This window comes from Pelophylax lessonae (assembly GCF_965119305.1).
Source record: "Pelophylax lessonae genome assembly, chromosome: 8".
Taxonomy (NCBI): domain Eukaryota; kingdom Metazoa; phylum Chordata; class Amphibia; order Anura; family Ranidae; genus Pelophylax; species Pelophylax lessonae.
Genome location: NC_138775.1, coordinates 284,368,372 through 284,512,550, shown reverse-complemented (window position 1 = coordinate 284,512,550; position 144,179 = coordinate 284,368,372). Strand labels below are relative to the sequence as shown.

General features: G+C 45.8%; 1 protein-coding gene across 1 annotated transcript; it reads right to left on the bottom strand.

The window, feature by feature from the left end:
* Positions 1 to 98,901: 98,901 nt before the first annotated feature.
* Positions 98,902 to 103,218, bottom strand: JUN (Jun proto-oncogene, AP-1 transcription factor subunit; the record flags this gene model as incomplete). The annotated part of the gene is made up of 2 exons (XM_082264759.1): positions 103,149 to 103,218; positions 98,902 to 99,938 (listed from the first exon to the last, which is right to left on the bottom strand). The coding sequence occupies exon 2, from the start codon at positions 99,856 to 99,858 to the stop codon at positions 98,902 to 98,904; it is 957 nt and encodes a 318-aa protein (XP_082120885.1). The 5' UTR covers positions 99,859 to 99,938; positions 103,149 to 103,218.
* Between the last annotated feature and the right edge of the window lie 40,961 nt (positions 103,219 to 144,179).

Below are 144,179 nucleotides of genomic sequence, written 5' to 3'. Positions count from 1 at the left end.
ACTGTGATGAGGACACCTGATGTGTAGAGGCACTGTGATGAGGACACCTAATATAAGGGGACACGGTTGGGGACACCTGATGTGTATAGGCACTGTGATGATGACACCTGATGTATCGGGGCACACCTGATGTAGTGGGACACGGTCAGGGACACCTGATGTGTGTGGGCACTGTGATGAGGACACCTGATGTATGGGGGCACTGTAATGGGCACACCCGATGTAGGGGGACATGGTTGGGGACACCTAATGTGTATGGGCACTGTGATGAGAATACCTGATGTATGGATGCACTATGATGAGGACACCTGATGTAAGGTGACACGGTTGGGTACACCTGATGTGTATGGGCCGGTTGGAGACACCTGATGTGTATGGGCACTGTGATGAGAACATCTGATGTGCATGGGCACTGTGATGAGGATACCTGATGTATGGGGGCACTGTGATGAGGACATCTGATGTAAGGGGACATGGTTGGGGACACCTGATATGTATGGGCACTGTGATGAGGATACCTGATGTATGGGGGCAATGTGATAGGCACACCTGATGTAAGGGGACACAGTTGGGGGCACCACATGTGTAGGAGCACTGTGATGAGGACACCTGATGTGTATGGGCACTGTGATGAGGACACCTGATGTATGGGGGCACTGTGATGGGGACACCTGATGCCTGATGTATGGGAGACTGTGATAAGGACACCTGATGTATGGGGGCACTGTGATGGGGACACCTGATGTAAGGGGACATGGTTGGGGACACCTGATGTGTATGGGGACACCTGATGTGTTAGCTCAATTCCCGTCAGGAGGCAATCATGATGATATTACAGCCCTTCAGTTGCTAACGCCCCCAATCAATAATGGATTCACCCTCCAACCAGCTGGGAGTTATGACGACACATCGTACTCAAACTTCGTGCAGTCACAACTAACTTTATTGAATGTGAAGCTCCTATTTAAGGCATATTTGTTGAGCAGGAAAAGACTGCTCCAAACCGGTTTTACAGTTCATCAGTCGAATTACATATCAGACAGAACAATACCTGAAAGGGCCTTGCATTTGTGTCAATGTGAGGTGTTCCCGTATAATAATTTGTGTCTGAGATGGTGTTTGTGGACAAGGGCTGTTCCTCCTCTACTCAGCTGTCAAGTGTTAATGCAAGCAATTGTCAAATGTGTTTAGGTGGTGTCTCTAATTTCCATGCGCAGACTTAACTTTGTCAAGTGTCCCAATGAATGAATGAACAGGTGTTTACATGTCGTCTAAATGCAAAACATAGCTGTCTGCTGACCAAGGTGGATGAATGGCTGTCAGTGCCAGCTCGTTAATATGTAAATGCAAGGGCCTACACTTCATCACAGAATGGGCACAAACCGAAATATATTTAAAAAATCATAAGGCATATTAATACAACCTTTCATGATGTAAGGAGTATCTATGATGGGAGCACCTGATGTAAGAGGACACTATGATGGGGGCACCTGATGTAAGGGGACATGGTTGGGGACACCTGATGTGTATGGGCACTGTGATGAGGACAACTGATGTGTATGGGCACTGTGATGAGGGCACCTGATGTATGGGGGCACTGTGATGAGGACACCTGATGTAAGGGGATACTGTAATAGAAATGCCTAATGTATATGGGAACTACAGTATGATAGGGGAACCTGATGTATGAGGCGCTGTTGATGGGGACACCTGATACAGGCTGGTAGGGGGCCTAGTGCATTACTTTGCCCAGGGGGCTATGATGCTATTAAGATGGCACTGGTTGTGAGTATTCATGCCCGGTCCAGTCACCCAACTTGCATGAAAAGTCGTACTCAGTCCATGTAGTGTTCAGTAACATCCAGCAGGGGGCACTGTGACCCCACACACAGCTATGATAAGAGCTTTTTGGCTGTAGCAGTTGAGAACATGTAACATGGGTGTAGCTGGAGAGAGAAAAGCTGATTTGTTTATTATTACAACCCAGGGAAAAGCATTAAAATTCCCCTCTCTTTCCGTCTCGCTATTACTTTATGTAAAGTTTCTTCACTAAAACTTGAAGTTCTGTAACCTAAAGGGAGACCCTACTTCAAGGAAAATGTGCAAGTTTATTCATTTTTAAAAAAAAATCTCTACATGTCAACGCAGTAAACTTAGTTAAGTGATAACATTTTTAAAATGATCTTTTAACCTCCAAACACCCCCACCCCCATGTGCATGCTCCTGCCAGATTCACACTAAGTGCCCACAAAGCCAACTCACTGATTGGTCAATCACTCCTTCTGTGCATGTCGGAAGAAATTCCCATTCATTTGCATTCATGCAGAGGTCATCTTTTATACATTCCAATGATTAACGAATAAAGAATGCGATTTTTCCATACTTAAAGGACAATTATACGTAAGCGGTTAAGGACCGCCCACCGCAGTTATACTGCGGCAGGCAGCCCCTCCTGCGCAAACCGCCATAGTTATACGTCGGTCGCACACCTGCAGCTAGGGGGCCCACTCGGCCGTGTGCAGGCAGCTAGGGGGCTCCCGCTCCCGCCCCACTTGTCAGCGGGGGAAGCCGATGCACGGGTCAGGCGGCTCCGATTGCCATCTGACACTCGCGATCGTTCCCCGCTGAGAGAGAAGAACGGTCAGCTGTTGTAAACACATCTGACCGTTCTTCTCCCTGGAATGATCACAGAGCGCCTGTGATCCTTCTATATAGGAACACAGGTCTCTGTGATCATTTCACAAGCCCCGCCCCCATACAGTTAGAATCACTCCCCTAGGTACACATTTAAGCCCTTGATTGCCCACAGTGTTAACCCCTTCCCTGCCAGTGTCATTATTACAGTAACAGTGCATATTTTTAGCACTGATTACTGTAGTAATGTCACTGGCCCCTCCAAAGGTGTCAAAAATGTCAGTTAGGGGTCCGATCTGTCTGCCGCAATGTCGCAGTCCCACTAAATATAGTAATAGTAAAAAAAAACAATAAAAATTACATAAATCTTTCCAGTAGTTAGTAGACGTGATAAATTTTGCGCAAACCAATAAAAATACGCTTATTGCATTTTTTTTTTTTTTTTACCAAAAATATGTAGCAGAATAAAAATTGGCCTAAAATGTTTAAAAAAATTTGATTTTTAAAATATTGTTTTTTTTTTTTTTTCAGAATTGTCGCTATTTTTTTGTTTATAGCGCAAAAAATAAAAATCGCACAGGTGATCAAATACCACCAAAATAAATCTCTGTTTGTGGGAGAAAAAAGGACATCAATTTCGCATGACCGCGCAATTGTCAGTTAAACGCAGTGCCGAATCACACAAAATGGCCTGGTCATTAAGGGGGAAAATCTTCCGGTCCAGAAGTGGTTAAATACAGTTATCCTCTAAAACCCAAATTATTATTTAGGCCTTTATGCAGTCTCTAATGATGTGAAACACCCCGCAGTGTTCATAGTAGCCAGAGACCATGCAATGTAGGTTGCTAGGGAATTAAATCGCATATTGGTGCTTGGTAGCGGCCATTGTTTATTACCGGCACCAACACCAGAGGTCAAAGTTGGTAAAAATAAATAAACAAATAAATAATGAATTGTCCAAACAATACAATACTCACCTTCAATCTGGAGCTGTCCCTGCAGTACTTAGTTTCATCACAAGATGTCCTCAGTGTTCTGGTTACATGCCAGTCAATATTATTATAACCAGTTACTGGACAGTGAAAGGAGAAGCAGCACAGTGATGAGCTCATCCCCCTGTCGTTCTGCTCTCTCCTCCTATCAGCATGCTCCTTGCGCCGCAGTACAACTGATTGGCTCCTTGTGCTCCTCCCCAGTCTGAGCTCTTCTGTGCAGGAGGGTGATACCGGGTCACATTTAGGTATTTTACTGCTTGTATTTAAAAAAAAAAAATACATCTAATGATGTAATAATGATTATAGAACTGCATTGATTTTATATTTGCCTGGAGTGCAGGTTTGATGTGGTCCCCCCACCCCAAGGACAGGTACTTCCTGAGACCACCAGGTTACTCATGCTTGCTCTGAAATAGAACATTTCTCATTTTCTTTACTGATGAAGATGAGTTCAGAGCAAACACTTTCCTGTGTGAAGATTTCTCTGCCACAAAGTGAGAAGTCCTGGAAAGGCGCAGTGTAGATGTGTAGTAAGATAATATCTGCGGCCAGTGCAGGCTGTGCGGTCACATGGCCGGTACTGTCCCGGGTTCAGGTCTGAATTCACAGAATGACCCTAGAGACAGAAAAACCACAAAGAACATCCGAGACTGAGCCGTACCAATGTACCTCTGATAGGAGGGGGAGAGAAAACTAGAACAAAGCTCAGGACTCAGCACCATAACCTTACAGTATTTTACAGATAGATAGATAGATAGATAGATAGATAGATAGATAGATAGATAGATAGATAGATAGATAGATAGATAGATAGATAGATAGATAGATAGATAGATAGGTAGGTAGGTAGGGAGGTAGATAGGTAGGTAGATAGATAGCTGTTAGCATACTAGGTACAAGACCAGGTTAGAGGCACGAAGGTGCTTCGCTGCAGGCCCACTCCCGATGTGATTATTTACAGCGGCAGCTGATCAGCAGGTACCGCAGACTCTATGTCCGCCGGCACCCGCTGATTATTCGTTACACAGGCAGAACAGCAATCTGCTTATTGTAAACAAGGCAGATCACCGTTCTGTCTGCAGGGAACACATTGTTCCTGTGTTCCTGATCAGCAGGAATACGGATCTCTGCCTTCCTCAGTGGCGGCCCATCCATTAGGGGCGCAAGGGTGCCACCCCCCTATCCATGCGTCCGGCCCCCTAATCTACATGCAGGGCGCCGGACGCATGAATTCCAATGGGGTTTTTTTTTTTCTTAAGCCACAGGCTCTAATAGGCTTCAAAAAAGGGTGGGCTCGGGGCGCAGAGCACTGCGCCCTGAGCCCACCCAGTTGTGTGACAATAGCGAATTAATATTCACTATTGCCACACTGATTCTCCTCCTGGCCAATCAGGAAGCGGGTCCTGAGACCAGTTTCCCGATTGGCCGAAAGAAGAAGCCATGCTATTGGCCAAGGAGGAGGGGGGACGCAGGGGAAGACCACGGAGGAGACTGAGGGGGAAGCCGCCGCCGCTTTAAGCATTCCTCACCCCCTGACATGCCGCATTTGGCATGTCATTTTTTTTGAGGGGGGAGCGGGTACCTTGTTTTCACAGGTAGCCCCTCCCACTTCCATTCGGGCCACCTAGGCGGCTCCAGCAGGAGTCTTCCTCTCCTCCTCCCTCTCTGCAATCTTCTGGGACACATCACAGATCCCAAAAGATTGCACAGCCATTCAGGATGCGATTTGCGCATTTGCAGTGCGCACCCAGCTGTAAAGCTGCAAGCTGTCACAGTCAGGTGCCCATACTAGTGATGCCGGCGCTGGGGAGAGCAGAGGAAGAGGAGCGAGGCTTCGGGCGGCCGCATCGTTGGATCCTGGGACAGGTGAGTGTGTGTTTAATAACCACTTCTGGACCGAAAGATTTTCCCCCTTAATGACCAGGCCATATTTTGCGGTTTGGCACTGCGTTACTTTAACGGACAATTGCACGGTCATGCGACACTGTACCCAAATTAAATTAATGTCCTTTTTTTCCCACAAGTAGAGCTTTCTTTTGGTGGTATTTGATCACCTGTGCGATTTTTATTTTTTGCGCTATAAACAAAAAAAGAGCGACAATTCTGAAAAAAATATATACATATTTTTCACGGATATAACGTTCCCCCCCAAAAAAAAGTAAAAATCAATATTTTTTAACATTTTAGGCCAATTTGTATTCTGCTACATATTTTTTGGTAAAAAAAAATCGCAATACGCGTATTTTGATTGGTTTGCATCTACTAACTACAGGAAAGATTTATGTCATTTTTATGTTTTTTTTTTTTTTTTTACTAGTAATGGCGGCGATCTGCGATTTTTTGCGAGACTGCGACATTGCGGCGGACAGATCGGACCCCTGACTGACATTTTTTACATTTTTGGGGGGACCAGTGACATTACTACAGTAATCAGTGCTAAAAATATGCACTGTTACTGTAATAATGACACTGGCAGGGAAGGGGTTAACAGTGTGGGTGATCAAAGGGTTAAATGTGTACCTAGGGGCATGTTTTCTAACTGTGGGGGCATGGCTTGTGAAATGATCATAGAGACTTGTGATCCTACATAGAAGGATCACAGGCGCTTTGTGATCATTCCAGAGAGAAGAACGTCAGCTGTGTTTACAACAGCTCACCGTCCCTTCTCTCTCAGCGGGGAGCGATTGTGGGTGCCGGCGGCAATTGGAGCCGCCTGCCCCGTGCATCGAAGTCCCCGCTGCCGAGTGGGGGCGGGAGCGCGCCGCCGGCGGTGGGCACTCGCCCCCTAGCTGCAGGCATGCGACCGACATAGACCTACGTCGGTTTGCGCAGGAGGGCCAGCCTGCCGTAGTAAATATGCGGTGGGCGGTCCAGAACCGGTTAAAAGTCGGCAGATACACTTTTTGTAGCTGCTGACTTTTAATAAACACAGAAATGGCTGGAACTCCGCTTTAAATACCACCAAAAGAAAGCTCTATTTGTGGGGAAAAAAACAACATAACATTTTATTTGGATGCAGCGTCGCACAACTGCGCAATTGTCAGTTAAAGTAACGCAGTACCGTATTGCAAAAAATGGCCTGGTCATGAAGGGGGGGGGGGTAAACCTTCTGGAGCTAAAGTGGTTAAATACCACACATATTGTGTTATTTAAGCGCTTTTTCAGTCTTAATCCTGGCAGCAAAGTGGTGCACATGTGCAATGTACTTCAATTAGGAAAATAAACTATTACTGCTAAATAAGAGTTCCCAGCCAGCTTCCTTTTTGTTTTCTTTACTGTGTGAAGATTTCTTTGCCACAAAGTGAGAAATGTTACCAAAGTTGGTAAAAATAAACAAACAAACAAATAATGAATTGTCCAAACAATACAATACTCACCTTCAATCTGGAGCCGTCCCTGCAGTACTTTTTTTCATCACAAGATGTCCTCAGTGTTCTGGGTAAATGTTAGTCAATATTATTATAAACAGTTCCTGGACAGTGAAAGGAGAAGCAGCACAGTGATGAGCTCAACCCCCTGTCATCCTGCACTCTCCTCCAATCAGCTTGCTCCTTGCACTGCAGTACAACTGATTGGCTCCTTGTGCTGCTTCCTCCTGCCCAGTCTGAGCTCTGCTGTGCAGGAGGGTGATACCGGGTCACATTTAGGTATTTTGCTGCTTGTATTTTAAAAAATACATCTAACGAGGTAATAATGATTACAGAACTGCATTGATTTTATATTTGCCTGGAGTGCAGGGTTGGTGTGGATCTCCTCCCCCCCCCAAGGACAGGTACTTCCTGAGACCACCAGGTTACTCATGCTTGCTCTGAAATAGAACATTTCTCATTTTCTTTACTGATGAAGATGAGTTCAGAGCAAACTCTTTCCTGTGTGAAGATTTCTCTGCCACAAAGTGAGAAGTCCAGGAAAGGCGCAGTGTAGATGTGTAGTAAGATAATATCTGCGGGCAGTGCAGGCTGTGCGGTCACATGGCTGGTACTGTCCCGGGTTCAGGTCTGAATTCACAGAATGACCCCAGAGACAGAAAAACCACAAAGAACATCAGAGACTGAGCCGTACCAATGTACCTCTGATAGGAGGGGGAGAGAAAACTAGAACAAAGCTCAGGACTCACCACCATAACCTTACTGTATTTTACTGATAGATAGATAGATAGATAGATAGATAGATAGATAGATAGATAGATAGATAGATAGATAGATAGATAGATAGATAGATAGATAGATAGATAGATAGATAGATAGATAGATAGATAGATAGATAGATAGATAGATAGATAGATAGATAGATAGATAGATAGATAGATAGATAGATAGATAGATAGATGGACGGACGGACGGAAAGACAGATAGATAGATAGATAGATAGATAGATAGATAGATAGATAGATAGATAGATAGATAGATAGATAGATAGATAGATAGATAGATATGAGATAGACAGACACACAGACAGACCGACCAAAAGTATTGGGACGCCTGCCTTTACACACACATGAACTTTAATGGCATCCCTGTCTTATTCCGTAGGGTTCAATATTGAGTTGGCCCACCCTTTGCAAGTGGTATCACTCTCATTAACAGCTTCTCATCCAGTCCCAGTCAACTCTTCTCTGCCTTCAACTCTCTTCTTTGCCCTCCACTGCCTCCACCCACTATCTCACTCACTGCCCAGGAGATCACCAATCACTTCAAAAATAAGACTGATACAATTCGTGACACTCAATGTCCACAGGTACAATCATTACTTCCCTCATTCAACCCTGCTACTATAGACGAGGTTGCTAAATTTTTTTCTAACGCCCACCTGACCACCCATCCCCTGGACCCCATTCACTCACAAAGGCTACGGTCACCCTCTGACTCTATCCTACACTCTCCAACCCACATCTTCAATCTCTTCCTCTCTTCCGGCATCTTCCCCAACTCATGTTTTAGAGAGTTACAGAATGACCCCAGAGACAGACAAAACCACAAAGAACATCCGAGACCGAGCCGTACCAATGTACCTCTGATAGGAAGGGGGGAGAAAACTAGAACAAAGCTCAGGACTCAGCACCATAACATTACTGTATTATACTGTTAGATAGATAGATAGATAGATAGATAGATAGATAGATAGATAGATAGATAGATAGATAGATAGAGTCCCATCTCCTTACTCCTCCAAACAGGCACCTTCTTACTCTATCTTACACTCTCTAACCCACATCTTCAATCGCTTCTCTTCTGGCATCTTCCCCAACTCTCTAAAACATGCACTAGTCACCCCCATTCTTAAAAAAAGCCCTCACCATCAATCTTAACAACCTGCGCCCCATCTGCTTACTCCCTTTTGACGCCAAACTCCTCTGGTCTACAACCGACTGAGCGACTATCTGGCTAAGAACAAACTTCTTGATCCCCTTCAGTCCAGATTTCGCCCTCAACATTCCACTGAAACTGCTCTCCTTGAACTCACAAATGACCTACTGACAGCAAACACCAATGGGCACTATTCTGTGCTACTCCTCCTGGACCTCTCTGCTGCCTTTGACACAGTGGACCACCCCCTCCTCCTCCTCAAAAAACTCCACTCTCTTGGGCTCCGTGACTGACCGTGACCGTGCACTGGTTCTGATCGTACCTATCCCAACGCACCTTCAGTGCTACTTACAACTCTACTACCTCCTCTCCTCTTACTTTCTCCATTGGGGTCCTCCTAGATTCTGTTCCTGGACCGCTCCTTTTCTTAACCGGTTGCCGACCGCCGCACGACCATATACTGCGGCGGTCAGCCCCGGCCAGGCAGAGTGACGTATCGATACGTCACTCGCCTGTCACTGACTTGCGAGCCTATTGCGGGCGGGCGCGCGCCCGCCGCGGCTAGTTCACAGACAAGTCAGTGCGTGTGTCCGGCGGACTCGATGTAGGCTATCCTCCCTTCAGTCCATCATGAACGCTGCTGCCAGACTCATCCACCTTACAAACGGCTCTGTGTCTGCTACCCCTCTTTGCCAATCCCTCTATTGGCTGCCACTCAACCTACAAGTTAAATTCAAATTACCAACCTTAACTCACAAAGCCATCCATAACTTGGCACCCAGCTACTGTACATCACTAATCTGGTCTCAAAATACAAACCAAATTGTTCTCTTCGTTCCTCCCAGGACCTCCTGCTCTCTAGCTCCCTCATCACCTCCTCACATGCCCGTCTCCAGGACTTCTCCTGAGCCTCTCCCATCCTCTGAAAAGCTCTACCCCAATCTGTCCGACTATCTCCTACTTTGTCCACTTTAAGACTACCCCTGAAAACACATCTCTTCAGAGAAGCCTATCTGGCAACCATCTAACAACTGTACTTTTATTTTCTCCATCAGCCCATCCCCCACAGTTATTACCTCTTGTATCTCTTGACCCAACCTCTTAGATTGTAAGCTCTAACGAGCAGGGCCCTCTGATTCCTACTGTATTCATGTGTATTGTACTTGTACTCCACTGCCTAACTCACTCACTGCCCAGGAGATCGCCAATCACTTCAAAAATAAGATTGATACAATTTGTGGCACCCAATGTCCACAGGTACAATCATTACTTCCCTCACTCAACCCTGCTACTATAGACGAGGTTGCTAAACTTTTTTCTAACGCCCACCTGACCACCCGTCCCCTGGACCCCATTTCCTTGCAAATGCTACGGTCACCCTTTTACTCTATCCTACACTTTCTAACCCACATCTTCAATCTCTCCCTCTCTTCTGGCATCTTCCCCAACTCTCTAAAACATGCACTAGTCACCTCCATTCTTAAAAAGCCCTCACCATCAATCTTAACAACCTACGCCCCATCTGCTTACTATTTTAATTGTACTGTCCGCCTTTATGTTGTAAAGCTCTGCACATCTGTTGGCGCTATATAAATCTAGGATAGACAGATAGACAGATAGATAGATAGATAGATAGATAGATAGATAGATAGATAGATAGATAGATAGATAGATAGATAGATAGATAGATAGATAGATAGATAGATAGATAGATAGATAGATAGATAGATAGATAGATAGATAGATAGATGGACGGACGGACGGAAAGACAGATAGATAGATAGATAGATAGATAGATAGATAGATAGATAGATAGATAGATAGATAGATAGATAGATAGATAGATAGATAGATAGATAGATATGAGATAGACAGACACACAGACAGACCGACCAAAAGTATTGGGACGCCTGCCTTTACACACACATGAACTTTAATGGCATCCCTGTCTTATTCCGTAGGGTTCAATATTGAGTTGGCCCACCCTTTGCAAGTGGTATCACTCTCATTAACAGCTTCTCATCCAGTCCCAGTCAACTCTTCTCTGCCTTCAACTCTCTTCTTTGCCCTCCACTGCCTCCACCCACTATCTCACTCACTGCCCAGGAGATCACCAATCACTTCAAAAATAAGACTGATACAATTCGTGACACTCAATGTCCACAGGTACAATCATTACTTCCCTCATTCAACCCTGCTACTATAGACGAGGTTGCTAAATTTTTTTCTAACGCCCACCTGACCACCCATCCCCTGGACCCCATTCACTCACAAAGGCTACGGTCACCCTCTGACTCTATCCTACACTCTCCAACCCACATCTTCAATCTCTTCCTCTCTTCCGGCATCTTCCCCAACTCATGTTTTAGAGAGTTACAGAATGACCCCAGAGACAGACAAAACCACAAAGAACATCCGAGACCGAGCCGTACCAATGTACCTCTGATAGGAAGGGGGGAGAAAACTAGAACAAAGCTCAGGACTCAGCACCATAACATTACTGTATTATACTGTTAGATAGATAGATAGATAGATAGATAGATAGATAGATAGATAGATAGATAGATAGATAGATAGATAGATAGAGTCCCATCTCCTTACTCCTCCAAACAGGCACCTTCTTACTCTATCTTACACTCTCTAACCCACATCTTCAATCGCTTCTCTTCTGGCATCTTCCCCAACTCTCTAAAACATGCACTAGTCACCCCCATTCTTAAAAAAAGCCCTCACCATCAATCTTAACAACCTGCGCCCCATCTGCTTACTCCCTTTTGACGCCAAACTCCTCTGGTCTACAACCGACTGAGCGACTATCTGGCTAAGAACAAACTTCTTGATCCCCTTCAGTCCAGATTTCGCCCTCAACATTCCACTGAAACTGCTCTCCTTGAACTCACAAATGACCTACTGACAGCAAACACCAATGGGCACTATTCTGTGCTACTCCTCCTGGACCTCTCTGCTGCCTTTGACACAGTGGACCACCCCCTCCTCCTCCTCAAAAAACTCCACTCTCTTGGGCTCCGTGACTGACCGTGACCGTGCACTGGTTCTGATCGTACCTATCCCAACGCACCTTCAGTGCTACTTACAACTCTACTACCTCCTCTCCTCTTACTTTCTCCATTGGGGTCCTCCTAGATTCTGTTCCTGGACCGCTCCTTTTCTTAACCGGTTGCCGACCGCCGCACGACCATATACTGCGGCGGTCAGCCCCGGCCAGGCAGAGTGACGTATCGATACGTCACTCGCCTGTCACTGACTTGCGAGCCTATTGCGGGCGGGCGCGCGCCCGCCGCGGCTAGTTCACAGACAAGTCAGTGCGTGTGTCCGGCGGACTCGATGTAGGCTATCCTCCCTTCAGTCCATCATGAACGCTGCTGCCAGACTCATCCACCTTACAAACGGCTCTGTGTCTGCTACCCCTCTTTGCCAATCCCTCTATTGGCTGCCACTCAACCTACAAGTTAAATTCAAATTACCAACCTTAACTCACAAAGCCATCCATAACTTGGCACCCAGCTACTGTACATCACTAATCTGGTCTCAAAATACAAACCAAATTGTTCTCTTCGTTCCTCCCAGGACCTCCTGCTCTCTAGCTCCCTCATCACCTCCTCACATGCCCGTCTCCAGGACTTCTCCTGAGCCTCTCCCATCCTCTGAAAAGCTCTACCCCAATCTGTCCGACTATCTCCTACTTTGTCCACTTTAAGACTACCCCTGAAAACACATCTCTTCAGAGAAGCCTATCTGGCAACCATCTAACAACTGTACTTTTATTTTCTCCATCAGCCCATCCCCCACAGTTATTACCTCTTGTATCTCTTGACCCAACCTCTTAGATTGTAAGCTCTAACGAGCAGGGCCCTCTGATTCCTACTGTATTCATGTGTATTGTACTTGTACTCCACTGCCTAACTCACTCACTGCCCAGGAGATCGCCAATCACTTCAAAAATAAGATTGATACAATTTGTGGCACCCAATGTCCACAGGTACAATCATTACTTCCCTCACTCAACCCTGCTACTATAGACGAGGTTGCTAAACTTTTTTCTAACGCCCACCTGACCACCCGTCCCCTGGACCCCATTTCCTTGCAAATGCTACGGTCACCCTTTTACTCTATCCTACACTTTCTAACCCACATCTTCAATCTCTCCCTCTCTTCTGGCATCTTCCCCAACTCTCTAAAACATGCACTAGTCACCTCCATTCTTAAAAAGCCCTCACCATCAATCTTAACAACCTACGCCCCATCTGCTTACTATTTTAATTGTACTGTCCGCCTTTATGTTGTAAAGCTCTGCACATCTGTTGGCGCTATATAAATCTAGGATAGACAGATAGACAGATAGATAGACAGATAGATAGATAGATAGATAGATAGATAGATAGATAGATAGATAGATAGATAGATAGATAGATAGATAGATAGATAGATAGATAGATAGATAGATAGATAGATAGATAGATAGATAGATAGATAGATAGATAGATAGATAGATAGATAGATAGATAGAGTATATTACCGAAAATATTGGGACGCCTGCCTTTACACGCACATAAACTTTAATGGCATCCCAGTCTTAGTCTGTAGGGTTCAATATTGAGTTGGCCCACCCTTTGCAGCTATAACAGCTTCAACTCTTCTGGGAAGACTGTCCACAAGGTTTAGGAGTGTGTCTATGGGAATGTTTAACCATTCTTCCAGAAGCACGATTGTGAGGTCAGGCACTGATGTTGGATGTAGAACAATTCTCCTGCGCTCGTGTGAAATATGACAGAGGAAAGAGGGATACTTCAGACTTGAGTAGATAAAGCTTAGGGTCTTGCTGCCCCCTCAGGATCAAGGGTATCTGGAACCAACTGGGAAACAACAACAAAAAGAAAAGGGGCGCACTGACCTAGTGCATTACCACTAAAAACATTTATTAAAATAATATAAAGTATACATTATACTCACAAAGCAGGTGTGAATATCCACACATTCAACATGATATACATAAAATCTCCAAGGTAGCCAAGGTACTGCGCAATGCTGAATGGCATGCAGTGTACCGCATGAGACTGCTGTGGTTAGGCTGACGCGTTTCAGGGGCGAACCCCCTTCCTCAGAGCCAAAAAGTTGCTGCTGCTGACTGCACACCAGTGCACAAAGCGAGGTCAGCAAACATTCCCATAGACACACTCCTAAACCTTGTGGACAGCCTTCCCAGAAGAGTTGAAGCTGTTATAGCTGCAATGGGTGGGCCAACTCAATATTGAACCCTACGGACTAAGACTGGGATGCCATTAAAGTTCATGTGTGTGTAAAGGCAGGCGTCCCAATACTTTTGACAATATAGTGTGGATAGATAGATTTTGATTGACAATTGCATTGTCATGTAACACTGTATCCTTGCAAAACTTTTTTTCTTTTTTTCACACAAATAGCACTTTCTTTTGTTCGTATTCAATTACCACTGGGGTTTTTTATTTTTTGCTAAGTACAGTGTATTAACCTCTTGCCGACCGCCGACCGCCTATTTACGTCGGCAGTCAGCCCCTCACAGGCAAAGCGATGTAGTACTACGTCGCTAGCCTGTGAGGCTCTAGGGGGCAAGCGCCGTAATGTCGCAGTCCCGCAAAAAAAAAAAATCACAGATCGTCGCCATTACTCGTTAAAAAAAAAAACAACAAAAATGACAAAAATCTTTCCCTTAGTTAGTAAACGCAATAACTTTTGCGCAAACCAATCAAAATACGCTTTTTGCGATTTTTTTTACCAAACATATGTAGGAGAAAACAAATTGGCCTAAAATGTTAAAAAATTTAGATTTTTACTTTTTTTTGGGGGGAATTACATATAAAAAAATGTGAAAAATATTTTTATTTTTGCAAAATTGTCGCTATTTTTTTGTTTATATCGCAAAAAGTAAAAATCACACAGGTGATCAAATACCACCAAAAGAAAGCTCTGTTTGTGGGAAAAAAAGGACATAAATTTCATTTTGGTACAGCGTTGCACGACCGCGCAATTGTCCGTTACAGTCACGCAGTGTCGAATCGCAAAATAGCCCCTGGTCAGGAAGGGGGTAAAATCTTCCGGGGTTTAAGTGGTTAAGAAAGAATGAAAATTTGGAAAAAAACAAAAATAATTTTCATAGTTTGTTATAAAATTTTGGAAACAGGTAAATTTTCTCCTTCACTGATGTGCGCTGATGAGGCTGCACTTATGTGCAGACACTGATGGGCACCGGTAAGCGGCACTAATTGGCAGCGCTGATAGATGACACTGATGAGGAGGCACTGATGAGGCGGCACTGATGCAGACTGATAGGTGGCACTGATGGGCATTGGTAAGTGGCACTGATAGGCAGCACTGATAGATGACACCGATGAAGAGGCACTGATTAGCAGCATTGGTGGGCACTGATTGGCAGCACTGGCAGCCGATGATAGGCAGCACTGATTGGCACTGTTGGGGATGTACTGATAATCAGGATGTAGATGTCCCTTGTCACACAAGCCGGTTACCTGCTCTCCTCTCTTCATGCTGTCAGCATGAGGAAAGGAATACAGATATCCGTCTTGCGTTTACATCAAGATCAGCTGTGATTGGACGGACACAGCTGATCACATAGTAAAGTACCCCTGTGATTGGCTCTTTACCCCGCTCTGTGATCAGCTGTGTCCTAAGGACCGAGTGCTTCGCCTGTGTGCAATCCCGGGAGGACGTCATATGACTCCCTCCCGGAATTGGCCGACCAAGTTGTAGCTGTCGTTCGGCTATAGCGTGGTCGGGAAGCGGTTAATAAGACCAAAAGGGCAAAATTAAAAATGCAAAAATCCTTAAACCTGGCTGTAAAGTGGTGCAGATGAACAATGTACATCATTGAAGAAAATAAAAACCTATTACTGCTAAATGAAAGTTCCCAGCCAGCTTCTGTCTGCAAGCCAAGCTGCCAGGGAATCTTCTTTAAAAATGTCTACACAGTGTATTATACCCAGCATTCCTGTTTATCTCTATAATTAAGCCCCTGCATACTTACATAATTAGTTACATAGTTAGTCTGGTTGAAAAAAGACACAAGTCCATCTAGTTCAGCCAATAAAAAGGAGGTGGGGGTGGGAAGCTCTGATTGGGTGAAACGCGTTAGTCAGGGTGGTGGTAGGGAAGGGACTGCCATTGCCGTGTTTGGGGATGGATTACAAATAAACGTGGATGTCTATCTGGTGTGCAGCAGCTTTTCCCTTTACTTCTGGTCAGTGTGCCTGAATAGCTCAGCTTGTCTTGGACACCGGAGGGTTTGAATGGAGGCCTGGAGGAACTGCTTGGAGTCGAAAGTCGTTTTGATCCCTTGCCTGTTGTTTTGTATTCAGCTGCCAGCTGTGGAGCTGTTATTTGCACATGGAGTAGTGGCAGGAGAAGATCATCATGTCTTGCAGGGGTGAGGAGGGGTCTTTGCACCCCCATGAAGGTACCTTCCCTGTACTGAAGGAATATATTTTGGTATGGCTTAGGGTGGAGCATGCTCGCATGCCTGGATAATGGTCTAGTAATAAAATTTGAGGGGGACCCCTTGCTTTTTTTTTTTTTTACACTGGGTCCCTCTCAAAACCTGTACCAGACCCTTATCCTAGACGGACAGCAAAAAGAATGAGCAGTGTTCCCTCCTGAACCGTACCAGGCCACATGCCCTTAACATTGGGAGGGTGACTTTCCAGAGTCCCTCCCCCCCGGCAAGGCACCTGGTCCCCATTTTGATGGGTGCAAGGGTCCCATCCTTGCATCCCTGACCTGGAGGATGTGGAGAGTAAGCTTTTCAAAATTTGGAAGCTCCCCTTAAAATAAGGGGCCCCCAGATATCCAGCCTCTCCTCCTATGGGAATGTGTACATTACTCATTCTTTAAAAAAATGGAAATTGAAAATAACAACACCCACACTGTGTATTTTGATTGGTTTTCACAAAAGTTATCGCGTCTACAAACTACGGGAAAGATTTATGTAATTTTTATTGTTTTTTTTTTTTTTACTAGTAATGGCGGAAATCTGCAATTTTTAGCGCGCCTGCAAAATTGTGGCGGACAGATCGGACCCCTGACTGACATTTTTGACACTTTTGGGGGGTCCAGTGACATTACTACAGTAATCCGTGCTATAAATATGCACTGTTACTGTACTAATGACACTGGCAGGGAAAGAGTTAACACAGTGGGTGATTAAGGGGTTAAATGTAAGCCTAGGGGAGTGATTCTAACTGTATGGGGGAGGGGCTTGTGAAATGATCACAGAGACCTGTGATCCTATATAGAAGGATCACAAGCGCTCTGTGATCATTCTAGAGAGAAGAATGGTCGGCTGTGTTTACAACAACTGGCCGTCCTTCTCTCTCAGCGGAGATTCTCCTAGCTGCAGGCGCGTGACCAACGTAGAGCTACGTCGGTTCGAGCAGGAGAGGCTGCCTGCCGCAGTGGGCGGGCAGTCAGGAATTAGTTCATCTCTGAGGGGCGGAGTGAAACACATTGGGGGCGTGGCCTGGTAGGAGCTCAGGCTGAGGTTGCCACATACTACACCACACCAGGGTCTGCTTCGATGTGTGGCTTATGGGACATTTACTTTACTACACACTGACGTCTGGAGCTGGCACAAGCTCCTTCCACAGCCGGTACTCACAGCGGTGGGCATAGGATATCAAGGTCTTACCATGCCCTCCTGTTGGCAGCCATCTTGGACATGTGCAGACTGCTGCCTCTTATAGGCTCTGAGTAATCACTTGCCTGCTGCCTGGGTGTTGCATATTGATAATGCTGCACACCTGACTATATCTATCACCTGTTGGGTTGCAATCCTTGCCCTTGTGTTTGTGCTCCAAGGTGCATCACCGCTAGCAGTTTTCTGTTCTCTGTGTTCCTCTGTGTATGACCTGGCTTGGCTTATAAATCCCGTGGCTCTCGACCCGACATCGGCTGACGACCCGGCATTGCCAGACGACCCGGCATTGGCAGACTACCTACTTCTGGACCTGACCCTGGCTTGGATGACTACCCGCTCCTGGACTTGACCTCGGCTTGTTCCTGCTCTCTCTTCCTCACACTTGATGTGCGATTATTTTTGATTTCTCCAATGAACTGCTTTATTTTACCTGCATCCCCGTGTGTTCTGGTTTCCTGGCACCCTGACACAGGACCGGCACCCTGACACAGCACCGGCACCCTGACACAGGACCGGCAACCTGACACAGGACCGGCAACCTGACACAGCACCGGCAACCTGACACAGCACTGGCACCCTGACATAGGATCGGCAACCTGACACAGGACCGGCAACCTGACACAGGACCGGCACCCTGACATAGGATCGGCAACCTGACACAGGACCGGCAACCTGACACAGGACCGGCACCCTGACATAGGATCGGCACCATGACACAGGACCGGCAACCTGACACAGGACCGGCACCCTGACACAGGACCGGCAACCTGACACAGGACCGGCACCCTGACACAGCACCGGCAACCTGACACAGGACCGGCAACCTGACACAGGACCGGCAACCTGACACAGCACCGGCAACCTGACACAGGACCAGCACCCTGACATAGGATCGGCAACCTGACACAGGACCGGCAACCTGACACAGGACCGGCACCCTGACATAGGATCGGCAACCTGACACAGGACCGGCAACCTGACACAGGACCGACAACCTGACAATGGCCCGGCACCCTGACATAGGATCGGCACCATGACACAGGACCGGCAACCTGACACAGGACCGGCACCCTGACACAGGACCGGCAACCTCACACAGGACCGGCAACCTCACACAGGACTGGCACCCTGACACAGGACCGGCAACCTGACAATGGACCGGCACCCTGACATAGGACCGGCACCCTGACACAGGACCGGCAACCTGACACAGGACCGACACCCTGACATAGGACCAGCACCCTGACACAGGACTGGCAACCTGACACAGGACCGGCAACCTGACACAGGACCAGCACCCTGAGACAGGACCGGCAACCTGACACAGGACCGGCACCCTGACACAGGACTGGCAACCTGACACAGGACCGGCACCCTGACACAGGACCAGCACCGTTACACAGGACCGGCAACCTGACACAGGACTGGCACCCTGACACAGGACCGGCAACCTGACAATGGACCGGCACCCTGACATAGGACCGGCACCCTGACACAGGACCGGCAACCTGACACAGGACCGACACCCTGACATAGGACCAGCACCCTGACACAGGACCGGCAACCTGACACAGGACCGGCACCCTGACACAGGACCGGCAACCTGACACAGGACCGGCACCCTGACACAGCACCGGCAACCTGACACAGGACCGGCAACCTGACACAGGACCGGCAACCTGACACAGCACCGGCACCCTGACATAGGATCGGCAACCTGACACAGGACCGGCAACCTGACACAGGACCGGCACCCTGACATAGGATCGGCAACCTGACACAGAACCGGCAACCTGACACAGGACCGGCAACCTGACAATGGCCCGGCACCCTGACATAGGATCGGCACCATGACACAGGACCGGCAACCTGACACAGGACCGGTACCCTGACACAGGACCAGCAACCTCACACAGGACCGGCAACCTCACACAGGACCGGCACCCTGACACAGGACCGGCAACCTGACAATGGACCGGCACCCTGACATAGGACCGGCACCCTGACACAGGATCGGCAACCTGACACAGGACCGACACCCTGACATAGGACCAGCACCCTGACACAGGACCGGCAACCTGACACAGGACCGGCAACCTGACACAGGACCAGCACCCTGAGACAGGACCGGCAACCTGACACAGGACCGGCACCCTGACACAGGACCGGCAACCTGACACAGGACCGGCACCCTGACACAGGACCAGCACCCTTACACAGGACCGGCAACCTGACACAGGACTGGCAACCTGACACAGGACCGGCACCCTGACATAGGACCGGCACCCTGACACAGGACCGGCAACCTGACACAGGACCGGCAACCTGACACAGGACCGGCAACCTGACACAGGACCAGCACCCTGACACAGGACCAGCACTCTGACACAGGACCGGCAACCTGACACAGGACCGGCACCCTGACACAGGACCGGGAACCTGACACAGGACCGGCACCCTGACACAGGACCGGCAACCTGACACAGGACCGGCACCCTGACACAGGACCAGCAACCTGACACAGGACCGGCACCCTGACACAGGACCAGCACTCTGACACAGGACTAGCAACCTGACACAGGACCAACACTCTGACACAGGACCGGCAACCTGACACAGGACCTGCACTCTGACACAGGACCAACACTCTGACACAGGACCGGCAACCTGACACAGGACCAGCACCCCTTCAAAGCCTGAGCAGCTAACACATATTTTTGTCCAAAACCCAGGTTATCCTATGGGCACAGGTCACACCATTACAATGCAGTGCAGAGAAAGCAAAATACAGCATTTTTTCTGCACCGCAAATGCTCAAAAACGCACGTAAACGCAGACAAATGCACTGTAACACATTGCATTTAACATAAAAACGCCAAAGAAAGAAAGTAGAAGGAAACTACCTCCTTTTCTCCCATCCCCCACCTAACACAAATCCCCCTAAATCACCACTCCTAGTACCCCCCCTCCAAATATCCCCTCCTAAAACAATTCTTACCCCCTGCTGGCCCCCCAAATTTCTCCTCCAAGCATAAATCCCCTCCCCCCTCTTTCATATCACCTCTTCAAGCACAAACCCCCCAAATTGACCCTCCTATCACAAATCATTTTCTCCCATCCCCCACTCAACACAGATCCCTCAAAATCACCACTCCTAATCCCCCCCCCTCAATCTCAAGTGCAAATGTAGGTGGAAAAATGCGCATCAACTGAATGTAAATGCGCATAAAAACGTGCATCAAATTAATGCAAATGTGCCAAAAAATACAGTAGATGTGCAATTTCTGGTATGCATGGGCACTTAATGAAATCCCAAGCGCGGATAGCATGCGAAAATTTGTCGTATGACAAAAAGCGATACGAATGAGGCAAAGCACACCCTGAAAAAGAGGCTGACGCTCCGCGACCAAAAAGGTTCTGGAGCTACTTTGGGGTGTTTGTCGCACGTTGGGCAGCCCTTTTAAGTGAATGGTTTGCTCTGGTTGCGATGCGCGTTAACTTGTGAAAAACAGGCAAAAAAACGCGAGCGGGAATGTGCATTTCCACAAGGCCCAGGTGTGAATAGGGCGAATATTTGTTACATTGTATGTAGCGGAGCTGAATTGCTTTCCTGGAAAAGCTGGTGTGTTCCTGTAGGTCTATGGGCTTTCTATGATGGGGGGGGGGGGCATCCTTTTACTTAGCCGGTGGCACTGCGGGAGCGCAGGGAATATCCCGTGTTTACCCAGAGACACAGGAAAGTCACATGATTGAGAGAAATTCACCGTTCTATTTCAAGGAGGTGATGTGAGGAAACAGAAAGCAGAAATCAGAGCCAGCATTACCTGACTGGTCAGTATACATAATACAGAAAGTGAAAATAAATTCCATCTACACCCTTAATGAATGCCATTTACCTTGCTCTGGGCACTGCGTCTTAATAAAAAGACATTATTTCCTCTCTGCTGCATCTCAGTGCTGCTGATCTCCTGCAGGCTCTTTGCAGCCATCTCCATCTACATGCATTCCATTGGTGGCAGGGGCTTCATGGCACTAATAGTGATGAGCTTGGTTTCAATCCGAATATGAGTTTGGATAATGCAGGAAGGCAGCTGTCATTGCTGGGTAAATCAGGTCTGGCTAATACCTCATTAGCAGTCACTCCTGGTTCATGTGTATATATTCTGGAAGTGTCTGGTGGAGACGTCACATCTTATGTGCAGCAGGAAGGTGAGCAGTGTCTGGACTGGAGAGGAGCAACTAGCAGATGGCACACGTGGTGTGCAATATGGGAACGCTAGATCGGTAGGTGAGCAGGACCGGAGAGAGAGGACTGAGCAGGAGAGGATCAGCAGACCTGGGGGACTGGAGCAGGAGAAACTAGCATGTCATGGGAGGTGTGCAGGGGACCAGAGAGAGCAGAGGGTCAGCAGAGCTGGGGGTACTACTGAGTTGGAGATCAGCAGAGCTGGAGGTTACTACTGAGGGGGGGGGGGATCAGCAGAGCTGGGGGTTACTACTGAGGGGGGGATCAGCAGAGCTGGGGATTACTACTGAGTGGGGGATCAGCAGAGCTGAGGGTTACTACCAGTGGTGGCTGGTGCTCCTTAGGTCGGGGGGGGGGGCGGCAGACAGACCACACCATACCCCCCCTGACCACACCAGCTCCAGCTCGCACACCATACCCACCCCCCGCAGTCGCCGGCTCACTCACCCTGGACTGACATGTGGAGGGCAGGTGGCGGCGGCTTCCCCCTCAGTCTCCTCCTCCTTAGCCAATAGCATGGCTTCTCCTTTTGGCCAATTGGGAAACAGGTCTCAGGATTGGCCAGGAGGAGAATTCTTGTGACAATAGCGAATATTCATTCGCTATTGTCACACAACTGGGTGGGCTCCGGGCGCAGTGCTCTGTTCCCTGAGCCCACCCTTTTTTGAAGCCTATTAGAGCCTCTGGCTCTAATCACATGCTTCAAAAAAAAAAAAAACCCCATTGGAATCCATGCGTCTGACGCCCTGCATGTAGATTAGGGGGCCGGACGCATGGATGGGGGGGCGGCGCCCCTGTGCCCCCAATGGACGGGCCACCACTGGTTACTACTTAGCCGGGGATCAGCAAAGCTTGGGGTTACTACTGAGCGGGGATCAGAAGTGCTGTAGTTTACTATAAGTGGGGGAATCAGTTGAGCTGGGGGTTATTACTGAGCGAGGGATCAGCAGAGCTGGGGGTTAGTACTGAGCGGGGGATCAGCAGAGCTGGGGGTTAGTACTCAGCGGGGGATCAGCAGAGCTGGGGGTTAGTACTGAGCGGGGGATCAGCAGAGCTTGGGGTTACTACTGAGCGGGGATCAGAAGTGCTGTAGGTTACTACTAAGCGGGGGAATAAGTTGAGCTGGGGGTTATTACTGAGTGGGGGATCAGCAGAGCTGGGGGTTAGTACTGAGCGGGGGATCAGCAGAGCTGGGGGTTACTATTGAGCAGTGGATCAGCAGAGCTGGGGGTTAGTACTGAGCAGGGGATCAGCAGAGCTGGGGGCTAGTACTGAGCGGGGGATCAACAGAGCTGGGGGTTAGTACTGAGCAGGGGATCAGCAGAGCTGGGTGTTAGTACTGAGCGGGGGATCAGCAGAGCTGGGGGTCAGTAATAAGCAGGGGATCAGAAGAGCTGGGGGTACTACTGAGTGGGGCATTTGCAATGCTGGGAATACTACTGAGCAGGGAATCTGTTGAATGAGGGTACTAATAAGCTTGAGATCTGCTGAACAAAGGTACCAATGAGATGGGGATCTGCTTAGTGGGGGTTCTACTCGGCCCTTTAAAAAAAAATAGAAAATCAACACACACACAGGGCATTTGCCAAGCTTCACTAAAGCTTCAAAAAAGCATCATGGAAGCATCAAAAACACTTTAAAAAAGCATGTTGGAGCGGTAGGCACTTTATTGTGTGCTGAAGTTGAAGCGAGTGCAGATGAGCCCTAAAGGAAATCACTGGTTTATATTCCTTCCTTCAATTCCCACAAAAATGTTTCCGCTCGGAAACTGCTGTACATTCAACACTGCGATCATACGATATCGCCAGCTTTGCATTTTACGAGGACGTATGCTCTGCATACATTGGGTGATGTTGCGCAACGCCGCCACTGAAAAGGAACTCATATTTATTTTAATAATTCATATATGTTGCAATTCTGCATCTGATAAAAATAGACATTTCCTGTCTAACGCAAAATGTTAATTCAGTACCGCCGGCTACTGAGATCGCCACCAGTTCAAGAGTTTTGACACTTCGAAATAACGGAACTCGCAATAATCTACTAATCGAGGTCCAGTCACTTCCTATGAAGTTTCTGGTAACACGCTGCGCCGCCATGACACAGCCTGTGCATATAGACCAACTATTCCCCCAATAGGAGTGCGAATTTTAAAGGCAGGCATGGCACCAATTGTAAAGAAAGTAAAAAAATATACGATTTTATTATATCATATTAACCACTTCTGGACCGGAAGATTTTCCCCCTTTAATGACCAGGCCATATTTTGCGGTTCGGCACTGCGTTACTTGAACGGACAATTGCGCGGTCGTGCGACGCTGTACCCAAATAAAATTGATGTCCTTTTTTCCCCACAAATAGAGCTTTCTTTTGGTGGTATTTGATCACCTGTGCGATTTCTTTTTTTTTTTTTTTTTTTTTTTGCGCTATAAACAATAAAAGAGCGACAATTCTGAAAAAAAAAACAACAATATTTTTCACATTCTGCTATATAACATTCCCAAAAAAATAAATAAATTAAAAAATCAAAATTTTTTAACATTTTAGGCCAATTTGTTTTCTGCTACATATTTTTTGTTAAAAAAAATCGCAATAAGCGTATTTTGATTGGATTGCGCAGAAGTTATTGCATCTACTAACTACGGGAAAGATTTATGTCATTTTTATTGTTGTTTTTTTTTTTACTAGTAATGGCGGCAATCTTGCGGCGGACAGATCCGACACCTAACTGACATTTTTGACACTTTTGGGGGGACCAGTGACATTTATTTTAACGGACAATTGCGCGGTTGTGCGACGCTGTACCTAAATAAAATTGATGTCCTTTTTTTCCCACAAACAGAGCTTTCTTTTGGTGCCATTTGATCACCTGTGCGATTTTTAATTTTTGCGCTATAAACAAAAAAAGAGCGACAATTCTGGAAAAAAAACAATATTTTTCACATTCCCCCCAAAAAAAAAAAAAAAAATTTAAAAATCTAAATTTTTTAACATTTTAGGCCAATTTGTTTTCTGCTACATATTTTTGGTAAAAAAAAAAAAAAAAAAAACGCAATAAGCGTATTTTGATTGGTTTGCGAAAAAGTTATCGCATCTACTAACTACGGGAAAGATTTATGTCATTTTTATTGTTTTTTTTTTTTTTTACTAGTATTGGCGGCGATCTGCGATTTTTTTTTTTTTTTTGCGGGACTGCAACATTGCGGCGGACAGATCGGACCCCTGACTGCCATTTTTGAAACTTTTGGGGGGGACCAGTGACATTACTACAATAATCAGTGCTAAAAATTTGCACTGTTACTGTAATAATGACACTGGCAGGGAAGGGGCTAACAATGTGGGTGATTAAGGGGTTAAATGTGTACCTAGGGGCGTGTTTCTAACTGTATGGGGGCGGGGCTTGTGAAATGATCATAGAGACCTGTGTTCCTATATAGAAGGATCACAGGCACTCTGTGATCGTTCCAGGGAGAAGAACGGTCAGCTGTGTTTACAATAGCTGACCGTCCTTCTCAATTGGAGCCGCCTGCCCCGTGCATCGGAGTCCCCGCTGACGAGCGGGGGGTGGGAGCGTGCCACCGCCAGAGCGCGCTCACCCCCTAGCTGCAGGCGCGCGACCGATGTATGCCTACGTCAGTTTGCGCAGGAGGGGCTGCCTGCCGCAGTATAACTGCGGCGGGGGCGGTCGGAAAGCGGTTAAAATAGCTGACAGTGGTGAAAAAAAATATGATTTTATTATATCATATTAAAATAGCTGACAGTGGTGAACAATCAATAAAACCAAGACGGATACAATGAAATGGACAAGAAGCACCTTAACCACTTCTGGACCGGGCTTTTTTCTGACACTTGTTGTTTACAAGTTAAAATTATTTTTTTTTGCTTAAAAAATTATTTAGAACCCCCAAACATTATATAGATTTTTTTTTTTTTTTTTTTAGCAGAGAACCTAGAGAATAAAATGGAGATCGTTTCAAAATTTTTATCAAACCATATTTGCGCAGCGGTCTTACAAATGCAATTTTTTGTTGGGGGAAAAACACACTTTTTTAAATTAAAAAATAAGAAAACCGTAAAGTTAGCCCAATTTACTTTCTAAAAAGTGAAAGATGATGTTACGCCGAGTAAATAGATACCCAACATCTCATCCTTCAAAATTGTGCACACTCGTGGAATGGCGACAAACATTGGTACTTAAAAATCATCATAGGCAACATTTAAAAAATGTCTACAGGTTACCAGCTTAGAGTTACAGAGGAGGTCTAGGGCTGGAATTATTGCTCTTGCTCGGACGATCGCGGCGATTCCTCAAATGTGTGGTTTGAACACCGTTTACATATGTGGGCACGACTTGCGTATGTGTTCGCTTTAATTTTTCGTTCGCTCCGTGGATGGAGTGCTTTAATTTTCTATTTTTTTCCTATTTATTTTATCTTTTATTCTTTTATTTTTACACTGCCCTTTTCCAATCACTCCAGTGGCAGACGGACCCCCCCCCCCCCACGCCAGTTTACTTACCTTGCTCAGCGGGACTGACAGGCAGCGGCAGCTGTCTCCTCCCTCCTTGGCCAATAGGATGCCTTCTCCTTTCGGCCAATCGGAAAACAGGTCTCAGGACCCAGTTCCTAATTGGCCAAGAGGAGAATCAGTGTGGCAATATTGAATATTCATTCGCTATTGTCACACAACTAGGTGGGCTCAGGGCGCAGTGCTCTGTGCCCCAAGCCCTCCCTTTTTAGAAGCCTATTAGAGCCTCTGGCTCTAATCACGTGCTTCAAAAAAAAAGAAATCCCCCATTGGAATCCAGGTGTCCGGCGCCCTGCATGTAGATTTGGGGGCCGGACGCATGGATGGGGGGGCGGCACCCCTGCGCGCCAAATGGATGGGCCGCCACTGTTATGATGTCTAACAATTTGTCTCCAGACCAGTCAACAGTGAGCACTGAGCAGTCCTGCAGGCTACACGCAGCGTTGCTCTTCCATGCGGCTAACCTGCAACTGGCGTGGCGCCCAAACCAGCATCCGGTCTGCAGGTAGAGACGGGGTGCAGATGATATCTAACTAAGTGAGCTGCACCGGCTCAATCCATGGCCACCCTGCTTTAGCAATTGCTAGTTACTACAGCAGCAACTCTGTCTCGTTGGTTGGGGCCCGGGCGGCCAGACCCCTCAGGGCGCCCGGGCCCCTCACGATGCCTGGGCCCCCTACATGTGTATGGGCTGTCCCCCCTCCTGATGGCGGCCCTGATGAGCGACACCTATTATCAAAAGTATGTAGGCATAGGATACACGCCCCCCTTAAATGAGCATTGTATAAAAAAATGATTTGTTAAACCCACAAGTGTTTTTATTTACCAGTGCTATTCCTTTAACCCCTTGCTAACCGCCCACCGTAGTATTACTGCGGCAGTGCGGCTCGGCTGTGCAAAACCACGTAGTACTATGTGATTTCGTGCACGAGGTCTCGGTAGTGCGAGTGCGCGCCGCCGGGGCCACGCTCCCGCTGTGTTTAGACACAACGGGAGGCAGGCCGCGGGAGGAGGGGCAACAATTGCCACTGCCCTCCCGCGATTGTCAGATAAACTGACAGAAGACCCGCCTGCTTATGTAAACAAAGGAGGCGGATCTTCTGTCAGACAGGCAAGGAGAGATCAGAAGTTTCAGCTAAGCTACAACACCGATCTCTGTGGGCCTGTCACAGAACCCATCCCCCACACAGTGAGCAAGCATATTTAGGCACACATTAACCCCCAGTGTTAACCCCTTCCCTGCCAGTGTCATTTATACAGTAACAGTGCATATTATTTAGCACTGATTACTGTATTAATGTCACTGGTCCCCAAAAAGTGTTGAAAATGTTAGTTAGGGGTCCGATCTGTCCGCCGCAATTTCGCAGTCCCGCTACAAATCGCTGATCACCGCCATTACTAATAAAAAAATAAATAAATAAAAAGTTAAAAAATCTATCCCGTAGTTTGTAAACGCTTTAACTTTTGCGCAAACCAATTAAAATACGCTTTTTGGGATTTTTTTTTTTTTTACCAAAAATCTGTAGCAGAATACAAATTGGCCTAAACTGATAAAAAAATTACATTTTTAATTTTTTTTCAATTTGGAAACTTTTATCGCAGAAAGTAAAAAATATGGCGTTTTTTTTTTTTCAAAATTACGCTCTTTTTTTGTTTATAGCGCAAAATCTAAAAACCGCAGAGGTGATCAAATACCACCAAAAGAAAGCTCTGTTTGTGGGGAAAAAAAAAGGGACATCAATTGTATTTGGGTACAGCATCGCACGACCGCGCAATTTTTCGGTAAAGCAACGCAGTGCTGAATCGCAAAAAATGGCCTGGTCATTAAGGGGGGGTAAAACCTGCCGGAGCTGAAGTGATTAAACTGGCTTTTGAAATTTACAAATGCAGCAATTTAGAACTTTTAGCACTTTTTAGCGCTGGGGAAACACTATTGCATTGACAAAAAGTGCATTTTATATACAGCTATACAGATCAGAGCAAAATGAGGGACAAATGAAGAGGAAAGAGGGACTTTGTTCCAAATCAGGGACATTCCCTCGAAATCAGGGACAGTGTGGAGCTATGGATTTGGTGTTATTTTCTTTGTATTGCAGGCTGCAGTGCATACTTGCCAACTGTCCCTTTTTTCCTGGGACAGTCCCTGGAAATAGGAGCCTGTCCCAGGTAATTTATATTGTCCCTGGAAGCGCCTGTTAATCGGGCTGCCCATAAATGTTACTCAGAAGTAGTGCAGCTGAATGGGAGAATTATTCCAACTCTGCTACTTTGAACTTAAATTTGAAATTCCCGTTTTCATTTCCTCTAATTCTCTCTTTATTGAATAGACTCTATAATCTGATAAATAGGCGAGATTAACCACTTAAGCCCCGGAGGATTTTCCTGCTAAAAGACCAGGGGGTATTTTGCGATTCGGCACTGCGTGAATTTAACAGACAATTGCGCGGTTGTGCGAAGCTGTACCTAAACGAATTTGACGTCCTTTTTTTCCCACAAACAGAGCTTTCTTTTGGTGGCATTTGATCACGCGCTATAAACAAAAAAAGAGCGACAATTTTGCAAAAATAACAATATTTTTCACATTTTTTTTATATGAAATTCCCCAAAAAAAAAATGTAAAAATCAGAATTTTTTAAAATTTTTGGCCAATTTGTTTTATCCTACCTATGTTTGGTAAAAAAAATCGCAAAAAGCGTATTTTGATTGGTTTGCGCAAAAGTTATCGCGTTTACTAACAAAGGGAAAGATTTTTGTCATTTTTGTTGTTTTTTTTTTTAACGCGTAATGGCGGCGATCTGCGATTTTTTTTTGCGGTACTGCGACATTGCGGCGGACAGATCGGACCCTTGACTGACATTTTTGACACTTTTGGGGTTACCAGTGACATTTCTACAGTAATCAGTGCTATACATATGCACTGTTACTGTAAAAATACACTGGCAGTGAAGGGGTTAACTTTATTTGGGAGGGAGGGGCTGTGTGTGTCCCTAGGGGCGTGGTTTCTACTGTGATTGGCTGTGGCTCTAGCTGTAAGGACACTGATCAACGGATCTACGTACTAGATCCGAGTGATCAGTGTCTTTACAGCGAGGAGAATGACAGGCAGCTTGTTTACACAAGCTGCCTGACATTCTCCCTCTCCCCCGACGATCGCCGAGTGGCCGGCGGACATCGGGTCCGCTGGTCACACGCGTGGGGGGGTCCGTGACCGCGCGGGAGTGGGAGCGCGCCTCCGCGGGCGCGCGCTCGCTCCCCAGACCCTCCCAGGCTAGTGAAGTTAATTAACGTCACTCTGCCTGGCAGGGGCTGACCGCCGCAGTAAATTTACTTGCGGCGGTCGGCAAGCGGTTAATTGTGCAGAGTGGGCGGAGCTTCAAGGAAATTAGTGTGGTAATTGATAGCTGTGCTGCAAAGTGTCCCTGGAAATTTTTTTAAAATGTTGGCAACTATGGCAGAGCTGCATTGAAGGTTATGGATCAGTTCCTGGCAGCTGGGAGGAAGCGTCTGATTGTTGTGTCCAGTTTTCTGTCTGGAGGACACAGAAGCAGGATGCTATCTGGAGAGGCTTCACTTCCTCTAATAGGCATAAAATATCTGGGGAAGATTTGTAACTCTAATATAAATCTTTAGCAGGTTCATTTTATTTCAAAAGTAATTTCCTTCTTGCTGACAGTATGCATATACGTGGCCTCGCTGGACTGTTTTTTTTTTTTTTTCCATGGGGCTGCATATATGCCCATCCCCCCTCAACTTTGTGAGATGGGAACGAGGGACACCTATTAGCAAAAGTGCGCAGGCATAGGACACACCCCCTGCCACACCCCCTTAACCACTTGCCGACCACCCGTCACAGTTTTACTACGGCAGGCTGGCTCGGCTGCGCAAAATGACGTGGGGCTACGTCAGTCGCGCGAGTGGCAGTGGGGATGCCGATCCACGGGACTGGAGGCCGCGATCGCTCCCCGCTGAGAGAGGAGGACGGTCAGCTGTTGTAAACACAGCCAACCGTTCTTCTCCCTGGAATGATCACAGAGCGCCTGTGATCTTTCTATATAGGATCAGGGCCGGCCTTTGGGGTGTGCGAGCTGTGCGGACGCACAGGGCGCCATGGGCAACAGGGGCGCCGTGCGGCCATCACAGCTCGCAGATGATCAGGCCGCACAGCGGGAGGTAAGCGGCGATCGCGGCCTGGAAGTTCAGTGTGGGGGTCTCTGATGTAAGGGGGGCTCTGTGTGGGGGGGGGTCTCTGATGTAAGGGGGGCTCTGTGTGGGGATTTTCTGATGTAAGGGGGGCTCTGTGTGGGGATTCTCTGATGTAAGGGGGGCTCTGTGTGGGGATTCTCTGATGTAAGGGGGCTCTGTGTGGGGAGTCTCTGATGTAAGGGGGGGGGGCTCTGTGTGGGACTCTAATGTAAGGGGGGTCTTTGATGTAAGGGGGGGCTCTGTGGGGATCTCTAATGTAAAGGGGTATTTGATGTAAGGGGGGCTCTGTGTGGGGATTCTCTGATGTAAGGGGGGCTCTGTGTGGGGATTCTCTGATGTAAGGGGGGCTCTGGGTGGGGAGTCTCTGATGTAAGGGGGGGGCTCTGTGTGGGACTCTAATGTAAGGGGGGTATTTGATGTAAGGGGGGCTCTGTGAGGGGTCTCTAATGTAAGGGGGGCTAAGTTATTAGTGATCATAAAAAAGAAAAGTCAAATAAAGTGTAACAAAGTGCAAGAAAATGTGCGGTGGGGGGGGGGGGGGGCGCCACAGGATTAGCTCACACAGGGCGCCTGAACACCTAAGGCCGGCCCCGTATAGGATCACAGGTCTCTGTGATCATTTCACAAGCCCATCCCCCATACAGTTAGAAAACACTCCCATAGGCTCACATTTAACCCTTTGATGACCACTGTGCTAACCCTTTCCCTGCCAGTGTCATTATTACAGTACCAGTGCATATTTTTAGCACTGATTACTGTAGTAATGTCACTGGTCCCCCCCCCCCCCAAAAAAAAGTGTCAAAAATTTAATTTAGGGGTCCGATCTGTCCGCCGCAATGTCGCAGTCCCACTAAAAATCGCGGCCATTACTAGTAAAATATATAAATAAATAAAAATGACATAAATCTTTCCCCTAGTTTGTAGACGCGATAACTTTTGCGCAAACCAATCAATATACACTTATTGCAATTTTTTTTTTTTTTTTTACCAAATATATGTAGCAGAATACAAATTGGCCTAAAAGGAAAAAAAATGTATTTACTTTTTTTTTTTGGGAATGTTATATAAAAGAATGTGAAAAATATAGTTTGTTTTTTTCAGAATTGTCGCTCTTTTTTTGTTTATTGCGCAAAAAATAAAAAACGCAGAGATGATCAAATAGCCAAACAAAAGAAAGCTCTATTTGTGGCAAAAAAAGGACATCAATTTTATTTGGGTACAGCGTCGCACGACCGCGCAATGTTCTGTTAAAGTAACGCAGTGCCGAATCGCAAAAAATGACCTGGTCATTAAGGGGGGCGAATCCTTCTGGTCCAGAAGTGGTTAAAGCAGAATTATATAAAAATGATTAGTGAAACCCACAAGAGCTTTTCTACCACTTATATTCCTTTATATTGGCTTTTGAAATTTACAAATGCAGCAATTTAGAAATTGGATGAAAGGTTTAGCCCCCGTTCACACTAAGGCGACCTGTGAGGCGACCTGGTTGCCTGACAGGTCGCCGTAGGTCACCTTCCATAGAGAAGCTGCGGACCCGTTCTAATAGGAGCGACACAAGTCGCTCCAAATTAGAAAAAGGGTCCGGAGCTTCTTTGGGGCGACCCGGAGCGACCTGCATAGACTTCAATGTTATGAAGTCCGTGCCGGCCGCTCCGAGGTCGCGGTGCGAGCAGCGCGCCGCGACCTGTGAGGTCGCCCCGGGAAGTAGCGTCGCCCCAGTGTGAACGGGGCCTTAGCGCTGGGAAACACTTTTTGAAGGATAAAAAGTGCATTTTATGTACAACTATATAGAAAAAGGAAGAGTTTTGAGACTTTGAGTGAGGCGTGTGCCACGACCAATGAAATAAAAACATGTTTATTGCAGCAGAGATGACAGTGAAAATAACAATGCATATGACAAAAATAAAAATAAATAACAGACTTGATAGACATAAACTGAATGCGTATGACTGAATCGCATAATGACACAACAGGTTCAAACAATTTGTGTAAAGGAACAGACAATACAGAATACTGAGATTGCATCAAAGTAGGCCCGACGCGTTTCTGTGGACTGCATTCCACTTCCTCAGGGGCAGATGTATAGTGAATGTCTGTAAAGGATAAATAAATATATATCAAATATACAGAAATGATATATATTAAGAAAAAGGGAGGAAGGTGATTCAACCCTCATCAACTTACAATGCAGCTCAGATCTACTGTTGCATACTAATATGGTTAACCGGGCATGGCTGGAAGTACGTCTCTCCCAGGAGCTGAGGGGGTAAACCTATGCGGACAAGGCATGAGGCGACAGAAACTAGAGAAGAAAAAGTAGAAATGAATAGGGATGAAAATGAAAGTGAGAGACTTGCAGTGGTAAGGAATGGGAATATGAATGAATATAGGGGGCTTGTAGCCACAAAGTGATCCAATAGGGAGGTACATTAGTGTGTATATATATATATATATATATATATATATATATATATATATATATATATATATATATATATATATATACTGTATATATATATATATATATATATATATAGCAATGAGTAATGCTATTGATACACAACGTGTTGTCCCAAAGAGAAACATGATGAAAAAGAGCATGCATGGGGTGAAGGAATGGAAGCAGTGCTTAAAGATGATGGTCGTAAAGTGGTTAACCACTTAAGCCCCTGAAGATTTTACCCCCTTCCTGACCAGGGGGTATTTTGCGATTCGGCACTGCGTGACTTTAACGGACAATTGCGCGGTCGTGCGACGCTGTACCTAAACAAATTTGACGTCCTTTTTTTTCCACAAACAGAGCTTTCTTTTGGTGGTATTTGATCACCTGTGCGATTTTTTGATCATGCGCTATAAACAAAAAAAGAGCGTCAATTTTGCAAAAATAGCAATATTTTTCACATTTTTTTATATGAAATTCCCCCCCAAAAAAATGTAAAATTCAACATTTTTTAACATTTTAGGCCAATTTGTTTTATGCTACATATTTTTGGTAAAAAAAATTGCAAAAAGCGTATTTTGATTGATTTGCGCAAAAGTTATTGCGTTTACTAACTAAGGGAAAGATTTTTGTCATTTTTGTTGGGTTTTTTTTAACGCGTAATGGCGGCGACTGCGACATTGCGGCGGACAGATTGACTGACATTTTTGACACTTTTGGGGTTACCAGTGACATTACTACAGTAATCAGTGATATACATATGCACTGTTACTGTAAAATGACACTGGTAGTGAAGGGGTTAACTTTATTTGAGAGGGAGGGGTGGTGTGTGTCCCTAGGGGCGTGATTCTAACTGTGATTGGCTGTGGCTTGAAGTGTAGGAACAGTGATCAACGGTCCTACATAGTAGAACCGTTTGATCACCATTCTTACACAGGGGAGAATGACAGGCGGCTGTGTTTACATTAGCCGCCTGCCTTTCTCCTGCTGTCACGGACGATCGCGAGTGCCCGGCGGACATACGTCCCTTTGCCTGTGAGGGGCTGACCGCCGCAGTATATGTACTTGCGGCGGTCGGCAAGTGGTTAATGGACAGAAGGGAATCTAACATTTCCAGTTGGATGTGTTGCCGTAAAAAAAAAAAAAGTCTCACATGCTGCATTTTAAAAAAAACACTAAAAAGTTGCAATGCATTGGTTGTATGAAGATGAATTCTTGTCTTATGAATGTGTTGGGTTGTAGAAGAATCTTCGCCCGGGGCCACCTAAGCCTCGCCCCCCCCCCCCCACTGAACGGACCCGGGGCCGTATTTCACCATAACACGGTGGAATTCCCTCCAGGTCGTACAGATTCCCCCTTTACTGTTCCAGCCAAGAATTTCTGATAGAGAATTCTAACTATGAGAGAAAAATAACACATAGTTCTAGAGGGACAGGAATTCCTACCAGAGGAGGAAATCCAACTTCCCGCATCAGCTTCCTGTGATTCACGTACAAACAGCCGCCGCGGTCCGTACCGATGTGACTGCCGGAATGGTCAGCACATGGACTACTCACCGCACTGCAATCAACGCTCACATCTGCAGATGGTCCTTTCTGTGTTAAAATATAGGAGCGGTGTGGTTGGGGGGGGGTTGAGGTAACCCGAAATTGAAAGTGAACAGGTTACACAACTTCTCCTTCAACCCCTTCACACCTAAGGGTAAAACAAATCTTAATGCCTAAGAACAATTTTGTAACTTTGATATGTGTTAGTAAAACCGTACATATCATCACAAGTACTTTGTGCATCCAGGGGTACCACTTATTTTTTCAGGATAAATTGGGCTTTCAGTTGGTGGTAAATGGTTATGGACAGTGTTGGGGGTAACGAGTTACAAAGTAACGGATTACAGTAACTACATTACTTTTTTTGGTAACGAAGTAACGTAACTAGTTACAATACTAATATTGGTAACTACACTACTTTACTAGGCTATAGGAGGTAACTACACTACTTTACTAGTCTATAGGAGGTAACTACACTACTTTACTAGGCTATAGGAGGTAACTACACTACTTTACTAGGCTATAGGAGGTAACTACACTACATTACTAGGCTATAGGAGGTAACTACACTACTTTACTAGTCTATAGGAGATAACTACACTACTTTACTAGGCTATAGGAGGTAACTACACTACTTTACTAGGCTATAGGAGGTAACTACACTACTTTACTAGGCTATAGGAGGTAACTACACTACTTTACTAGACTATAGGAGGTAACTACACTACTTTACTATGCTATAGGAGGTAACTACACTACTTTACTAGTCTATAGGAGGTAACTACACTACTTTACTAGTCTATAGGAGGTAACTACACTACATTACTAGGCTATAGGAGGTAACTACACTACTTTACTAGGCTATAGGAGGTAACTACACTACTTTACTAGTCTATAGGAGGTAACTACACTACTTTACTAGGCTATAGGAGGTAACTACACTACTTTACTAGGCTATAGGAACGCGCTTTCCTGCGTTACCCAAGCCGTGCGATACAATCGTTATTTCTAAGAATAGAGAGGGATGAAGTTTATGACTTTTTGTTGCACTTTATGTTTTATTCTGTTTTTTCAGGTTTTGTTCTCATGTTTCCCAAAGCCTGTGTTTATACAATAAACTCTATGCAGAAAGAGTGTCATGTATCTTCTTCTACACGGTCAATTAAGAAAGAGGAAAGTAAAGTAATAAGTAGTGAAGTTACTTTTCAAATGCAGTAACTAGTAAAGTAATCTCGTTACAATTTACAGAAGCAGGGCTTTTTTTCTCAGAGAATAGGTGCAGGTACTCCCCTCTTCTGAGTCACCCCTTGTCTCCACCCCCTACCCACCTCTGAGTGCTGTCCTTTGGTTCCACCCTCTACCCACCTCCCAGTACCCCCCCACCCCCCGCCCTTTAGAGAATACAGAAACAAGTATCATTTTGTGGTTCTAGGTAATTTGTATAGAATTTGTTAATGATAACTAAAAAAGCAGTAAAATAGATCCCCTGGAATAAGCAACAATAGACCCCCCCTCAACAATAGATCCCCCCAGCGACAATAAATCTTCCCCTGCAACAATAGAAAAAACAGTAAATTAGATCCCCTGCAATCAGCAACAATAGACCCCCAACAACAATAGACCCCCCCAACAACAATAAATCCTCCCCTGCAACAATCACCCCCCCTGCAACAATAGACCCCCCCAACAACAATTGCCCCCCCAGCAGATATAGTTCCCCCAAGCAACAATAAATTCTCCACTGCAACAATAGCCCCCCCCCACAACAAAATGTCGTCCAGCAACAATAGATTTTCCCCAGCAATAATAGATCCCCCAGCAGCCAGCATCAATAGGCCATTCAGCTCACCCCACTGACCCCAGCACCCCTTTTCCATTGCATACATTCAGACTGGAGGTGCCGGAACTGCGTTCCCCCGCGTTCCCGCTGAAAAAAAGCCCTGTACAGAAGTAACTAGTTACATTTTTTGAGTAACTACTCCAATACTGGTTATGGATATCTTCTGATTTTGTCTTTATTATCAAAGGAAAAGTGGCCCAAAATAGTAAAAAAAAAAAACATTTTGTTTTAAATTTAGCTGTATATTTCTTTTTACTACCAAACTTTACCACCGAAGAACAACTCAAAATAAATACTCCTGTTCCCAACGATCGCAGCAATACCACATATGCGTATGGTATTTGTTGTTTGAAACAATAGTGCACATTTTTTTGTCCTACTTAAAACACACTGACACTAAATTGAAAAAAAGAAAAGAAAAAAAAGTGCTGCCCAAAATATACTTACCCTGACCTTGACCTTTGACCATTGCTTGACCCTAGCACTAACCTAGATAAAACTTTGATGGTATCCTGGGGTATTTCCTCCCAGATTTAGACCAGGGCATCACTGAGCTCCTGAACAGACTGAGGTGCAACCTGGCGGCGTCGGATGGACCGAAACATAATGTCCCAGAGGTGTTCTATTGGATTCAGGTCAGGCGAGTGTGGGGGCCATTCAATGGTATCAATTCCTTCATCCTCCAGGAACTGGCTGCATACTCTCACCACATGAGGCCGGGCATTGTCGTGCACCAGGAGGAACCCAGGACCTGGACCAGCGTAGGTTCTGACAATGGGTCCAGGGATTTCATCCCAATACCTAATGGCAGTCAGGGTGCCATTGTCCAGCCTGTAGAGGTCTGTGCGTCCCTCCATGGATTTGCCTCCCCAGACCATTCCTGACCCTCCACCCAACCGGTCATGCTAAACAATGTTACAGACAGCATAACGTTCTCCATGGCTTCACCAGACCCTTTCACGTCTGTCACATGTGCTTAGGGTGAACCGGCTCTCATCTGTGAAAAGCACAGGTGGTGGACCTGCCAATTCTGGTTTTCAATGGCAAATGCCAATCCAGTTCCATGGTGTCGGGCAGTGAGCACAGAGCCCACTAGAGGACGTCGGGCCCTCAGGCCACCCTCATGAACTCTGTTTCTGATTGTTTGGTCAGAGACATTCACACCAGTGGCCTGCTGGAGGTCATTTTGTAGGGCTCTGGCAGTGCTCATCCTGTTCCTCCTTGCACAAAGGAGCAGATACCGGTCCTGCTGATGGGTTAAGGACCTTCTATGGCCCTGTCCAGCTCTCCTAGAGTAACTGCCTGTTTCCTGGAATCTCCTCCATGCTACTCCATGCTCTTTGGAAATGGCACATATTGATGGGCCATCCTGGAGGATTTGGACTGCCTGTGCAACCTCTATAGGGTCCAGGTATCGCCTCATGCTACCAGTAGTGACACTGACCCCAGCCAAATGCAAAACTAGTGAAAAGATGAGTAGGGAAAAACATGTCAGTGGCCTCCACCTGTAAAACCATTCCTGTTTTGGAGGTCGTCTAGTGAACCTGTTGGTAATTTCATTAACACCAAAGCAGCTGAAACTGATTAACAACCCCCTCTGCTACTTAACTGGCCAGATCAATATCCCAGGAGTTTAATTGACTTGATGCTATACTCTGATTAAAAATTGTTTCTTTAACTATTTTGAGCAGTGTATATACGAGTGTTCTTCAAAAAGTTTCCACACTTTTTGTATACGTTTCACAGCCATATTCACCCCAGCGTGACAACTCAAACTAAACTGCAAAGTCAGCCAGCTTGCCAGACAGACTAGTCACATGACACACTCAGACACGACCAATTACTACTCCTCCCGCCCTTCGTCACTGCAGGGGCTTCGTTCTAAGGTGGGTATTTCATAATGAGCTAGTATGCGATGCACACTAGCTCATTATGTGTTTGTCTTTCAGGTGTTCGTTTTTTTTTTTTTAAATATTTTTTTTTCACATGTTACCTTTAGGGTCCTTTAACAGGGGCTTCCCTCCCGGCGGACTCTGTTTTGCTCAGCGGGGATCGATCCACCGATCCCCGCTGAGCAGGCGGATGACAGGTCCGTCTCCGCTTACTATGCAGAGACAGACCTGTCAGATCCCCGCTCTCCTCTATAGGGGATCAGATGAAAATGGACCGCCTGTCCGTTTTCATCCGATCCGATCCTCCAGATGGTTGGAAAATAGGATTTCCAGCCGTCTGGATTTCACGGACAGGATCGGATCGGACAGCAGCGGGTGTCAGCGGACATGTCACCACTCACATCCGCTGCCCCATAGATGTTCATGGAGCGTCCGATCAGATCCGCCTGAACAACTGACAGGGACCTGATCGGAAAGCCCGTGTGAAAGGGGCCTTAGTATAGCACACTTGTCACAACTGAGGTTCCAAGTTGTTATTATATATTTATATATTTATTTGATTGCTTTAGATCAGGCATGTCCAACCTGCGGCCCGGGGGCCGCATGCGGCCCAGAACCACAGGCAATGCGGCCCACTGCCCCCTGACAATTTTTTTTTTTTTGCTGGGGAGGAAGGAAGTCGAGTCGGGGGCATGGCCACGGCGGCTTCCAACTATCTGTAGGCAGTGGCTGCCTCGGAGGGGATCATCCACTAGTTGTGTTAAATTAGTGCTGGGGAAGGGAGGGCGCGGCAGCTCGGGAAGGGCGCAGCAGCGTTTTATTACTTATATACCTTAACTATAGTATATATTTTATATGCGGCCCGAGAGAATTTCTCTACACTCAATGTGGCCCAGAAAAGCCAAATGGTTGGACACCCATGCTTTAGATGATATTATTCACTAAGGTTTGTTTTAGTATGGCACTACGCACTTCAGAATGAGATGGTGATCAGTGCTTGCAGCTGGCTTGATTGAAGTAGTATTGGTCGTAGTAGCGCGCAGGAACGTTCGATATCAAAATAAATTGTTATCCTGGCTAATGAAATAAATAAATGCCAAAGTCCTTGATGGACCTAAATGCGCCTAAACGCGTTTGCAAAGACGCGGCTTAGGGGTGGTTTTGAAGCTGCTTTTCCCCTGCCGGAAGAAAAGCATTTACAAAAACCCCAGTGTGCATGAAGTCAAAATGCTGCAAAACACAGGAGTGTTCAGAGCAGCGTCCACTTTACCGTGATTGCGTTGCATCAGTCGCCGATGCCGCGTTCCTTTTAACAGATCCCCTAGTTCCCAGACTTCAATCAAACAGGCTGAAATCAAAGAGGAAAAGAAGAAAACTTGTTACGTTGTTTCTGGATGTGAACGGATGGTTTGGTAGTCATTGCTGCCTCTTAATATTCCGTTAATTAATGCAACATGTTCCAGCGATTATCTGCGCGGTTTACGGACGCGGTGCCTTCCCCATCTGTTGTTTCTGCCTGTACGGCGACAAAGAGCCCACTGTGTCCCCCTCTCACCAGCAATCCACCTGTTTAGCGGCCTCTGAGACCCCCATTGTACTGCGGTCAGGGAAGGCGGGGTGGACGAAACTTTCCTTAAACAAGAAGAAAAGCTTGCAGGTTTGCTTAGAATATTTGTGGAACTTCCCCCCCCCCCCCCTCAAATGGATTCCTGTAGACGTCTGGCAAAATTTCCCCGGAGTGTTTCATTCTGATTAGCTGCGTCTTGTAATGGCTGCAGACGCACATGTGTGCGCCTCGGTAATGTGACCTGTCAGCAGCCAAGCGTCTAATAAAGGGCGCTCAGTCACCAGGGTCTGCGGGACAGACTACAAGGGAAATCACGTATGGTCTGGCGGCCCGGAGCAGTGCTTGGAGAATTGAGTGCCTTGGAAAAGGATCACATCAATAGTCCTCCAGCCGTGCGTTAGAAAATTCTGTATTTAAATACTCTTGCAGAAAAATATATAAAAAAGTCAGTAGTGGAATGACACGGGGTGGGGGAAGGGGGGTGCGTTTATAAAGCGGCCAATGAGCATTTGCGAACATCCACTGCTTTTTTGCTTATGAATAGTCATGGCATCTATAAAAAGTATTAGCTGCCCCCATTCTTATGCTTTCAGCCATTTGCATTAGAACTTCCTATTCTTAAAATCCTGGTTTTGCCGATGTTTGACATATTTGTAATATTTTGAATTTTCTTTTTATATGGAGCTTCGTGGCACCATATAAAAATCACAGCACACAAAAAAGTGCACCTCCATAAAGTAAGGCCCCACTCACATGAGGCAGTTTGAAATCTGGGTCAGAATCACTTCGATTCAACCCATGATTCAAAATCGTGTCCGATGTGTGAAGCGCGTTTGGGTTCCATTATTCTTAATTGCACCCAAAACGCGATGCAATTCTGCCACGATTGTTGCGCGACAGCATCACGTGTCATTCACAGTAAAGTTGAAAATTGTTTTAAGCTTGTTGCCCAATAAGGACCAGGAGCAGAGGACCATGAGCTTCCCCTGGGTGACAAATGCACATTTCTGCGTGTAAATTGCGCTTTAAAAATCGTGAGCGGGAACGCTCGTTCCCTATGTGGAAGGTCTGAATGGGGTCTAATAGACCAACCTCCGATGGGGAAGGGCCTCAGTCCCTGAACCATCCAGGGCGTAAGGCTACTGATACGGACGACTCAAGGCACTCTAAGGTCTATCTAAGCCAGGTGGACCCTGTTCTTTAGGGACCTACCAAAGCTGGACCTCCAAGAACTTGGTGAGGGCTCTCCCCAAGAGAGACCCCCAGTTGGGAAGAGGAAAAAGACCCAAAGACCACAGATCCTTTCCCTGATGCAGACCCCAACAAACCTGCACCTTCAGTCTCTGTGCAAAAAAATACAGTAAATGTTACATCTACCGCTATCACGTTTTTTTTTATAATGCTTGCCGATTTTCCAGCAACACATCATCAATTTTATTGGTCATTCTCGATTCCTATGGAGAACTGCCATTATCTAAGTTTCAATTCAAGCCTAACTCCATGTTTTCTGCCACTTTAAATAATTTGTTTGGTCCAAGCTATATGTGAAGAAAAGGGTTAGAACAGTCATTATCATTGTCAACAAGGGTTCCATGCAACCCTAAGGTTCCTCTAGAGGTTCCTTAAGGTTCCTTGAGCTGTTGTTGGTTTTCCTCCCATTTAATGATGCCTGCATGGTTCTAGAGCCACTGCCACTTGGCCAAGCCAATGCATGTAAGGGTGCTCTGACCACCACTGTAAGGGGATACTGTCCACTGACAACCAATGTAAGTGCTTTTTCCCCATTGACAACCAATGAGAGAAGCATTCTTCCCACTGATCACCAATGTAAGGAGCATTCTTCCCACTGACCACCAATGTAAGGAGCATTCTTCCCACTGACCACCAATGTAGAGAGCATTCTTATCACTGACCACCAGTGTACGGGGCATTCTTCCCATTGACCACCAATGTAATGGGCATTCTTCCCATTGACCACCAATGTAAGGGACATTGTTTCCAGTGACCACCGATGTAAGGAGCATTCTTCCCACTGACCACCAATGTAAGGAACATTTTTCCCACTGACCACCAATGTAGGGAGCATTCTTCCCACTGACCACCAATGTAAGGAACATTTTCCCACTGACCACCAATGTAGTGAGCATTCTTCTCACTGACCACCAATGTAAGGAACATTCTTCTCACTGACCACCAATGTAAGGAGCATTCTTCCCAATTTTGTTTATTAAAAGTCTTGCAATCAATAAGCATAAAATCAATATACATAAATAAATATATACATATTTACATGAAAAGGGGAAAAAAAATACATAGCAAATTCTGCTCTCAAATAAAGACTGCCTTTACAGCAAAAACAAAACTCACATCATGAAACACATCATTACCGGGAAAAATAATCTTAATTAGACTCACACCACCACACCAGACATCAAACCTGCGAGGTCAAGAAACAAAAACCACTCCCATTATGCATGCAGCCCTTCTTCAAAAATGAAGATATTAACTAACAAAAGCTAAAGGTGTGAAAGAAATAGCATAGGAAAAAAGCTTTTCACCCAGAGATGGACAGTTCACCAAAAGCAGGTCTGATATTCCTCCACGCCCTTATCCAGACCGCTCGAGGCTCCCTGCCCTTCTCAAGACCCCGAATCTTCCCAACCTCACCCAGAATATCGTACACCACCACCTCGACAGGGAGGACTTTCTTCCGCAGGGTAATCTGGCACCGTGCATTCCACGTGAAGTAACGGACAACTATACTAACTAGAAAAAGTGTATCCAAATCAAAATCCCAGCGAGTCGGGAATGCCCCATACACCCACTCCGCATAACTCATGCGATAGAGAAAGGGGATGCCTAGAGCCCTCCCCACCCTTTTATACACCTCTATGTTAAAGGGACACTGGAGCAAAAAGTGGTCCATAGACTCCACTTTACCAACACACTCCGCTCTAGGACAATCCCGATCATCCACAGGGCGATGCTTCAGGTTCCCTCTCACATAGAGCCTTCCATGGAAAGCGAGCCAGGCTTGATCCCTAAACTTCAAAGGGATTCTTCCTAAGTTAATTAAACGCAACCCCTCCCTCATTACGGGGCCTGGGCAATCCCTTAAGGTCAGCGACACACTGAAAGCAGAGCCCAAAATCCTCTTCTCCAGAAGCTTTCTGGGGAGGGACTTGATATCCCCCACTGTCACCTGCCACTGCCTAAGTATTTTCAGACACGGGGCAACATAAGCCGGAAGCTTGCCATGTCGGACTCTCAGACTTTTCACTGGCCCGCCATCTTCCCAGCATCGCAGAAAAGGCCTAAACCAAGATTGGAAAATACCCACCCATCCCGGCGGGGTCTCTGCTAACATATTACCAAGATTATACTTTAAAAAAAGCAGAGAAAAGAAAACTATAGGGTTGACCATTCCTAGACCACCTTCCCGCCTGGACAGGTAAGTTACATTGCGTTTAATCAGGTTCAGCCTATTTCCCCATAACAGTTGGAAAAAGCAGCTGTACACCCTTGCATAGAGAGATTCCGGCAAGATACAGACAAAGCTGACATATAAAAAGATTGGGATCAGGTAAGTTTTAATCAAGTCAACCCTTTCCCTCAAGGAAAGTTTCCATTTCTTCCAGCTTGCCACCTTGGCATTGGCATTCAACAACCTGCTTTCCCAATTTCGATGACCATAGTCACCAGGACCAAATTTGATGCCCAACACTTTAATTTCCTGCTGGGGCTCTGGGAAGGCATCCGGAAGTTCGAAGCTTTCACCCTCCTCACCCATCCAGAAAACTTCACTCTTTTCATGATTGATTTTAGAGCCAGAAGCCTCAGTGTACTGCTCTATCACAGAGACCACCTCCTGCGCCTCCTCCATCCCAGAGATAATAACAGACACATCATCGGCATAGGCCACGACCTTCAAAGGCGGCACACCAGCAATGCCCAAAGGCACCCCACACAACGATCCACTCTCTAACCTTCTTATGAAGGGGTCAATTGCGAATACATATAGCAGGGGGCTCAAAGGACACCCCTGGCGCACCCCAGAGCCAACCTCAAAAGGCCGTCCAACCCAACCATTAACAAGTGGGAAGCTCTCAGCCCCTTTATATAATGTTTTCAGCCAATCAATAAACCTCCCCTGCAGGCCATATCTACCAAGTAGCAAATACAGGTACTCATGATTGACTCGATCAAAAGCCTTCGCCTGATCCAATGCCAGCAAGTACTTTCTCCATCCAGCAGCCCTGCATCGCTCCAAAGCCTCCCGGACAGCTAAAATTGCTGAAAAGGTACTTCTGCCCTGGACCGAGCAGTGCTGATGATTGGACAACAAATCGCCTGCTACTGACGACAAGCGCCAAAAAAGAATCTTCGCCAAGATCTTTCTATCAACATTGAGAAGACTGATGGGGCGCCAGTTCTCAATTATTGAGGGGTCTTTACCTTTTGACAGAAGAATCACAGCGGATTGCCTCATGGAGGGAGGGAGAGAACCCTCATCTAAACAGCTGTTATAAACCTCCGCTAAAAAGGGAGCCAGAATGGACTTAAAACACTTGTAAAATTCAGCTGTCAACCCATCTGGCCCAGGCGACTTTTTGGTAGCCAGCTTCTCTATAGCACAAACTACCTCATCCGCTGAAATTGGTTCTGTCAAATCCATCAAAGGCAATGTATCATTTCCCAATCCTGGAGTAGAATCCAGAAAGCTTTCCATCCTGTCCCGACTAAGGTCCTTTCTTCCCAGAAGGTCTGCGTAATATGACCTGAAGATCTCCAGGATCCCTGATCTGGACTTCACCAGGGAACCCGTACTATCCCTCAGACCTATGACCGTCTTAACTGCTATGCCTTGCTTACAGTTCTGGTAAGGATCAGGCGAGTGATATTTCCCATAATCTCTCTCCAGAACCAAGGAGGCATGCCGGTCGTATTGACACTTCCTAAGAAGAAGCTTTACCTCCGAGATCTCCCCTGGATCTCCTCCATACGAGACAAGACGATCAAGCTTCCTCCGCAAATGCTGGTAGGCAATATACATACCAAGCTGCTTCTTCTTACTTATGGCCTTGAAAAGTCCAATCGCCCTTTGTTTCACAAGCTCCCACCACTCTGACTTACTGCTGCAAAAGTCCAGAATAGAAACCTGTGCCTGAAAAAAATCCTCAAAGGATTGTCTTACCTCTACATCTTCCAGGAGAGCCGAATTCAGTTTCCAGGTACCCCTTCCCCTGGGTGGAGTGTCCGAGGCATTCAGAGTCACAGACAGCATACAGTGGTCAGAGAACTCCACCGCCCTCAACTCAGGAGCCGAGAAAGCAGAGTTCTCCTTTAAAAAAAACCTATCTATCCTACTCTGACTATTCCCTCTCTGAAACGTGAATCCCGTGCTGCCAGGGCAGTGCTTAATGTGCACATCTACCAGGCCTGCTTGTCTAACCATATCTCTAAGAAAAACGCTATCATAACCCAGCCTGTCTATGGAGACCCTCCTGTCTTCAGGCCTAATTATGGTGTTAAAGTCACCTCCAAAGACAACCTGCTGGGATGTAAAAAGGAAGGGCTTGATCTTTGTGAAGAGGCATTTCCTGTCCCATTTTGACTGCGGTCCATAGATATTGATCAGGCGCAGGTCCTGCCCCCTAACAGAGACGTCTAAGACCATGCATCTCCCCATTTCTACCTCAATTATCCGCCGGCACGTTACCATATCGGTTTTAAAAAGAACCGCAACTCCGCTGCAAGGCTCAGCCGCAAGAGACCAAAAGGAGGGACCGCATCTCCACTCCCTTTTTGCTAGATGGACATCGGCCAAAGTATTGAGCCAGGTCTCTTGCAAAAATAAAATCTCAGCATCAAACTCACTGAGCAAAAATAAGGCAATATCACGAGCTCTTGCAGATTTCACGCTGGCGACATTAATGGTCGCCACCTTTATCAGAGCGGGCACTGCCATCAGGATGATTGGGGTAGTCGTTTCTTAACCTCCACCACACTCTCATCACCCGAAACAGCTCTCTTTACACTATGTGACTCCCCCTCATCCATAGATGATAAAGTAGATAAATCGGATACTAACTCCTCCCCTGATAAAACCGAAAATGTGTTGCCAAGAGGAACCCCTCCTGGCTCTAACTGTAAGGAAGAAGTGACCGCTTTACTGGTCTTCCTCTTCTTCTTTTTCTTCCTCTTTGTCCTCTCCCACCCCTCCTCATCCGAATCCTCCACAACAGAGGGTGAGACATGGGACATGGACACCCCTCCCTCAACCCCATCGACCCCACCACCATCCAGCACCCCTGCACCCTCTTGGCCGCGTTTGCGGTGTCGAGAGACAGGGACTGGAGGTGGAGTAGGCCGAGGGGGAAGATCCACTATACCCGCCCCCCCAGCAGCTTCCGCTAGTCTGGAGGATCTACGCACAGTAGATGTAGGAACAACAGGAGGGACAGACTCAGGGACCACATCACTAGGGGAAACAGAATCTGACACAACAGACACAGACTCAGGGACCACATCACTAGGGGAAACAGAATCTGACACAACAGACACTGGAGGGGCAACAACAATTTCCTCTCTAACTTCAGCTGCTTCATCTTCTTTATCAAGCCTCTGCAGCTCAGTCTCCAATCCTGGCAAGTTATGCAGTGCCTCTGGGCACTGGCTATATGGATGACCCAGCTGCTGGCACAAATTGCACCGAATCTGGGTGCATTCTCTGGCCAAATGGCCTAAATCCTGGCACAGTGAGCACTTCTTGTGGGTGCAGGACGATGCAAAGTGGCCTTTATCACCACATTTATTACATACCTTAGGCTGACCTTGGTAGAAAATGGTCAGCCTATCCCTACCCAGAAAGGCTGAGCAGGGAAGGTGCTGAACTACATCGCCCAGCACCCCCAATTTTAGCGACACTGTCCAGGCCCCTGTCCATATCCCATGCTCATCAAGGACCTTCCGCAGTGGAGTGAGGACCTCGCCATATCGGCGTAGCCATACTAATAAATCAGCCTCTGGTATGGATTCGTTACGCACCAAAATGGTCACTGATTTTATCAGAGGCTGCCTTGAAATCACTTTTGGCACCAAACCACTCCACTGCTGAAGGCCCTTGCACCTCCTAAATCTCTCCCAGAAGAGATCCAAACTTTCAGGTTTTACAAACGACAAATCGAATTCATAACTCCCCACCGGGCAAATTAAAGCAAAAATATCACAAGCTTTAAACCCCATTTCCAAAATCAACTCAGCCACCCTCCCCCTTACAGGTGGAGTTCCATCCCCCACCCACCTCAACTGTACCACATTCCTCCTCCTATACCCACCAAACCTCCCTGAATTTTGACTAATAACAGAATTCCCACCACCCACCCTGGTGTGACTCCCCAAAGCTGAAGCATAGCTTCCAACATTCCTCCCAGCAGAAAATCCATCAGTTTTTTTTAAATTATCTGACACACACTTAGCAGATAACGATTGCACAGATTCGGGATTGATCTGTGCAATCAAATCTTTCCTCTGCTGAGCAGGAGGAGAAATGTCATTTTTATTTTTCCCAGCATTACTAACCCCTTCACCACCACCCACCACATTCATTGCTTTAACATTGTCATTTTTTATACTTGCTGGGATACTTATTATTGCTGTTGTCTTCACAGCAGAATCCATAGTTGCTGCTGCATTGGTAAGAACTCCAGCTGTCATCTTCTCTTCCACTAGGACAGGGTTTTCAGTTGTGGAAATAGCATTCTGTTTTAACACAGCAGCAGGTAAAGCATTGCAGGATATTTCCATTGCTACTTCCATTCCACTTCCAGAACTATGTTGATCCCCTCCCCCATCAGCAATCAGCACTGGAAGACTGGGAGGCTCAGGTGAACATGAAGCAGGCTCTTTGGAGCTGGCAACCATTTTGCTTGCCGTGGGACTACTGGTCTCAGCCAGACCAGCAAAATCCATGCCTGGGGTGTTTAATGCAGGTCCATCCACATTCGTCTGATGGTCCGGGGCTTGCATGTCTGCACTCGGTTTCTCCACAGCGGTAACTCCAATAGGTAGCTGTATGCAGAGCTCTTTCTCACCTGGGACACCATCCACTACAGCAGATGGGGCAGACATGTTGGATGGCAGCATGGTGTACTGGGATTTCTCCACCATTACTGGCTTTGCTGACTTGAATCTCCTCTGCCCATCCTCAGGGATTTCTGATGGATCATCAGAAAATACAAACCTGTCTGCTTTCAGGGGTGACTCCATCTGCTGGATGAATGTCAGGGATCCATGTCCACTCTCAACCCCCTGGCTGGTTGCCGCTGGTGATTCCCAGTTCTGGCATGGGGGGAGAGGTGCAGAGGCAGATGGAGCCTGGTCATCCATTAACTGAGGCTGCTGATCCACAGAACTTGCTGATGCTTGGCTGGTAAATCGCCTCTCATTGTCAAATTTTTCTTTAAATGCTCCACTTCTGTCTTTCAGCCTTTCCAATAATAAAGTTTGTTCCTTTACCTTTTCTTCCAATTCCTGTAACTCAGGCTTCATGGCTGTGCGATTTTTACTCCAGGCCTGGAAATACTTGGTTTTGAAGGATTTGTGTTCAGCCTTCAAAACTTTAAGTTTTTCTTCCGCTCTCCCAATCGCCCTAAAACGATTGATAACCTTCTGGCTGAAGACATCCGCATTCTCACCGGGGCCTGGACCCACAGACAGGTCCTCCACCTCCTCCTCACTAGGCCCCGTGTCATCAGGGGGATCCCTCCCAGGGCCTCCCCCAGGATCAGGCATTGTTCCTGGGCCAAGCTAGCAAGCAAGGCCCAGGCTTGAAAAGGGCTGGATCTCACAGAGAGCTCCTTGGGTGTGTCCTCCTCCTTCTTCCCACTGACCACCAATGTAAGGAGCATTCTTCCCACTGACCACCAATGTAAGGGCTTTTCCCCCACTGATCTCCAAATAATTGCGTTTAGCAAGGGTTCCCTGAAATTTGAAAGGCATCTAGAGGGTTCCTCTGGGGTAGAAAGGTTTTTTTTTCTATCTGTGTACCTTCTGGTGGTCATTGACATCAAGAGAGAAAGTGATGGGGAATCTGAAATGGAATGGCTGCCATTGTGAAAAGCATAGAGAAGACATCGTTCAATGCAGGCACCTGTTCATACTTTAGAAGCAATTTTGTTTCACTTGTGTCTATGAGATGGAAAGTGAAGGAGACAACACAGAAGAAACAGAAACAAAAAGAATGGAAATTCTACTGACAGAACCACAACTACAAACTTGTTTTAGGACTCTCCCCGTTCCTTTTCCCGAGCAACGCGTGTCAATTTTTTTAACTCTATAGGGTATAAAAACTCCTTCCCGACTCAACAGGGGAAGCTGGAAAAATTCCCTTTATTACATTATTATATTAATAACCTGCAATGATGCTGTCAGTGCAATAGACAGCTGTGAAACTGACAGCGGAGTCCCACTGATTACACTGGGAGATCCTCCCTCCCCCACTGTAAGATACAGGACTGAGCTGTCAGTGTGACAGCCAATCTGTATTTAGGAGCTCTGTGCCCTCCATAGAATGCAGCAAATGGCTGTCAAAAGACAAAAAAAGCGCAACAATCCCAATGTAATCAGCAGAGCTCTGCTGTTAGTGAAAAGAACAGCTGTCACAATGACACTGACACTCCACTGAGCTGTTACATGTAAAAAAAAAGTTAATTTTGTAACAAAATAGTAGCACCTTGGTTAACCAGTCAGCTTTTATCAACTCCTTCATTTTCTTCCTCCCTAAGCTATTTTTTAAAGAATATGTATTACTGTTTGTATGGTTGGAACCCTTTATGATGGGCACAGCAGGTGTACAGACCTGGGAACTCAGCACAGGGATAGTGGGAAACGTTCATAATGTGCACAGGAGGTGTGCATACCCAGCAACTCAGCACAGGAATGGTGGGAACCCCTCATAAGGGGGCGCAGCAGGTGTAGGGATGGTAGGAACCACTTATAATGGGCACAGCAGGTGTGCAAACCCAGGAACTCAGCACAGGGCTGGTGGGAGTCCCTTTATAATGGGCATAGCAGGTGTACAGACCCAGTAACTATGCATAGGGCTGGTGGGAGCCCCTCATAATAGGCACAGCAGGGGTACAGACCTGGGAACTTAGCACAGGGCTGGTAGGAGCCCCTCATAATAGGCACAGCAGGGGTACAGACCTGAGAACTCAGCACAGGGCTGGTGGGAGTCTCTTTATAATGAGCACAGCAGGTGTACAGACCCAGTAACTCAGAACAGAGCTGGTGGGAGCCCTTCATAATGGGCACAGCAGGTGTACAGACCTGGAAATGAAGCACAGGAATGGTGGGAACCCCTCATAATGGGCACAGCAGGTGTACAGACCCGGGAACTCAGCACAGGGATGGTGGAAACCTCTCATAATAGGCACAGCAGGTGTACAGACCCGGGAACTCAGCACAGGGATGGTGGAAGCCCCTCATAATAGGCACAGCAGGTGTACAGACCCGAAAACTCAGCACATGTATGGTGAGAATCCCTCATAATGGGCACAGGAGGTGTGCAGACCCGGGAACTCAGCATAGGTACGACCCCAGGGACAGGTACACCACTGGCTTTTTTCGGTCTCGGCCCCCGGCCAGACCCAGTGTAGCCCATCCTACCATGAGGCATAGGAACTTTAGATGGCTTAGGGAGAGCCGACCTTCAACTGGGGACAAGTCTTTTGCAAGGCCAGATTCAACCCAGGAGGAAAAGCCCTCCCACCACCATTCCTTACCAATCACATCCAGGAGCAGTACTAACCGGTGGGACAATGCCGGCTTTCTCGCTCCCTTCAAACTGATAGGGGCGGTTCCCATTCAAACCAGGAGGCAATGGACCCATCCGGCTTTCTCTGACAGTGACAGTGCCTACTTCCCAGTCCCCCAGATTCTCCTGAGGCGCCCTGGTTCATTTCAGCCCATGCCGATACTAACCATCAAGGTCCATACCAACTGCTAAGAACAGATACTACACTTGATCTTAGCCAAAAGGCCAAAAATGTCTAGGTCACTCATTGTGGCCTTAAAGGTGGATTTCCAACCTCTGTAATTTTCAGACTTGTCATTAAACTTGGTAAAGCCTGTCTTGGTGAGCTCTCTGCGGAGCATGTATTTAGCAAACTGTGACATGTCCGTGTTTTCAGACTTTGGGTGCATGACTGCAGGTGGAACAGAGTTAGTTGTGATGGCTGGTGCTTTGACATTGAGTGACTTGGGAATATATGTTGGTGCTGAGGCGTTTAATGCTAGAAGTTCATTGACATGTTGGTTTGTAGCTGTGGAATAGTGCACTTGCTAGGAGGTACTTGGTTAATGCCAAAGTAAAGTGGATAGTCTATTATATGCATTCCAGTGTCTGCTGCTTGCTGAAATGCTGCAGTCTGATGTACTGGAAGATTTAAAGGAAAAGAAGAGACTTTGATTGAGTGCTTCGGCTGCTGTGACAGGGAGTTGACGTTCTCGAGAGGTATGTGAAGAATCTGAGACAAAGGATACAACTGAGTGCCTGCAACTTTTGTCTCTTTCGCTTTCACTCTTGTTCTAAGACCCCTAACCTTGCCATGGCTGTGGAATGCTCACATTGTTTTCCCAAAACTTCCATTTCTACTTTCTGGCATGCAGCTTCAGCTTCCTTCTCTGCTTTCTGGCATGCAGCTTCAGCTTCCATCTCTGATTCCTTTTGGAGGAGAGCTGCCTGAATTTTAGAAGCTTCAGCATCTGCACTGGCTTTTATGAGTTACTGACTGAGTGTAGAAGATCTTAAATGTAGGGATTTGGAAGATCCTGGTAGATGTAGAGCGATAAGATCTGGATTCATGGAGCTGTGTTATTCTCACTTCTGCCTTTGTCTTTTGTTTGCACCACTAAATTGTCTCTTTCTAGATTGAGCTCCTCATATCCCTTTAATTCTTCCAATGACCCTTGGGTGTGGTACCCTTTTAGGTCCCTTTCACACTTATGCGACCTAAAAGTCACGTGATTTTACCGCAATTTTGTTGCCCTGGTTTTACCGCGATTTTGACTGGACTTGAAGCAATGCCTATGTCTATGTACCTCAAAATGCATCAAAATCATCCCAAAGTAGTGCAGTGACTACTTTGAAGTAGCACATAAATGAACAGTACTTATTGGAAATCATGGAGTGCGACTTGTCATGCGACTTTGCAGTCCCAAGTCGCAGGACAAGTCGCACAAGTGTGAAAGGGGCCTCAACCGTATTATATCATAAATCATTGATATTAGACAGCAGTTCTTCCTTGTCAGCTTCAAGATTTTCTTGCACTTTCCAGGTAGGTTTTGTTAAGTGTTTTTCTCTTTTGTTTGGTTCAGGGTTTAGTTCCTAATCTGGAAGGAGTTCTTACATAGTTACATAGTAGTTGATGTTGAATAAACACTATAGTCCATCCAGTTCAACCTGTGTAGGTGTGTGTGGCCGTAATCATCTCTCATACCCCTGAATGTTCTGATCCTTGAGATGTATGTCCAAGAGTCTTTTGAAAGTAGCCATACTTCCCGCAGAAACCACCTCTTGTGGTAGAGAATTCCACAATCTTGTAGCTCTAACAGTAAAGAACCCCCTGCGTTGCCTGAGGTTAAAACGCTTCTCCTCTTATCGCATTGTATGCCCTCGAGTCCTCATGCAATCCTTTTGACTGAATAGCTTTTTTTTCTATGCTGAGATCACCATTGAGGTATTTAAAAATTGCTATCATGTCCCCTCTCACGCGTCTCTTCTCCAGGGAGAATAAATCAAGCGATTGCAGACGCTCTTCATTATTAAGGTCCTCCAATCCCCTAAACAGTTTAGTTGCCCTTCTCTGCACTCTCTCCAACACATCCCTCCTGAGGACTGGCGACCAGAACTGATTCTGGTTGTGTATTCGTTTCCAGGATTCTATATTGCTTTGAAAAATTGTGGCTAACAAGGATAGGGTTAGAAATAACGTTCTTCCAGCAGCAGAGAAATGTATGAATTGCTGTTCCTGAGCTCAGGCTTCCTAGGCAGCAGTTGCAGAAAGGTTTACTTTGATTCTCTTAGAAGATTTCACAGAAGCAAAGCCATGTGCTAATGCATACAGAGGCAGTGTATAAAATGTTTGTATGGCACAGTTGTATGAACAATCACAGCAGTAATATCTTCCTGACACTGATGGGTGCTATGCTGAGAATTGCTTGCAGGCACATATAGGCTTGTGTAGTAATGGCTGCACTGTCTGTTAGCTGCTATTGCCATTGTCCATATAACATCTCACTGTGTATCCAGAGCTAGCAGGGATCCTATGAAAGACATTTCACTGATCTTTCTAATGATCTTTTGATTGTTCTGCCTCTCCAGTCTAAGCATTGAAAGTGTGATCTCTGTAACTTACAGTTGTGATGAAATAGCGATAACCCACAATCTTAGCTGAATTAACAGACAGTGCCTCAATCCAGGCGACACCTTGAAGATCTTGTGAAGTTTTTTTCCATAAACTGTGAGGATCTTACAACTATGAACATCGGATAGGTCAAAAGATCATAATGTGATCCACTCCATGAGACATGCGGCTGAGATGCATTACTGGGAAAAATGAACTAAGGGGTGGAGCTATCTGTACAGGATATACTGAGCTACCCAGGGGCAGGAAAATACATATAACATTTAAAAGCATATCACAAAGCCTGTGAAACATGACATGTGCAGACCGAGGAACAAAAGCGCAGGGATGGTGGCAACCCCTCATAATGGGCACAGCAGGTGTACAGACCCAGGAACTCGGCACAGGGATGGTGAGAACCTCTCATAATGGGCACAGCAGGTGTACAGACCTGGAACTTAGTGCAGGAACGGTGAAAAACAATCATAATGGACACATGAGGTGTGCAGACCCGGGAATTCATCACAGTGATGGTGGTAACCCTTTATAATGGGCACAGCAAGTGTAGGGAGGCTGGGAACCCCTCATAATGGGCACAGTAGGTGTGCAGACCAAGGAATTAAGCACAGGGATGGTGGCAACCCCCATAATGGGTATAACAGGTGTACAGCCCCGAGTAACTATGCACAGGGATGGTGGAAACTCCTTACAATGGGCACAGCAGGTGTACAGACCCGGGAACTCAGCACAGGGATGGTGGTAACGCCTCATAATGGGCACAGCGGGTGTACAGACCTGGGAACTCAGCAAAGGGACAGTGGGAACCCCAAATAATAGGCACATCAAGTGAGAAGGAGACCTGAGAACTCAGCAAAGGGATGATGGGAACTCCTCATAATTGGCACAGCAGGGGTACAGACCTGGGAACCTAGCAAGCATATGTATTGTGGGAACTCCTCATAATGGGCACAGCAGGTGTACAGACCCGGGAACTCAGCACAGGGATGTTGGGGGTCCCTTCATAATAGGCACAGCAGGGGTACAGACCTGGGAACTTAGCATATGTATTGTGGGAACTCCTCATAATGGGCACAGCAGGTGTACAGACCTGAGAACTTAGCACAGGGATGGTGGAGACCCCTCATAATGGGCACAACAGGGGTACAGACCCGGGAACTCAGCACAGGGATGGCGGGGACCCCTCATAATGGGCACAGCAGGTGTACAGACCTGGGAATACATGGAACATTTTAGTAATCTGTTCAGATACTCCTACACCACAGAATCCACCAGATACTAGAACATCAGGTGGACTGGCCCTTTAAAGGAAGTAAATGTGTGTTACCTCGCTTGCCATAATGAAAAAAAAAAAGAAAAACCACAGAGACATAAAATTAAAGGTGATTTTATGCCACAACTTGTATCATGATTGTGAAGGCCGTATAAATGAGACCTAACGCGAGGATCAACACATCATGTTTACTCTCTCCCCCTCCGCAGGAAGTGACTTTGTTTAATAAACGGCTTTTAAACATGTATATATTTATCCAAGTCCAAGTGATCCTCACATGAACTTCAATTATCTCCACTCTGTTGACATTTACGAGGTTGATGAATTCAATGTTTGGTTGGCTTGGCGCGCACAGTCGCACACTTTCATTAGAGTGTTGTTGCAGGTGGACTTTTCTCTGTTGGTTTTTTTTTTTTCTTTTGCTTTGCTCTGATTGTGCACTCGCTATTCATTGTAACCCCTTGTCTACCAAAGGTATGTTTACAAACGCCATTAGATTCAAGGGGTTAAATGAAGCTCATGATTGCTGCAGCTGTTGGCTTGGCACCCCCATCTTTGCCAGCCTCTGCAGCACCCAAGGGGAACAGAAGAGCCCAGAGCCATGTTAAACTCCTCTAATATTAGAAGTGAGGAGAGATCGGGGAGCATCCTTTGCCTGTTCCCCTCTGTGACGAATGAACCTGGAAGCGTAATATATTACATTACTTCCAGGTTCACAACTGTCATTCCACAGCTACTGTAGCTGAGAAGGCTGGTAATCAAGCAGGATCTGTACTTGATTAGCTGCAGTGGAGGATCAGGTGACGATGCAGATGTAATGGACCCCTGATGTCTCCATAAAGGGTACCTGTCACCTGCTCATGCTATCACATAAGGGGCCTGTTGGCTGCCTTGTAGTAGCAATACAGCTAAATGGAGAAAATAAAGTGTGCAATTTTAAGGCTTGATCTCTAAACATACCCTTTGGCATTCCTGCAGTCTCAGACAATGTCTCGTAGCATTGCCATAGTTAGTGACCATCCTTTGTGTCATTCCTGTAGTCTCATCCAATCTCTTGTATCATTCCTGTAGTCTCATCCAATCTCTTTTATCATTCCTGTAGTCTCATACAATCTCTTGTATCATTCCTGTAGTCTCATCCAATCTCTTGTATCATTCCTGTAGTCTCATACAATCTCTTGTAGCATTCCGATAGTCTCAGACCATCTCTTGTATAATTCCTGTAGTCTCATCCAATCTCTTTTATCATTCCTGTAGTCTCATCCAATCTCTTATATCATTCCTGTAGTCTCATCCAATCTCTTATATCATTCCTGTAGTCTCATATAATCTCTTGTAGCATTCCGATAGTCTCAGACCATCTCTTGTATAATTCCTGTAGTCTCAGACCAAACTTCTCTTCTCTTCTCTTCTCTTCTCTTCTCTTCTCTTCTCTTCTCTTCTCTTCTCTTCTCTTCTCTTCTCTTCTCTTCTCTTCTCTTCTCTTCTCTTCTCTTCTCTTCTCTTCTCTTCTCTTCTCTTCTCTTCTCTTCTCTTCTCTTCTCTTCTCTTCTCTTCCCTTCCCTTCCCTTCCCTTCCCTTCCCTTCCCTTCCCCTCCCCTCCCCTCCTCTCCTCTCCTCTCCTCTCCTCTCCTCTCCTCTCCTCTCTTCTCTTCTCTTCTCTTCTCTTCTCTTCTCTTCTCTTCTCTTCTCTTCTCTTCTCTTCTCTTCTCTTCTCTTCTCTTCTCTTCTCTTCTCTTCTCTTCTCTTCCCTTCCCTTCCCTTCCCCTCTCTCTTCTCTTCTCTTCTCTTCTCTTCTCTTCTCTTCTCTTCTCTTCTCTTCTCTATTCTTCTCTTCCCTTCCCCTCCCTCTTCTCTTCTTTTCTTTTCTCTTCTCTTTCCCTCCCTCTTCTCTTCCCTTCCCCTCTCTCTTCTCTTCTCTTCCCTTCCCTTCCCCTCTCTCTTCTCTTCTCTTCCCTTCCCTTCCCCTCTTCTCTTCTCTTCTCTTCTCTTCTCTTCCCCTCCCTCTTCTTTTTTTTTTACTAGTAATAGCGGTGATCTGCGATTTGTTTTGCGGGACTGCGACATTGCGGCGGACAGATTGGACCCCTAACTGACATTTTTGACACTTTTTGGGGAACCAGTGACATTACTACAGTAATCAGTGCTAAAAATATGCACTGTTACTGTAAAAATGACACTGACAGGGAAGGGGTTAACATTACTGGTGATCAGTGGGTTAAATGTATCCCTAGGGGCGTCATTCTAACTGTCAGGGGGTGTGGCTTGTGGAGTAATCACAGAGACATGCAATCCTATATAGCAGGATCACATGGCCTCTGTGATCACTTCAGGGAGAAGTACGGACGGCTGTGTTTACATCAGCCGTCTGTCTTTCTCTCTCAGCTGCGGGAGATTGCGAGTGGCCGGCGACCATCGGAGCCTCCGGGCACACGCACTGGCTCCCCAGCTGATGAGCGGGGGTGGGAGCGCGCCGCCGCCGGCGCGCGCGCCCCCTAGAGTGTCCTGAGCGAGTGACGTAACATAACGTCGCTTTGCCCAGGAGCGCCTGCCTGCCGCAGTAAAACTGCGGTGGGCAGTCGTTATGTGGTTAAACTATGGCCCTCCAGTTGTTCAGGAACTACAATTCCCATCATGCCTAGTCATGTCTGTGCATGTCAGAGTTTTACAAAGCATCATGGGATGTGTAGTTCTGCAACAGATGGAAGGCTGTAGTTTGAGGATCCCTGGGTTAAACAAATGATCTCTCAAGTTTAACCCCAATACCAAAAGTAACGTATTAGAATATTCACGCTACGTTTTCTAGAATAAAAACGAAAGGGATCCGAATCAAATCGGATCATTCGGGGTGTCATTACGATATTTCGGATGCTTCAAACATCAACAAAAAGTCCAACCCATCGCATCCTGCCTTCCGAATGAAACAAATGAATTTGAATGAATTGGTTGTTTTTGTTATCATGTATTTAGGATTAGTTGAAATAAGTTACTTTTGTGATTCGAAGATTTGGATACATCTGTATCTCCGAATCACGCAAATTTAGATTTGTGCCGAAACAAAGCGCACGTGTCTAGAAGGTGCAATACTATAAAGTTTGCTTTTGGGTTTAACCACTTGACGACCGCCCGCCGCAGTTTTACTGCGGCAGGTCGGCTCTGTCCCGCGAAACTACGTATTTGTACATCGCTTCGCGGGACCGATAGCGGGGGCGGGCACGCCGATTCGCCACAGAGAAAGCCGATCAGCAATCACGGCCGCCAGACACCTGCGATCGCTCCTCGTGGAGGCAGAATGGCGGTCTGCCGCTGTAAACACGGCACACCGCTGTTCTGTCAGTTCTGAACACAGGGATCCTGTGTTCCTCTCATTTAGGAGCACAGGTCTCTGTGTTCATGCAGAAAGCCCATCCTAGGGCCACAGTTAGAAAGCACCCCCTAGGGTCACATTTAACCTTTTGATCACCCACAATGTTAACCCCTTCCCTGCCAGTGTCATTATTACAGTAACAATGCATATTTTTAGCACTGATTACTGTAGTAATGTCACTGGTCCCCCCCAAAAGTGTCAAAAATGTCAGTTAGTTATCCAATGTCACAGTCCCGCTAAAAATCACTAAACGCTGCCATTACTAGTTAAAAAAAATAAATAAATAAGCTACCTTGTTTTTACTTACTGAGGGGTGACAATAAAGAATTGGAAGATTTAACCACTCTACTACCGCTCACAGTAATACTACTGCGGCAGAGTGGCTCGTTCCCGTCCAGCCACGTAGTATTAACGTGACTGGACTCCTCCCCTTCTGGGCGGCGCTTGCGCGCCGCCGGAGGCTCGCTCCCGCTGTTTTCATTCACAGCGGGAGTCGGGCCAGGGGAGGCGATCGCCGCTGCTCTTACCCGATCGTCGGGGATCGAGTCTGGAGATCCGCCCGCTGTGTGTAAACACAGCGGGCGGATCTCCATAGTGACAGGGAGTGACAGATCGGACTGTTCAGCATAGCTGGACATCCGATCTGTCCATGAATCACATAGTCACCTCCCCCCCTACACGTCAGTAAGCACCAGGCATACATTAACCCCTCCCTCTCCAATAAAATTGACCCCTTCCCTGCCAGTGTCATTTTTACAGTAACAGTGCATATATATAGCACTGATTACTGCAGTAATGTCACTGGTACCCCCAAAAGTGTCAAAAATGTCAGTCAGGGGTCCGGTCTGTCCGCCGCAATGTCGCAGTCCCGCAAAAAAAATCGCAGATCGCCGCCATTACGCGTTAAAAAAAAAAACACCAAAAATGACAGAAATCTTTCCCTTTGTTAGTAAACGCAATAACTTTTGCGCAAACCAATCAAAATACGCTTATTGCGATTTTTTTTACCAAACATATGTAGCATAAAACAAATTGGCCAAAAACTTTTAAAAAAATTGGTTTTTACATCTTTTTTGGGGGGAATTTCATATAAAAAAATGTGAAAAATATTGTTATTTTTTCAAAATAAACGCTCTTTTTTTGTTTATAGCGCAAAAAGTAAAAATCGCACAGGTGATCAAATACCACCAAAAGAAAGCTCTGTTTGTGGGAAAAAAAGGACGTAAATTTCGTTTGGGTACGGCGTCGCACGACCGCGCAATTGTCAGTTGAAGTCGCACAGCGCCGAATCGCAAAAAGTGGCCTGGACGGAAGACAGCAAAATCCTCCGGTTGTAAAGTGGTTAAACAGAGTTGCCGGCTGTTTTTTGCTTGGAAATAAATAAAAATGACATAAATCTTTCCCCTAGTATGTAGACGTGATAACTTTTGCGCAAACCAATCAAAATACGCTTAATTGAATTTTGTTTACCAAAAATATGTAGCAAAATACAAATTGGCTTAAAATAATGAAAAAAATGTATTTTATTTATTTTTTTTTTTTTATTGGGAATGTTTTATAGCAAAAAGTGAAAAATACCAATCAATATAAACTTATTGAGATTTTTTTTTTTACCAAAAATATGTAGCAGAATACATATTGGCCTAAAATGATGAAAAAAATGTTTTTTTTAATTTATTTTTATTGGGAATTTTATATAGCAGAAAGTAAAAAATATTGTTTTTTTTTATTATTGTTGCTCTTTTTTTGTTTATAATGCAAAAAAATAAAAATCGCAGAGGTGATCAAATACCATCTAAAGAAAGCTCTATTTGGGGGAAAAAAGGACATCAATTTTATTTGGGTACAGCATTGCAAACCAATCAATTTTACACTTATTTGGTTTTTTTTTTTTTTTTTTTACCAAAAATTTGTAGCAGATTACATATTTGCCTAAAATGAAGAATTTTTTTTTATTTATTTATTTTTTTAGTGGGAATGTAATATAGCAGAAAGTAAAAAATATATACAGGTATATATATATTTTTTCAGAAATGTCGATCTTTTTTTGTTTATAACACAAAAAATAAAAATCGCAGAGGTGATCAAATACCACCAAAAGAAAGCTCTATTTGGGGGAAAAAAGGGCATCAATTTTATTTGGGTACAGCATCGCAAACCAATCAATATACACTTATTGGCATTTTTTTTTTTACCAAAAATATGTAGCAGAATACATATTGACCTCAAATGCTGAAAAAAAATTGATTTTTAATTTTTTTTTTATTGGGAATGTTATATAGCAGAAAGTAAAAAATATATATATTTTTTTTTAGAATTAATAAAGTGTGAGAACAGGTGCGCTGCTGGGATGGCTATTATCCACACCTATAAATGAACTCAAGAGCTTGCAAAGAGAAATATAAAAGCAAAGGGTAGTGCATTATTCAGATGTGTGATGAAGCTAAAATAATAATAATACATATATATATATATATATATATATATATACACACATTTTCTTGAACTTTTCTTTTTGGACTTTCAATATTATTTATATTTTTTATCTTTGGACTTACATTTTTCAATTCGTTTTTTGCATTTTTTTTTTTTTTTTTACTAAATCTTTTATTTATCATTTTTTCAATAACAATTATATACAGTCATGGTATCATACATTATTTACATTGTAATAGAGGGGAGAGCTATAGCTTCAATATTCCTTCCACAATAAAAGAGAGTTGCAACACCAAACAAATAATCTTAACTTATATTATTCCCCCCATAGACTTATCTATTATATACCTTCTGTATTCTAATCTCCAGTTTAATTCTCAAAAACCCAGACCCGAAAAAAAAAAAAAAAAAAAATGAAAGAAACCTATATTTAAAAAAAAAAAAGGAAAAAGAAGAAAGGGAGGAGGGGGAGGGGAAGAGTTGGGGGCAAAGGGGGTTCTCGTTATGCTTCAGGTTTCCTCTGTCTCCTGAGCCGTTTTTTGCACTTTTTGGCATCGTTTTGTACATTTTAGAAATTCACTGCATTTGGGAAGATTTTTTAGATATATTTGTGCTTTATATTTATTCAGCATTTGATTTTTACATGCTTGTTTTATATATATATATATATATTCTTTTAAGGCCCCGTTCACATAGGGGCGATCCGAATTCGGGGGGCGACCTCCGAGGTCACGGTGCGAGCAGCGCGCCGTGACCTCGGAGCGGCCGCCACGGACTTCATAACATTGAAGTCTATGGCGGTCGCCTCCGGGTCGCCCCAAAGAAGCTCCGGACCCTTTTTCTAAGTCGGAGCGACTTGTGTCGCTCCTATTAGAACGGGTCCGCAGCTTCCCTATGGGAGGCGACCTACGGCGACCTGTGAGGCGACCAGGTCGCCTAAGTGTGAACGGGGGCTTAAGGTTTATCATATTGTTTTTTTATCTATTACACTTCTTGGTTTATCATATTATTATTTTAGCTTCATCACACATCTCAATAGCGTACTACCCTTTGCTTTTATATATTTTGTTAGAATTGTTGCTCTTTTTTTTGTTTATAGCGCAAAAAATACAGCATTGCACGACCGCGCAATTGTAATAATGCAGTGCCGTATCACAAAAACTGGCCTGGTCATTATGGGGTAAAATCCTTTCAGTCCAGAAGTGGTTATTACTGCTTTATAAATGCGGCTGGTCTGATGGGGAAAACCAATCAGGGAACGATTGCCGTGATTGCTGCTAACGATCACCTTTTAGCATGTGCTGGGAGGCCACTTTAACCCTATCCTGTCCTTGTCGCCCCCCCCCCCCCCCCACATGTTCCAATCGATGTAGGTTTGCCCTCCTGGTAATCTTGCAGTTCTTGAACTCCACTTCCTGTTTCTGCTGACAGCTCTTCCCGGCCAAACAAAATATATTTCACAATGCCCTATCTGCAAAATGTTCCCTTGTGAGTACAGCTGGGGAAACAAAGTCGGGTTGGTTTCTGCGCAGCGTTCTGAGCGAATATTTAGTGGGAGTTTCCTGATATGAACAGGGATCCTGGCCGCCGTTCTGCTTTCCCTGTACTGAAAGTAGACGGATCAGGAACTTTACAGGCATGCATGAATAAACGCCTAACATTTCCAACATGTCACAATGTCCAGCAACTGTATCATTATCACCAGGGATTAACACAGCGATCCCCGAGAGCCAATAAAAAAGAGAAGTTTGCGTTTCTTTTTTTTTTTTTTAATTATACGTACCTAGGTGCAGGGCTGGTCCAAGGCTATGTGCTGCCTGGGTCCAAGAATGAAATGCTGCCCCTCCCCATGGGCGTCCCAAAGGGGGGGAGGGGGCAATGGGAGGCAAGTGCCCCCCCCCCCCTGGAAATTTCCTGGCCTGCTCTAATGCTCTAAGAGGGGAATCTATGGGGACCCTGCTCTAAAGGGGGATCTATGGGGAACCCTGGCCTGGCCTGCTCTAAAGGGGGATCTATCCAGTGATACATTGTTGCTGGGGGAGGGTCTATTGTTGCTGGCTGCTAAGGAGTCTATTGGTGCTGGCTGCAGGGAGAGCTGTTATTGCTGCTGGAGATCTTTTGCTGCTGGGGAAGCAAGTGTTTCCTTCCGGGTGGTTCATTGTTGCTGAGGGGGTCTATTGTTGCATGTGATCTAGTTTAATGTTTTTCTTGTTATTATTAACAAATTACATGAAAATTACTTAGTACCACAATTGTTACATGGTTCTGTATTCTCTAAAAGGAGCAGTACTTGGGAGGTGTGTAGGGGGCAGAACCAAGGAATTGTGCAGGAGGTGGGTAGGGGGGCGGAGACTAGGGTGACTCAGAAGTTCCTGCACCTATTGTCTAAGAAAAAAAGCCCTGTATATATATATATATATATATATATATATATATATATATATATATATATATATATAAATATACAGTATCTCACAAAAGTGAGTACACCCCTCCCATTTTTGTAAATATTTTATTCTATCTTTTCATGTGACAACACTGAAGAAATGACACTTTGCTACAATGTAAAGTAGTGAGTGTACAGCTTGTATAGCAGTGTAAATTTGCTGTCCCCTCAAAATAACTCAACACACAGCCATTAATATCTAAACCGCTGGCAACAAAAGTGAGTACACCCCTAAGTGAAAATGTCCAACTGGGGCCCAAATTGTCAATATTTTTTGTGGCCACCATTATTTTCCAGCACTGCCTTAACCCTCTTGGGCATGGAGTTCACCAGAGCTTCACAGGTTGCCACTGGAGTCCTCTTCCACTCCTCCATGACGACATCACAGAGCTGGGGGATGTTAGAGACTTTGCGCTCCTCCACCTTCTGTTTGAGGATGCCCCACAGATGGTCAATAGGGTTTAGGTCTGGAGACATGCTTGGCCCGTCCATCGCCTTTACCCTCAGCTTCTTTAGTAAGGCAGTGGTCATCTTGGAGGTGTGTTTGGGGTATTATCATGTTGGAATATTGCCCTGCGGCCCAGTCTCTGAAGGGAGGGGATCATGCTCTGCTTCAGTATGTCACAGTACATGTTGGCATTCATGGTTCCCTCAATGAACTGTCGCTCCCCAGTGCCGGCAGCACTCATGCAGCCCCAGACCATGACACTCCCACCACCATGCTTGACTGTAGGTAAGACACACTTGTCTTTGTACTCCTCACCTGGTTGCTGCCACACACGCTTGACACCATCTGAACCAAATAAGTTTATCTTGGTCTCATCAGACCACAGGAGATGGTTCCAGTAATCCATGTCCTTAGTCTGCTTGTCTTCAGCAAACTGTTTGCGGGCTTTCTTGTGCATCATCTTTAGAAGAGGCTTCCTTCTGGGACGATAAGCCATGCAGACCATTTTAATGCAGTGTGCGGCGTATGGTCTGAGCACTGACAGGCTGACCCCCCACCCCTTCAACCTCTGCAGCAATGCTGGCAGCCCTCATACGTCTATTTCCCAAAGACAACCTCTGGATATGACGCTGAGCACGTGCACTCAACTTCTTTGGTCGACCATGGCGAGGCCTGTTCTGAGTGGAACCTGTCCTGTTAAACTGCTGTATGGTTTTGGCCACCGTGCTGCAGCTCAGTTTCAGGATCTTGGCAATCTTCTTATAGCCTAGGCCAGTAATGGCAAACCTTGGCACCCCAGATGTTTTGGAACTAAATTTCCCATGATGCTCAACTACACTGCAGAGTGAATGAGCATCATGGGAAATGTAGTTCCAAAACATCTGGGGTAACAAGGTTCGCCATCACTGGCCTAGGCCATCTTTATGTAGAGCAACAATTCTTTTTTCAGATCCTCAGAGAGTTCTTTGCCATGAGGTGCCATGTTGAACTTCCAGTGACCAGTATGAGAGAGTGAGAGCGATAACACCAAATTTACCACACCTGCTCCCCATTCAGACCTGAGACCTTGTAACACTAACGAGTCACATGACACCGGGGAGGGAAAATGACAAATTGGGCCCAATTTGGACATTTTCACTTAGGGGGTGTACTCACTTTTGTTGCCGGCGGTTTAGACAGCAAATTTACACTGTTATACAAGCTGTACACTCACTACTTTACATTGTAGCAAAGTGTCATTTCTTCAGTGTTGTCACATGAAAAGATAGAGTAAAATATTTACAAAAATGTGAGGGGTGTACGTACTTTTGTGAGATACTGTAGATGATGAACCTGGATGACGCCTGAACATAGATGGTGTTGTGTTTCTGGAGAGAAAAGCAGATGAAGACATTGTCAGGGGGAATATTGTGATCTCTGAGAGAGGTAAAAAAGTGTTACTTTCTCTCTATTTAAAATATACTGTATATACACTATATTATGTCAGGGAAATCACCTAAAAATATTGGGACGCCTGCCTGTACACACACATGAACTTTAATGGCATCCCAGTCTTAGTCCGTAGGGTTCAATATTGAGTTGGCCCACCCTTTGCAGCTATAACAGCTTCAACTCTTCTGGGAAGGCCGTCCATTAGGTTTAGGCGTGTGTCTATGGGAATGTTTAACCATTCTTCCAGAAGTGCATTTGTAAGGTCAGGCCCTGATGTTGGATGAGAAGGTCTGGCTCGCAGTCTCATCTCTAATTCATCCCAAATGTGTTCTATCGGGTTGAGGTCGGGACTCTGTGCAGGCCAGTCAAGTTCCTCCACCCAAAACTCCACCCAAAACTCGCTCATCCATGTCTTTATGGACCTTGCTTTGTGCACTGGTGCGCAGTCATGTTGGAACAGGAAGGGGCCATCCCCAAATTGTTCCCACAAAGTTGGGAGCATGAAATTCTCCAAAATGTCTTGGTATGCTGACGCCTTAAGAGTTCCCTTCACTGGAACTAAGGGGCCAAGCCCAACCCCTGAAAAACAACCCCACGCCATAATCCCCCCTCCACCAAATGATTTGGATCAGTGCACAAAGCAAGGTCCATAAAGACATGGATGAGCGAGTTTGGAGTGGAGGAACTTGACTGGCCTGCACAGAGTTCTGACCTCAACCCGATAGAGAGAGAGAGAGACACACACTTTTAGTGTCTGTTCACACTTATGCACCTTAAATTCCCAATAAATTCTGTGCGGATTACGCACCGCATCTAAAACGCACCCCCTTTATGCTAGCTGCTACGGGGGTGTATGTAAATTTACCGACATCCCAAAATCGGTTCGCAGTGCGATCCGATTCTGGTGCCACCAAAAAAAAGGGTCCTCCGTGATTTTGGTGTGGATGTGGTGCGATTTGAGCCATACAGAACCCCTCGGCACGAGCAAGAGTCTTCATGTAGCTGAGTGAGATGTTGTCAATAACTGTTCCATATGAAGCTATGATTTTGGGTGTACTGTCTCTTTAAAGAGTTATGGAGCAGTGACTAGAAGTAATGACTTTGGGTGTTCCTCATTACATGTCATTTCAGTTCAATTATAATATTACCAGTATCCAGTTCTACTGGTATCGCATTCGCCAAACCCGTTCAGAGTTCCCAGTTCAAATTTCCAGCATGTGTCACTTTTGTACTGGTGGAAAGGAAGAGGACCGGTCTTCTACCATCTCAGTTCTCTGTGATCAATGAAAGATTCAAGAATCTCACTAGAGTGATCTATCTATCTATCTATCTATCTATCTATCTATCTATCTATCTATCTATCTATCTATCTATCTATCTATCTATCTATCTGTCTATCTGTCTATCTGTCTATCTGTCTGTCTATCTGTCTATCTGTCTATCTATCTATCTATCTATCTATCTATCTATCTATCTATCTATCTATCTATCTATCTATCTATCTATCTATCTGTCTATCTGTCTATCTGTCTATCTGTCTATCTGTCTGTCTGTCTGTCTGTCTGTCTGTCTGTCTGTCTGTCTATCTATCTATCTATCTATCTATCTATCTATCTATCTATCTATCTATCTATCTATCTATCTATCTGTCTATCTATCTATCTATCTATCTATCTATCTATCTGTCTATCTGTCTATCTGTCTATCTGTCTATCTGTCTGTCTGTCTGTCTGTCTGTCTGTCTGTCTGTCTGTCTGTCTGTCTATCTATCTATCTATCTATCTATCTATCTATCTATCTATCTATCTATCTATCTATCGTGCCTTGAAAAAGTATTCATACCCCTTGAAATTTTCCATATTACAACCAAAAATGTAAATGTATTTTATTGGGATTTTATGTGATAGACCAACACAAAGTGGCACATAATTGTGAAGTGGAAGGAAAATGATAAATGGTTTTCAAATTTTTTTTTACAAATAAATATGTGAAAAGTGTGGCTGCATTTGTATTCACCCCCCCCCCCCGAGTCAATACTTTGTAGAACCGCCTTTCCCTGCAATTACAGCTTTGCACATCTAGAGAGGGACATTTTTGCCCGTTCTTTGCAAAATAGCTCAAGCTCTGTCAGATTGGATGGAGAGCGTCTGTGAACAGCAATTTTCAAGTCTTGCCACAGATTCTCAATTGGATTTAGGTCTGGACTTATGCTGGGTCATTCTAACACATGAATATGCTTTGATGTAAACCATTCCATTGTAGCTCTGGCTGGATGTTTCGGGTCATTGTCCTGCTGAAAGGTGAACCTCCACCCCCAGTCTCAAGTCTTTTTCAGAGTCTAACAGGTTTTCTTCTATTGCCCCATACACACGTGCAGATTATCTGCAGACTTTTGTCTGCAGACTTACCAAAACCATATAATATGAGGTCAAACCTAAACACTTTCAATTTGTATGCAATCGGGCAGGCCCTTGCACTACATAGAAAAGGTAAGTCTGCAGACAAAAGTCTGCAGATAATCTGCACGTGTGTATGGGGCATAAGATTGCCCTGTTTTTGGCTCCATCCATCTTTCCATCAACTCTGACCAGCTTCCCTGTCCCTGCAGAAGAAAAGCATCCCCACAACATGATGCTGCCACCACCATGTTTCACAGTAAGGATGGTGTGTTCAGGGTGATGTGCAGTGTTAGTTTTCTGTCACACATTTTGGTTTTAGGCCAAAAAGTTTAATTTTGGTCTCATCTGAGCAGAGCCCCTTCTTCCACATGTTTGCTGTGTCCCCCACATGGCTTCTCGCAAACTGCAAACGGGACTTCTTATGGCTTTCTTTCAAAAATGGCTTTCTTCTTCCCACTCTTCCATAAAGGGCAAAGTGTGGAGGAATCTTGCACTTAATCACTCAAGAATGTTACTTTTTGGAGCACCTATATCATTGCACAGGACTTTCCATTATCATTATTTTTTCATTTTTAATTTTTTGAGTGCTGTCCTGATTTTATTATTGACTCTTTCTGGGATTTGATATTTTGACCCTTAGAGTCCATTCACACTGCCGCGACTTGTGAGGTGACTTGTGTGCCCTCAAGTCGCCCCAAGTCGCTTGACATAACAAAAGCAATGTTAATCAATCAGTGCTGTCTTAATTGGCACTACTGAAGTCGCTCCGACTTCAGAAAAGGGTCCTGTACTACTTTGAGGCGACTTGTGATCCGACTGTCCCATATACTTCAATGGGAGTCGCCTCCTTATCTTATTTGAAGCGATTTGTGATCCGACTTTCCATTAAAATGGTCTTGAACCAGAAAAAAGGATCTGCCTGCCTCCAAAGACGCCCAAAAAATGCCCGATAAATGCCTGCAACAAAAACGCCCAGGTGGAGCGGAGCCATATCCCTGTGCTACTAAAAATTATAAGAAAAATTATCTTTTTTTCTGGTTCTGGACATGCTACAGAGCTGAAACTTCACAGGTACACTTTTTAGACCCCCCCCCCAGACACTAAATCCAAAAAAGTCATGCCTGCCTCCAAAAACGCCCGATAAATGCCTGCAACAAAAACGCCCAGGTGGAGAGGAGCCATATGCCTGTGCTACTAAAAATTCTAAGAAATGTTTTTTTTTTTTTCTGGTTCTGGACATGCTACAGAGCTGAAACTTCACAGGGACACTTTTTAGACCCCCCCCCCCCCAGACACTAATCCAAAGAAATCTCTTTTTTTTTTTTTTGTTCAATAATTTTTTCAATAATTGGCTCTCTATCAAAAACGACAATTTTTAAGAACTTTTTTTTTTTGTGTGATTGAGCATGACCCAGAACCATCATATTCTGATTGGCCAAATACAAAGTCGTACAAAGTCATCTATCATACAAGTCGCGCTGAATACGTGCAAAGTCGCGCTAACAAGTCGCCCCTTATGAGGCGACTTAGAGGTCGCGGCAGTGTGAACCGGCTCTGAGTGTTCAGCTGCTGCTATTTTGCTTTTAGTTATTGTTTTGCGCTGATTCTTTCATCATTTGCTATCAGATTTGTGGAGCGCACGACTAATAGTTGTCCTGTGGACAGATTCTCCCACCTGAGCTGTGGATCTCTGCAGCTCCTCCAGAGTTACCATGGGCCTCTTGGCTGCTTCTCTGATGAATGCTCTCCTTGCCCGGCCGGTCAGTTTAGGTGGACGGCCATGTCTTGGTAGGTTTGCATGAGTGCCATACTCTTTCCATTTTAGGATGATGGATTGAACAGCGCTCTGTGAGACGTTCAAAGCTTGGGATATTTATTTTATAACCTAACCCTGCTTTAAACTTCTTCCCAACTTTATCCCTGACCTGTCTGGTGCGTTTCTTGGCCTTCATGATGCTGTTTGTTCACTAAGGTTCTCTAACAAACCTCTGAGGGCTTTACAGAACAGCTATCTATCTGTCTGTCTGTCTGTCTGTCTGTCTGTCTGTCTGTCTGTCTGTCTATCTATCTGTCTGTCTGTCTGTAACATGACAAAATGTGGAAAATTTCAAGGGGTATGAATACTTTTTCAAGGCACTGTATCTATCTATCTATCTATCTATCTATCTATCTATCTATCTATCTATCTATCTATCTATCTATCTATCTATCTATCTGTCTATCTGTCTATCTGTCTATCTGTCTGTCTGTCTGTCTGTCTGTCTGTCTGTCTGTCTGTCTGTCTATCTATCTATCTATCTATCTATCTGTCTGTCTGTCTGTCTGTCTGTCTGTCTGTCTGTCTATCTATCTGTCTGTCTGTCTATCTATCTGTCTCTCTGTCTGTCTGTCTATATGCATACAGAAAGATAGAGACGTCTTAATATCATACTGTGATAAACAACATATACATATCCCTATAGACAGGGCTTTTAGCGCTATCTATTGGGGCAGATATATATCTGTGTGTATATCTGGGAATTATTTTTCTATTTGTGTAATAAAGATTTATATATAATAACTATGTATATACAAGAATTCATAAACATGCTGTTATATTCTTTAATATGAGAATTATTATTACTAAACATGCAACTGTCACTTCTACAGAGCTCCCAACTGTCCCTGAGTTGGAATAAAGTCCCTCTGTCCCTCTTTCCTCCTCATTTGTCCCTCATTTTGATCTGATCTATATAATTTTATATAAAATGCATTTTTTATCTTTCAAAAAGTGTTTCCCAGTGTTAAACCTTTCATCCGATTTCTAAATTGCTACATTTGTAAATTTCAGAAGCCAATAAATATAAAGGAACAGTAGTGGTAAAAGAAAGCACTTGTGAGTTTAACAAATAATTTTTTTTTTGTACAATTCTTCTTTAAGGGGGCGTGGCAGAGAGGCGTGTCCTATGCCTACATACTTTTGCTAATAGGGGTCCCAAATTCCCAAAAATATGGGGGGTATGCTATATTCACTATAAGAAATAAGCTCAAATGAAGACGAGATGCTGCTAAGTGTTGATTGACACATACAGTATAGGTTCAGTTTCAGCCATTGCTGGTATTTGTAGTGGTTTTTTATTTATTTATTTATTTATTTATTTATTTTTGCTGATATTGATTTTTGTAGGTGTCTGTAAATGTACAATAGTGAGACTAGTGAGAATTAATGTATAACTAAAGGCTAAACCTGTTTTTTTAGTTTTGGACAGAGTGGAGAGGGATTAGAACGCTTGTCAGATTGTATTGCTGTCGGTGTCCCTGTTAGGGAGATTCCTCCTCTCTTTATGTCCTGTTTACCATTATCATTAAAAGTAAAAATAAAAGAAAATCCCAAGTTTTGGGTTCTCCCCGGAAACCAAACAGAGGGGAAATCTTGCAAAGGGGGTGTTAGTTCTGGTGACCTGGGGGTCCCCAAGGAAGTCCCTAAATTTGCTGGGTTTTCCTCTCACTTGCTGTTTGGCTATTGGACAGGAAGTGAAGGGAAATCTCTGCAATAGGACACAGATGACGATAAAAGAAAATCTGACAGGGGTTATAACCCATCCTTACTTTAACCAAAATGAAAAAAAAAATTGCCAATAGTTCTACTTTATTTCTCAGGATCAGTAGAAGGAAGGCAAAGCTGTGTCCTTTCCCTAAAAAAGTTTTGCAATTTTTGTTTTTCTTTCTTTTTTTCTTTTTCTATTTTCTCCCTCTCTCCTGCATCTCTTGCTCTCTCTTGCTCTCTCTCTCTATCTTTCTTTCTCTTTCTCCCTCCATCTCTCTCTCTCTCTCTTTCTGTCTCCTCCCCCTTCCATCTCTCTCTCTCTCTCCCCCTTGGTCTCTCTCCCTCTATACCCCTCTCTCTATCTTTCTCTCTCTCTCCCTTCATCTCCCTTTCTCCTCCCTCCCCTCTCTCCCCCTCCATCTCTCTCTATCCTCCATCTCTCTCTCCTCTATTTCTCTCTCTCTCTCTCTTCCACATCTCTCCCTCTACTATACCTCTTTTTTTGCTCCTTCTCCCACTTCTTCTCTCTCTTCTCCATCTTCCTCTTTTTTCTCTCTCTCCATCTCTTTCCCTATCCCTCTCTCCACCATCTCTTTCTCTCTTTCTATCTCTTCTCTCCCGCTCTCTCTCTCTCCAACTATTTCTTTATCTCTCTTTCTCTCCCCCATCTCTCTCTTTCACTTCCATTTCTTTTTTTTCTCTCTCTCCTCTATTGTTTGCTTTCTCCGCCCCCCCCCCCCTCTTGTGCTCCATCTCTCTCTCCTCTACCTCTTTCTCCCTCTCTCCTCCATCTCTCTCTCTCTACTATATCTCTTTTTCTCTTCTCCCACTTCTCTCTCTCCTCCATCTCCCTCTTTTTTTTTCTATTCCCATCTCTCTCTCTCTTTCTCCTCCATCTCTTTCTATCTCTTTTCTCTCCCTCTATCCACCTATTTCTTTCTCTCCCCCATCTCTCTCTTCTCTCTCTCTCCTCCATCTTTCTCTCTCTCACTTTCTCATCTTTTCTCTCCCTCCTCCACATCTCTCCCTCTTCTATACCTCTTTTTCACTCCTTCTCCCACTTCTTCTCTCTACTTCATCGCCCTCTTTTTTTCTCTCTCTCTCCATCTTTTTCCCTTTTTCTCTCTCTCCACCATCTCTTTCTATCTCTTCTCTCTCCCTCTCCATCTATTTCTTTCTCTCCGCCATCTCTCTCTTTCGCTTCCATTTCTTTTTTTCTCTCTTTCCTCTGTTTTGTGCTCTCTCTGCCCCCCCCCCATCACTCTCTCCCTCTTTTGCTCCATCTCTCTCTCCTCCTCCCTCTCTCCTCCACCTCTCTCTCCTCCTCTCTCTCTCCTCCTCTCTCTCTCCTCCTCCCTCTCTCCTCCACCTCTCCTTCTCCACCTCTCCTCCTCCCTCTCTCCTCCATCTCTCTCTCCTCCCTCTCTCCTCCTCCCTCTCTCCTCCATCTCTCTCTCCTCCCTCTCTCCTCCATCTCTCTCTCCTCCACCTGTCCTCCTTCCTCTCTCCTCCTCCCGCTCTCCTCCATCTCTCTCTCCTCCATCTGTCTCTCCTCCACCTCTCTCTCCTCCCCCTCTCTCTCCTCCACCTCTCTCTCCTCCTCCCTCTCTCCTCCATCTCTCTCTCCTCCATCTCTCTCTCCTCCATCTGTCTCTCCTCCACCTCTCTCTCCTCCACCTCTCTCTCCTCCTCCACCTCTCTCTCCTCCTCCCTCTCTCCTCCATCTCTCTCTCTCCTCCTCCCTCTCTCCTCCATCTCTCTCTCCTCTCTCCTCCATCTCTCTCTCCTCTCTCTCTCCATCTCTCTCTCCTCCATCTCTCTCTCTCCTCCTCCTCCTCTCTCTCCTCCTCCTCCTCTCTCTCTCCTCCTCTCTCTCCTCCTCCTCCTCCTCCCTCCTCTCTCCTCCTCCCTCCTCTCTCCTCCACCTCTCTCTCCTCCTCCATCTCTCTCGCTCTCTACTAGATCTCTTTTTCTCTCCTTTTCCCACTTCTTCTCCCTCTTTTTTTTCTCTTCCCATCTCTCTCTCTCCTCCATCTCTTTTCTCTCCCTCTATCCACCTATTTCTTTCTCTCCCCCATCTCTCTCTTCTCTCTTTCCCCTCCATTTCTCTCTCTCTCTTCCATCTTTCTCTCTCTCCCTCTCTCTTCTCTTTATATCTCTCCTCCATCTCTCTTTTCTCACTCTCCCCCTCTTTTCTCTTCTCCCCTCCATCTCTCTTTTCCTCTCTCCCCTCTCTCTCTCTTCCATTTCTCTCTCTGATTTTTGTTTGGATTTTGCAGAATTATTGCTCTCTAGGGATATAAATAAGGATAAAATAAAGTCTAAATATTTTGATTATGAGTGGCAGAGATGGGTGAAGTTCTTCAGTCCACGATCAGACCGGAGTCCATAGTGATCTTCCCTCCACCACTCCATCTTTTTAAACCCTCCTGAGAAAGATGTAAAAATGATTATTATTATACAGGATTTATACAGAGCCAACAGTTTGCACAGCGCTTTACAACATGATGGCAGACAGTACAGTTACAATACAATACAGGAGGAATCAGAGGACCTCGCTCATTAGAGCTTACAATCTAGGAGGGAGGGATTGATGTTTTATAGCAGGTAAACACTGAGCCAGGCCACCGCCGTCCCACCCAGCCCTCGGCAGGCCATCCTGTGGCCACATATGGTCAGACGCGGTCCCATTTCCGGGAACTGTGACATCAGCAGCATGGAGAGCAGAGGGGACGGGACTTTTCCTCCCAGCAACCCACTGACATCCGAAACCTTCTCCTACACTACTGTCAACATCACACTTTTTTTTCAAGGCAAAATGGGCCGCGCTTCACGCGGATTATGAAAAGCACAATACCTTCAAACAGGCGCTGAAAAGTTAAAAAGTTCACGAGCAAACAGTGGGAGTAGAAGACAAAGAGGGGAAAGCTGAACGATCGACTTTACTGGGAACACCACCTTGACCAGTTGTTTATTTAGCAAAAAAAAAAACCCGAAGAAGAAATTTCTCTTGGGTCTGCGGGATTTAAGGAGGAACATAAGGCTCCGTTCACATATTGGCGTCTCGGATCGCAGGCAGAATCACCGCGAATCTGCTCACGATCCCAAATCAATGCAAAAATGACAACTGCGCAAAAGTAATGAAGTGCCATATAGCAAAAAATGGCCTGGTCATGAAGGGGGGTAAATCTTCCGGAGGTCAAATGGTTATGGTAACTTTTTCTTACAATGTTGAAAATGTTACACTGAATAATTTTTTTGTTTTATGCTCCGTTCACATATTGGCGTCTCAAATGACGGGCAGCATCACTGCAATTCTGCCCGTGATCCCGAATCATTGCAAATCACAGGACGCCCGTGTGATTCCCGTGACCTGCAATGGTACCCCAAAGGGGCCCAATTTTGCTGCAATTGTCGCCTGACAAATCGCGTAAACAGAATCACGCTACGCCTGTTCCCCAAAAAAAGTACAAGAACTTCCTATGGGCGTTTCGCGAATCTGTTTGCAGGATTTTACCGAGATGTGTCGAACAACAATCGCAGCAAAATCACGCCACGTTTGGGGTGCTGTTGCAAGTCACAGGAATCGCACGGGTGTCCCGTGATTTGCAATGATTCGGGATCGCGGGCAGGATTGCGGCAATTCTGCCCGTGATCCGAGATGCCAATATGTAAACGGAGCCTAAGTGCCGGTTCACACTAGTGCGGCTGCGGCGATCGCATGTAATATCGGAGCGCACTGCTCCTACATTACATGTGATCGGCTAAATTCGCACTGCACCCGCAGCAAAGTCGCACATGACCCTTTTTTTAGCCGCATCAGGATCGGATCGCACAGTGGTTCACACTTGTGCGATCCATCCTGTGCGAACTGTAAAGATCGCACTGCGATATGCGATCAAACTGGGGGTGTCGTTAACATTTCATTGACACCTCCAGCATATCGCATATGGCAGTGTGAACTGCCAAGGGTGCGTTTGCGATGCGGGACCAGGCTGCGAATTCGCAGCCTTCCCGCATCGCATAAGTGTGAACCGGCACTAAAACAAAAAAATGATTCAGTGTAACATTTGCAACATTGTATGAAAAAGTTACCATAACCATTTGACCTCCAGAAGATTTACCCCCCCCCACTTCATGACCAGGACATTTTTTGCTATATGGCACTTCATTACTTTTGTGTGGTTATGCAATGCTGTACACAAATGAAATTTGTAATTTTTTTTCCCCACAAATAGAGCTTTCTTTTGGTGAAACTAGATCACCTCTGAAGTTTTTATTTTTTTTTCGCTATAAATAAAATCAAAATGACATAAATCTTTCCCGAAGTTAGTAGACGCAATAACTTTTGCGCAAACCAATCAAAAGATGCTTATTGCGATTTTTTTTTACCAAAAATATGTAGCAGAAAACAAATTGGCCTAAAATGTTAAAAAATGTAGATTTTTTAATTTTTCTTTTTTGGAATGTCATATAAAAGAATGTGAAAAATATTGTTTTTTTTTTTCAAAATTGTCGCTCTTTTTTTGTTTATAACGCCAAAAATAAAAATCGCACAGGTGATCAAATACCACCAAAAGAAAGCTCTATTTGTGGGAAAAAAAGTACATCAATTTTATTTTGGTACAGCGTCGCATGACCGCGCAATTGTCCGTTAAAATAATGCAGTGCCGAATCGCAAAATAGGGCCTGGTCATTAAGCAGGAAAATCTTCTGGTCCAGAAGTGGTTAAAGTGTTGCCTATGGAAAATATGGGGTACCGAACTTTGCTAACATTTCACGGGTGGATGCAAATTTAAGGTTTGACATGTTGGGTATCTATTAACTCGGTGCAGCCTCGTCTTTTATATTTTACTTGGGTAAATTATTGCATTTGTGTGTCCCAAAATTAACTTCAGAATAATTTTTACTGAGCGATAATGTTGTGTGATATAAAAAATTGGAATTACCACTATTTTGTTCTCTAGGGCATCTGCCTTCAAAAAATATATAATAATTTTGGGGTTTGTGCAATCTTCAGGCCTACAATGATTTTTTAAATGTGTGCAGAAAAATTAAAAAAACGGATCTGGCAGCGAAAGGGTTAAACCACACCCCTTTAGGCCACTCCCACTGTTAGTACAATTAGGCCACACCCAACATTTGGTGTAGCATGCTTCTCATGCCACTATTGTCCCTGCCCCCTGCTCGGACACTGTCCTACCTCGGTGGGTACGGTCAGTAGGGTGTCCCTAGATTTTAATTTGAAAATCGAATCAGCTACAGTCGGCTATCCAGAGACCTCAAGACCATATTCCTTAACAGTGACAAGAGAACTTGAAAATGTCCATAAAGATAGGGCTAACACATTTCGAGGAGGACCCTCTTCCTCAGAGCCATGGCTCATGGCTCTGAGGAAGAGGGTCCTCCCTCGAAACCTGTTAGCCCTATCTTTATGGACATTTTCATGTTCGCTTGTCACTACTATTAAGGAATATGGTATTGAGGTCTCTGGATAGTCGAAGGAATCCTTTGGTTCTGAGCTTATATACAGCATACTTTTGTGAGTATAATGTATGCTGTGGTTTTTAACCATTCCCAATAAATGTTTTATGGTATTGCACTAGGTCGGTGCCCAAGTCTCTTGTTTTTTTTATGCTTTCAAAGAGGGGAGAACACAGGCTAGAAAGAAGAAATAAAATTAGTGATGATGGGCCACAGTTTTCTCTAACTCCACCGTCTATGTATCTGTAGACAATGCAATTAGAGAAGGAATGAAATTACTGAGGCCCGGAATCCACCAGACCCTCCAATGCAGCCCCTCCGGGCATCAGCAGATGGACTAGAGTGTTCCTAATGTGTAATGTGAGAGGGGGAGTGTGGAGATGGAGCGGAAGGGATAAAATATTAATTCAGTGCTGGAGAGGATGAGTTTGGGGTCTCAGAGCAATCTCCAGGGGGGGGGGGGGGGGGGTCACTGCAGAGAGAGAGAGAAGAGCTGGCTGTGCCCACATCTGTGCCGTCTACCAAGAGGAATGAGCAGGACAGAACCACAGAACATTTCACTATAATAACCAAACTACACTTTATTCCTGAAACTTTATTATATTGAGATCTAAATATACTGTAGATAGATAGATAGATAGATAGATAGATAGATAGATAGATAGATAGATAGATAGATAGATAGATAGATAGATAGATAGATAGATAGATAGATAGATAGATAGATAGATAGATAGATAGATAGATAGATAGATAGATAGATAGATAGATAGATAGATAGATAGATAGATAGATAGATAGATGGATGGAGAGATAGATAGACCCTAGGAGAAATACCATGCAGTCATTGCTGGAATGCATGTAGGCAGGGAGTGGTGGCAAAAAGGCTGCAGGAGATCAGCAGCAACACTGAGATGCAACAACAGACACAAAAGGAAAGTTTTCTGCACTGTGAAATGGATCTTATCATATGTTTCCTCAATGATCTCCAGCTGAAGAGATATTTTTTTTCCTGGAGAGAATAAAAATGTCCAAGTAGAGCTCCAGCCTCCTCCAGCTGCTGCATTGATAACCATCATTGAATTTGGGTGGGCCTGCTTTTGGCTCAGATCACACAGCGGTCGGTGCGATCCAGACTTGATCAGAAACAAACACCCTCGTGACTCCAGCAGACCTCTGAGGTCACAATATGCTGTATACAGTTTCTTCTCCAGCATCCAAATAACAGAACGCAGACAAGTTTATATTTTTATAGCTTACTTCTTAATTTTGCAATTTGCCCAAACTTGCATGCACACTATATCGCGGGTTATATGGGCACTGCCATTCAGTTTCAATGGCACTCTGATTTATATACAGCAGGGGCAGGCAGCCCTGGAGGGGTGGAGATCAGTGGCGTCACTAGTGGGGGCCAGAGGGGGCCATGCCTCCCCCAACATTATGCTGTGCCCCCCCAACAGGATCCCACCTCCTGCTCTGGGATGGTGGGTCAGTAAGCCCAGATTGCGGGTTCCCGACCTGCCATCCCTGACTTTTGTGAAGAACGAAGCCACACTAGAGGAAGCAGAGCCAATGCTTCCTGTGTAGTTATGTCTCCAGTCACAGGCGGAGTGATACCAAATGTACTCCGCCTGTGACAGGTATCTCTACTGCAGCCGAATGCTTCCTCCAGTGCCGCTCCTGTCACATGTTTGTGTCTCAGAGGAGCCAGCAGTACCAGCCAGATGTACCCACCAGCAGTACCAGTCAGCAGTACCCACCAGCAGTACCACCCCTGGAGGACAGCCAGCAGCAGCCACCAGCCATACCCACCTGGGGGACAGCAGCAGCCAGCGATACCTGCAGGAATCCTGAGGAAGAAGTGAAGATTGAGGGCAGTTGAGGTGCAGGTAAATGACAGAGCATCCGTGTGAAAGCAGCCTTAGGCCCCTTTCATACAATCAGTCGGATTAGGTCCACCTGTCAGTTTTTCAGGTGGACCCAATCTGACCCTCCATTCACCTCTTGTGTCCGTTTTACACCCGCCTATCTCCAATCTGATCTACTTAAAAAACTAGGGGATATTACTGCGTACACTGGCACCAATACTAGGGGTTATAACTGCGTAAGCTGGCACCAATACTAGGGGTTATAACTGCACAAACTGTTTGCTGAAAATGTTTAAACTGTAAAGAACAGCTTTTAAGAATCTTCCTCTTTCTCAGGTCTGAAGCAATACCTGAGGAAGAAAGGAAAGCTCTTGAAAGCTTGTCTTTTAAGTGTTAGGTTAGTACAATAAAAAGGTATCATTGTATACTGCATTACTCTCATATTTTGTAACCTTATTTATATATACACTTATTTCGTGTGCCCCCCCCCCCATTTTTGACTGTGGTATCTTACGTGTCCCCCTATATATTGTTCCTAGAGTCGCCACTGGTGGCCATCTACCTGAACATCATGGAAAAGATCAAAGATCATCACGGTGTAGAGCTTTTATTAAAGAGTTAAACTAGCAAGGCCTAATAAAAAAATGAAGGAAGATTTAAAGAGTTCAGGGGTCAATAGTATGTAACAAAGAGTGCAAGGGTCAGTAGTATGTAACAAAGAGTGCAAGGGTCAGTAGTATGTAACAAAGAGTGCAGGGGTCAGTAGTATGCACTGCAGAACAGTCCTGTAGGGGTCAGTAGTATGTAATGCAAAGTTTAAGGGTCAGTAGTATGTAACAAAGAGTGCAGGGGTCAGTACTATGTAAAGTAGCACAGAGTGTAGGGATCAGTAGTAAGTAGAGCCGAGTTTAGAGGTCATTAGTATGCCCAAATAAAATTTAAAGAAGGTTTGAAGAGTTTAGGGGTCAGTAGAATGTAGCACAGACTGCAAGGGTCTGTAGTAAGTAATGCAGTACTTAGAAGTCAGTAATAACACAGTGGAGGAGTCAGTAGTATGTAACACAACATGCAAGGGTCAGTAGTAAAGTGGTCATGAGCAAGTAACACAATAGTCAGTAATATGTAAAACAGAATGCATGGGGTCAATGGTATGTAATGCAGAGTACAGGAGTAAGTAGTATGAGAAAACAGAATGCAGGGGTCAGTAGTTTGTAATAGTAAGTAATTCAGAGAGCAGGGGTCATAAGTAAGTAAAGCAGAATTCAGGGGTCAGGAGTAGGTAATGTAGAGTGCAGGGGTCATGAGTAAGTAATGCAGAGTACAGGAGTCATGAGTAAGTAATGCAGAGTGCAGGGGTCATAAGTAAATAATGCAGAGTGCAGGGGTCAGTAGTAAGTAATTCAGAGAGCAGGGGTCATAAGTAAGTAAAGCAGAATTCAGGGGTCAGGAGTAGGTAATGTAGAGTGCAGGGGTCAGTAGTAAGTAATGCAGAGTGCAGGGGTCATGAGTAAGTAATGCAGAGTGCAGGGGTCAGTAGTAAGTAATGTAGAGTGCAGGAGTCAGGAGTGGATAATGTAGAGTGCAGGGGTCAGTAGTAAGTAATGCAGAGTGTAGGCATCATGAGTAAGTAATGCAGAGTGCAGGGGTCAATAGTAGGTAATAGAGAGTGCAGGGGTCAGTAGTAAGTAATGCAGAGTGCAGGGGTCAGCAATGCAGAGTGCAGGGGTCAGTAGTATGTAACACACAGTGTTCAGAGGTCAGTACCTCCCCCACAAGAAAAAATGACCTCCCTTCCAGTGCAGACATCTACCTCTAAAGGTATAATCGCACACTGCACAAAATTTCCCCCTCCCTTAGTAAAGTTCACTCACCAGACCTTACATGCCTTGGCACCTGGCAGAGTGAGGGAAGTCCTCCCAGGTCTTCTCTTGGCTTTGTCATATGATACATCAGAGCCAAGAAGGAACCTAGGAATTCCCTCAGCTCTGCAATGCCTATTTGCAGCAGGTAGGGGGGGTTGGGAAAGTTGACAGCACGGAGAGGGTCACGATCTCCCAATCACATGCCCATGACCAATAGGTAGATCCCGATAGACCTGTTGCTGACCCCCAATGTATTAAGTTTAAACAAGAATACCTGGCCTTCAGCGCACAACAAGGCACAGATGTCAATGTACTTGGAGCTGCAGTGAGCTGCTTTGCTGTAATGCTTGGGTATGCTTTTTCCAGTTTTTGTGACTTGTTAGGAGTCCTTTCTAAATAACAATATGCGTCAATGCATGACAACAACATGCAATAACACCTATGTGTGGGCCTCACCATGGTAAACTATAACATTAGGGCAAGAATTTCTGTTCCTATTAGGCCAGCTGAAAATGTTCCCCTTCCCCCTTTAAGGTAAACCAAACTGCAGTGTCCCTTTAAGAGTGTTTTGCAACAGCTGTCATGTGACCCGCACAGAAAACTTGCGTTCAGACCTGCCGTGATTAAAACTGGATTATGGGAAGATCAGAAATCTTCGAGATTATTGAGCGCGCACTGCCAAGCAGGACAAATTTTATTGCAAAACCTGCTGTACCTGCAGTTCCAACCTGGATCAGCATTTTTCTTTCTGTAACGTTGTGGTTTGTGGTGTAGGCGGATTATCTGGAGTTAGCCAAAGTTTTGTGATTTTAATAAACCCTCCAAAGCAGCACAGGCCAGATCTATAAACAGAACTCTGAAAAAAAGTTTTTGTTTTTTCTTTTTGTTTGGAAAATTGGACTCTAAGAGCCGGTTCACACTACCGCGACCAGAAAGTCGCCTCATAAGGGGCGACTTGTTAGCGCGACTTTCAGCGCGACTTCGGCGCGACTTAGCGCGACTTCAGCGTGACTTGTGAATTATTTTAAGTGACTTATATGATAGACGACTTTGTACGACTTTGTATTTGGTCAATCAGAATATGATGTGCTGTGACCTAATTCCCCTTTTCTGTTTTTTTTTTTTACTCATTTCCTCATTGCCCACCAAAAAAAAGTTCTTAAAAATTGTCGTTTTTGATAGAGAGCCAATTATTGAAAAAATTATTTAAAAAAAAAAAAAAAAAAATTAGATTTCTTTGGATTTAGTGTCTGGGGGGTCTAAAAGTGTACCTGTGAAGTTTCAGCTCTGTAGCATGTCCAGAACCAGAAAAAAAAGATAATTTTTCTTAGAATTTTTATTAGCGCAGGGATGGGGCTCCGCTCCTGTCACACCTGGACGTTTTTGTTTCAGGAGTTTATTGGGCATTTTTTGGGCGTCTTTGGAGGCAGGCATGACATCTGAACTTCTGTATAGGGGTATATATACACACACACATATATATATATATACACATACACACATATAGGTGTGAAAGGAGGGTAACACCATCCCTGCAAATAATTTCAGTAGCGCAGGAATTGGGTTCCGCTCCTTTCACACCTATGTGTGTGTATGTGTATATATACATATATGTGTGTGTGTGTATATACCCCTACACAGAAGTTCAGATGTCATGCCTGCCTCCAAAGACGTCCACAAAAAAGCCCAATAAACGCCTGAAACAAAAATGCCCAGGTGTAAAAGGAGCGGAGCCCCATCCCTGCTCTACTAATAATTCTAAGAAAAATTCTATTTTTCTTATGGCGGTCACCCTGACATGGATGAGTTCTGTCACCCTGGCATAGCAGTCAGAGTCAGTTCACCCTAAACTTCACTACGGCCACCCTGAAACTTAACACTTTCCCTACAGAAACTAGATTATTGAATCTAACTATAGTGGTATATAGTACCCTAACTACACTGCATATCCCTTTCCTCACACTAAGTGTCCACCAGTGCCACGTATCAGTGCCATGTATCAGTGTCCACCAGTGCCACTGCCCACCAGTGCCACGTATCAGTGCCACAAATCAGTGTCCACCAGTGCCACGTATCAGTGCCACATATCAGTGCCACAAATCAGTGTCCACCAGTGCCACATATCAGTGCCACGAATCAGTGTACACCAGTGCCACCTATCAGTGCAACGTATCAGTGCCATGAATCAGTGTCCACCAATGCCACATATCAGTGCCACGAATCAGTGTCCATCAGTGCCACGTATCAGTGCCACGAATCAGTGTACACCAGTGCCATGTATCAGTGCCACGTAGCAGTGCCACGAATCAGTGTCCACCAGTGCCACGTATCATTGCCACATATCAGTGCCACGAATCAGTGTCCACCAGTGCCACATATCAGTGCCACCTATCAGTGCCACAAATCAGTGTCCACCAGTGCCACATATCAGCGCCATGTATCAGTGCCACGAATCAGTGTCCACCAGTGCCACAAATCAGTGTCCACCAGTGCCACGTATCAGTGTCCACCAGTGCCACTGCCCACCAGTGTCACTTATTTGTGTCCACCAGTGCCACTCACACAGACCAGGCAGAGATAATGGTATATAGGAACTGTAGGCATGGCTGCAATGTGGGGAATGCCTGGCTAATTTTCCTTCTTCTTCCTGGAAAGTCGGATCACAAGTCGCTTCAAATAAGATAGGATCTGACTTGGAGGCGACTCCCATTGAAGTCTATTGGCACAAGTCGGATACAAGTCACCTCAAATTAGTACAGGACCCTTTTCTGAAGTCGGAGCGACTTCAGCAGTGCATATTAAGACGGCTTTCATTGATTTACATGGCATTTGTTATGTCAAGCGACTTGGGGCGACTAGAGGGCACACAAGTCACCTGACAAGTCGCGGCAGTGTGAATGGAGTCTAAACTATTTTTCCCTGTGCAGTTTTTACAACACATCATTGAGAGGGGCAAGGGAGCCCTGAGCGACTCTGCTACCAAAATATCCCTCAGTGGCTTCATCACCTCTATACATTTACCAATGCTCTTGTAGGTTGGAGCACCAAGAAATATGTGGGAGCCCCCTGATTGTGGTTAGTGGCCAAAAAATGCTGGTGAATTGTCTTATCTTTCCTCTGCAATCAGGATTCAGTTAATTGAACATCTTTTATGACTGTTTTTGAGCATAGCTACTGTATAGAAAATAAGAGCAATTGCCTTAAAATACACCAACCCTTTATGAATGCGTGTGTGTATGTGCAGATATACTATATTGCCAAAGTTGGGTGAACACCCCTCCATAATGGTGAATTCAGGTGTTTCCAATCAAGGTAATGCTCAAATTCGATATGTTTCAGACAGTTTTGCACTTCTAACATTCACTAGTTTGGTGAAGACCCTTTTCTATTCCGTCATGACAGTTCCCCTGTGTACAAAGCCAGCTCTGGACATAGTGACCAGTTTGGTGTGGAGGAACTTGAGTGGCCTTCACAAAGCCCTGACCTCAACCTTACTGAACACCTTTGGTACCACAGACACCCTCCAGAATTTTGTGGAAAGCCATCCCAAAAATCTATTAGGCATAGCCACTGTGTAGGAAATGGGACCAATTGTCTTAAAATTTAAAAACCATAGTTTGTATTTTTTACAATAGTGATCAGTTTGGTGAAGACCTTTTCTATTCCTTCATGACTGTTCCCCTGCATGCAAAGACAGCTTTGAACATAGTGACCAGTTTGGTGAGGACCCTTTTGTATTCCGTCATGACAGTTCCCCTGTGTACAAAGCCAGCTCTGGACATAGTGACCAGTTTGGTGTGGAGGAACTTGAGTGGCCTTCACAAAGCCCTGACCTCAACCTTACTGAACACCTTTGGGAAAAATTGGAACTCTGATGGTGAGCCAGGTCTTCTCACCCAATATCAGTTCCTGACCTCACCAATGGACATAAAGTCCCACAGACACCCTCCAGAATTTTGTGGAAAGCCATCCCAGAATCTATTAACCACTTGCCGACCGCCGCACGACTATCTACGTCGGCGGTCAGCCCCTCACAGGCAAACTAACGTAGGGCTACGTTGCTTGCTTGTGAGGGTCTAGGGAGCGAGCGCGCGCCCCCGGGGGCGCGCTCCCGCTCCCGCGTGGTCACGGACCCCCCCGCGCGTGTGACCAGCGGACCCGATGTCCGCCGGTCACTCGGCGATCGGCGGGGGAGAGGGAGAATGTCAGGCAGCTTGTGTAAACAAACTGCCTGTCATTCTCCTCGCTGCAAAGACACTGATAAAACGGATCTGGTATGTAGATCCGTTGATCAGTGTCCTTACAGCTAGAGCCACAGCCAATCACAGTAGAAACCACGCCCCTAGGGACACACACAGCCCCTCCCTTCCAAATAAAGTTAACCCCTTCACTACCAGTGTATTTTTACAGTAACAGTGCATATGTATAGCACTGATTACTGTAGAAATGTCACTGGTAACCCCAAAAGTGTCAAAAATGTCAGTCAAGGGTCCGATCTGTCCGCCGCAATGTCGCAGTACCGCAAAAAAAATCGCAGATCGCCGCCATTACGCGTTAAAAAAAAAAAACAACAAAAATGACAAAAATCTTTCCCTTTGTTAGTAAACGCGATAACTTTTGCGCAAACCAATCAAAATATGCTTTTTGCGGGTTTTTTACCAAACATAGGTAGCATAAAACAAATTGGCCGAAAATTTTTAAAAATTTTGATTTTTACATTTTTTTTTGGGGGAATTTCATATAAAAAAATGTGAAAAATATTGCTATTTTTGCAAAATTGACGCTCTTTTTTTGTTTATAGCGCGTGATCAAAAAATCGCACAGGTGATCAAATACCACCAAAAGAAAGCTCTGTTTGTGGGAAAAAAAGGACGTCAAATTCGTTTAGGTACAGCGTCGCACGACCGCGCAATTGTGCGTTAAATTCACGCAGTGCCGAATCGCAAAATACCCCCTGGTCGGAATGGGGGTAAAATCTTCCGGGGCTTAAGTGGTTAAGCAAAGCCACCATGTAGGAAATGGGACCAATTGCCTTAAAATATACAAACCAAACAAGAAAAGAAATTTAGGACACCTAATGCTGGTAATGCTCAAATACAGTACATTTTAGAAAATTTTTCATTTCGGATGTTCATCAGTTTGGTGAAGACCCATTTCTATCCGGCCATGACAGTTCCCCCGCGTACAAAGCTAGCTCTGGACATGGTGACCAGTTTGGTGTGGAGGAACTTGAGTGGCCTTTACTAAACCCTGACCTCAACCCTACTGAACACATTTGGGATAAATTGGATCTACGGTGGTGAGCCAGGTCTTCTCACCCAATATTAGTACCTGACCTCACAAATTGGCACAAATTCCCACAAACACCCTCCAGAATTTTGTGCAAAGCCATCCCAGAAGCTTTTGAGCATAGCCGCTGTGTAGGAAATGGGACCAATTGCATTAAAATATACAAACCAAACAAGAAAAGAAATTTAGGACACCTAGTGCTGGTAATGCTCAAATACAGTACATTTTAGATAATTTTTCATTTCGGATGTTCATCAGTTTGGTGAAGACCCATTTCTATTCGGCCATGACAGTTCCCCTGCGTACAAAGCATGGTGACCAGTTTGGTGTGGAGGAACTTGAGTGGCCTTTACTAAACCCTGACCTCAACCCTACTGAACACCTTTGGGGTAAATTGGATCTACTGTGGTGAGCCAGGTCTTCTCACCCAATATCAGTACATGACCTCACAAATTGGCACAAATTCCCACAAACACCCTCCAGAATTTTGTGCAAAGCCATCCCAGAAGCTTTTGAGCAAAGCCGCTGTGTAGGAAATAAGACAGATTGCTTTAAAATATACAAAGGAAGAAAAGAAATTTGGATAGGACACCTGGTGTCCTATCCAATTTTCTTTTCTTGTTTGGTCTGCAGCTCCTTTTGGTGACACCCATTATTACTTTATATATTGGTTTGGCACCAGTGTCAAAATAAGGGGAATCCCAGAACCTTTTTTGTTTTTAGTTCAAATATACAAACCCTTTATGAGTGTGTGTGTGCAGATATACTATATGGCCAAAGTTGTGTGAACGCCCCTCCATAATGGTGAGCTCAGGTGTTTCTAGTCAAGGTAATGCTCAAATGCGATACATTTTAGACAATTTTGTACTTCCGACGTTCACCAGTTTGGTAAAGACCCTTTTCTATTCCAACATGACTGTTACCCTGCATACAAAGCCAGCCCTGGACAAGGTGACCAGTTTAGTGAAGAACCTTTCCTATTCCATCATGACTGTTCCCCTGTGTATGAAGCCAGCCCTGGACAAGGTGACAAAGTTAAGTGAAGACCCTTTCCTAAATCCATCATGACTGTTCCCCTGCGTACGAAGCCAGCCCTGGACAAGGTGACCAGTTTAGTGAAGACCCTTTTCTATTCCATCATGACTGTTCCCCTGCATACGTAGCCAGCCTTGGACAAGGTGACCAGTTTAGTGAAGACCCTTTTCTATTCCATCATGACTGTTCCCCTGCATACGTAGCCAGCCTTGGACAAGGTGACCAGTTTAGTGAAGACCCTTTTCTAAGTCCATCATGACTGTTCCCCTGCATACGTAGCCAGCCCTGGACAAGGTGACCAGTTTAGTGAAGACCCTTTTCTATTCCATCATGACTGTTCCCCTGCATACGTAGCCAGCCTTGGACAAGGTGACCAGTTTAGTGAAGAACCTTTTCTATTCCATTATGACTGTTCCCCTGTGTATGAAGCCAGCCCTGGACAAGGTGACAAAGTTAAGTGAAGACCCTTTTCTAAGTCCATCATGACTGTTCCCCTGCGTACAAAGCCAGCCTTGGACAAGGTGACCAGCTTAGTGAAGACCCTTTTCTAATTCCATCATGACTGTTCCCCTATGTACAAAGACAGCTCCAGACATAGTGACCAGTTTGGCAAAGACCCTTTTCTATTTCATGATGACTGTTCCCTTGTGTACAATGTCAGCTCAAAACATAGTAGCCAGTTTTGTGAAGACCCTTTTCTATTCTTCCATGACTGTTCCCCTGTGTACAAAGCCAGCTCAAGACATGGTGACCAGTTTGGTGAAGCCCCTTTACTATTCCGTAATGCCTGTTCCCCTGAGTACAAAGCCAGCTCTGGACATAGTGACCAGTTTGGTGAAGACCCTTTTCTATTCCATCATGACTGTCCCCCTGTGTACAAAGCCAGCTCCCAACATAGTGACCAATTTGGTGAAGACTATTCTATTCCATCATGACTGTCCCCCTGTGTACATAGCCAGCTCCCGACATAGTGACCAGTTTGGTAAAGGCCATTTTTAATCCATCATGACTTTTCCCGTCTGTACAAAGCCAGCTCCAGATATAGTGACCAGTTTGTTGTGGATGAACTTGAGTGCCCTTCACGAAGCCCTGACCTCAAATCTACTGAACATCTTTTTGGGATAAATTTGAACTCTAAGCCCCCGTTCACACTAAGGCGACCTGTGAGGCGACCTGGTCGCCTCACAGGTCGCCGTAGGTCGCCTTCCATAGGGAAGCTGTGGACCCGTTCTAATAGGAGCGACACAAGTCGCTCCGACTTAGAAAAAGGATCCGGAGCTTCTTTGGGGCGACCCGGAGGCGACCGCCATAGACTTCAATGTTATGAAGTCCGTGGCGGCCGCTCCGAGGTCGTGGCGCGCTGCTCGCACCGCGACCTCGGAGGTCGCCCCTCTAAGTCGGATCGCCCCTATGTGAACGGGGCCTGATAGTGAGCCAGGTCTTCTCACCCAATAGAAAAATCACAAATAGACACAAATTCCCACAGACACCCTCCAGAATTTTGTGGAAAGGTGTCCCACAAAAGTGGAGGCTTCTATAACCACATGATAATACATATTATTGCCCATGGTTTTAGAATGGCATCTCCAACAAGCTTATATAGGTGTAATGGTCAGGAGCCCACAAACTGTTGCCCATATAGTAAATACTGACATATTTTTTGATTTGTAATATTAATATTAAGGCGTATACACATCCTTAAAGTAAACTTGAGTGTATTACTAATAGTTTTATAACAGGACAAGTCAGCAGTGAAATACGTATAATTATTCTGCATAGCACAAGTTCAAAAAAAAACCTCCTGACTGGTTTCTACTTAAAAGTAGACATTTACATACAGTACCTGACCCTATGTAATAAAGAACTCTTATTTGTAAGTGCTACTTCCTCTTAATTTTTGTAGATCATAAGAAACACATTAGTAGTCAATCATTCTGTAGCCAAGACCAGTATTAGAGTTTCTGATTGGCTGATATGGGTTACTTTATTTCAGAATGAGAACCCAATGCGGACAGCCCATGCCACAATCTCACAGCACCTGCAGACACCAATGGCCAAGAGATCTTAGTAATGGTGGGAAACAATGATTAAAGGATAAATGAACTAATCCTTTTTGCCCCCTGTCCCTAACCCAGGGGTGCTCCACCTGTGGCCCTCCAGCTGTTGCAGAACTACAAGTCCCATAAGGCAATGCAAGGCTGTCAGTTAACCACTTCAATACCGGGCACTTTCACCCCCTTCCTGCCCAGGACAATTTTCAGCTTTTAGCGCTGTTGCATTTTAAATGACAATTGTGCGGTCATGCAACACTGTACCTAAAGCTGAATAGCAAAAAATACCCTAGTCTTGAAGGGGGTAACACCTTCCGGAGGTCAGGGGGCTAACTGATTGGCAAAACCTTGTGCCATCGCTATGGTCTCCCCCAAGAGGAGTCGGTGCCAGGGGTGTCTGCGTGCACCTCAAGCTTTAGAGCATAAGCTCTGACAACCACAGCATTCATGTTTATTACTGAAACTAAGCTTGAAAAGTCTTTGGATGGTCAGATCTTCAATGGTATTATCTGATTAAACAAATGCATGGAAACTTCCACTGTTTGAGAGCAGCCAGACCAGTAGATTGTACGCTCCATTGATGCAGGCAATGGCAAAAGAGTTCCTAATTGATGTAAGGCACTGCAGACTACATGGGCTTTGGATATCTGCTTCTATATACGAGTGTCTGCAAGCGCTGAGCCCTGGGAAGGCTTGGCTGCTCTGATTGCCAACCCTCTAGGATTACATTTCACAATATGCAAGAATAAACACAGCCACATGTCTAACTGACTAGCAGGTGCAGTTGTGAGTCGAAATAAATTTAGGTGGACAAACTTCCGCAGGGAAAGCAGCAACAGGCTAATGTGATGACCACCTGATGTTTTCATATAAGCTTCAAACTTTTAGTAACTTTTCTCAACCAGGGTTCCTTCAAAGGTTGCTAGAAGTTCTTTGGGGATTTACTAAAACTGCAGCACAGTGCATAGTAAGCAATCAGCTTCCAGGGTTTATTGACCACCAATGTAAAGTGCATTCTTCCTCAGACCCCCAGTATAAGGAGCATTCCTCCCACTAACCACCAATGTAAGAAACATTCTTCCCATTGAACGCCAATGTAAGGGACGTTCTTCCCATGTACTGCCAATGTAAGGGGCATTCCTCCCACTGACCACCAATGTAAAAGTGCATTCATCCTATGGCTCCCACTACAGGCAGCATGCTTCCCACTGACCACCAATGTAAGGCACATTCTTTCCATTGACCACCAATGTAAGGGACGTTCTTCTAATGGACTGCCAATGTAAGGGACGTTTATCTCACTGAACACCAATGTAAAGTGCATTCATCCTTTGGCCCCCACTATAAGGAGCATGCTTCCCACTGACCACCAACGTAAGGAGCATTCTTCCCCACTGACCACCAATGTAAGGAGCATTCTTCCCCACTGACCACCAATGTAAGGAACATTCATCCTATGGTCCCCACTATAAGGAGCATTCTTCCCACTGACTGCCAATGTAAGAAACATTGGTGGTCAGTGGGGAAGAATGCTCCTTACAATGGTGGTCAGTGGGGAAGAATTCTCCTTACATTGGGGGTCAGTGGGGAAGAATGCTCCTTACATTGGTGGTCAGTGGGGAAGAATGCTCCTTACATTGGTGGTCAGTGGGGAAGAATGCTCCTTACAATGGTGGTCACTGGGGAAGAATGCTCCTTACAATGGTGGTCACTGGGGAAGAATGCTCCTTACAATGGTGGTCACTGGGGAAGAATGCTCCTTACAATGGTGGTCAGTGGGGAAGAATGCTCCTTACATTGGTGGTCAGTGGGAAAGAATGCTCCTTACATTGGTGGTCAGTGGGAAAGAATGCTCCTTACAATGGTGGTCAGTGGGGAAGAATGCTCCTTACAATGGTGGTCACTGGGGAAGAATGCTCCTTACAATGGTGGTCAGTGGGAAAGAATGCTCCTTATAGTGGGGGCCATAGGATGAATGCTCCTTATAGTGGGGACCATAGGATGAATGCACTTTACATTGGTGGTCAGTGGGAGGAGGAATGCCCCTTACATTGACAGTGCATGGGAAGAATGCTCCGTACATTGGTGGTCAGTGGGAAAAAATGCTCCTTATATTGGCAGCCAGTGGGAAGCATGCTCCTTACATTGGCGGTTAGTGAGAAGAATGTTCCTTACATTGGTGGTCAGTGAGAAACAATTCAAGGAGCATTCTTCCCACTGGCTGCCAATGTAAAGTGCATGCTTCCTATGGCCCCCAACATAAGGAGCATTCTTCCCATTGACTGCAAATGTAAGGAGCATTCTTCCTACGGCCCCCCAATATAAGGAGCATTTTTTTCATTGACTGCCAATAAAAAGAACGTTCTGCCTACTGGCCACCAATGTAGGCAGCATTTTTCCCCCTGACCACCAATTTCGGGGCATTCTCCCTACTAACCACTAATGTAAGCAGCATTGTTCCCACTGACCAAAAATATAAGGTGCTTTCTTTCCATTGCCTGCCAAAATAAGGGATGTCCCTCCTAATGACCAGCAAAGGCAAGTGCATTCTTCCTACTGCCCCCAACAGAAGGAGCATTTTTCCCACTGACCAGCAATTTAGGGGGCATTTTTCCCACTGACCAGCAATTTAGGGGGCATTTCTCCCACTGACCTCCAATGTAATGAAGCCCTTGTTTATTTATTTATTTCAGGTACTTATATAGCGCTGTCAATTTATGCAGCACTTTACATATACATTGTACATTCACATCAGTCCCTGCCCCCAAGGAACTTACAATTTAAGGCCCCTTAACTCACATTCATACATACACATACTAGGTCCAATTTAGACAGGAGCCAATTAGCCCCGGTTCACACTAGGGCGACCTGTGAGGCGACCTGGTCGCCTCACAGGTCGCCGCAGGTCGACTCCCACAGGGAAGCTACGGACCCGTTCTAATAGGAGCGACACAAGTCGCTCCGACCTAGAAAAAGGGTCCTGAGCTTCTTTGGGGCGACCAGGAGGCGACCGCCATAGACTTCAATGTTATGAAGTCTGTGGCGGCCGCTCCGAGGTCGCGGCGCGCTGCTCGCACCGCGATCTCGGAGGTCGCCCCTGAAAGTAGCGTCGCGCCAGTGTGAACCGGCGCTCAACCTACCAGCATGTCTTTGTTTATACTACAAATGTAAGGGGTGACCACACTGATCACGAATGAAAGGGGAACTACGCCGACCACCAGTGTGAGAAGACACCACAATTTAATTATAGGCATTCCCTTCCTAGCATTTATTATTTGTTTCATTTCATTGAAATAACATTTTTTTTGCAAAAAATATCCTAATCTACATTTTGAAATCTAAAATAAATTTTGCTGAATAAAGCAGAGAAAGGGGAATGTACTAAAACTGGAGAGTGAAAAATCTGGTGCAGCTCTCCATAGAAACCAATCGGCTTCCAGGATTTATTGCCAAAGCTTTATTGAACAAGCTGAAGTTAGAAGCCGATTGGCTCCCATGCAGAGCTGCACCAGATTCGGAGTGCTCCAGTTTTAGTAAATCCCCCCCACAGTGTCAAAAATGCCACATTCCTTCATTCTTTTATTTATTATTTCCGCTAGTAACCAGAATGCAAATGTCCCCTGATCTGTAGAGATAATAATTATGGTCAGGGGGTTTCCTGAGACCCTCCATGTTAAAGTGTTACTAAACCCCGGACCCTGCATTCTCTATATCTGCTCTCCCACAGTACACAGAAATGCAATTATTTTAGTAAATATCATCTGCTAAATACCTTTTCTTATCAGCAATATATAGAAGTCTTTTACTTCTATCAGTGTCTGGTTAAAGCTTGTAGGAGGAGTTTTCATTCTCCTCTGACTGTCTTATGAAGCTGCAGGACCCCCGACCTCTGTCCGGACAGTGCGGATCAGCCCTGTGCTGATCACATGCACCCTCCCAAGATAAAAAATAAATAAACGCTCCATCAATACACACCTAACTGGGCGTGCCCCCAAGGCACTGTCTTATCAGGATATGGATTGGGGACCGTGGAAGAAGGGAAGGATAAGAGAAAACAGGATCAAACAGCCTTTTTATGTAATTGCAGAGGATGAAACCCTTAGGTTCAACCGTTGGTATAAACTGCGGGGCCGCTGATAAGGGGCTAGCGCCAGTCCTCCTAAGTGGGTCCCAGGCCAGCAAGGGGAGCTGGGCAGCGGATGAATCGGATTTGGGCAGTAGAGGGGGTGATCGGTAAAGTGGGGGGGGGGGGGGGAATAAGTGTAAGGGCTCTTTCACACGGTCCGCCTCCGTAGGCGTATCCATGCTGCTTAGCGGGGATCGATCCGCCGATCCCCGCTGAGCCGGCAGATGACAGCTCCGTATCCGCTTGCAGTGCGAAGAGGGAGGTGTCACAGCTCCCACTGCTCCCTATGGGGGGATCGGATGACAGCGGACCGCCTGTCTGCTCTCATCCGATCCCTGAATGGATGGAAAAATAGGGTTTCCATCCGTCCAGATTTCACAGACAGGATCGGATACGGATGGCAGCGGGTGTCAGTGGAGGTGTCTCCGCTGACATCCGCTGCCCCATAGAGCTGCATGGAGGATCCGATCAGATCCGCCTAAAAAACTGACAGGAGGATCTGATCGGATCGCCTGTGTGAAAGAGCCCCTAACTGAAAAATAGTGAAGATCTGCGCAAAACTCCAAAATAGCTGCTGGCCAACGAAGTACACAAAACCTAAAATGAAATCTAAATTTAAAAGTTCAGCGCTCATAAATACCCGTTTGGATGTTTATCCGTAGGACTTTATATATCAGGGATATGCAAACTGCAGCCCTCCAGCTGTTACAAAACTATAAGTCCCATCATGCCTCTGCCTCTGATGCTTGTGGCTGTCAGAGTCTTGCTATGCCTCATGGGACTTGTAGTTCTGAAACATCTGGAGGCCCACAGTTTGCATATCCCTGTCATATATAGATACATCTTTCTGCAGACCTATTTTTACGGACTATGGTCTTCTATGGACTTCATTCTATGATTATTAATTTTCTGGACAATATATTTATGAGCGCTGCAATTTTATATTTTAATAGGTGTAACTGATCCCCTGGGTGTCTCTCCCTGCAGCAGCTAAAAGCTGGCTTCTCCTTCTCTCCCTCCCATTGGCTTTCAGCTGCTGCAGGGTGACACACAGGGGAGCGGTTTCTGTAATTGCCCCCCCCCCCCCCCCCCACCCCTCATTGATTACCTTCCCTGTCCAGGATTTGAATCCCCACTGCCTGCCAATAATGGTTTTAGTGCTTTTCTTTATGAAAATATAATTTAATTTTTTTTTTATAGGAGGACCTTTTAGATAGAAATCGTGGGGCCCTGTACAGCCTAACAGCAGTCCTGATAACAAGCATGCTTTAGGCCCCTTTCACACTTGTGCGACTTGTCCTGCGACTTGGGACTGCAAAGTCGCACTCCATGATTTCCAATGAGTACCGCTCATATCTGTGCAGCTTCAAGTCGCAATGACTTCAAAGTAACCCCCGCACTACTTTGGGCTGATTTTAATGCGTTTTGAGGTCCAAAGACATAGGCATTGCTTGAAGTCCAGAAATCGCTGTAAAATCGAGCGACTTTTAGGTCGCACAAGTGTGAAAGGGGCCTTACTGCATATACAGACTGACTTTACGGTTGTGGGTTTAGTAACAGTTTAAGGCCCCTTTCACACGGGCGAACCGATCAGATCGTCAGTTTTTCAGGCGGATTGGATGCTCCATGCATCCCTATGGGGCAGCGGATGTCAGTGGAGACAGGGGCGTAACTACAGGGGTTGCAGGGGTTGCGATTGCTACCGGGCCCCATGCTCCAGGGGGCCCAGTAGCAAACCAGTGGGTGAACTTCCAGGATTGCAAAAGTCACACTTGCGACCGGGCCCTGGCATTGCACCACTGTGGGGAGGCCCAAAGATTGCAGAAAGGGAGCCCACTGCAGAACTTGTGAAAGGATCCTGCTGCGGGACCGTAATAAAAGGCCATGCAACGAGAGTAAAGCGCCCCAGGATTAGTGGGAAGAGCCCTGGGCTTGAAGGGAAGGGCCCCGGCCAGGGATCTGGGGGGGCCCTTCATGGTTTCTTGCATCGGGGCCCTGAAGGCTCTAGTTATGCCTCTGAGTGGAGACATCTCCGGTGACACCCCCTGCTATCCGATTCTGATCCTGTCCATCAAATATGGACGGATGGAAACCCTATTTACCATCCGTCTGGAGAATCGGATCGGATGAGAACAGCCAGGCGGTCCCCGTTCTCATCCGATCTCCCCCTAGAGGAGAGCGGGGAATCTGACAGCTCTGTCTCTGCACATAGAGCGGAGACGGAGCTGTCATCCTTCTCAGCGGGGGGATCAGCGGATCGATCCCCCGCTGAGCAGAACGGACTCCGTCGGGCGCACCGCCCGTGTGAAAGGGGCCTTAAGCTGGATACACACAATACAATTTTCTTTAGATTTACCAAAATATATAATATGAGGTCAGACCTAATCACTTTCAATTTGTATGCAATCAGACAGGCCCTTGCACTACATAGTTGAAGGTACCGTATTTTCCGGCGTATAAGACGACCCCCCTAATTTTCAAGTTAAAACATAGGTTTTGGGCTATACGCGCCGTGTAAGTCTACCCCGCCTTCCGAAGCAAGGCAACACCATTGAAAAACATCAGATTTCTCATAGATCTCAGAGGTACCCCAAGTACTGTAATACATGTAATCTCTCATAATATCTCCAAGATACCCTAAGTATTAGGCTCCATGTACACGGGACGTTGTTAAAAGTCCCTTTGAATGCTGGAATTTTTAGGACGTTTGAAACATCCGTTCGGTCGCGTTTGTACCCGCGTTTAGGTTTAGAAGCATTCCTAGAGGTCAAAAAAATTATTCCCCTTTAAAATGGAAAAACGCGAACGCTAAACGCGGGTCATCGCGTTTGGACGCGTTTGAAACGCCGGGAAACACACGTTCGAACGCAAATAATTGCGTTCTAAAAACAGTCCCTGAACGCAACTGCCTGCAAATGACTGTAAACGACCTGGCGTACATGGACAGATAAGATAAAATGTAGATGGGTTCAGGGGCTTCTGAAAAAAATGCCCAACTGCTCCTAAACGGCCATTTCCAGCGTCCCGTGTACATGGAGCCTTACCAGTAGATGTAATCTCAAGACGCTGGCTGTGCGGGAATCCTGTACCGGTATACCAGATCTTCGGCTACATACAGCCTAGTATGTAAAGCCTGCTCGGCAGGGCAGCCATCAGAAATTTTGGGGCCCCTTACACAGCTTTGGGCCTGACAACCAATATTCCCCAGGGCCCGCCCCCTGGCCATCCCACCGAGTCCTTCAGTGCACACAGTTTTATTTTAACACTCTTACAACTTAATATATGAAAATGAATCCAATCCAGCAAAGATACAGCCCCAAATATTCAGCAAAGAGACATCCCAATCCAACAAAGAGATGGCCTCAAATAGTCAGCAAAGAGCCCAATCCAGCAAAGAGACAGCCCTTCAGCTGCATCGGCTTACTCTGCAGCCACCCTGCTTGTTGGGGCCTGGGCCCCTCAGAACCCCCGGGCCCCCTACATGTGTATGGGCTGTACCCCCCTGATGGCAGCCCTGCTGCTCGGATTGGCAGAGTCAGAGAGGCAGGCTGATGTTACTCCACCAATCCGAGCAGGCTTTGCATTCAATAATAGAATACATCGCTCTCCCTGATTGGCTCAGCGCAGTACACTGTATGTAGCCGAAGCTACGGTACATACGGTATACCGGTACAGGATTCCCACACAGCCAGCGTCTTGAGAGATTTACATCTACTGGTAATACTTATACTTAGGTTACCTTGGAGATGTTATACTCGGCGTATAAGACAACCCCCCCCCATTTTTGGGGGATTTTTTTGAGGTTCAAAAGTAGTCTTATACGCCAGAAAATACAGTAAATCTACCAACAAAAGTTGTATAGTGTGTATCCAGCCTTAGTGTCGGTTCACACTGCAGCGGCACGACTTCGGGGGCGACCTGTGAAGTCGCTTGCACCGCGACTTCGGCGCGACTTGCACGGACTTCATAAAATGAATGTCTATGCAAGTCGCCCCGAAGTAGTACAGGACCCTTTTTCTAAGTTGGAGCGACTTGTGTCGCTCCTATTAGAACGGGTCCTGTAGCACAGTGGTTCCCAAAGTGGGGGTCGCGACCCCCCGGGGGGTCGCGGAGTGGGGAGAGGGGGGTCGCGAGATGCGTGTTATACGCCGATATTAAAAAAAAAAACGGCCAGGAAGCATCGCCGAGAGCAGAAGGGGCGGGCCGGGCCGAGGAGAAGGAAGGACTAGCTGTCATTAGAGCAGAAGGGGCGGCCCGAGCCGAGGAGAAGAGAGAACGAGCGAGCGCAGTCATCGGTAGTCCCGCCTATGACAGACGTCACACGTCTCGGCAGAGGAGACGGGACTTCCGATGACTGCGCTCGCTTGTTCTCCCTTCTCCTCGGCTCGGCCCGCCCCCTTCTGCTCTTACGGTATGACAGCTCGTCCTTCCTTCTCGGCCCGGCCCGCCCCTTCTGCTCTCGGCGCTGCTTCCCGGTCTTTTTTGAAACAAAATGAGGTTAGTTCCAATGGCGCTTGCGATGCTGCATATTTGGACATTGCGCTTGCTAGGCTGCATGTATGGACACTTGGTGGGCTGCTTATATGGACACTTGGTGGGCTGCATGTATGGACACTGCTGGTGGGCTGCATGTATGGACACTGCTGGTGGGCTGCATTCATTGACACTGCTGGTGGGCTGCATGTATGGACACTGCTGGTGGGCTGCATTCATTGACACTGCTGGTGGGCTGCATGTATGGACACTGCTGGTGGGCTGCATGTATGGACACTGCTGGTGGGCTGCATGTATGGACACTGCTGGTGGGCTGCATGTATGGACACTGCTGGTGGGCTGCATTCATTGACACTGCTGGTGGGCTGCATGTATGGACACTGCTGGTGGGCTGCATGTATGGACACTGCTGGTGGGCTGCATGTATGGACACTGCTGGTGGGCTGCATGTATGGACACTGCTGGTGGGCTGCATGTATGGACACTGCTGGTGGGCTGCATTCATTGACACTGCTGGTGGGCTGCATGTATGGACACTGCTGGTGGGCTGCATTCATTGACACTGCTGGTGGGCTGCATGTATGGACACTGCTGGTGGGCTGCATGTATGGACACTGCTGGTGGGCTGCATGTATGGACACTGCTGGTGGGCTGCATGTATGGACACTGCTGGTGGGCTGCATGTATGGACACTGCTGGTGGGCTGCATGTATGGACACTGCTGGTGGGCTGCATGTATGGACACTGCTGGTGGGCTGCATGTATGGACACTGCTGGTGGGCTGCATGTATGGACACTGCTGGTGGGCTGCATGTATGGACACTGCTGGTGGGCTGCATTCATTGACACTGCTGGTGGGCTGCATGTATGGACACTGCTGGTGGGCTGCATGTATGGACACTGCTGGTGGGCTGTAATTTGTTAATAAAATAGCCTGGCTTAGAGATTGTGTTCCTTTTTGTTTTAGCTCTGTCAGTATGTAACCAAATCGCAAATCTTACATACGAGGGGGAGGGGGAGGGGTCGCGGGTCGTCAGCAATCTAATATTGGGGGTCGCGGTCTGAAAAGTTTGGGAACCCCTGCTGTAGCACACAATGGACCGCGACGGTCCGCGACTTGCCAGGCTGACCAGTGTGAACCGGCACTGAGAAACACGGATCCATCACATCACTTTTCCTAACATTGCTTTCTAGAAAACATGGCAATATACTGCATAAACACAATAGACATTGAATAGAATTTGTCATGCATGTTTATTGCAATGTATAAAAAAAAAAAAAAAAAAAAAAAACCTATAGCTTAACATTTTTTTTCCTTAAATATCAAAAAAAAACTTGTGAAATTATCCTCCCGACGAAAAGAAAAAAAATAAAATAGAAAAATTATATACTTTATTACAAAAGTTTTAAACTCAGAAGAGTTCCAAATATTTCTTATTTACAAAACAGTACTGGGTTCATCGACCCGAAAATGAAAACATAAATAAAAACATTTACATAAAAAAAACAAAAAAAAAAAAAAAATGCTTATAGCCATTTTACTGACGACACGTCAGCATAAATTTATAATATATAGATTTATAAAAACAAATAAAATTACAGTATGTACACAATGACACAGTTAAGTAGCAGAATCTGAACAGACGCCTCCCCCTCCCTTCCCCTCCCCCGCCTGTTCCAGTACGAGTCTCTAAGTTTTAACCTTTTTAATACTGAATGATCATCGAACGTTAAAGGGTCCATGCAGGCGTGATCAATGTTGCACACAGTTCAGAGCTGGGCCATTGATAACCCCTTCGCTCGCCCCTAACCACCACTCGCGCCGACGGAAAGGCTCGGCAGTCTCCTGTTTTGCGCACGCGCGTGGGAACAATCACATGGCGGGTGCTTTTTGTTTTGTTTTATTTGTTTGTTATATGTTTGTTTTTTAAGGTTTTGTCACTTCCCCAGCCAGGAGTTTCAATTTCTCGTTTCGCCCCCGAGGCGCGCTCTTCTCTCGCTTTCTCTCTCTCTCTCCCCTCTCCGAGAGGCCGGGTCCTGTTCAGAAAGTCTGCAGCTGCTGCGTTAACATGAGCTGGCAGCCGCTGTTGACGTGATTCATCACTTTCTGTTTGAGCTGGGCGACCTGCTCCCGCAGCATGTTGGCGGTGGACGCCAGCTCAGAGTTCTGCGACTTTAAGTTCTTAACTTTGTCCTCCAGCCGGGCGATGCGCTCCAGCTTTCTCTTCCGGCACTTGGAGGCGGCGATCCGGTTCCGCATGCGTTTGCGCTCGGCTTTGATGCGCTCCTGCGACTCCATGTCGATGGGGGAGAGGGGAGGGGTCTCGCCGGGCATCTCCGGGACAGTCTGGGGCTCTTCTTTCAGAGCCTGCAGCCTGGGGTGCTGGACGGGGAGAGGGGGGCTGGCGTGGTGCTGTGACGCGAAGCCCATGGCGCTGGCGCTGCCGCCGTTGTTGAAAGCGGGGGCGCTGGTGATGGTGGTGGGGTTAAAGCTGTTCAGGTTGGCGTAGACCGGGGGCTCGCTGTGCAAAGTGCCGTTGAATCCAGTGTTGCCGGCTATAGAGGAGACGGGTGCCAGTCCGGCGCTGGCGGGGGGCTGCGGGGCCGTGGGGACGTTGGGCAGGATGTTCTGGCTGTGCAGCTCGGCCAGCGCCCTGACGAAGCCCTCCGCGAAGCCCTCCTGCTCGTCCGTCACGTTTTTGGGGCACAGGAACTGGGTGGGGGTCGGCGTGGTGGTGATCATGCCGTTGCTGGACTGGATGATCAGCCTCTCCAGCTCGGGGGAGGCCAGTTTGAGGAGTCCCACGTCTGGGGAGGTCAGCAGCTCGGCCCCCTTGTTCCTCAGGTGAGGCTTGATGGCGCTGCTGGGGTCCGACAGGTTGAGGGTCATGCTCTGCTTCAGCACCTTGGGGTTGTATCCGTAGCCGGTGGGCTCGGGCTGCCCGAAAGCGGCGCTCAGTGCATCGTCGTAAAATGTAGGCTCCATCTTATTGCTCATAAAAAAACAACAGAGCCACCGGGAGAACTTTTCTTCCTTTGTCCGCCAGTCGCTGAGGGGGGCCGCGGAGAAAGTGCGTCCTGCAAAGCAAGGAGAACAATGTTACTGGACGGCCACACGCACCAATTCAATGCCATACATTGTAACAAATTACTACACTGCAACTCTATTCAATGCCATCCTTATACATAAACTTCATACAATGTAACAAGAATAGGGACTAGCCTGCAGAAACTCCATACAATGTAACCAGAATAGGGACTATCCTACAGAAACTCCATACAATGTGACAAATACTACACTGCAACTCTATTCAATGTCATCCTTCTACATAAACTCCATACAATGTAACAAGAATGGGGACTAGCCTGCAGAAACTCCATACAATGTAACAAGAATAGGGACTATCCTGCAGAAAATCCATACAATGTAACCAGAATAGGGACTATCCTACAGAAACTCCATACAATGTAAACAGAATAGGGACTATCCTACAGAAACTCCATACAATGTAACAAGAATATGGACTATCCTACAGAAACTCCATACAATCTAACCAGAATAGGGACTATCCTACAGAAACTCCATACAATCTAACAAGAATAGGGACTATCCTACAGAAAATCCATACAATGTAAAAATAGGGACTATCCTGCAGAAGTTCTATACAATGTAATAATAATAGGGACTATCCTGCAGAAAATCCATACAATGTAACAATAGGGACTATCCTGCATAAACTTCCTACATTGTAACACAAATAGGGACTATCCTGTAGAAACTCTATGCAATGTAACAAGAATATGGACTATACTACATGAAGAACTTGATACATTGTAACCACAAGAGGGACTATACTACATGAACTTGATACATTGTAACCACAAGAGGGACTATACTACATGAACTTGATACATTGTAACCAGAATAGGGACTCTACTGCAGAAAATTGACACATTGTAACTAGTACTAACTATTCTGCATAAACCTGATACATTGTATACAGAACAGGGATTATTCAACTTTAACTTGATACATTGTACCAAGTAAAAGTAACTATGCTGCCTAAACTATTTACAATGAAACAAGAAATATGGACTATCATCCATAAACTTAATACAATGTAACAAGTAATAGTAACTATTTGGATTATACTTGATACACTAACAAAAATAGGGACTATACTGCATAAACTTGATACAGTCCACACGAATAGGGACTATACTGCGTAAACGTGATACTCTGTCACAAGAATAGGGACTATACTGCATACACTTGATACATTGTAACAAGAATAGGGACTATACTGCATACACTTGATACATTGAAACAAGAATAGGGACTATACTGCATACTCTAACAAGTTATAGTACCTATGCTGCCTAAACCAGTTACAAGTAACAATAGCTATTCTTCATCAGCTTGATACATTGTAACAAGAACAGAAACCATTCTATTTAAACTAGATACAAAGCAACAATAAGGTCTATTCTGTAAAATCTTGATACAATGTAACAGTAAGTGATATGAACTCTATTGTGTATAAACTCAATACAATGTAACAAGACATAATAGTACCTGTCCTGCCTAAGCCTGATACAATGTAACTGATATTACTTCTATAGGGTAGACACTTGATACAATGTAACAAGTAGTAATAGTAAGTATTCTTCATATGTGTAATACATTGTAACAAGAAGTAACAGCAAGTATTCTTCATACATGTAATACATTGTCACAAGTTTTAGTGACTATTTGGTTTAAACCTGATTCAATGTACCAAGAACAGGGGCTATTCTGCATGAACTGGATACAATGTAACAAGTACTGATGAAACCTATTCATAAACTCCATATAAGAGAAGGATGGGACCTCTGCTTTACATGACTTGGATACAATGTAGCAAACAATAATAGCAACCAGTCTGCATAGGAGTGTTACACTGTAACAAATCCTACTACCTATACTTTATAAAGCGGATATAATGTAACAAGTAGTGATTCCTAGTGCTCATAAAACTCCATAGAATAGAAGGATGGGGACCTCTGCTCTGCATGACTTGGATACAATGTAACATAAATAAATAAATAAATAAATAAAAAGAGTATCAACTAGTCTGCATAACACAAATCAGACTTTTTATACCTGATACAATGTAACTTTTTAAACCTGATACAATGCCACAAGACCTAATAGCACCTGGATCTGCATAGAATAGAAGGATGGGACCTCTGCTTTAGATGACTTGGATACAATGTAACAATAAGGAAACTTCCCATACTAATAATTCGGACTTTTTTGGACCATTCTGACTTTTTTCTTCATCACAACAACCTGAAATTTCACTTCCACAAACTTTTTCCCCCCCTTCTATTATCCCCCCCCCCCCTCCCAGATCATCAGATCGCCCCATTTTCCATGAATCCCAGTAATAGACTGTTGGCACTATATAAATCCTATATAATATTATTATTATTTAGGATTAATAAATTATATAAGATTTATATTTTTATTATATAGAATTTATATATTATTAATAAGCTATAACTTCTATATAATATAAATCCTAAATAATAATAATAATAATAATAATAATAATAATAATAATAATAATATTATAGAAGTTCTATATAAGAATAATAATATATAAATTCTATATAATAAATTATATAAATCCTGAATAATAATAATAATATATAAATTTTATATAATAAAATATATATATTATATAATATTTAAATTCTAAATAATAATAATAATAATAATAAATATAAATCCTATATAAGAAGAATAATAATATTATATAAATCCTGTATAATAATAATAATAATAATTATAATAATGGGACCCAATCAGCTGCCTCGCCTTGAGTCCTGGGATCCCCGGCTACTTTCCAAACCGTCCCCCCAAAATTTAGGCAATTTAGCAGTCAGCCAGGACCATGTGCCCTCACCGGTGTCACCCCGACGCCGCTTTCCTATTGGTCAGAAGTTGAGTTCCGTCCCCCCCAAAAGTTCACACTTTCCCGCGCTGGTGGGATTTGAACCCCAAATTCTGCATCCAACGCCGGCTTCTGATTGGTCGAGAGCTCAAACTTTCCCAAAAGTGATAAAAAGTGGATTGGGGTGACTTCTTCTCCCCCAAAATTGTGGAGCTGCTCTCCTATTGGTCAGAAGTTTTGTACCCCTCCAGAAAGTTGTCACCTGCTGAGCCCCCCTCACATCCCATTGGCTGGAAAGTTGTGCTGGAGCCCCCCTGAGTTTTTCTTTGCCCTCTCCCCCGGTCCTTACTTGTTCAGCCGGCGGGGACCGTCCAGCCGCTCTGCCGTCACTGCGAGTCTCTGAGCTCCGAGCGGCGCCGCACTAACTCTTATCAGCGAGCGCTCAGCCACTAAAAATAGGCATGATGTCACCCCCGCGCCACCGCATTGGCCGGCAGGGAGGGCGGGCGGGGCCCCGTTTGCAAATGAGGCTCGGTCGCCATGGTGACCACCCTAGAAGATTCTAACTGTCGCGGGGGATGACGGGATGAGGTAATGCTGCTCGCACGGCCGCGGTGCATTGTGGGATGACGTATTGCGCGCCGCCGCCGCCGCCGCCGCTGACGACCGATCGGGAGATGGAAGCTGGGGGCCGCCGCGGAACCTCTTGGCTGAGCTTCGTGACTGCACAGCGGCTGCAGAACTTCTTTCACCCGGGGGGGGGCAGAATGGGGAAGAAGAACCCAACCAGAGACACGTGAAGGGGGCAGCGACACTGCTGCAGAACCTCTTGGCTGTGAATGACAGGACACTAAACTGCTGCAGAACCTCTTAGCTGGACCAACAGCCCTCCGAATGCTGAGAAGTCACCAGCAGCTGCTGCAGAACCTCTTGGCTGTGGTTGGCAGGACACTAAACAGCTGCAGAACTTCCTGGCTGTGGGTAGCAGGCCATTCAATTGCTGCAGAACCTCTTGGCTATGAGTGGCAGGACATTAAACTGCTGCAGAACCTCTTGGCTGTGAGTGACAGCTCTGCTAATGATGGTGCGTGGGTTGCAGTTGCTGCAGAACCTCTTAGCAGAGCTGCCAACCACAGCCAATGGGTTCTGCAGCAATTTAATGTCCTGCCAAGAGGTTCTGCAGCAGTTTAGTGTCCTGTCATTCACAGCCAAGAGGTTCTGCAGCAGTTTAGTGTCCTGTCATTCACAGCCAAGAGGTTCTGCAGCAGTCTAGTGTCCTGCCAACCACAGCCAAAAGGTTCTGCAGCAGCTGCTGGTGACTTCTCAGCATTCAGAGGGCTGTTGGTCCAGCTAAGAGGTTCTGCAGCAGTTTAGTGGCATGTCACTCACAGCCAAGAGGTTCTGCAGCAATTGAATGGCCAGCTACCTACAGCCAAGAGGTTCTGCAGCAGTTTAGTGTCCTGTCAACCACAGCCAAGAGGTTCTGCAGCATTTAGAGGGCTGTTGGTAAAGCTAAGAGGTTCTGCAGCAGTTTAGTGTCCTGCCAACCACAGCCAATAGGTTCTGCAGCAGGGGCTGGTGACTTCTCAGCATTTGGAATGCAGTTGGTTCATCTAAGAATTTCTGCAGCAGTTTAGTATCCTGGCAACCACAGCCAAGATGTTCTGCAGTAGTTTAATGTTTTGTTACTCACAGTCAAGAGGTTCTGCAGCAGCTGCTGGTGACTTCTCGGCATTAGGAGGGCTGTTGGTTCAGCTAAGAGGTTCTGCATCAGTTTAATGGCCTGCCAACCACAGCCAAGATGTTCTGCAGCAGCTGCTGGTGACTTCTCAGCATTCAGAGGGCTGTTGGTCCAGCTAAGAGGTTCTTCAGCAGTTTAATGGCGTGCCAACCACAGCCAAGATGTTCTGCAGCAGCTGCTACTCACTTGTTGGCTGGACTGACATTAGACTGCTGCGGAACCTCTTGTTTGGCGGTCACCAGCAGCTGCTGCAGAACATCTTGGCTGTGAGTGACAGCACTGGGGGTGCTGGAATGTTACAGTTTTGCATGTTGATTAACAGTTCTTCAATGGCACCCCCTAGTGTTCTAGGAGACATGGATGCTGCTGCAGAACCTCTTTGCAATGGTGCTTTATTCTCATAGGCAGCTCATTCCTCTGCATTAACCCCGCGTGTACTAAGAGAGATGGATGCTGCTGCAGATGTGCGCTCTATTTGGCAGGTCAGGTCCTTTTATGATTGGCAGATTTATAGCTGCTGCAGAACCTCATAGTGGGATCGGCCCTTTACCAGCAATCAGTGAGGAGATGACACTGCTGCACAACCTCTTCACAGATCTATAGAAGTTCCCCAGCACAGGGATGGTGGGGACCCCTCATAATGGGCACAGCAGGTGTACAGACCTGGGTACTCAGCACAGGGATGGAGGGAACCCCTCATAATGGGCACAGCAGGTGTACAGACCTGGGCACTCAGCACAGGGATGGAGGGAACCCCTCATAATGGGCACAGCAGGTGTACAGACCTGGGAACTCAGCACAGGGATGGTGGGAACCCCTCATAATGGGCACAGCAGGTGTGCAGACCCGGGTACTCAGCACTGGGATGGTGGGAACCCCTCATAATGGGCACAGCAGGTGTACAGACCCGGGCAGAGATCTCACCAATAGAGTTCCCAAGTGATAGAAGAGACTGTCGGAGATTTCTGCAGGGGCTACGGGTGCATTAAGTGGCATTTTCCCGTATTGCCCGGATGTCGGGGGTGGGGAAGGCGGCCATTGACCTCGGATCGGAGTGTGAGAAGTTCCCAGCAGAGACGCGGAGTGCGGCGTGTAGGGGGTTAATCAGGCACGGCCGGCAGAGGACACCCCTTCCTGCGAGCGCCGTCATCTTTCTGTTGTGGTAGCGTAGAAACAGCACAGACCGTACACAAAGCCAGCGGCCACCTCCCAGGAACCCGAGCGGGCGCCCCAGCCCCGTCCTCTCGCACACTCACTGCCGATTGGCTTTTCAGAGGCGATCAACGGAAAAAACTCGGAGGAAAGTTTCACAAAGTCACGTTCTACGTTCTTTTCTGCGCCGCGCATCAATCTCCTCCGTGTGAGACGCTCGCTGCCTTCAAGAGGGACCGCAGTCACGGCTGGACAAGAATTAGATCTTCTAGCCGATTAATAAAACCTCATCTAAGCTTTAACATGTTAATGGAATAAATAATAAAAATGTTACATTGTTTTATCATTGGATTCATGAGAAGTTTCCCTTTGAAGTGCATCAGACGGTAGATGAAGATTTCCTTCTAATCAATGGAAAGTAGACCAACGCCGAGTCATTGAAATAGGCTTTAGTCAAACTATGGCCCTCCAGTTGTTCAGGAACTACAACTCCCAGCATGCCTAGTCATGTCTGTGAATGTCAGAGTTTTACAATGCCTCATGGGATGTGTAGTTCTGCAACAGCTGGAGGGCCGTAGTTTGAGGATAGCAAAACTCCAGCCGAAAATAACAAAATAAAAATAAATAGACTATAAAAAAAACAAAATAACATTTTTGAATTCTTGATTCAACTTCAATCAATAGATTTCGGCCACAGTACTTTATTTCTGCCACTAGATGTCCTCAGTCTGATGGCCAGCATTATCCAACCCACTTCCTCTGAGGCTAAGCTATCCTGGACCCACCCCCAGCCTGTGATTGGACAGTAAAAGGAGAAGCAGCACAGTGATGAGCTTATCTCTCTGCCACTCTGCTCTCTCCTCCTAGCAGCATCCTTCTGATTGGCTTCTTGTACTGCTTCTCCATCCCATCATCTGAGCTCTGTTGTACATGGACTTCTAAAGGATGACCTCAAGTCAAATTCAGGTGCTTAACCTGTTCAAGCCCAGTCATGGTAGCCCCCTTTCAGTTGGATTTTATGCCTGGGGTGGGGGGGCAGGACGAACTCCCTGATCATGTGACCACTGTAATTGGTAACAGTTCCTCAATGGCACCCCCTAGTGTTCTAGGACAGTGGTTCTCAACTCCGGTCCTCGGGACCCACCAACAGGCCAGGTTTGCAAGATAACTAAATTACATCACAGGTGATCTCATTTGCTGCTCAGTGATTGTAGTATTCTAGTCTGCATCTCCCCAAGGTAATACTTAAAATCTGGCCTGTTAGTGGGTCCCGAGGACCGGAATTGAGAACCACTGTTCTAGGAGACATGGATTCTGCTGCAGAACCTCTGTGCAATGGGTCTTCTTTCTCATAGGCAGCTCATTCCTCTGCATTAACCCCGCGTGTACTAAGAGAGCTGGATGCTGCTGCAGATGTGCGCTCTATTTGGCAGGTCAGGTCATTTTATGATTGGCAGCTTTATAGCTGCTGCAGAACCTCATAGTGGGATCGGCCCTTTACCAGCAATCAGTGAGGAAATGACTAGAGATGACACTGCTGCACAACCTCTTCACAGATCTATAGAAGTTCCCCAGCACAGGGATGGTGGGGACCCCTCATAATGGGCACAGCAGGTGTACAGACCCAGGAACTCAGCGCAGGGATGGTGGGAACCCCTCATAATGGGCACGGCAGGTGTACAGACCCAGGAACTCAGCACAGGGATGGTGGGAACCCTTCATAATGGGCACGGCAGGTGTACAGACCCAGGAACTCAGCGCAGGGATGGTGGGAACCCCTCATAATGGGCACAGCAGGTGTACAGACCCAGGAACTCAGCGCAGGGATGGTGGGAACCCCTCATAATGGGCACAGCAGGTGTACAGACCTGGAAACTCAGCACAGGGTCTTAAGTTTTCAATGCGTATGTTTACTTTCATATGTGTGGGTGGGGGACTTTTTTTTTGGGGGGGGGGGGGTTAAAGGGACCTATGAAAAATAAATAAAAGTCAGCAGCTACAAAAAGTGTAGCTGCTGACTTTTAAAAAACAGCCGCTCACCCGTCCCAGGGTCCAGTGGTGAGCTCACCCCAGCTGTCTTCATCCTCCGTCCTCCCACAGCGGCACCGGCGCATCTTCACTATGGACACCCGGCTGTGACAGCTTCATAGCCGGGTGTCCAATGCACATGCATGAGTCCCGCTGCGCATTCTGACTGGTGGATGCATTCTTCTGGGACCTGTCAGTGTCAGAGAGAACTCCTTGGAATGGAAGTGGTACCTGTCCCCCCCCCCCCCCCCCCCCGCTCCTCAAAAGTGGCAGTGGTGCAAGAAGAGCTGGTTATTTAACTACTTACCGACTGCCCACCGCAGTTTTACTGCGGCAGACAGCCCCTCCTGCGCGAACCAACGTAGCTCTACATCGGCTACAGCGGGGACTCCGATGCACGGGGCAGGTGGCTCCGATTGCCGCCTGACACCCGCGATCGCTCCCTGCTGAGAGAGAAGGACGGTCAGCTGTTGTAAACACAAGCTGATTATTCTTCTATCTGGAATGATCACAGAGCTCCTGTGATCCTTCTATATAGGATCACAGGTCTCTATGGTCATTTCACAAGCCCCTCCCCCATACAGTTAGAAACACTCCCTAGGGAGACATTTAACCCCTTAATCACCCACTGCGTTAACCCCTTCCCTGCCAGTGTCATTATTACAGTAACGGTGCATATTTTTAGCACTGATTACTGTAGTAATGTCACTGGTCCTTCCAAAAGTGTCAAAAATGTCAGTTAGGGGTCCGATCTGTCCGCCGCAATGTCGCAGTACCGCTAAAAATTGCAGATCGCCACTATTACTAGTTAAAAAAAAAAAAAACTATAAAAATAACATAAATCGTGATAGTTTTTGCGCAAACCAATCAAAATACGCTTATTGCGATTTTTGTTTTTACCAAAATATGTAGCAGAAAACATATTGGCCTAAAAGGATGAAAACATTTAGACCCCGTTCACACTGGGGCGACGCTACTTGCCGGGGCGACCTCACAGGAGCGGCCGGCACGGACTTCATATCATTGAAGTCAATGCAGGTCGCTCCAGGTCGCCCCAAAGAAGCTCCGGACCCTTTTTCTAAGTCGGAGCGACTTGTGTCGCTCCTATTAGAACGGGTCCGCAGCTTCTCTATGGCAGGCGACCTACGGCGACCTGTCAGGCGACCAGGTCGCCCCAGTGTGAACGGTCTCTTATTTTTACATTCTTTTATTGGGAATGTTATATAGCAGAATGTGAAAAATATTGTTTTTTTTTTTTTTTTTTTTAGCATTGTCGCTTTTTTTTTTTGTTTATAGTGCAAAAAATAAAAATCGCACAGGCGATCAAATACCACCAAAAGAAAGCTCTGTTTATGGGAAAAAAACATCAATTTTATTTGGGTACAGCGTCGCATGACCGCGCAATTGTCCGTTAAAATAACGCAGTGACGAATCACAAAAAATGGCCTGGTCATTAAGGGGGCAAATCCTTCCGGTCCAGAAGTCGTTAACATTGACACCTGCTGCAGATCGCAACTGCAGTGCGCTTTGAACGTGGTGCCGGAAAAAATGCACAAATTGCGGATTTCCCAACCCCCGTTCTAGTGTGATCCTATCCTTGTGAGGATCACCAACAGGAGCCGGTATTTGGTATTTCTAGTGATCTTTGGCCGCTCTCACAATGGATTTGGATTCTCCCGCACAATCAGATCACTCCGAGAAGTAACATTGTATCTCTTCTAATTTTCTTCATTGCATTGGAGGAGGTTGGGAATGACTTTGCGGCGAAAGTTCATCCAATGTTACAATGCCTTCTCCTCCCAGGAGCAGATTGAGACGTGGAGAACCTCTTGTCCCAGTTTCGCAGTCATTTTTCTTGCTGGTGCGGAAGGGGTTAAGGGGCGGGAGCGTTGCCTTTGCTGGCTTGGGTTGCAGGGGTGTGTGCTGGCTGCGCTGTGATTGGCAGCCATTGTGCCCAGTCCTGGGAGAGAGGGAGATAATGACCATATATTGTGCATGGGGAGAGCCTGGGCCCTCCTCTCTGGGGGCCCCTGGGAAGGGCTGCTCTGCCTTTAGGTCCAGGAACCAGCAGGGCGTTAACCCTTCCACGGACGGCGGAGGCTGCGAGAACTGGATGGAATAATGCGCCGCTAATCGGCTAAATGGCAACAGATCCTGGCGAAGGGGCAGAGAACTCAACGTTCTGATTATAAAGCATGAGTTTTGGACGGAGTGTAGAAGGGTTAGACTCTCTGTTGGGTTTTTATTGCTGTCTGTGACCCCCGTTAGGAAGATTTACGCTCCTGGAAACTGTTGTCACTAAGACTGAAAGTGATGACAAATGCAGAATCTTATAGTTGTCACTCGGGATGAGCACAGGTTGGGTCCGAAATCCGTAAGGAAGCTGCCACTGCCGCCAAATCAATGCCCCCCTATGTTAGCCATGCGTGTGAACGAGCTCTTACCTCTGTACAATGTGCTTCAGCTAATATGTATGTAAAGCGCTGCGTAAAAATGACAGCGCTATATACAGTAAGTACCTATAATAAATAAAAGAAATAAATTGACACTTGTAGTCTTCTTTGGGAGAGTTCCTGACTTTGAAGACAGGGACAGAGGCATGGGCGTCGGCAGAACTGTCAGGGGGGGCATCATTTTAAGGTCACCTGTGCTCCGCCCCATAGATCCCCCTTTAGAGCAGGCAAGGGTCCCCCATAGATTCCCTTTAGAGCAGGGTCCCCATAGATCCCCCCTTTAGTCTTACTTTTTCACCTATATTCCCCGTGCTACCAGGTTTTCCTGCACCACCAGGTACTCCAGGCTCTCCCTGCAAATAATATATATATATATGCTTAGCCAATATGACCAACTTTAAAGCAGGCCAGGATCCCCATAAATCCCCTTTAGAGCAGACCAGGGTCCCCATAGATCCCTTTAGAATAGGCCAGGGTCCCCATAGATCCCCTTCAGAGCAGGCCAGGCCAGGGTCCCCATAGATCCCCTTTAGAGTAGGCCAGGGTCCCCATAGAGCCCCCCTTAGAGCAGGCCAGGCCAGGGTCCCCCATAGATCCCCTTTAGAGCAGGGTTCCCATAGATCCCCCCTTAGAGCAGGCCAGGGTCCCCATAGATCCCCCTTTAGAGCAGGCCAGGCCAGGGTCCTCCATAGATCCCCTTTAGAGCATGGTCCCAATAGATTCCCCTTTAGAGCAGGCCGGGGTCCCCATAGATCCCCCTTCAGAGCAGGCCAGGCCAGGGTCCCCATAGATCCCCTTTAGAGTAGGCCAGGGTCCCCATAGAGCCCCCTTTAGAGCAGGCCAGGCCAGGGTCCCCCATAGATTCCCCTTTAGAGCAGGCCGGGGTCCCCATAGATCCCCTTTAGAGCAGGCCAGGCCAGGGTCCCCCATAGATCCCCTTTAGAGCAGGCCAGGTTCCCCATAGATCCCCTTTAGAGCAGGCTAGGCCAGGATCCCCCATAGATCCCCTTTAGAGCAGGGTCCCCATAGATCCCCCTTTAGAGCAGGCCAGGGTCCCCATAGATCCCCTTTAGAGCAGGCTAGGCCAGGGTCCCCCATAGATCCCCTTTAGAGCAGGGTCCCCATAGATCCCTCTTTAGAGCAGACCAGGCCAGACCAGGGTCCCCATAGATCCCTTTAGAGCAGGGTCCCCATAGATTCCCCTTTTCAAGCAGGCCAGAAGTGGGGGAGTGCCTGACAGTGTGACAACATAGGAACACAATTTGAAGACCGGGACATAGTGTTGTCACCCTATAACTGGAAGTGCCTAAACAAGGACCTCCATGGCAGGATCTCTAGGAAGTATTTTTCTAGAGCTGCAGAAAAACAATAAAAAGCCTCCATTTACACTTTGCAATTTGGAATCGCAGGCAGAACCGCCACAATTCTGGCTACTTTTCCAAATCGCAAATTTCCAAATGTCCCCTCCCGCTCGCTGGGGTAACGATCGAGTGGCTCCCGAGCTGCATCAGTCATTACTGCCTGAAAGCCAACCGCCAGCTCTAAAAAATGGTACCAGGATGATGCCTCTAGCTGCAGGAATCACCCCGGTACAACCACTGATTGCAGCCGGCGTAGGGCTACCTCGATTTGCGGTAAGTGGTTAATGAAAAAAAAAAAATGAGACTTTACAATCACTTGTATGAGTTTTTGCGATTTGTTTCGTTTTCCATTGGATGGTTGGAGATGTTTTCCTCTATTTATATATAGTTGATTTATCACTGTCAGACGTCATTGCGCTGTGAGGGGCGACCGAAAGATCGTAGCCGTTTATCGGTGCGTCCTGAACTTTGGAATATTCCGGCGTGGCGGTTTATTTATGGGCCCAATAGAAGATCTGTTGCTATAACTGGCCTGAAAAGTCTCAGAGTGCAGATCTTGTGATTATCGACCTTATTGGCAATCTATACACGAGGACGCGCTCCTCGCGCTCCTCCTGACCTTCGTCCCATTTCCTAATCTGCAGTGACGACAGAAAGAAGAAATACATTTTCTTGAAATAGAAAACCAGCACTGATAGGAAGATGTGAGCTGCCATTGATGAGCTCTTTGTAAAAATGCTACCTGCCTGGCCAGCCATTACAATTGAGTAGACCTGTGCGAATAAAAATTTGGACAAATTTGTCGTTATTCGGAGATTCGGATATATCCAAATACTCAAATTACAGTATAAACAAAGTTTACAGAATGCCCAGAATAATGAAAGGAAATTAGTCTGAATTTCGAAAATTTTAAATTGAAATTCAAATCAAATTTTACATCGAATTCCAGTCGCATTCGAACTGTAAACATATTTCTGAAATCAAAGACTGTGTGTTATTAGAGTACTATTTGGAAATAATGCTGTTTTTGTTAAGCCAAAGGTGATTTAACCACTTAGGCCCTGTTCACACTGGGGCGACGCTACTTCCCGGGGCGACCTCCGAGGGCCGGCGCGCTGCTCGCACCGCGACCTCGGAGCGGCCGGCACGGACTTCATAACATTGAAGTCTATGACGGTCGCTCCGGGTCGCCCCAAAGAAGCTCCGGACCCTTTTTCTAAGTCGGAGTGACTTGTGTCGCTCCTATTAGAACGGGTTCATAGCTTCTCAATGCAAGGCGACCTACGGCGACCCGTCGCCTGACAGGTCGCCCCAGTGTGAACGGGGGCTTAAGGACCAAGCCCATTTCTGACACATGTTGTTTACAAGTTAAAATCAGTATTTTTTGCTAGAAAATTACTTAGAACCCACAAACATTATATACATTTTTTAGCAAAGACTTTGGAGAATAAATGGCGGTCATTGCAATATTTTTTTTTCTCACGGTATTTGCGCAGCGTTCTTTCAAACGACATTTTTTTGGAAAAATTAAATTTCACTGCATTTAAAAAAACTAAACAGTAAAGTTAGCCCATTTTTTTTTGTATATTGTGAAAGATGATGTCACGCCGAGTAAATAGATACCCAACATGTTATGGATTAAAATTGCGCACACCCGTGGAATGTCGACAAACTACGGTCACTAGAAATCTCCATAGGCGACGCTTTAAAAAATTTTAACGGTTACCAGTTTAGAGTTGGAGTGTAGCTATTTCTTATAAATTATTGCTCACGCTCTGGCGATCGCGGCGATACCTCACATGTGTGGTTTGAACAGCGATTTCATTCGCGGCGCGACTTCCATATACGTTTTCTTTCGTGCGCGAGCTCACGGTGACGGGGGCGGCTAAAATTATTATTTTTTTTCTATTTATTTATTTATTTTTTTTAAATGTTAACACCGGTTTTAAAAAAAAAAAAAAATCTGATTACTTTTATTGCTGTCACAAGCAATGTAAACATCCCTTGTGACAGCTATAGGCAGTAACAGGTACTCTTTATGGAGGGATCGAGGGTCTAAAAAACCCCAAACCCCTCCACTAAACTTCCATCTATTCAAAACGCTGAAAATGGCATTTGTGAATACTGTCACTTTTTGAATCTGCCGCCTTTAGCAGCCGAGTAACCTGGACGTGACGTCATGGACACCGCCTCCGGGTTACATCATCGGAGACCCGATCAAAGCCGCATCCGGCTTAGATCGGGTCTCCAACCAGCCGACATCCCTTCCCGCTCACCTTGGTAACGATCTAGCGGCTGATTGATCATTACCGCCGGCTCTAAACAACAGTACCGGGATGATGCCTCTAGCTAGAGGCATCACCCCGGTACAAGCACTTAAAGCGGAGTTCCACCCAAAAGTGGAACTTCCGCTTTAGGGAGTCCTGACCCCCCGACATGCCACATTTGGCATGTCATTTTTTGGGGGGGGGGGAGCGGGTACCTAGTTTTGACAGGTACCTGCTCCCACTTCCGCTCGGAGCGCCGCGGCGCCCTGAGCGGAAGTTCTCCTCTCCCCCTCCCTCCCTGCAATCTTCTGGGACATGTCAGAGGTCCCAGAAGATTGCCGGCCAATCACGGCGCGCAGCGCGACTCGCGCATGCGCAGTGGGTACCCGGCTGTGAAGCCGCAAACTGTAACAGCCGGGTGCCCACAGCAGTGATGCCGGCGCCGAGGGAGAGGATCGAGGCTTCCGGCGGCCGCATCGCTGGACCGTTGGACAGGTGAGTAAATGGCTGGAACTCCGCTTTAAAGTGAGCCGACGTAGGTCTGTGTCAGTTTGCGTTAAGTGGTTAAATAAGGACATGGGGCAAGTAAATGGTAGTGCCCTTAGCTGACTACCACAACCAGCCAGACATATAAGGTAGTTGAGGAGCTCAAGGTGTTTGGGCATTTGAGCACCTCAACTACCTTATATGTCTGGCTGGTTGTGGTAGTCCGCTAAGGGCACTACCATTTACTTGCCCCATATTATTTGTAGCTGGTGCACACATCATGTAACTATCCCTTGGTGAATTTTATCAATCTCCTGTATTTGTATGTCTCCATTGTTCATTCACATGGACAATATCATTTTATAACCAATCTTTTTTGTTGTTCAGATTAATAAACTTTGACTTTTTATAATTTTTTGTTGTACTCTTGCACTATTTGTCTGTGATGGTACCCTTTAAAGTCCCCCCAGCCCCCCCTCCATATTCTTTTCTCTACATGTGTACTGGGACGCAGGTACCTTTATTGAATGACCTATTCTTTTCTGAGCTTTTCCAATTTGAATGAGTGTTTGTGCCTTGCTATTAATTGGTGGCAATCACTACCCCCCATCAGGTGTCACAGAGCCAGGAAGTGAGGGGAAATCTCCCGAATGGGAGTAAATAAAAACCTGACAAAATGTTAACTCTTCTCCACACTATCTACAATTTAGAAAACACAGCCGACCGTTCTTCTCTCTGAAATGATCACAGAGCCGCTGTGATCCTTCTATATAGGATCACAGGTCTCTATGATCATTTCACAAGTTTCACAGTTAGAAAACACTCCCCTAGGCTCACACTTAACCCTTTGATCACCCTTAGGGTAACCCCTTCCCTGACAGTGTCATTATTACAGTGAATATATTTAGCACTGATTACTGTAGTAATGTCACTGGTCCCCCCAAAAGTGTCAAAAATGTCAGTTAGGGGTCCGATCTCTCCGCCGCAATGTAGCAGTCCCACTAAAAATTGCAGATTGCCGCCATTACTAGTAAAAAAAATAAATAAATAAATAAAAATGACATCTTTCCCCTAGTTTGTAGACGCGATAACTTTTGCAAAAAAACAATCAATATACGCTTATTGCGATTATTTTTTTTTTTTTACCAAAAATATGTAGCAGAATACAAATTGGCCTAAAAGGATAAAAATTTTTGATTTTTACATTTTTTTGGGGGGAATGTTATATAGCAGAAAGGGAAAAAATATTGTTTATACTTTTTCAGAATTGTCGCTTTTTTTATGTTTATAGTGGAAAAAATAAAAATCGCAGAGGTGATCAAATACCACTAAAAGAAAGCTCTATTTTTGGGAAAAAAAGGACATCAAATTTTTCGGTACAGTGTCGCATGACCGTACAATTTTCAGTTAAAGTAACACAGTGCCGAAACGCAAAAAATGGCCTGGTCCTTAAGAGGGCAAATCCTTCCGGTCCAGAAGCAATAACTGGTTTGCAACTAAAAGAGAACATCAAAGACATTGCAACCAGTGACAATCTCCTCCAAAATATCTGAATTCATGAATCATTTGGTTTACGTATCAAACATTTTGACTGCGTCATCACTTCACATCACGAGCACCAAAGGATGTACCAGACGGGCTGAAGAACGCGGTCAGACGACCATGTTCCGTGTCAGCCTAAAGCTTTCCCAATTCTTGTGCAGAACATCACGTATTTCTATCTCGCCGCCTGGATCTGACACTTTACCAGTGAGAGATACAGCACGAGTTCTTGGAAGACGTCGGAATATTTGTAGTGCTTCCAGAAAACGATTGAGAACAGTTAATACTCGCAGTTTACGTCTATATTGCTCAATCGGAGCAATGTATATAAACAGGCCTGCTAGACAAAGTGATGAAGAACATGCTCAGACTAGAGTGAATTAAAGGGAATGTCCTCTATTATAAGGGGCATCAGTGGCGGCTGGTGCTCCATGGGCCGGGGGGCAGGGGCAGCAGACGGACCACACCATACCCCCCCCCCCCCCCCTGGACCACACCAGCCCGTACACCATACCCCCCCGGTCACCGGCTCACTCACCCTGAACATAGTTACATAGTAGGTGAGGTTGACTAAAGACAATAGTCCATCTAGTTCAACCTGTGTAGGTGTGTGTGGCCGTAATCATCTCTCATACCCCTGAATGTTCTGATCTTTGAGATGTAAGTCTAAGAGTCTTTTGAAAGCCACCATACTTCCAGCATAAACCACCTCTTGTGGTAGAGAATTCCACAATCTTGTAGCCCTAACAGTAAAGAACCCCCCACGTTGCCTGAGGTTAAAATGCTTCTTCTCTAATCGCATTGTATGCCCCCGAGTCCTCATGCAATCCTCCATCTTCAGGAACAAAATGCACTTCAGTATATGGCCAATCGTAGACAACCCTAAAATGATGATGTCGTAAAGGGTACCGTTAACACCATTGGTGGAACTACCATGGTTGCAGAGGTCGCATTTTCAACCAAGCTCCGGTGGTCCATCACCAGGCTCGGAGGAAAGGGCCGCGGACGGGGATCGGAGGGGTCCGGAAGGTTCTCGTTATGCCTCTGGCTAACACTACACCATACAAAAAGAAATAGCTCAAGTGGCTATCGGTGTGATTGCCATCATCCCTTTTATGATAATGAAGAAGTATAGACCTCATTGAATGGGATTTTAAAGGCAATCCAAACAAAATTATATGTGAAAGAAAATAGGTGCGCAGTCCTGAAGTGATGAGAAGTGAAGTGAAAGCAGCACTGAAATTTAAATTAAACGTGAGAAGATGGCAATATGGAAAACATTACCAAAGTGCGCTAACAAATAATGAACCAAGTGTTCAAAGGTACATGGATGGTAACCGGATTTAAAAAAATCATATGCATTCAGTCCAAAACAAAAGTGCAAAAAACTGTGAAAAAGTCTTTCTTTTCAAATTGGAGTGAAGGTAAGGGAGTGTTGGGAGGTGGGTGGGGCCTCGTCCCAAAAAATGATCCAAAGTGATTCTCAGTGGCCTGATATACACATGTGGACACCCAGTGTTAGGAGTGCCAAGACAGAGCAACCCAGAGAAAAGAAGAGGACTATAGTGCATTACCTTCGACTTTAATGATAAAACGAATGAGGGTACACTTACACATTCCGGACGAACAGACAGCAAATACAGGGCGGTCGCGGGTGTCTGCAGTACAAACCGGGACCTATGACAGCACGGCTGGCTCCCCCCGACGCGTTTCCACTAACAGGTCGGCTTCTGGGATTGGAGCTCTTTTCTCTGGGTTGCTCTGTCTTGGCATCTCCCCCTGCTTGGAAGCCTACAGATCCCCCCCCACTTCGGAAGCAGCTGATTGTTCCGGTCCATTCCGAGAGCCATCCCTGCCAGCTTGATCAGTTGGGGACTTCTAGACACAACCAAGTACATGCTCACATCTCTCCACATTGTGGTAAGAGTCCACTCCTAACACTGGGTGTCCACATGTGTATATCAGGCCACTGAGAATCACTTTGGATCATTTTTTGGGACGAGGCCCCACCCACCTCCCAACACTCCCTTACCTTCACTCCAATTTGAAAAGAAAGACTTTTTCACAGTTTTTTGCACTTTTGTTTTGGACTGAATGCATATGACTTTTTAAATCCGGTTACCATCCATGTACCTTTGAACACTTGGTTCATTATTTGTTAGCGCACTTTGGTAATGTTTTCCATATTGCCATCTTCTCAAACTCAAACAAAATTATATAAAAAACGAATATCTTAATTTTGAACAGAGCCGGTTCACACTGAGGCGACACGACTCCTTACTACTTCGGGGGCGACTTGTGCATTACCATGCACCACGACTTCGGAATGACTTGCAGGGACTTCACATAATGGAAGTCTATGCAAGTCGCTGCGAGGTCGCCCCGAAGTAGTACAGGACCCTTTTTCTAAGTCGGAGCGACTTGTGTCGCTCCTATTAGAACAGGTCCTGTAGCGGTCAATGGACCGCGAGGGAGCGCGACTTGTCAGGCTGACAAGTCGCGATAGTGTGAACCGACTCTTAGAGCCGGTTCACACTGAGGTGATCCGACTTGCCGGGGCGACCTGTGATGTCGCGGTGCACAGCGCGCACCGCGACCTCGGAGCGACATGCACGGACTTCATATCATTGAAGTCAATGCAGGTCGCTCCAGGTCGCCCCAAAGTAGTACAGGACCCTTTTTCTAAGTCGGAGCGACTTGTGTCCCTCCTATTAGAACGGGTATATAATCTATGGCAGGCGACCCACGGCGACTTGTCAGGCGACTTGTCAGGCGACCAGGTCCCCTGACAAGTCGCCCCAGTGTGAACGGGGTCTTAATGGAGAATATTTATAATAGCATATGTGTTTGTAAACATAGGGAACAAGCAGACAACAAGTATTGCAAGGTCAATGAAGGTGAAAGAAAGTGGTATTCCCCAACTACTTGGGAATATCCCCACCACTGAGAAACATTTATTCTGTTTCCACCTTCTTATGGAACTGGACAGCAAGAAGTTGGGGAATACCACTTTCTTGCACCTTTATTGACCTTGTAATACTTGTTGTCTGCTTGTTCCTTATGTTTTATAATTATTCTGTTTTAAATGTTCAAAATAAAGATATTTGTTTTCTATACACTTTTGTTTGGATTGCCTTTAGACCCCGTTCACATAGGGGCGACGCTACTTGCTGGGGCGACCTCGGAGCAGCATGCACGGACTTCATATCATTGAAGTCTATGCAGGTCGCTCCAAAGTAGCACTGCACCCTTTTTCCAAGTCATAGCGACTTGTGTCGCTCCTATTAGAACGGGTCCTGTGCTAATCTATGGGCAGGCGACCTGTCAGGCGACCAGGTCGCCTGACAGGTCGCCCCAGTGTGAACGGGGTCTTAAAATCCCATTCGATAAGGGCTAAACTTCTTGACATTTCACCATACAAACCCATTTTAGAACATTGTGCTCTTCAATCCTTGTGGTAACAGTTTGATAAAGGCCCTTTTTCTGTTACAGCATAACTGTACTCCGGTGTACGAAGCAAAGACATGATTTGATGAGTTTGGTGTGGAGGAACCTTACTGAACACCTTTGAGATGAATTGGAATGCCAGCTCCATAAAGACATGGTTTAATGAGTTTGGTGTGGAGGAACTTGAGTGTTCTGCACAGAGCCCTGACCTCAACTCTACTGAACACCTTTAGGATGAATTGGAATCCTACAAATGATGGCTTTCACAGTGAAGGGTACTGTTAACACTACGCCCTACAAAGCCATTTTAGAACATTTTTGATGAGTTTGGTGTGGAGGAACTTGAGAGCCCCAACCTCAAACCCTACTGAACACCTGAGAAATGAATTGGAACGCCAGCTCCATAAAGACATGGTTTGGCCAGTTTGGTGTGGAGGAACTCAAGTAGACTGCACCTCAAAACTACTGAATTGGGTTGGGATAAATTGGAATATTAGTGAGTCAGGTCTTCTCGTCTAACATCAGTACCAGACCGCACAAATGCTCTGTTGGCTGAGTGGTCACAACTTCTCACAGACACACTTGAAAATTTAGTGAAAAGCCTTTCCAGAAGAGTGTAGGATTTTGTAGCTACATGGGGGACTGTGTACAAAACCAGCTTCATAAAGACCTAGTTTGGTGTGGAGGAACTTGAAAATCCTGACCTCAACCCTAACTGAACACCTTTGAGATGAATTGGAACACCGATTGAGCTGGTTTATTGAGTTCTGTGTGGAGGAACTCGAGTGTTCTGCACAGAGCCCTGACCTCAACCCTACTGAACACCTTTGGGATGAATTGGAACCCCAATTGTGCTGGTTTAATGAGTTTGGTGTGGGGGAACTCGAGTGTTTTGCACAGAGCCCTGACCTCAACCCTACTGAACACCCTTGGAATGAATTGGAACCCTACAAATGATGGCTTTCACAGTGAAGGGTACTGTTAACACTACGCCATACAAAGACATTTTAGAAATGTGTGCTCTTTCATCCTTGTGGTAACAGTTTGGTGAAGGCCCTTTTATGTTTCAGCATGACTATACCCCTGTCAACAAAGCAAAGACATAGTTTGATGAGTTTGGTGTGGAGGAACTTGAGATTCCCAACCTCAACATTATTGAACACCTTTGAGATGAATTGGAACACTAGCTCAATAAAGACATGGTTTGACCAGTTTGGTGTGGAGGAACTCGAGTTCTGACCTCAACCCTACTGAACACCTTTGGGATGAATTGAACTCTGTGAGCCAGTTCTTCTCATCCAACATCTGTACCTGATCTCACAAATAGACACATATTCCAGTTTTACCTGTCACTTTCCCTGGCCACTGTGGTCTTCTGTGTTCCAGACCTTTATCCTTGAAAGCATAGGGCCCATAACACAGGTACCACCTGGTATATCTCTTAGCCTGGTTGAGTCTCAGCCTGCCGTAGACTTTGAAAGGCTGCCTGTAGCAGGGCTGGGAGCTGCACTGCATCCCTCCCGGTGCGATAAAACACCAGGAGGGACGCACTGTGCCTAGACGATCACGTGTACAAGGGGCCTAAATATTAACAGGTGATAGATACAATTATATAGGTTTATTGGATTTTAGATATATGTATATATGTTTAGCAGATTTTTAGACACATAATTCATTTTTAGCAGATATTCGATACATAATAAATGTTTATAGGATATTATACACATTACACAGTATGTTTAGTGGACATTGGATACATTAAAAAATTTAGCAAGTATTAGATACATGATATATGTTTAGCAGGTGTTAGATACATTATAAAGCTCCTTTCACACCATGCAGGTGCAACAGAAGATGTGCATGTTTCCACACATCTATGAATTTCCCTGCATTTATTTCGATGGACTGGCCTACACGTGATAAACATGCAAAAGAAGTCCCTGACCCTTCTGCGAAATCGCACCGCACCAAACCTTATGGGAATTAATGGCACCACGCGCCCCTGCTAAAGGGCAGCATGTTTCTGTATGTAAAATACTGCAATAAACACCAAAGCAATTGCGCACAGGATAAAATTAATATTAATATATAAGTGATTGTGAATAAATAAATATATCAATTAATTAAATAGTTAAATAAGTAAATGAATAGATAATCAATAACTTCTTGGTGGGATTTATAAATACCAATGTGATTACATAGTGAATACAAGTAGACAAATGAATAATATACTGTATATCCCACAGTAATCCACTTGATGCCAGGTAAAGTTTTCAGGACCAACACATATGCAGAAAAAGCATGGAGAGGCTCATAGTATAGTAGGTTTGAGTACACATGGAGAGTAGGGATGATCGAACTTTTGAAAAGTTTGGTTCGACCAGAACACCCGAACTTCACGAAAGTTCGGCCCGGATTTCAGAACCCCATTGAAATCAATGGGACCCGAACTTCTGTAATCAAAAAACACCATTTTTAAGCCCTAAAACCCAATAAATGCCCCTAAAAAGTGCCTAGGGTTCTGGGTCATGCCCCATTAACTATTAATCACACAAAAAAAAGTTCTTAAAAATTGTCATTTTTGATAAAAAAGCCAATTATTGAAAAATTAAAAAAAAAAAAAAAAAAAAGAGATTTTTTTGATTTTTACTTTGGATTTAGTATCTGGGGGGGGGGGGTCTAAAAGGTGTGCATGTGAAGTTTCAGCTCTGTAGCATGTCCAGAACCATGAAAAAAAAAAAAGATAATTTTTCAGTAGAACAGGGATGTGGGTCGGGACCCTCCTTTAACTTTAACACCTATATGATCTTTTTTTCTGGTTCTGGACATGCTACAGAGCTGAAACTTCACAGGTACACCTTTTAGACCACCCAGACACAAAATCACACAAAAAAAGTTCTTAAAAATTGTCATTTTTGATAAAAAAGCCAATTATTGAAAAATTAAAAAAAAAAAAAAAAAAAAGAGAGATTTTTTTGATTTTTACTTTGGATTTAGTATCTGGGGGGTCTAAAAAGTGTACATGTGAAGTTTCAGGTCTGTAGCATGTCCAGAACCAGAAAAAAAAAGATCGTTTGTATTAGAAAACTTTAAGCACAGGAATATGGCTTCTCTGCTGTAACACCTTGCCGGTTTAATAGCAGGCATTTTTTTGGGTTCTTTGCAGTCAGGAAAAACATCTGAACTTGTGTATAGTAGTACTGTGCACAAGTTCTGATGTTTTGCCTGCCTCCAAAACCCCCCCCCCCCCCAAAAAAATGCCTGCAACAACACACCTGGGCATTTTTTTTTTTTGACGCTAGCGTTTTTTTGGCATTTTTTGGGGTTCTTTTGAGGCAGGCAAAACATCTGAACATGTGTATAGGGGGAATATATAGACATATATGTCTGAATATATACCCCTAGACATATATAGGTGTGATAGTAGCAGAAATAAATGCTTGCGCTAATGAAATCATTTACAGTAATATATTTCTGCTACTATCACACCTATATATGTCTAGGGGTATATATTCAGACATATATGCCTATATATACCCCCTATACACATGTTCAGATGTTTTGCCTGCCTCAAAAGAACCCCAAAAAATGCCAAAAAAACGCTAGCGTCAAAAAAAAAAAATGCCCAGGTGTGTTTTTGCTGGCATTTTTTGGGGAATTTTGGAGGCAGGCAAAACATCAGAACTTGTGCACAGTACTACTATACACAAGTTCAGATGTTTTTCCTGACTGCAAAGAACCCAAAAAAATGCCTGCTATTAAACCGGCAAGGTGTTACAGCAGAGAAGCCATATTCCTGTGCTTAAAGTTTTCTAATACAAACGATCTTTTTTTATGGTTCTGGACATGCTACAGAGCTGAAAATTCACATGTACACTTTTTAGACCCCCCAGATACTAAATCCAAAGTAAAAAATCAAAAAATCTCTTTTTTTTTTTTTTTTTTTTTAAATTTTTCAATAATTGGCTTTTTTATCAAAAATGACAATTTTTAAGAACTTTTTTTTGTGTGATTTTGTGTCTGGGGGGTCTAAAAGGTGTACCTGTGAAGTTTCAGCTCTGTAGCATGTCCAGAACCCCAAAAAAAGATCATATAAGTGTAAAAGAGGGGTCCCACCATCCCTGCTCTACTGAAAAATTATCTTTTTTCTGGTTCTGGACATGCTACAGAGCTGAAACTTCACAGGTACACTTTTTAGACCCCCCAGACACTAAATCCAAAAAAAGTCATGCCTGCCTCCAAAAATGCCCGATAAATGCAAGAAAAAGCACCGTAGAGAAGCCGTATTCCTGTTTTAATAAAAATTATAAGAAAATGCTAATTTTTGGGGGGTTCTGGACATGCTACAGAGCTGAAACTTCACATGTACACTTTTTAGACCCCCCAGATACTAAATCCAAAGTAAAAATCAAAAAATCTCTTTTTTTTTTTTTTTTTAATTTTTCAATAATTGGCTTTTTTATCAAAAATGACAATTTTTAAGAACTTTTTTTTGTGTGATTTTGTGTCTGGGGGGTCTAAAAGGTGTACCTGTGAAGTTTCAGCTCTGTAGCATGTCCAGAACCATAAAAAAAAAAGATCGTTTGTATTAGAAAACTTTAAGCACAGGAATATGGCTTCTCTGCTGTAACACCTTGCCGGTTTAATAGCAGGCATTTTTTTGGGTTCTTTGCAGTCAGGAAAAACATCTGAACTTGTGTATAGTGGTACTGTGCACAAGTTCTGATGTTTTGCCTGCCTCCAAAACCCCCCAAAAAATGCCAGCAAAAACACACCTGGGCATTTTTTTTTTTGACGCTAGCGTTTTTTTGGCATTTTTTGGGGTTCTTTTGAGGCAGGCAAAACATCTGAACTTGTGTATAGTGGTACTGTGCACAAGTTCTGATGTTTTGCCTGCCTCCAAAACCCCCCAAAAAATGCCAGCAAAAACACACCTGGGCATCTTTTTTTTTTTTTGACGCTAGCGGTTTTTTGGCATTTTTTGGGGTTCTTTTGAGGCAGGCAAAACATCTGAACATGTGTATAGGGGGTATATATAGGCATATATGTCTGAATATATACCCCTAGACATATATAGGTGTGATAGTAGCAGAAATATATTACTGTAAATGATTTCATTAGCGCAAGCATTTATTTCTGCTACTATCACACCTATATATGTCTAGGGGTATATATTCAGACATATATGTCTATATATTCCCCCTATACACATATTCAGATGTCATGTCTGACATCAAACATGTCCTCAAAAAAGCACTGGCAGTGGCAGCCCCTGCAGCATAAAAAATGCTTGCTGGTGAGAAGCCACATGCCTGTCCCGAAGCAACTCAGAGAAATGATCATTTCTCTATAGCGGTCACCCTGACATGGAAGGGTTTTGTCACCCTGCCATAGCAGTCACTGTCAGTTAACCCTACACTACACTACGGTCCCCTGACACTTAACACTTTCCCTACAGAAACTAAATTTTTGAAGCTAACTTAAGTGTAAAGGAGCACTCTAACTACACTAGATATCCCTTTCCTCACACTAAAAATAGCTAAATGACACTTTAAAAGTAAAATTAACAGAACTGCTTCCACTCTCTTCCATGTCCAGTATAACAATGCTGGGAATATGGCGGGGGCGATCTTATATACTGGGGGGCGTATTCACTAATGATTGGTCTAGGGACCCCCTAGTCACTCCAATCACATTCCTAGCATTCTCCTGCCCCCTCAATTGGCTTTTGCTAATGGTTCTGGTCCAATCACGGGCTTTTAAAGCCCATTTCCTGAAGCATTGCATTTTGGGCGGTTCTGGTTGCCGAATTCCGAACTTTTTGGGCAAAAAGTTCTAAATTCGGCCGAACCTCGAACACCCAATGTTCGGGCCGAACCGATGGTGGACCCGAACCGTTCGATCATCCCTAATGGAGAGGCTCATAGTATAGTAGGTTTGAGTAAACATTTTTTTTAAATGTAGCAACTTACATTTAAAATCAAGCAAACCGACCGGAGTAATTCTGAATCCGAAACGCCGTTCTGCGTTCCAACTGTGCTCCAAGGACCGGAATTGACGTAGTCGCGTACAGTGGACTCGAACTGATGTGACTCCTGATGACGTCAGACGTATGCTGACGAAACACGTCAAGTTCACTGTACGCGACTACGTCACTTCCGGTCCTTGGAGCGCAGTTGGAACGCGGAACATTTTTCTGGATTCAGAATTACTCCGGCCAGTTTGATGATTTTTAGCATGCTTTAGCATGCTTGAAGCATGGTGGTGGTAGTATCATGCTGTGGGGATGTTTTTCAGTGGCAGGAACTGGGAGACTAGTCAGGATCGAGGGAAAGATGAATGCAGCAATGTACAGAGACATTCTTAATGAAAGCTTGCTCCAGAGCGCTCTGGACCTCGGACTGGGGTGAAGGTTCATCTTCCAACAGGACAACGACTCTAAGCACACAGCCAAGATAACAAAAGAGTGGCTACAGGACAACTCTGTGAATGTCCTTGAGTGGCCCAGCCAGAGCCCAGACTTGAACCTGATTGATCATCTCTGGAGAGATCCGAAAATGGCTGTGCACCAACGCTCCCCATCCAACCTGATGGAGCTTGAGAGGTCCTGCAAAGAATGGGAGAAACTGCCCAAAAATAGGTGTGCCAAGCTTGTAGCATCATACTCAAAAAGACTTGAGACTGTAATTGGTGCCAAAGGAGCTTCACCAAAGTATTGAGCAAAGGCTGTGATACTTCTGTACATGGGGTTTTTTTCAGTTTTTTTTTTTTTAATAAATTTGGAAAAATTTCAAACTTTTTTCACATTTTCATTATGGGGGATTGTTTGTAGAATTTTTGAGGAAAATAATGAATTGAATCAATTTTGGAATAAGGCTACATAACCAAATGTGGAAAAAGCGCAGTGAATACTTTCTGGATACACTGTATACGTTTAGTGGATGTTAGATACATTGTAGATGGTTAGAAGGTGCTAGATACATTTTATATATTTAGTGGATATTAAATATATTATAAAGTATATGTTTGGTGGATAATAGATTATATACAGTATTTTTTGTGGATATTACAAACCACTCTGTGTCTGCCAGTGCTGCCACTCCTCTTTGCCAATCCCTCCATTGGATGCCACTCAACCTACGAATTCAATTCAAGTTACTAACCAAAACTTACAAAGTCATCCATAACTTGACACCCCCAGCTACATCACTAACCTGGTCTTAAAATACCAACCAACTCATTCTCTTCTTTCCTCCCAGGACTTCCTGCTCTCTAGCTCCCTTATCACCTCTTCCCATGCCCACCACCAGGACTTTTCCCGAGCGTCTTCCATCCTCTGGAATGCTTTACCCCAATCTGCCCGACTATCTCCTACTTTGTCCACTTTAAGATGATACCTGAAAACACATCTCTACAGAGAAACCTATCTGGCAACCAGTGGCGGCCTGTCCATTAGGGGCGCAGGGGCACCGCCCCCCCTATGCATGCGTCTGGCCCCCCTAATTTACATGCAGGGCGCTGGACGCATGGATTCCAATGGGGGATTTTTTTTTTTGAAACACATGATTAGAGCCAGAGGCTCTAATAGGCTTAAAAAAAGGGTGAGCTCGGGGCGCACAGCACTGCGCCCTGAGCCCACCCAGTTGTGTGACAATAGCGAATAAATTTTCGCTATTGCCACACTGATTCTCCTCCCGGCCAATCAGGAAGCCGATCCTGAGACCGGTTTCCCGATTGGCCGAAAGGAGAAGCCATCCTATTGGCCAAGAAGGAGGGAGGAGAGGGCCGCCGAGAGGGAACATGGAGACTGAGGGGGAAGCCGCCACCGCCTGTCAATCACGTGGAGAAAGGTAAGTAAACGAGCACGGGGGGGGGGGGGGGGGTTTGGTGGTGCAGGCTGTACTTTTATATTCTCCATCAGCCCATCCCCCACAGTTATTACCTCTTGTATCCCTTGACCCTCCCTCTTAGATTGTAAGCTCTAGCGAGGTAGGCCATCTGATTCCTTCTGTATTAAAATATACTATTTGTAGTGTCTACCCTCAAATTGTAAAGCGTTGCGTTAACTGTAGGCACTATATAAATCCTGTATAATAATAATAATAAAATATAATAATAATAATATAATAATATTAGATACATAAAAATAATAATAAAAATATAATTATAATAATATTTAATAAAATAATAATAATAATAATAATAATATTAATAATAATATAATAATAATAATAATAATATTAGATACATAATAAATGTTTAGCCATTTTTTATTTGCTGAATTTAAAAGTTGAATGTTTCAGCTCTGAGCTACAAATCATCGATCGCGCAGCGTTTCCAGTGAACACGAATCGGGGAGGATTCGGGACACGTAACGCTCGGATGAATACGGCTTCCTAGATAATATCTGACTCAAACAATGACGACGGCGGCGTGTTTGTTTTCTTCGCCTCTTAGGAAGGTTTGAAAGGAGAACGAAGTTTGCGGAGGTGCGCGGCCGGTCACCGCAGGGCCAACGGCACTCTGCGGGGACTTGTGACAGTCGTGACACTGTCCACAGTTGAATCATGTGTTGCTTAGACGGGACCCATCCCTCCTCCCTCCCCCACACCTCCCCCGCCTTCCACCTCATGTCCATCCTCCCCCCACCATCCCGCAGAGCCTGTCCCTGGCTGGCCATTCTTTCAGGAGCAGGGTTGTGGGAGATGATCCAAAAGCCAGGCATGGGGGAGGGCTCAGTGGCATTTTATTAGAGAGCTGCGTGGCACGACTTATCCACCTGATAGGTACAGGAGGAGCCAGCCTACACTGTACAGAGCAAGTAACCCTGAGACAGACGGGCGAGCATGCTCCCAGTGAATCTTTATTTCCATAGAAGCAGCTTTATTCAAGAAGGCGAAGTGTATCAATCATACGGTGAGTGCCGGTTCACACAAATGCGATCTCAGACATTGCATGTGATTCGCAGCACACTGCTCTGCCAATCACATGCGATGTCTGTGCGATGCAAATTCAGCCATACAGATTGCATGGCTGAAATCGCATTGCATTCGGACCAAAGTCGCACAGGACCCTTTTTTTGGTACGCACCAGAATCGGATCGCATGGATGTTTACACTATGCAATCCAATTTTATGTCCCAATTGAGAGTTCGCACTGCGATGTGGGAACTGATCTGGGGGTGTCTTTAATTTTAGTATTGACAACCCCCAGCGATTCGAATATGGCAGTGTGAACTGCCTGCGAGTCGAGTGCGATGCAAAACCCGCAGTGGATTCGCAGGGTTCCCGCATCACATGTGTGAACCGGCACTTAATGTGACTTTCACCAAACATTTAATGCAGGTGAATCTTCCAAGTTCATGTGTGTCATTTAAAAATGACAAGGATTGATTCACCATCGATGTTCTTGCTTTATCAATATTTAAAATAAATATAAAATGATCTCTGAAAGCACTTCTTCTTAACCCCTTCAGCTTCGGAAGGTTTTACCCCCTTAATGACCAGGCCATTTTTTTGCGATTTGGCACTGCGTTGCTTTAACTGACAATTGCGCAGTCGTGCGACGCTGTACCCAAATAAACTCAATGCCCTTTTCCCCCCACAAATAGAGCTTTCTTTTGGTGGTATTTGATCACCTATGCAGCTTTGTTTTGTGCTATAAACAAAAAAAAGAAGCACACTTTTGAAAAAAAAAAAAAACAATATTTTTTACTTTCTGCTATAAAATACATCCATTAAAAAAATGTAAAAAAAAAAAATCAAATTTTTTCATCAATTTAGGCCAATTTGTATTCTGCTACATACTGTTGGTAAAGAAAATCCTAATAAGCATTTATTGATTGGTTTGCACAAAAGTTATCACGTCTACAAACCATGGAATAGATTTATGGACTTTTTATTGTTTTTACTAGTAATGTCAGCGATCAGTGACTTTTAGCGGGACTGTGACATTGCGGCGGACAAATCTGACACTAAGTGACACTTTTTGGGGACCAGGGAAACCAATACAGTAATCAGTGCTAAAAAAAAGGCACTGTTACTGTATAAATGACACTGGCAGGGAAGGGGTTAACACCAGGGGTGATCAAGGGGTTAAGTGTGCTCCTAGGGAGTGCTTTCTAACTGTAGGGGGACTGGATTTACTATCCCAAACTATGGCCCTGCAGTTGTTAAGGAACTACAATTCCCATCATGCCTAGTCATGTCTGTGAATGTCAGAGTTTTGCAAAGCCTCATGGGATGTGTAGTTCTGAAACAGCTGCAGGGCCATAGATTGGGAATCCTTGTACTAGCGGAAAAGAGAGATCTGTGTTTTAGCTTAGCTGAAACACAAGATCTCTCTCTTCCTCTGTGACAGAACGGCGGTCTGCCTTGTTTATATAGGCAGACCGCCATTCTGTCATTCCGCCGAATGATCGGCGGGTCCTGGTGACCATCACGGCCGCCGGACCCGCTGATTGGATCCCGCTGTGTCCAATCACAGCGGAAGCGGCGCTCCGGCGGCGTGCACGTGCCCCCGACATCTTCTGCACAAAATCAAGTCCTGTACATGCATGTGATTTTGCGCAGCCGGGCCGCCCTGCCGCAGTATATATGCGGCAGGTGGTCTGGAAGAAGTTAAAGAAGCCTATCCGGCTTCAAACTAATACTGTTTCACTTTCGAGAGCGGCGCTCCTGCAGCGCGCATGTGCCCCCTACATCTTCTGCACAAAATCACGTACTGTACATGTATGTGATTTTGCGCAGCCGGGCCGCCCTGCCGCAGTATATATGCGGCAGGTGGTCCAGAAGTGGTTAAAGAAACCTATCCAGCTTCTAACTATTACACTGTTTCACTTTCTCCATCAGCCCATCCCCCACGGTTATTACCTTTTGTATCAATTGACCCTCCCTCTTAGATTGTAAGCTCTAACGAACAGGGCCCTCTGATTCCTTTTGTACCAAATTGTATTGTAACTGTACTGTCTGTCTTCATTTTGTTAAAGAGGTTGTACACTCGTTCAAAAAAATTTTTTTTTTCTTACAACCTGCACGAGAAAGACATAATGAGATAGTATGCATCGCATACTAGCTCATTATGAAATACTTACCTTAGAACGAGCCCCCGCCGTGCCGCTCTCTTACCTGTATGACGAGCGACATGTTCAGTCGCCCGTCTTCCGGGATCGCGGCATCCGGCCATCTGATTGGCCGGAGCCGCGGTGACGTCACTCCCGCGCACGCACGCGGGAGCCGACGGTCACGGCACGGGGCTCTGAAGGAACGGCACGATCAGCCGTTCCTTCAGAGCGCATGCGCCAGTGACGTCACTGGCCGCATTAAAGGTAAATATCTCCTAAACCGTACATGTTTAGGAGATATTTACAGTACCTATAGGTAAGCCTTATCATAGGATCACCTATAGGTACAACTTCCTGAGGAGGGTTTACTTCCTCTTTAAGTGCTGCGCAAACTGTTGGCGCTATATAAATCCAGTATAATAATAATAAATAAACAAATTAAATAAATAAGTGTAAATAAATAAATGTTTATAAATAAGCCCTTTCAAAGCAATAACATACAACACCAAAAATGTAGTAGTAGTTTGGGCTCTTGCATATGATACTCCAGTTTTAGCATCTACTTTTTCTGACTTTTTTTTTTTTGCGCTTATTTACGTGATTTTTTGCGCAGTTTTGCACAAAAGCAAGAAAACGTATTCTCGCGTTCTTATTCTGCACAATATGTAAATAGGCGCATTTGCGTGCATGAGGCGTAAATAACGGACCAAAAAAGCAAATTTTTCTTTTTTTTTTTTTTTTTACTGAAGAATGCACAACACTTGTTTACACGCCTGTGTGCACAGGCACATTACAATTATTGGGCTGTATTTTAGCTCAGTAAAAATAAAAAAAGCTGTACTGAGCTTTTTCAAGCTGCAGTGTGCCAGAAGCCTCAGAGAACAACTTTTTAAAGAGGTTGTAAACTCATATAACTTTTTTTTTTTTTGCAACCTGTAAGAGAAACACATAATGAGCTAGTATGCATTGCATACTAGCTCATTATGAAATACTCACCTTAGAACGAGCCCCCGCCGCGCCACCCGCTTACCTCCATGACGGGCGACATGTCCATTTGCCCGTCTTCCGGGACCGCGGCATCCGGCCATCTGACTGCGCACAGGAGCCGACAGTCACGGCACGGGGCTCTGAAGAAACGGCACCAGCGGCCGTTCCTTCAGAGCGCATGCGCCAGTGACGTCACTGGCTGCATGTAAGCTAAATATCTCCTAAACGGTGCATGTTTAGGAGATATTTACAGTACCTATAGGTAAGCCTTATTATAGGTAAGCCTTTTATAGGTAAAAGTGTCAGAGGAGGGTTTACTTCCTCTTTAAATCTGCTAAATGGAGTTTAGTAGGGTTAGAACCTCTGTCTGTGAACATTCACTCTCTATTTTTTCCCTAGTGACAACCGTCATGTGATGAATAATTAACACTTTACAGTTGTCAGCGGAGCAGGAGGTGAGAGGAAATCTTCTAATGGGGAAACCTGTTCTGGCAACGACTGTCTAAGGCAGTGATGGCGAACCTTGGAACCCCAGAATGTTTTGGAACTACATTTCCCATGATACTCATGCACTTTCCAGTGTAGTTGAGCATCATGGGAAATGTAGTTCCAAAACATCTGGGGTGCCAAAGTTCGCCATCACTGGTCTAACGTTTCTTTGAAATCCGCAAACAATGGGCAGTTAGAAAAATTGGTGGTTGTGCTTGAGAGCAGCGGCTCTCTGGGGTCTCTTTCTCTTCATTGGCTCACACAGCAGCGGGAGCTATTGGTTCCTGATGCTGTCAATCACAGTCAGTGGGCCATTGACGATAGAGCAGGGGGCGGGGTGAATGAACACACAGAGTTCAGCTCAAGAGCTAGCCTGCTCGAGTGTCCCCATAGCGAGAGGCTTGCTATTGGGGCACCGGCAGTGGGGAGGAGTCAGGACTTTTACCAAGGGACCCAAAAGGATGAGGATCGCGGCTGCTCTGTGCAAAACCATTTCCACAGAGCAGGTAAGTTAGCATGTTTTTCATTTAAAAAAATACTAAAGTCACATATTTTCGTGTAAAAACAAACATGTTATACAGTACTTACCTGCTCTGTGCAGTGGAGCAGCCTGGATCCTCTTCTGGGGTTCCTCGCCCGGTGCTCCTGGCCCCTCCCTCCTGCCGAGTGCCCCCACAGCAAGCAGCTTGCTATGGGGCACCCGAGCCGAGCTGCAACTCTGTGTGTCCATTTGAACACAGAGCTATGGCCTGGCCCCGCCCCCCTCTCATCACTGGCTCACTGACTTTGATTAACAGCAGCAGGCGCCAATGGAGACCGCTTCTATCTCAACCAGTGAGGAGGGAGAGTCCCAGACAGCCGAGCCTCTTGTGCAACATCATTGGATCGAGATGGGCTCAGCTTACTATTAGGGGGGGCTGCTGCATACAGAAGGTTTTTTTATCTTAATGCAAAGAATGCATTAAGATAAAAAAAAATGAATGGGCTATATTATGCATGGGCTTCCTTAAGGAATGGGCTATATTATGCATGGGCTTCCTTAAGGAATGGGCTATATTATGCATGGGCTTCCTTAAGGAATGGGCTATATTATGCATGGGCTTCCTTAAGGAATGGGCTATATTATGCATGGGCTTTCATAATGAATGGGCTGTCTTAATAAATGTGCTTCCATAATGAATGGGCTACATTATGCATGGGCTTCCATAATAAATGGGCCTCCATAATGAATGGGTTGTCCTAATAAATGGGCTTCCATAATGAATTGGCTATCTTAGTAAATGGGCTTCCATAATGAATGGGTTGTCCTAATAAATGGGCTTCCATAATAAATTGGCTATCTTAGTAAATGGGCTTCCATAATGAATGGGTTGTCCTATGCATGGGCTTCCACAATGAATGGGCTGGGCTTCCATAATAATGGGCATGGGCAATGAATATGCATGGGCTTCCATAATGAATGGGCTGTCCTAATAAATGGGCTTCCATAATGAATTGGCTATCTTAGTAAATGGGCTTCCATAATGAATGGGTTGTCCTATGCATGGGCTTCCACAATGAATGGGCTGGGCTTCCATAATAATGGGCTGTCTTATGCATGAGCATCCATAATGAATGGACTGTCTTAATAAATGGGCTTCCATAATGAATGGGCTGCCTTATGCATGAGCTTCCAAAATTAATGGACTGTCTTAATAAATGGCCTTCCATAATAAATGGGCTATTTTTAATAAATGGGCTTCCATAATGAATGAACTGCCTTAATGCATTATACATTAATGTACAGTGCTGGGACAAGGTCATCCAGCACCCAAGGCAAAGAGGCCAAAGATGCCCCCCCTTCCCTTAGGGTTAGGGTCAGTGTGCCCCCATCCCTGCAATAAACCATTGCGCCCAGGGCAGCCGTCCCTCCTGCCCACCCCTTGTCCCGGCCCTGTTAATACATGTGCCTTAACTGTGAGTGGGCCTTCAGTCCTAGGTACAATGATCACTGGGTCAAAAAGAAAAGGTAAATGCCCCCAGCATGGTTTCACTTTCATTATTAAAGAGAAAAAAACCTGACAGAGCCTGTAACCCTTCCTGGCTCCATCCAAAACTAAAAACAACAAAAAAAAAAAAGTTCCACTGTACAGATGGTCGCAGACAATATCCGCGCAGGTACGCAGCCCCTATTGTTGGTAAAACGCTTGAATAGTCCCTCCACCCAGGAGTGATATTTCAGCATTTGGTGGGTGTTGGAGGACGATCCCACCTCTCTCTCGGGGACTCCAGCAGCGATGTCTCTGTGTTTCAGTTCCTCCTCGGCTGTTACAAGGTGCTGATGGAAAGAAATCATTAGAGGCGTAGAACTTTCAGTAAACAGATTATGCGCAGCGGTGATGGGAATTCCCGACCCCGTCTGCCGGGCAAATCCTGTGAACGCACGCCGCGCTGATTATTGATCACACGGGTTCCCGTTCGCTGACCGCTGGCTGCATCCAATTTATAAGAAAGAACACAATTATCGCCGGTTACAGCAAAACGCTCACCGACCGTCACCGCTTCTCAGCAATGATGGGAAGGCCTTAAAGGAGAACTCCACTCATAAAACACACATGCTTAATGAGAGTAAGGAGAAATGGAACCAGCTGCTGACAAGTCCTGTGCTTGACTATAATGATCAAAATGCCATTAATGTTATTCTCTCAGCTACAAAAGTATTAAACCCAAAACCAAAAATGTCATATATTGCAGCTTTCCAATCATTAAATGTGGTGGCTGCATTCATTTTCTATTTTTTTATTTTTTCACCTGGTGATCCAGCAAGTAACACCCCCCTGTATCTCCTCTCCTCATTTCTCCTCTCCTCTATTTCCATCTTCCCTTCCCTTCTCCCCTTTTCTTCCCTTACCTTCTCCTCACCCCTTCCCTTCTCCTCTCCCCTTCCCTTCTCCCCCCCCCCTTCCCTTCTCCTCACCCCTTCCCTTCTCCCCCCCCTTCCCTCCCCCCCCCTTCCCTTCCTTTCTCCTCTCCTCTCCCCTTCCCTTCCCCTCACCTCTTCCCTTATTCTCTCCCCTTCGCTTCCCCTCTCCTCTTCCCTTCCCCTCTCCCCTTCCCCTCTCCCCTTCCCCTCTCCCCTTCCCCTCTCCCCTTCCCTTCTCTTCTCCTCTCCCCTTCCCCTCTCCCCTTCCCTTCTCTTCCCTTCCCTTCTCCTCTCCTCTCCCCTTCCCTTCCCCTCACCTCTTCCCTTATTCTCTCCCCTTCGCTTCCCCTCTCCTCTTCCCTTCCCCTCTCCTCTTCCCTTCCCCTCTCCCCTTCCCCTCTCCCCTTCCCTTCTCTTCTCCTCTCCCCTTCCCCTCTCCCCTTCCCTTCTCTTCCCTTCTCCTCTCCTCTCCCCTTCCCCTCTCCCCTTCCCTTCCCTTCCCTTCCCCTCGCCTCTTCCCTTCTCCTCTGCCCTTCCCCTCTCCTCTTCCCTTCCCTTCCCCTCTCCCCTTCCCCTCTCCCCTTCCCTTCTCTTCTCCTCTCCCCTTCCCCTCTCCCCTTCCCCTCTCCCCTTCCCTTCTCTTCCCTTCTCCTCTCCTCTCCCCTTCCCTTCTCTTCCCTTCCCCTCGCCTCTTCCCTTCTCCTCTCCCCTTACCTTCTCCTCTCCCCTTACCTTCTCCTCTTCCCTTCCATTCCCTTTTCCTAGCCCCTTCCCTTCTCCTTTCACCTTCCCTTCCCTTCCCCTCCCCTCTCCTTTCATCTCCTCTCCTCTCCTCTCCCCTTCTCTTCCTTTCTCCTCTCCCCTTCCCTTCTCCTCCCCTCCCCTCCTCTTCTCTCCTCGCCCCCATCTCTCTTTTTCCCTAGCTCCCCCTGCTTTATCTCTCTCTCTTTCCTCTCTCCTCTCCCCCTCCATCTCTCTGTCTCTGCCTTTCTTCTCCCCTCTTCCCCCACTCTGGATGAAAGGAGCACAGGGGACACTTTTGGAGGAGGGGAGTGTTGGATGTACCAGTAGATTTAGATACACTAACAAACTGAAGCCAAACTCCAGATCACACTGCTGTCACACAATCAGTTTTGTTTATTTTGGGATAAAGGTTTTACATTTACATTTATTTATTTATATATATTAAATATAAAAAGACCATTGTAAGCACCCCTGTCAGTGGTAAATGGTTTGTCTTAAGCCTCTAACGGCTACATTTTCAGGAAAGCTTGTTCTGTTGAAAAACAACAGACTTACTGGCCAGATGACCAGGAGAAAATAGAAGAAAGAAAGCATCTAAGAATTGTTAAGCTGCAATATAATAAATGTTTGATTTTGGGTTTAATACTGGAGTAAGTCCATATTTACTACCATTAACCTCTTGTCACCCACGTAGCCCAAACAGTGCACAATTCTGTGTTGAAAGTGCACCCCCAACACAGTGACTGAGCTTTCCTAGACAGTTCTTGGTCGCTATTCATGATCAGGAATCGGCAGAAGGGGTTCCCAATCCTGTGACCACTGTGACAATCATGATTGGGAAGTCCCTCCCACTCCCCGGGTGTAAAGATCCACTTAAAGAGACACCAGGGTTGGGCAGGAAGCGGTTAAGCACTCAAGTTGGACTTGGTTTCCGCTTCTTGCAGTCTATACAACAGAGCTCAGACTAGGGCTGGGAGAAGCAGCAAAAGGAGCCAATCAGAAGCAGGCTGATAGGAGGACAGCTCTCGGTCTCTTGTTATACGGTGGGAAGAGCTCCTGATTCTGTGACCACCTTGCTAGCCAGTCACAGCGGTCACATGATCAGGAAGTCCCAGGAAAATAGAGCTACTTTAGGATGGGCAGCAGGGCAGGGCAAGGCAGGGCAGGAAAGGGTTGAAGTGGTTGTAAACCCTCACATATACTCAGTGAAGTGACTGACCTCAGGGGATACACAGAAGTTAAACAAATCCTCCTACATAAGTTGTACCTGTTTACCTGCAGTCTTCTCTTCTCAAAATCAGTTCAAAGACCAGAATATACAGTGGGTACGGAAAGTATTCAGACCCCCTTAAATTTTTCACTCTTTGTTATATTGCAGCCATTTGCTAAAATCATTTAAGTTCATTCTTCTTCCTCATGAATGTACACATAGCACCCCATACTGACAGAAAAACACAGAATTGTTGACGTTGTTGCAGATTTATTAAAAAAGAAAAACTGAAATATCACATGGTCCTAAGTATTCAGACCCTTTGCTGTGACACTCCTATATTTAACTCAGGTGCTTTCCATTTCTTCTGATCATCCTTGAGATGGTTCTACACCTTCATTTGAGTCCAGCTGTGTTTGATTATACTGATTGGACTTGATTAGGAAAGCCACACACCTGTCTATATAAAGCCCCGTCCACACGTACCGATCGTCTGCCGACGATCGTCCGTCTTTTGTCCCCGGAATGTCGGTGTCTGTTGAAAAGTGCAAAGACTGCACAAGACTTTTGTCCGCCGACTACAGCCGACTGCAGAAGTGATGTCATGTAATGGTTAACCTTCCCTGTGTTTTTTCTTTTCTGAGCATGCCCAGTCTTGCAAATCTGAGGTATGTTGGCCGAATTCTGTACTGACACGCAAACAATCGGCCGTTCTGGTGTCGGCATACAAAAATTTTAATGCTTGCAAGACAGACTCTTGTCGGCAGAATGTGCGCTGACAGCTGTCGGAGGCACCATACTAACAAGCGTACAATCGGCAGATCCTTCGTCCGCCGACGTTTGTATGCCGACGATCGGTACGTGTGTACGGGCCTTAAGACCTTCCAGATCACAATGCATGTCAGAGCAAATGAGAATCATGAGGTCAAAGGAACTGCCTGAAGAGCTCAGAGACAGAATTGTGGCAAGGCACAGATCTGGCCAAGGTTACAAAAAGATTTCTGCTGCACTTAAGGTTCCTAAGAGCACAGTGGCCTCCATAATCCTCAAATGGAAGACGTTTGGGACGACCAGAGCTCCTAGAGCTGGCCGTCCGGCCAAACTGAGCTATCGGGGGAGAAGAGCCTTGGTGAGAGAGGTAAAGAAGAACCCAAAGATCACTGTGGCTGAGCTCCAGAGATGCAGTCAGGAGATGGGAGAAAGTTGTAGAAAAAGTCAACCATCACTGCAGCCCTCCACCAGTCGGGGCTTTATGGCAGAGTGGCCTGATTGATTTTAGCAAATGGCTGCAATATAACAAAGAGTGAAAAATTTAAGGGGGTCTGAATACTTTCCATACCCACTGTATACAGCTTGTCTGTGCTGTAAGAAAAAAGAGGGCAGAGAGCTAAAATTACACACTGCAGGGCTCAGTGGGGAGATCCCTGAGAGCTGATTGGAGGGAAGGGACACACCCCCTCCTCCCCCTTCACACAGCACACAGGAGCAGAGCCGAGGCTGTCAATCACAGGCCATGTGCTGGAGCTCCCTCCCCTGTAGGGCTGGCCCAAGACATTGTGCTGCCTGGGTCCAAGAACAAACCCACAACCCCCCCCCAAAAAAAAATCACGCCAACCAAAAGGCTCTCACATCCATTATTTTATATAAATATAAAATTTTGAAATACGTATATATACTGTTATCTTCTTTAATAACTCACCACCGGACCTGCTGTCTGTCCTCAGTCCTCCTGTCACTCCTGCATCTGCTGGGCCCACCACCCTAGAAGATCCAGCCTGCCCTGCGTGAGATGGAGTGCCCAGGGTGAGCATGTGGAACTGCGCCCCCCTCCTCCGCTGTTAACGCATGATGCAGACCTGTACCTCTTGTTCTGGCTGCCTATGGTTGGCACCAGGGCTTTTTTTTCAGGATCTCTAGGGGGGGGGGGTGCGTCAGACGGACCACACCGTATCCCCCCCGGACCACACCAGCCCGCACACCATATCCCCCCCCCTCCGGTCGCCGACTTACTCACCCTGAACATGTGGAGGGCAGGCAGCAGCTGCGGCTTCTCCTCAGTCTCCTGCGTCTCCTCCCTCCTCTTCCTCCTTAGCCAATGGCATGGCTTCTCTTTTCAGCCAATCGGGAAACGGGTCTCAGGACCCGCTTCCTGATTGGCCAGGAGGAGGATCCGTGTGACAATGGTGAATATTAATTCGCTATTGTCACACAGCTGGGTGGGGCTCAGGGCGTAGTGCTCTGCACCCCAAGCCCACCCTTTTTTGAAGCCTATTAGAGCCTCTGGCTCTAATCACATGCTTACAAAAAAAAAAAACCCCATTGGAATTAATGTGTCCGGCGCCCTGCATGTAGATTTGGGGGCTGGACGCATGGATGGGGGGGCGGCGCCCCTGCACCCCCAATGGATGGGCCACCACTGCTGGAGGGTCTATTGATGCTGGGTGTTGGAGGATCTATTGTCACAAGTGGGGATCTGTTTTTGTGAGGGTCTTATTGGTCCCTCCAAACACCTGCAAAAAACGCCTGAAAAAAGCCCAAAAAAATGCCTGAAAACGATACGCTCAGGTATGAATAGAGTCTTAGGCTCCATTCACACCTGAGCGTAATGTTTTTCAGGGGTTTTTTCAGGCATTTTTTGCAGGTGTTTGGAGGCAGGCATTGACATCTCACAAAAAAAACGGTTGTAATCTGCCAAATAAGAAGCTCGTGTACTTTTTTGAGCTTCAGGCATTGTGCTTCAGGCGACAAAACTCTCATCTGTGAACAGGGGTCATTGAAATGAATGGGATTTTGCGCTCTGTCCTTGTCTTCATCCCGCACTCAGTAGGTCAGTGGCCGGGACTTTTTACGTCTCTTCACCAGGAATCCTTTTGACATGTCTGTGGCAGAAGTGGCGCACCCTTTTTATTGGGCATCAGAGCGGCCCAGGGGGCAATTGGCCCCCTGCCCCCTGGTCCAGCTCTCCCCTGTGCCAGTGGGAAGGAGGCATTACTGCGGAGAGCTGTAAGGAAGGTGCAGCAAGTGACCAGAAGGAAAGAAAAGGCATCCATCTGACCCGGGAAAAAGTGCGTCCGGGGACAGGCAGATCCATCCGGTCATTACCTGTGTCATCTGGTCGCCTCCCAGCACAAGCCGCCTGTTGGGTGTCGCAAACTTTCCAAGAATGTTAATGCACAGGGAGGACACCGAGCATGGAGGATCAGCCCAGGAACAGGACGCACCTCCATCAGCAGCTGGAGGGTTACAGCACAACGCCGGGGCCCCGAAAATCAGAATTATGCCTGAAAAGCAGCACAACCCATCTAAGCTCCATGTGTGAGAGGCCACAGAACTTCTATTACCGACCCAGAAAAGCTGCAGCTCCTTCCTGACAACAAAAGCATTTTTAATGATAATGTAAAAAAAAAAAAAAAAAAAGAAATATATATATAATATACAGTATCTCACAAAAGTGAGTACACCCCTCACATTTTTGTAAATATTTTATTATATCTTTTCATGTGACAACACTGAAGAAATGACACTTTGCTACAATGTAAAGTAGTGAGTGTACAGTTTGTATAACAGTGTAAATTTGCTGTCCCCTCAAAATAACTCAACACACAGCCATTAATGTCTACACCGCTGGCAACAAAAGTGAGTGCGATTCAGGTGCGATGCAGGAACTGGCACTGAATTGCAGGGTTTCCCACATCACACCACTGTGAACTGAGTCCTGGTTTACACTGTTGCAATGCAGGAAACCCTGTGATTCAGCGCCGGTTCCAGCATCGCACCTGAATCGCACGCTGGTTCACACTGACATCAGCGCCGATTCACACTGGTGTGATGCGGGAAACCCTGCGATCCAGTGCCAGTTACCGCATCGCACCTGAATCGCACACTGGCTCACACTGACATCAGTGCCAATTCACACTGGTGAAATGTGGGAAACCCTGCGATTAAGTGCCGGTTACTGCATTGCACGTGAATCACACACTGGTTCACAATGACATCAGTGCCAATTCACACTGGTGATGTGAGAAACCCTGCAATTCACTGCTGGTTACTGCATCGCACCTGAATCGCACACTGGTTCACACTGACATCAGCGCCAATTCACACTGGTGTGATGTGAGAAACCCTGCGATTCAGTGCCTGTTCCCGCATCGCACCTGAATCGCACACTGGTTCACACTGACATCAGCGCCAATTCACACTGGTGTGATGTGAGAAACCCTGCGATTCAGTGCCTGTTCCCGCATCGCACCTGAATCGCACACTGGTTCACACTGACATCAGCGCCAATTCACACTGGTGCGATGTGGGAAACCCTGCGATTCAGTGCCGGTTACTGCATCGCACCAGAATCACACATTGGTTCGCACTGACATGAGCGCCAATTCACACTGGTGTGATGTGGGAAACCCTGCGATTCAGTGCCAGTTCCCTGCATGGCAACTGAATTGCACACTGGTTCACACTGACTTTTGTGAACTGCTGGGGGTGTCAATGTAAAGTTAATGACCCCTCCAAATCGGTTCGCAGATCGCAGTGCAGAAATGGTGCAGGAATCGGATCGCATAGGAGAGAACACCCATGAGATCCGATTCTATACAGTTTGTATGACTGAACTCGCATCGCACAGATATCACATGTGATCTGCACAGCATTGCGGTGTGAATCACATTGCACAAGTGTAAACCCTGCCTTTCTCGCCATAACTTAGAGGGGAGGTGTTCCTCAGAAATAGCTGGGAATATAACTGATAACAGCATAGCACAGGCAGATGCATGTATAGTGTATTCAATTTCCACCCAATCAGATGGACCCTCCGACTGGATAGCTGTTGGAAAATCTAAAGATTCCACGATCCGTTGCAATGTGTTGGCTTTAGATTCGATTTAAAAATTGAAAAAAGAGATCAAATGAAGAGGATTCAATATTTGGATTGCAGGTGGATTGCTCAGCTACATTGTAACTTGTAAGAAGAGGAAGTCACTTCTAGATTTAGGGTGCGTCATATAAGAGAGGTCAGCTTCTGCGCCCTCCTGTCCCCTCGCCCCCTTGGCATTTCGCCTGCGATTTCTTGGCCAGCTTTGCAGACGCTCCCTTGTTGTTACACAGCATTTCACCAGCCCAGTAAGTCCTCAGAGATCATGTGATTGGGTCGCCCAATGGCACGCCGCCTGAGGATGGGCTGCTGCATTGTCACTTCTGGGAAGTGGGACCTTAACCTCTCAATATTCTCAGTGTGACGTCATGCCAGGGAAGAGGAGTATAAGATACAATCCCAAAAGACAAGCCGGGACATGATCTGCGCTGAACGCGACACCCAACGAAGGCCGGCGATTGGTCGAACCATCGTTGTTTATTTGTATCTATTTATGTCATTTGTAGTGTGCAGAAACTGCGCTAATTCCAGTGTATCTCTAGCTGCTCGCACTACAATGGACATGTCATTGCAATAAACAGATAATCAAAGAAAGTGCAGCGCTAAGGCTGCGTTCACATGTGGGCGTAGCGGATCACGGGCAGAATCGCAGCGATTCTGCCCGCGATCCAGAATCATTGCAAATCGTGAGACGCCTGTGCGATGCCCGTGATTTGCAATGGCACCCCAAACACTGTGCGATGTTCCAGCGATTTTCGCCTACCGAATTGCGGTAACATCGCGCAAACGGAATCGCGGGACGCCTGTCGCCCAAAAAAGGTACAAGAGCTTCTTTTGGGCATTAGACATCCTGCGATTCTGTTTGCGCAATGTTACCGCGATTCGGCAGGCGGAAATTGCAGCAACATCGCACAGCGTTTGGGGTGCCATTGCAAATCACGGGCATCGCACAGGCATCCCGCGATTTGCAATGATTGCAGATCGCGGGTAGAATCGCGGCGATTCTGCCCGTGATCCGCTACGCCCTGCTACGCCCACATGTGAACGTAGCCTTAGGGCTCTTACACACGGGCGATCCGATCAGATCCGCCTGTCAGTTTTTTAGGCGGATCTGATCGGATCCTCCATGCAGCTCTATGGGGCAGCAGGTGTCAGCAGAGACACCTCCGCTGATACCCGCTGACACCCGTATCCGATCCTGTCCGTGAAATCCGGACGGATGGAAACCCTTTTTTTCCATCCGTTCAGGGATCGGATCGGATGAGAGCTGACAGGCGGTCCGCTCTCATCCGCTCCCCCATAGAGAGCAGCGGGAGCTGTGACACCTCCCTCTCCGCACTGCAAGTGGAGACGGAGCTGTCATCCGCCGGCTCAGCGGGGATCGGCGGATCGATCCTCCGCTGAGCAGCACGGATCCGCCTGCGGAGGCGGACCGTGTGAAAGAGCCCTTAACCAAATCGCAAGTAAATATCCCATAAGTGCCGGTTCACACTATAGCGTGTGCGGCGATCGCATGTAATATCGGAGCTCACTGCTCCTTCATTACATGCGATTGGATGTGCAGTGCGAATTCAGCCATACACTTTGTATGGCTAAATTCGCACTGCACCCGCACAAAGTCGCACAGGACCCTTTTTTTCAGCCGCATCAGGATCGGATCGCACAGTGGTTCACACTTGTGCGATCCGATCCTGTGTGAACTGTCAGATCGCACTGCGATATGCGATCAAACTGGGGGTGTCGTTAACATTTAATTGACACCCCTTGTGTATTGCATATGGCAGTGTGAACTGCCAGATGTGCGGGTGCGATGCGGGAACAGGCTGTATATTCGCAGCCTTCCCGCATCGCACAAGTGTGACCCGGCACTAAGAAACTGAACAAAAAAATTTCTGTTTACATTTTTGTATTCCATTTTTATAAACATAATAATAATAATAACAAAAATAATATTATAAGTGCCGGGTCACACATATGCGATACGGGAAGGCTGCGAATTTGCAGCCTGTTCCCGCATCGCAAATGCACCCTTGGCAGTTCACACTGCCATATGCGATACGCTGGGGGTGTCAATGGAATGTTAACGACACCCCCAGTTTGATCGCATATCGCAGTGCGATCTTTACAGTCGCACAGGATCGGATCGCACAAGTGTGAACCACTGTGCGATTCGATCCTGATGCGGCTCAAAAAAAGGGTTCTGTGCGACTTTACTGCGGGTGCAGTGAGAATTTAGCCATACAAAGTGTGTTTGTAAAATTAGTAAAATTTAGCCATCCGCATGTAAAGAAGGAGCAGTACGCTCCGATATTACATACGATCGCCGCAGCAGCAACAGTGTGAACCGGCCCTCAGTCCCGGTTCACATTTGTGCAATGCGGGAACGCTGCCAATATACAGCGTGATCCCGCATCGCATCCGCACCCCTGGCAGTTCACACTGCCATATGCGATACACAAGGGGTGTCAATTAAAAGTTAACGACACCCCCAGTTGCGATCGCATATCGCAGTGAGATCTACAAGTTCGCACAGAATCGGATCGCACTAGTGTAAACCACCATGCGATCCGATTCTGCTGCGGATGAAAAAAAGCCTCATGTGCGAGTTTAGTGCGGATGCGGTGCGAATTCAGCCA